Source organism: Cydia strobilella, chromosome 6, assembly GCF_947568885.1.
Source record: "Cydia strobilella chromosome 6, ilCydStro3.1, whole genome shotgun sequence".
Lineage (NCBI taxonomy): Eukaryota > Metazoa > Arthropoda > Insecta > Lepidoptera > Tortricidae > Cydia > Cydia strobilella.
This window is the reverse complement of record NC_086046.1, coordinates 10,375,023-10,486,228: the sequence shown is the minus strand read 5'-3', so window position 1 is coordinate 10,486,228 and position 111,206 is coordinate 10,375,023. Positions and strand designations below refer to the sequence as shown.

The 111,206-nt window shown below is 37.5% G+C and overlaps 4 protein-coding genes across 7 annotated transcripts; all 4 read right to left on the bottom strand.

The window, feature by feature from the left end:
* Positions 1-4,039: 4,039 nt before the first annotated feature.
* Positions 4,040-7,038, bottom strand: LOC134742080 (serine/threonine-protein phosphatase 2B catalytic subunit 3-like). Its single transcript, XM_063675013.1, has one exon. It carries the CDS (start codon positions 6,819-6,821, stop codon positions 5,334-5,336), a length of 1,488 nt encoding a protein of 495 aa, XP_063531083.1. The 5' UTR covers positions 6,822-7,038; the 3' UTR covers positions 4,040-5,333.
* Positions 7,039-16,073: 9,035 nt separating this feature from the next.
* LOC134742079 (uncharacterized) lies at positions 16,074-19,698 on the bottom strand. The gene is made up of 2 exons (XM_063675011.1): positions 19,057-19,698; positions 16,074-18,524 (listed from the first exon to the last, which is right to left on the bottom strand). The coding sequence occupies exon 2, from the start codon at positions 18,128-18,130 to the stop codon at positions 16,184-16,186; it is 1,947 nt and encodes a 648-aa protein (XP_063531081.1). The 5' UTR covers positions 18,131-18,524; positions 19,057-19,698; the 3' UTR covers positions 16,074-16,183.
* A 5,246-nt stretch (positions 19,699-24,944) lies between these two features.
* On the bottom strand, positions 24,945-55,360 carry LOC134742078 (protein RER1). Its single transcript, XM_063675010.1, has 5 exons — positions 55,087-55,360; positions 54,785-54,889; positions 31,751-31,847; positions 31,082-31,305; positions 24,945-25,145 (listed from the first exon to the last, which is right to left on the bottom strand). Exons 1-5 carry the CDS (start codon positions 55,162-55,164, stop codon positions 25,062-25,064), a joined length of 588 nt encoding a protein of 195 aa, XP_063531080.1. The 5' UTR covers positions 55,165-55,360; the 3' UTR covers positions 24,945-25,061.
* Positions 55,361-57,798: 2,438 nt separating this feature from the next.
* Positions 57,799-98,766, bottom strand: LOC134742372 (TOX high mobility group box family member 3-like). Of its 4 annotated transcripts, none has more exons than XM_063675475.1 (14): positions 98,593-98,766; positions 74,280-74,354; positions 70,498-70,620; positions 68,899-69,008; positions 68,476-68,695; positions 67,738-67,815; positions 67,465-67,598; positions 67,232-67,367; positions 64,849-64,929; positions 63,792-64,076; positions 63,029-63,259; positions 62,409-62,687; positions 62,070-62,188; positions 57,799-59,935 (listed from the first exon to the last, which is right to left on the bottom strand). In XM_063675475.1, exons 1-14 carry the CDS (start codon positions 98,653-98,655, stop codon positions 59,866-59,868), a joined length of 2,004 nt encoding a protein of 667 aa, XP_063531545.1. In that variant the 5' UTR covers positions 98,656-98,766; the 3' UTR covers positions 57,799-59,865. The 4 variants fall into 4 exon arrangements, with proteins under 4 accessions (XP_063531545.1, XP_063531547.1, XP_063531548.1 ...); XM_063675477.1 differs by lacking the exon at positions 98,593-98,766 and adding an exon at positions 87,660-87,840; XM_063675478.1 differs by lacking the exon at positions 98,593-98,766 and adding an exon at positions 87,527-87,838.
* Between the last annotated feature and the right edge of the window lie 12,440 nt (positions 98,767-111,206).

Here is a 111,206-nt window from a genome sequence, read left to right as displayed (position 1 = left end):
GTTTTGCGTGTAGAATTTTTTTAAATATATTTTGAAGAAATTTACACTCACATTCAAACTTTCATATTTCGTGAAGTATGAGAGGTATCGGTGTCGGGTTTTTTTTATAATACTTGTTATTTGTCCAGTAATATATACGTGCATTAAACTATTCATGTTCCATACATTTTTTTAGAGAAATCAAGTAAAAACTAAGAATTGAGTAAAAAAAAACTTAAGATGCCGTTTTTTGTCGAAAGTATTCAGTATATATTTTTTGTGTATTTTTTTTAAAGTTACGTATATAATGAGCTTTCATTTGAGATATTAAATATTTAAATAGGTTCATTGGTTTAGCTTATAGAATTTTTTGAAATATTTTTTAAAGAAGTGGCGCCATCTCTGTTCCTAAGGGGTGAAACTTGCGCTGCTGCGGGTCAAATCGCTAAGTTTGGTCCCTACTATTACTGTGCAAAGCGGCTTGCTTTTATCATGAAGTGCAGCATCCGGGCAAAAAATGCCCATAACAAGTATGACTAACAGTCGCCATCAGATATATCGGAGCGGCCAAGGCGCTCACAAATATCTGAACACGCCTCTATTGTCAGGGCGTTAGAGTGCGTGTTCAGATATTTTTGAGCACCTCGGCCGCTCCGATATATCTGATGGCGACTGTACCTAAGACGACTAACCCTGCACCTGCTGCATCCGAGTAACAATGCCGCTAACGTATTTAAAACGATATTATTCCGTATTTGTAAAGTAGGTACCCACTTCCTTAGACGTACCTGTCTACCTACATTGTTTTCAGTTTTATGTATGACATATTATATAACATAATTTCTCTTAATAGGTAGGTAAGTATTTCATACCCATACCTGGATTCACTTACACATTATTGAAGATTCAATTAGTTTTCCTTTATAATTTTTGGTGCCCAAGTGGCCATATTGCAGGCACGGAACGCTATGAGTTCCTCGTGTAAAACTTGATATCTAGATCCATCAGGAAAAAGGTATTAGTACCTATTGCTAGCCACCAACCAATTGAAACAACCACTAGAAGTGTGATCTCTGATTACAGAATAGTATTCATATGATTTCGAGATCTACCTAAGCTACCAGAGAAAAATAGGCTCACGTTCACGTGCTGATCGGGATCATTGACTTGTATAATTATTACTTCGTGAAGACGGGCCTTACGGGTAATATACGAAATGGGCCAGAAAATTCGTCCGCAAATGGCTTTTGTGCACATTTCGTTAGAGCGCATGTTCGCTCGGCGTATATATATAGCGATACTTTTGCCTAAGAAATTTTTAATTGAAAGTACCCTCAAGAAATACTATAAAAATGTACCTATACTTCATGTTTTTAAAAAACCAACCAAGTGCGAGTCGGATTCGCGTTCCAAGGGTTCCGTACATTACACAATTTAAACAATATATTTTTTATGTGAAACGTGAGTGAAATGTCTTTAAAAAACCCGTAGGGGTCGGATCAAAAACTAAGTAATTAAGTCCGTCTCACGCTTGACTGCAATTTCTAATAGGTTTTCCTGTAATCTATAGGTAAAGATCAATTTTGTGTATTTTTTTAAAATTTTTAGACCCAGTAGTTTCGGAGATAAAGGGGGGAATGGTAATTTTTTGCCTATTTTCTTTTATAACTTCTAAATTGTTTATCCTAAAATTATAAAAAAATATATATTTGAGATTGTCACAATGAGCTCTTTCATTTGATATATAACTCGATATAGTTTGAAAAACTTTATTTTTAATTTTCTCATTTACCCCCCAAAAGTGGCCCCCATGTTTAAAATTCACTTGTTTACGTTACATGTCTGTCTTTGGGTCACAAACTTACATATGTGTACCAAATTTCAACTTAATTGGTCCAGTAGTTTCGGAGAAAATAGGCTGTGACAGACGGACAGACAGACGCACGAGTGATCCTATAAGGGTTCCGTTTTTTCCTTTTGAGGTACGGAACCCTAAAAACATGCATTTTACTTTCCTCGTATTCGAAATGAAAAATCCTTTCGTATGGTTAGGAGCAGGTAGCAGATCTATGAAGTTGTCACGATTGCTATTTATATGGCAATTTTTTGACATGCGCATACGAAAGGTTAACTCGGGTCTGTATACATTTTCCCTAATGCAACTTTAATATAGGAAAAATATTCAACTTTATTATAGTAAGGTCTAGCGGCTATTAAAAGCTTTTGTTTTACACGCTTTGGTTTTCTGACATGCAAACTTTGTAGGTCGCTTGATAATAGCAGCATGGTAGGTACCAAGCAAACTCTTAAATCTATTCAAAGATAATGCAGGTAGGTATTAGTTAATTGGTAAGTTGTAACAATGCATAGCAATACGAATATACCTAGTACCTGTACCTGCTGGCGATATAATACAAGACAGTAACGCTACGACGGGCGCTTGGTTACTAATGTGCTATATATACATCATATTACCTACCTACCTTCCTCACGAATAAATTAATTACCTGCAAGTCTGCCAACACTATTACGACATGGTGCCTGCCGTTCGATGAGTCATTGACAAAATAGAGACTTACACATTGGTTTTACCTATTACACGGACTGCAAGATTCCCAGCGACAAAAAAAAGGAAACTTCTAGGGTTGATAGGCCTTTCATTCCTTTCGCGACCCACCATAAGCAAACCAATGTAATCGTGAACTCCCACTTCGAATACTGGTTACGGGTCCCGAGGTCACAAAATACTGGTTTTGACTGAAGCGAAAGCAGGGCAGGTGTGTCAGTCAGTAAAGGGGCCCACTGACTATCAGTCCGCCGGACGATATCGGCCTGTCAGTTAGAACGAAAATTTGACAGTTCCGAACAACTGACAGGCCGACATCGTCCGGCGGACTGATAGTCAGTGGGCCCCTTTAGTCAGAATGACTGGTGCGGTGGACCAGGGACCGGACAACCCTTTCCGCGATAAAACCCTTTCAATGGGCGACACTTAAACACGGCTAACACATTGAAAGACTTTCCCTTTTGAACTGCAAGCCCATTCATACCCCTATCTTTGACTAACCCTTACCGAAAAGCTAACCAAAAATAAGGCTAGCCCTTAATAAGGGTTACCCTTATCTTTAAGCGCTTTTTATAAAGGTTTCCCTTTGCGTGAAAGAGACAGGATTAGTATATATCTACGGTAGTGTATGAAAAGGAAAGAAAATACGTGCCTAGTCAAAGAACGCCGCCGTCGCCGCCGACGACCGCTCGGATTCGAAGTAATGTGTGCTTTTTGAACAAGGTAGACGACTTAAATTAGCACGCTTATATGCTAAAAGTGAAGCCCTTTATAAGGCTAACCCTTATAAGCAATATGCAAGGTGTTGGTGAGCGGATGATAAGGGTTTTGTAAGGGTATTTGGGCTACCGATTACTCAAATGTGGTAGCTTTATATAAGGGTTTTTAAAAGCAAAACAAAGGGTTTCGTCTGGCAAAGGGTATGGTGAGTTAAGCCTTATGCAATACCCTTATAAAACCCCGATAAGGGATAGCGGGCCGGTCCCTGCGGTGGACCTCTTGAGGCCCTACCGCCAAAAATTAAATTCCTCTTTTTGCCTCTATCGGTCAAATATGCATTGCTCAAATTTAGATTTTCGCAGTATTTAGAAGAATTGTTTATATTTATAATATACATGTTGTAGGAAGGATACGTTCCGCGTTTTTGTTTTTTTTTGTTTTCCGCACCCGCGGCATTTTACACACACCTGGATAAGAAAATGTTGGTTTTATTTTTTATCTAGAAATTCTGTGTAGGTATATTGAACAAGTCAAAGATTACCGCCCCAAGGAAAAATGTATTGGGTTTCATGACTTTTTCTATTTAGTTATTATAATTACTGTTTTTGCTAGAGTATTTTACTCAAAGTTAGGAACATAGGATCAGTATAGTTAGTACCCAGGTAGGTAGGTAGATTGCTAACGATCAATCACTATTCGTAACTTCCTTTTTAGGGCATACCTATCCCAACAATATCTACTTCATACTGAAGTTAATTTATTAAAACCATAATATATGGAGCTCAATGTTAATATATTTTATAAGGATAAAACAACACTTCCCATGATTAGTACAAAATAAAATTAAATATATGGTTAGTTTTTTACATAGGTAAAATTTATTTAAAAGTACAGAACATATGAAGGACTACACACTGAATTGAGATAAAATACTTAGTACTGACTTTGAAAATGATGTAAGCCACTTTTAGTATTCACATATGAACTTATTGCATCGATTAATAATTATTTGGCAGACCAAAAGAGATTTTCCAACAGTGCATAGGTCATTTAACCATATATTATCATATAAGTGAAATTTGGAATAGAAGCTGTAAGAAAATCTGCAATTAGACTAGCCACTACACCTTATATACGGAAACATTATGGCTAAGAAACTTTAATATGTGATGTTCCAGCATACAAGTTCAGCTGCATGCAGGCAACGAGGGGCCAGCATACACCCAAATATAAATTAAATTTAAGTAATAGTTCATAGATAGTAATTTTAGTATATTTTGTACAATAAAATACAATTAAGTACAACTTGTAGCAAAGATATTAAAGAGAGTAATATTTATCTCAAGTGTTAAAGCTGCAATAACGTGTGTGTACGCACGAGGCATATTTACACAGCACACACGCACGGCAACGACACCCCATGTGCTGCACACTATAGTACATAATTATTTTTATTACTTAAATAGAATATAAAGACACGCCCAAAGCTGAGAACTTCTCTGCTTACTTTACATATTTCAATGCATGATTAGCCAATGAACATGCCTGTACTCCACTAGCGGATCGCTATTAAATAATACACTGATCATCGCTTAATATCACAGCTAATTATGCTTTGAAAATTATAGACATGTCTAATTTTCACTAATGTAGATAACAATGTAGAGTATAAGTAGATAATCTGAATAAATTTACATTACAATATCATGTCTTTTTCATATGAAAAATTTAAAATTACATTACCAAAAATTAAACAGTGCAGCGCATTATAAATAAATGTGCATTCCTTAATATTTAATTGACTAAATAAATTTGTTGCCTGCAGATCTGACATACTTTAAATATCGAGAGGTAATATCTTAAGAGAAATTTTAATTTCAACTATTGAAAAAAAGTTAAATCCAAATTTAAAAATATTTTGTATCTATTACAATTCCCTTCAAATCCACCTAGTATTATGAATGTGAAATATGATCATTCCAAAAGCTGAGTCTCCTTCACACATATTTCACTACCACTGTAATGTGGATCAAAACGTAAGGATCGAAGAGAAGATGGAGCTAACACTTCACGAGTGAGCATTGCTGTTTACATGAGGTTTCTTGTCCTGAGGATCAGGTGTGCGCTGCCCGTCACGCCTTGGGGGCATGCGCTCATTGATGGCATCCAAGCCCTTAGCTTCAGCAAATGAAGTGATTTTGTGGTTGGGAGAGAAGCCTTGCAGGGCATTCTTGAGAGATGTCTTGCCACCTGAGAGAGCACCCAGAGGCAGAGCTCCAGTGGGGGTGAGTCCCTTGAGCTGCAAAACAGATTCACTCTCCTCACGAAGCACAGAGAACACATGTGCCATTTTTCCAATGGCACGGATTTTATTGCGGATGACTTCTTTTCTGAGATTAGCTTCCTCCAGTGCATCCTCACCCTCGGTCATAAGCTCATCATCTGAACAAATGTTAAGGACATTGACCAGCATCTCTGTGACTTTCTCGCCCACAAATGGAAGAGACCAGGTGAAAACATCCATGAAGTTAGGCAGCCAGTACGGGTGGGGAGAGCAGTTGAATTGTCTGATGTTCATCACATTGTTCTCATACTTGAGGACAGCCGCCTTGTTGTTGTAGACATCCAGGTAGTTTGGAGCGGAGAAAATAGTTATAAGACTTGGGAAACCAGTGGTTTGGCTTTTACGATACATTCGGTACCCAGCATCTTGAGCTTCATGGGCACGAATGATAGACAACAAGTTGTTCCTTTGCAGGAAATCACAGCATGCTGCATAGCTATAGAAATATGAACAACCTCTGACAGAGTTGTGCGAGAAATGTTCTGCATTTTTTTCATTGCCAAAGTCCTCAAGGGGATCAGACCACAGTAGATCACACATAGCTCCAAATGCAGGCGGTTCTTTGAATCTATCTAGTTTACGGATATCATCTAAGTTGTTAATTTCCGGGGAGAGCCCTCCATGCACACATAGGAACTGCTGGTTCATAAGAGCAGCTAGTGGTAAGCAATCAAATGCGTCCATGCAAGCATCATACACTTTCTCAGAATACTTGATTTTACATTCCTGTTTGAAGGTAAAATATTCTGTCAAATGTCGGCATTCATGGTTGCCGCGTAATAAGAATAACGTCTTCGGATAACACAACTTCAAAGCCCAGAGGTAAAGAACACATTCTATACTGAAATAACCTCGGTCGACATAATCGCCTAAGAATAAATACTTGGTGCAAGAGGGAGAGCCTCCCACCTCGAACAATTTCATCAAATCATAAAACTGGCCATGGACGTCTCCGCACACAGTCACCGGTGAATCAATCTCGATCATCGTTTTCTCAGATCGTAATAGGGTGGCACCATCTTGAATGATTCGTAAAGCTGCATTTTCCTCGATTCGACCTTCTAAGATAAAATGTTGCTTCAGTACATCTGGCAGAGGCTGTCCAGTTTTCTCATCGAATACTTCCGATACAGTGAGCTTGTGGCTTGGAGGGAAAGCAACACTTTGGATCATACGCTGCGTAGTCGACACTTTATCATTGCTCCCGGACATATTTGTCACATAAAAAACACTAGGTCTAATCCATACACGCCACTATTTTCAAAATGGCAGAGTAGATATAATACTAAAACAGAATCCCGATTTCACGACAGAGAAACTACTGCGCACTGGAAAACAATGCGCAAACATCTGGCGAGTGGTCAATAAAATAAACGGATATCGAGCGCGTTTTATTACTTTTGAAAATATCATTAAATAGTAACACTGAGTTTTTAAGAAACAGTTGCCAGTACGACTACTCCGTAATCTAATTTAGGACATTTTATCATAAAAATAAAACTATTATCTAAAATCCAGACATCACTGAAATCATTTTATTTCTGGCCGCTTCTTTTATATGGCAAGAAAAATGAGATTTACGATTACGAGATCCTAAAATAACTTGCAAAATCATAGTCGTTTAATAAGATCTATGATAATTAATCACCGTCAAGGTAGGTTAAGTAGGAGTTAGCTAAAATTTTACTCTGATTTGTTATCTATACATTTTATTTTCCCCGAGCTGCTCGCAATTAAACTAGCTAGCTGTTGTCTAATATTAGATTAGATTTCCTCGAGGTATCTCCCAGCCACACTGGTACGGCAGCGGCGGCAAGTTAAAAACATGATTAGGTAACTTTTTACTTTATGCAATTTTTGGTGATACTGAAAAATAGTAATACTGAATACGAAATGACTAAATTTTAATTAACAAACATAACAAAATTATGTAAAATAAATTACGGTCTTAAAAATCTTTTTCCAATTTTATTATTCGCGAAATAAAGATGAGGCATGCAGCTACATTTATGTTGCTAGTGTTTGTAAAATGACTAGACGGAGCCGAAACGATATTTTTACATACTTTCGATTCGATTACACAAAATTAGATCGATACTTTCACAGCCAACGAGTATTATTTGAGATTATTGTATTTCATTTTAAAGGACCCTCCACATTCGTGCGCGAATCGCGGCGCGAAGCCGCGAACGCGAGTGTGGAGTTTAGTTCGCTAATCAGCGAAATCGACTCCACACTCGCGTTCGCAGTTGCGCGCCGCGTAGTCTGGAGCGAGCTTATGGCGTAACGCGTAACACATCATCGCACCGCACCAAGGTCATTGTAACACTTAAGTCACCCTTAAGTAAGAGCAAGAAAGCGATATTTCTTCTTTACTTATGGGTGCGTCGCACAATGACCTTGGTGCGGTGCGATGGTGTGTTACGTCTTTAGATTCGAATTTTTAATTTGAACCATAGAGACTATATAAAGGAGCCCAATCTCTATGTATGAAAAGTGTCCATCAAAAAACAGTAATTAGGCGGCGCCACCATACACCGAAATACTACCAAAAACAACCAACGTAATTTGGTCGGGTTATTTGTTGCCTTATATCAACTTATATGGTTCATGTTATACTCATGTCCCAGAGCCTAACTAGCGCCACCGGAGAGATTATGAACTATTATTTAAAGCTTAAAGCGGTCACTTTTGCTACAATTTTGCCATAAGAGATTGGCATCCTTCCTATACCATCCATAATTTGAACCTTGGACCCCGTACAACTTTGTTAATTTTTTTGTTTATATAGTTGGTCAAGCAAATCTTGTCACTAGAAAAAGGCGGCAAATTAAAAAAAGTAGGCGCGAAGCGTTATCGACCCATAGAAAATTAGAATTTCGCGCCTTTTGCTACTGACAAGATTTAATTGACCAACTATAAATCACATTTACAATCGGGTCTAATCTATCGGGCGAATTTATTTTGTTACCTTTATTTACCGACGTTTCGGCACAGGGGGCCTACCGCGAAAACAGAAATTCGCAAATTGCGGGGATCTATCTCTTTTACTCTCATTAAGATGTAATTAGAGTGACAGAGAAAAATGCCCGCAATTGACGAACTTCGCGCATGAGTGTGGAGGCCCTAAGGGGCTTACTGACTATCAGTCCGCCGGACGATATCGGCCTGTCAGTTAGAACAAAAATTTGACAGTTCCGAACAACTGACAGGCCGATATCGTCCGGCGGACTGATAGTCAGTGGGCCCCTTTATGAACTAACGTTTATCTATAGTTTATCTGATATGGCTATTTTTAAATTACGTATAAATGAGGACTATCGTTTTTTTGCTCACCAGTTGGCGCCTCTGTTGATGGTGGTCCAAAAGACTAAAGAACAGCTGTCAGTCATTGAAGTGACAAGTGACATTTGACATTTCGAACTATGGAAAAGACCACCATCTACACTAGCGCCCCTAGCGGCGAATTCATACGCGTTAGCCCTCATTTGACGGTCCCCTCCCGCGCCAAAATCGGTAGACTGTTTTGTACAGAAAATTATAGACATGGCGTCTCCGTTTCGTTATATCCTCTAAGGCAATATCAGTCAATTTCTCAGAATAATGACTAAAGCATAGAAGTAGGGCAAAAATGCTTCGAAAATATGTATATCCGTACTTTACTTCCTTACGAATTAGATAATGTGCCGAAAAGAGATGCATATATGCTTGTTATTTCTCATTTACGTACGGTGTCATAAGTTTGATAATTTGCTAGGGATGTAACTGTGTCGACTTTTTATATCGATAAATTATGCATAAGTTTCTGTGCCGTGTAAAAGAATAATCACGAAATTGGCAAATTGATAATAGTCTGGCTAATGAAAGTTGAACCTGAAAAAACGCGTCAATTTCAAGAAATCTGTAGCAGGCGGCTCGTTGAAATGAAATGAAATGAAATGCGTGGAATACAAGGATTGCATAACTTTTATACTTTTTATAATTTTCATATTCTAAAAATCATTAAAAAGTATAAAAATTATGCAATCCTTGGAATCAAAGAGCCGCCTGATATGAGGATTAATGCATGTACCTAATATAGCTTTTATCTCAATTGCAGTCTACCACTCAGAACCGTCTAACTATACCTCTCGTTTTTTTATCATTGGAAAGAAGGCGAGCGATCTTAACGTGTCGTTTTATCGAAAAACACTTTGAAATAAGTCACAACAAATATAATATACGATCATTTACATACTTTTGCTTTCATAAGTAAAATATTGCTATATTTATAAAAAAACTTGTCAATAAAAAGACACGTGGAAATGGTTTACCGTTTTTTCTAATGCTAAAAGACTAAGTATAGTTTCTAGTCATGTACAGTCAGCTGCACAGAAAAGACACCCCCCTGCATACAAAGTTCTGTAAATTAGTATGGACGTGGGGTACCTTTTCTCTGCAGCTGACTGTACCAAATAGGAAATGAAAAAAAAAAAAAACGTTTGTGTAATATTTTTTTTTATTTAATAATAGGGAATATTACACGAAACTCGGCGTAGGTGGCGCCACTATCACAATCTGAGGGTCTATCGCGAAACAAGAAAATCGAACTTTCGTTATCTAACATCTCTGTCACTCTTGCGTATTCGAGCGATAAAGAGGCAGCTAGATAACGAAATTTCGGATTCGAGTTTTCCGGTAGGTCCCCTGAAAACTTGTCAAAAACCTGTTAAAGGTACAGTATGAATAAGTTACTCTACGGTGCACTAAAAAAGCTAGTGCTGCACTCTGGTGGCAGAACATTGCAGTAATATCCCCTATTCCTCGTCCTTTGGAAATCTGAAATAAAAAGTTGAGTTTTGTGAGATAGGTAAACCAACAATATTAATAAAAGGAACATTCATCAATGATCATTAATGTCTTTTTTATTAGGGTTCCGTACCCAAAGGGTAAAAACGGGACCCTATTACTAATACTTCGCTGTCCGTCTGTCTGTCACCAGGCTGTATCTCGTGAACCGTGATAGCTAGACAGTTGAAATTTTCACAGATGATGTATTTCTGTTGCCGCTATAACAACAAATACTAAAAAGTACGGAACCCTTGGTGCGCGCGTCCGACCCGCAGTTGACCGGTTTTTAGTATTATACTATATTCTGGCAAACACAATCTGTCAGTAAGTAAGAACAAAGAAAACTATAGGTACAGTCGAAGGCAAAAATATCGATCCAGACAAATGGCTTAAAAATATGTGAACACGATTTTATTGTCTGAGCGTACACATATTTTTGAGTCTTTGGGAATGTATATATATTTATGCCCTTGACTGTACTCATCAATTAAAATAAGACAGTCCTGGGCCAAACTATAAGAAAGCTGTAAATGTCGATAGGTTATTGATCTGAGGTCGATACATCACTATGCCAAAAATATAACCTTTCATACTTAGCAGAAAAGTTCGAAAATATATGCAAAAATCTATATAGACTTGAATGCAAGTAATAATTACATAAACAACATATCGATTTCTATGTTTAGGGTCAGGTCCTATAAATTAATTTCTCCAAAATTGAACAAAACTCACCGATTAAAGGTTATCGGTTCGTGCGTATTTTCTTTTCTTCCTGTATGCGATTTACAGCCCTCGATCACACAAGACATTATCACAAAGGGAACTTCAAACCAATATAAATAAAAACTCAGCACGTTTTCCAACAATCTTTCAGGAATAGCAACAAAATAATTAAAATAAACCAAGATGACCGCTGAAACATCCCGAAATATTTCAACTAAAATAATACGACTATGTCAAGTTGTTACAGTTGACACCTACCTGTGAAATAACGAACATATATTTTATTTGGCTGGATTATATTATAGAACCACATAGGACCATTTGACATTTCCCTCAGTTCATCTTATGACAATACTGAAAAAAACGAAAGAACTTGCGGATTGTTGTCTCACTCACTCATAGACAAAAAGTAATAACGTGTTGTGAATACGATATCTTTTACCAAGCTTTTATTTTTGCCCGGCTTCTTTGCTTTAGTCATTATTCTGAGGTCAATTTAGGGCCCATAAGCACGAGAGCTTAAAAAGCGTCGTGCTAAAATAAGTAAGAGCGAGAAAGCGATATCTCTTTCGTGTTCTTAGGATCCTAATAGCCGTATGGCCGTACCACTACCGCACCGCACCGCGACCTTCTCTTTCTCGCTCTCATTTATAGATGCGGTGCACCGTGATCTTGGTGCGGTGCGGTAGTGTGTTACGCTATATCAGCAGTGTTCTTTAAGCTCCCATCAACATTCACAATTTCACACTCCTAGTAGTCCGCCTCATTATGTAGAGCTCGCTCCAGACTAAGCGGCGCGAAGCCGCGAACGTGAGTGTGGAGTCGATTTCGCTGATTACGAACTAGACTCCAGACTCGCGTTCGCGGCTTCGCGCCGTGAATCGCGCACGAGTGTTGAGGGCCCATAGGATTGTGAATGTGATTTGACTGATTTGATCATAAATTAAATTGGCGTTAATCTCCAATTTTAGATATATGGTGATATTTGAGCCCTCGAAGTAAAAAATCTTTCGTTTTCTCAGACTAGAAAACAACATTCGCAACAAAAATAACTGCTCTTTTCTAACAATAACTATTTGAATAGGGTACTCTCCTGGAAAGAGCATTTATTTGTGTGGGGTGCACGGATATTTGTTGCAACACAAACCTTATTGAGCTTATTGTGGGGCTTAGTCAATTTGTGTAATACTTAATGTCCTGCCATAGTCACCACGACCCAGGGTGTCATAGTCGGGGATAGTTCTTACCTGTTAAAGTGACATTCATAGAAAAACTTTCAGGTTAAGTATACTAAGACGTAGGTCTGGCCGTCACGGACTCTCGATCTACAAGTGTGTACCTATCAAGTTGGCACCGAATTACCGATGCAGCCGCAATTTTGAAGTAGGTACCTGCCAAGTTTTGAAGTAGGTACATACCTATTATAAGTTGGGGCGGGTTGTACCTACATTTTCTATTAATGTTATGTTATGTTATTTGATTCAAACCAAATACTTAATTTTATAATTAGTACTTGTGTACTAAGTGGGCTACCGAGACCTACCCGGCTGCGACCAATGTTGTGACAGTCAGTAGATATTGACAGGGGCGTAGCTAGAGGATATGGCGCCCGGGGCAGTCACCAAATTTGCGCCCCCTGACGACTGACAAAAGTTTCCCTGCTGCTGCTGCCTTTTGCCCATTTTGGCGCCCCCCCTTGGATGGTGCCCCGGGCACTTGCCCCCTCTGCCCCCCCTCTAGTTATGCCACTGGATATTGACAAAACGACCCTCAGCTACTATTTATTGAGCTATTAATATATCGGGGTGATTGTACCTGATAGTTAATTCTTAAAAAGTGAAAACTACCAACATTGTGTCATGCAAAATTTAGTAGGTAATATTTCCAATCGCATGATACAATTTGTGTAATAGTAGCTTGGCGGAACGGGCTTTAGGTTACTTTTCGCTCATGTCGTGGCAGACATGGATATATTTGGTATCAGTACATTAAGTATGATGTCCTGAACACAAATACATATATGAGATGACAAGCGCGAAAGTGGTGGGGGTAGTTGCTGTAACGTCATAAAGTCGGCAGTACAGTTTTTTACTTTTTTTTATCATCCCATGTGGGGTACCAAATGAAAGGGCTTTGTGAGTAGATCACAAATATATAACACTAGAGACCTGTTGCGGCGTCAAAACGCCGCTAGAGTATGGTTCTAAAAGTTAGGTTGCCTGTCCACTGAAGCGGAGCGGTAAGCGGGGAAAAAATCCAGCAATAGAATTTCATTAAAATTTCAGAGCGGAGATTTTATGCCATTCAGTCGGTGGATTTTTTCCTCGCTCATCGCTCCGCTCCTGTGGACAGGCAGCCTAAGACTGAACGCTTGATGAAATCAGGAAATGTGACGTCTTCAGATGAATTACTGGCTGTCACTATCTATTTTATGCTGACTATACCCACAGAATATGAAATCTTACACATAATTATTTCTTATAAAATGGCGACACGTTTGTATAATTTTAGCGTATTATATTTCGGTCGCGTAGCACCTACCAGCATGTTTTGTGATCGTTAGTTTTGATGCAAAAAAGACATAATTATTGTCTATCTTTTCGCATCTTTCTAAACTAAAAATCACGAAACGCGACCGCGATATGATACGGTAAATCAAGATTTCGTGGATAGGATGCCTTCTTGTCATTTGGCTCTCATGCCTAAAATTTCATAGGGCTAGAGTATAATTTATATTTAATTCTCTTTTTCCTATTATTCATGAGACTGAAGTTTACAAACATTTTACAAACATTCCGTGACATTCCGTGTCTGGGCTATACCGCGAAAATCGAAGTTCAAATTGCGGGCATCTTTCTCTGTCACTCTAATTACGCCTTCATTGGAATAAAAGAGAAAGATCCCCGCAATTTGCGAATTTCGGTTTTCGCGGTAGACCCTCTGACCTAATAATAGACATAGTATATACACGTAGTTATAGACATGAAACCGAGCGACCAGGGTATGGATGGTATAGAAAGGAGAAGCAGAATTGTTGCAAAAGTGACCGCTTTCAGCTTTAAATAATAGTTCCTAATCTCTCCGGTGGCGCTAGTTAGGCTCTGGGACATGTGTATAACATGAACCATATAAGGCAACAAATAACCCGACCAAATTACGTAGGTTGTTTTTAGTAGTATTTCGGTGTATGGTGGCGCCGCCTAATTACTGTTTTTTGATGAACACTTTTCGTACATAGAGATTTGGCTCCTTTATATAGTCTCCATGGACCAGGGGCACAGACCACCCCCTTTTTCTGTGACCAGGAGTAAGAGAAAGACATATTCATGTATTGACAGTTTCATGTATGGCAGCATAATCCTTTTTAGGGTTCCGTACCCAAAGGGTAAAAACGGGACCCTATTACTAAGACTCCGCTGTCCGTCTGTCTGTCACCAGGCTGTATCTCACGAACCGTGATAGCTAGACAGTTGAAATTTTCACAGATGATGTATTTATGTTGCCGCTACAACAACAAATACTAAAAAGTACGGAACCCTCGGTGGGCGAGTCCGACTCGGCTCTTTCACTCTTATAAATTTCGGTATTTCGCCATCGCCTCCATTTCATTCGGCATTTTTTCATGGTCGGGTTATGCTATCATAGCAAACCCGACCATGAAAAAATGCACGGTCGGTGATAAAAATAAAGCATGGCACTATTTTCTCTTTCCTCTTATAGGAATCACAATAAGACTATCTTTCTCTATCAAAGAGTGTCAGGCCCTTGAACCTAATTTAGTTTTTTTAAATTTACTTTTTTGAGAGTCTGTACAACGACTGGACCGCGACCTTGGTACCGTCAAAATATCTCTTTCTCGCTCTCGGCGTACGGACCCCACCTTAAGCGCCTAACACATTACCGCACCGCACCGGTCATTGTGCGATGCACCTATAAGTAAGAGCGAGAAAGAGATATTGCTTTCTCGCTCTTACTTACCCATAAGTAAGTCACACAATGACCTTGGTGCGGTGCGGTAATGTGTTAGCCGCTTTATAGCCGTATTTAATAGACTATCGTAAAAGCCGTTAGAGACTACCACACCTCACCGCGACCTTGGTGCGATGCGGCGCACGTATCGATAGTGCGCAAGGTGGTCACCGTACGTACGTTAAGGACGTAGCTTTAAGTTAGAGCGAGAAAGGAATATTATAGCCGTATTTAACAGACTATCGTAAAATCCGTTAGAGACTACCACACCTCACCGCGGCCTTGGTGCGGTGCGGCGCACGTATCGATTAGTGTGCAAGGTTGTCACTGTACATACGTTAAGGACGCAGCTATAAGTTAGAGCGAGTAAGAGATTTTGACCGCACCAATACGGCTTTTCGAGATATTCTCTTTCTCGCTCTCACTTATGGGTGTGGCGCACCAAGATCGCGGTGCGGTGCGGTAGTCTGTTACGGTTTTTACATACGATCGCACATACGCCGCACCGCACCAAGGGCGCGGACCGATGCGGAAAATGGGGTTAGCCATAATTAGCAGAGGGCGCCAGCATAGTTTGCCCTGTCAATCCCTACAATGAGGGCTAACGCGTATGAATTCGCCGCTAGAGGCGCTAGTGTAGATGGTGGTCTTTTCCATAGTTCGAAATGTCAAATGTCACTTGTCACTTCAATAACTGACAGCTGTTCTTTAGTCTTTTGGACCACCATCAACAGAGGCGCCAACTGGTGAGCAAAAAAACGATAGCCCTCATTGAGACAATTTTTTGTTTTTTTAGTTCCCTGGATGCCAGCCCTTTAAGCCAAATCTCATAGAAAAAGGGGCAAGCTATAATGGCGCCATCTCTGCAAACCTTTGACAGTTGCCAACCCCATTGGCTGACCGTTTACCTTTTTTTTTTTTTATTATTATTAATGGCATCGCGCTCCTGGCGCATTCAGCCAAACGAGTAAAACGGGGAAACGGAATTAAAGGATTACATTATAACGGATGAGACGGAATTTTGGATGGATCAGGGAAAGGTAAAGTATAAATTAAAGTTTTATATTATGACGTGATAGGAATGAATATAATACTTTAAATATATCTGGAGAGGAATCATTAATATGCAGGAGTGATGTAATGGATGTGGGAAACGGAACTTTTAGATCTGACAGCTGTCTTAATAATAAAGAACAATCATTTAGGCTACATGCAAAAAATATATGGTTAAGATCAGCGGGATCAGCTCCACAAATACATGCGGAGCTGGCCACACGATTTTGCAGTTTCAGGTGTTGTGGAGTACATACGTGACCCAACCTCATTCGGATTAACATACTGGTAGCCGGTTTTGACAAAGAGATTTTAGCAAACCATGGTTTGATAGGAATTGATGATTGAATGCTCCGATAGTGTAACGCAGAAGCAGTACCTGTACCAGATGTCCACTGTTTCGTCCACTCCTTTCGTAGGAATAATTTGGGTAGAGCTAATAGGTCTTCAGCAACATTTTTAAATGGAAACATGTCTCCACAGATAATGGCATCTCGAGCTAATTCATCAACTCTTTCATTGCCTTTAATCCCTCTATGACCAGGAATCCAAGCAATGGAGACGGAATACCCTTTAAGATGACATTTTAACAATAGGCTACGAATTTGATATATAATTGGGTTGTTGGATTTAGATTTAAAAGGAATTTTAGATATTGCTTGAAGAGAACTTAAAGAATCCGAAAATATAATTGTTTTTTTAAGATGCATAATGATGATAAACTCTAATGCTTTCAGGATTCCAAAGCACTCACCACTGTACACAGAGGATTCGGGAGGCAACTTTATCTTTTGGTAAATATTGGATTGAATATGAAGTACTCCAATACCAACACAACCACTGACGGACATCTTAGAAGCATCGGTATACATATGGTTAGCATCCTGACAATCAGTGCCAATAAAACCCAGAAATTGTTGGTTTTGTTCTATATCATTCTTTGAAATACCTATATTCAGGAGAACTGGAGGAACTAGTGTAAGAGACTCATATTCATGCTGAAAAATGGGAAGTGTAGAAGAGCTAACAGTGGGAGCTGAAATAGATTTAAATTTTTGAAAACTTTTGATTAAACAAGGAGGACTCTTGTGTGTCCAATAGTTGGAAGTAGTTATTTGAAGAAGGAGGTTAGACAAGATTCTCCAGAGTTGATGATTAGAGAATTGGGAGCAACGGAAAAGAAATCTATCACAAAGATATTGGCGTCGTAAATGTAACGGAGGCTCTGCACACTCAACTTGCATAGCATTGATAGGACTAGAATTCATGGCACCACAAATGATTCTAAGGGCTTTAGACTGAATACGATCTAGTTTTTGGAAGCCAGCGACATAACCTGGCTCTAGCAAAAATGTCCCATAATCTAAAATACTTCTTATTAAAGCATTGTACATTAGTTTCATGCAAAAGGGATGTGAACCCCACCAAACACCAGAAACACACCTAAGAATATTAATATTTTTTTCACATTTAGAAACTATGTACTCACAATGTGGGAGACCTGTTAATTTACTGTCTAAAATGACACCAAGGAATTTAGTTTTAACTTTTACTGAAATGGAGTAGTTATCAAATTGCACTTTGATTGGAGGAGGAAACAGTTTTCTAGTAAATAAAACCACAACACTTTTAGGAACAGAAAGTTCTAAACCATTAGAATCTAACCATGACTTCAGGAAACCTAAGGAACTAGTGACTGATCTACTGGCCTGTTCAGGAGAAAGATTTGATGAATAAAGTAATAAATCATCAGCATACTGTAAGACACTAACTGTACCATTTAGCGATGCCTCTAAATCAGATGTATAGATATTGTATAACAATGGACTTAATACAGATCCTTGTGGTAATCCTCTCCACACTAAACGAGAAATTTTATTGTTGTCATCGATAAGAAGACTAATGGACCGTTCAGATAAAAGGTTTATTACAAAGTTACTCAACATTTCTGGAATGCCTAACTTGAGAAGCTTATCTTGTAACACTGAAACCAAAACATTATCATAAGCAGCACTTATATCAAGAAAAGCAGCTACTATTGACTCATTTTTAGAAAATGCCAATTGTATGTCTGCAATTAATATTGACAAACTATCATAGGTAGATCTACCTTTTCGGAACCCAAACTGACTATGAGATAGTAATTGATTCTTTTCAACAAAAAATTCTAACCTGTTTTTAATTAAGTGTTCGGCTACTTTTGCAAATACTGAGGAGAGGGCAATAGGGCGATAGGAAGAAACATCTGATGCTGGTTTATTGGGTTTTAAAATAGGAATAACTACTTGGGATCTCCATGAATCTGGTACTATACCGGACTGAATAACCAAATTTACTATGCTTAAATAATAAGAAAGTATGCCATCGCTGGCATTTACTAAAAATGAGTAAGGCACTCCATCTTCACCAGGAGCACTATCTTTTAAATTGCTTAATACACCCTTTAATTCTTCCATTTTAAAAGGGCCATTAAAGGTGGAATCTAAGCAAGGATCATATAAAAAGGTTGCAGGTTGGAACACATACTCTTCAGGAACAGATGAAGGAGCTAGTCTGTCTATAAATTGTTGTGCAAGATTAGGGGGCAATGTGCGGCTTGAGGGTTCGTTGAATGCATGTCTGAACCTTTTGATGTTGTTCCATACTATGGAAGGTTTTACATTAGGATTGAGAGACGCACAAAATCGTCTCCAACCTTCATATTTCTTCCTACGCAACAATTTCTTAGTATCACGCGCAACCTGCATGTACGATTCAAAGTTTTCAGTTGTCATAGAATGACGGTAAAGTCTTTCAGCCTCTTTTCGTTTTTTAATGGCTTGGGAACAATCCTGATCCCACCAAGGAGGAGATGGAATTTTATTAATAACACTATTTTTTACAGGAAAAACATCATCAGCTGTTTCTGTGATCACCCGGGCCAAAGCAACCGAGCAGCCAACTACGTCAGTATCATCTAAACTTGGCAAAAACAACAATTTCTTCTCTACACAGCTTTTGAAATTTTTCCAGTCAGCATTACATAAATTGTACTTAAGCCTAGGGCTAGGTTTCGAAGGTGGTCGTTTTGTTGAAGGAAATGAGACTATAATTGGAAAATGATCACTACCAAATGTAGAATCTAGAGTTTGCCAGATGAAAGAGGAAGCCAGTTCAGCGGAGCAAATGGATAGATCAACAGCACTGGGAGATTCTGTAGGCGCTGTACGGCGAGTCGGAGAGCCAGTATTTAGGACACATAGATTGTAATCATCTAGAATTTTTAAAACACGATGTCCATTATAGTTGGATGCTGAACTGCCCCAAAACTGATGGTGTGAATTGAAATCTCCTAGAATCAACAAGGGCCTAGGTAAAGAAGTGATGATTTGTTCTAATTCGTTAAAAATAGAAGATGATTGATGAGGAATATATACAGAGAGAATGCAGATGTTATTTACAATGGCAGCAACAATTGAAAAATCATCACTATGAGATGGGAGATGAAGAGATGAGAATGATTCAGAATTCCTGATGAGTAAAGCTACTCCACCCCACCCATCAGGACGGTCCTCTCTGAGGCATGAATAGCCAGTAGCTCTTAGAAGAGCTCCAGGCTTGAGCCATGTCTCAGACAGGGCAAAAACACATGGATTAAATTTATTTAATAAATGAATGAAATCATGTTTTTTATTGATTATGCTTCTGCAATTCCATTGGATTATATTGTCCATTATTTTTAATTGCAAATGTAAGAGAGTCAATCATAGGGGCAACGTGGGACGGTAAAGTAAGGTTTGGTGTGGACAAAAGAGTTCTTAGGGCCTCGATAGACTCGGCGATTACTAGTCGATCTTCCTTTTCTGTTTCCTGGCGTAAAGCACAACCGTTTGGAGAAGAAGGGATAGAGTATTCATTTATAATGGCCCGATGTGCAGCCACATCATAGCCATGGGTAGTCTTTTTAACAGTAGGACGAGGTTTCAAAAAAACAGTTTTTCTGCTGCCATGGCTAAGAGGGCGCACATTCGAACTAGTACCTGGAACTGAACTTTGCACACTGATACGAGGTAAATCTGATTGAGTATGTGGTTGTGACACTTGTGACTTAACCATGTCTGCAAACGATTTTGATATGGCTGGGTGCAGTTTAACGGCTTCTCCATAAGAGATGCAGTTATTTGCCATACTAACTTTGATTTCTTTTTGCCTTACATGTTCTGGGCATGACCTGTTTGTGGCGAAGTGAAAGCCATTGCATAAACAGCAAATGGCATCCTCCTCCTCCACTACACAGGTATTTCCAGGATGCATTTCCCCGCACTTAAAACATTTGGGCTTCGAACGACAGTTATTTTTAGTATGTCCAAATTTACAGCATAAAAAACATTGAATGGTCGGAAAAATGTACAATTCGACGGCAAGAGAGTTGTAGCATGAAAAGACTCGTTTGGGTAATACTTGACCGTCAAATGTCAAAACGACTGTCTCTGAAGGTTGCCAGGTAACAGAACCATTAACCACAACTCTGTGGTTCAAACGTCGTACTTTTAAAACTTTTCCACACCCCATAGGTACGGAAATATTGGAAACAATTTCCTCCTCCGACCACTGTGCAGGAATACCGCGAACCAAGCCCATACGGGTCACGGAAAACGACGGAATGTATGCAGTAAAATTTTCTAAATCAAGACACGTATCAGTAACAAATAAGTTCGCATCGACGTAATTTGAAAACGACATTGCTATACGTGTCCTACCAATGCGCTTAACACTTCCATTAATAATGTTTTTGAAGCCTTTTTTGACTAAAAATTTCCCAAAGGACACCGGGTGCAGAGATGATTTTGCATCAGTTTGTTTAAGTTGAACGTGTACCGTAAAGGGAGCAACATCTAAAGATGAAAATAAATTCCTGCCAACCTTGGTGCTAGTAGTGTCCTTATTTGTATTTACTTTATCCGAAGAGTTTATGGTAGACTGAATGTTAGACTTTGAAGGAGCTTGGGTGTCTTGTATGTTCTCCTGACAATCGCACGAATAATCCCCGCCATCATTTTTCCTTCTTTTTTTATTACATGTTTTGCATCGTTTGTGACTCTGACTCTTATTTCTTTTACGTTCACTCCTGCTACCTACAGAAGTGTCCGTGTCCATGGCCGAATCTATTGTGACATTACTTCCGACCTGGAGGTTTTCACCTCCAGGGTCGGGGGGGTCGTCGTCCCCCATTACATATATACAAGAAAACTTACCAACTACGACGAAATCACACTAATTATATATACAAATACAATAATATATACAAACTATGAGAAAAATTATATACAAATTACCGATTCCCTGATCTACACTATTAAAATTGAAATTAAATTTACAAGAAACCTAAAACTTGACCGCCACGTTTCACGTTTCCCGCGCTTTTTTTTTCGACCGTTTACCTTAAAGATCCGACATCATTTAACATCCTCATAAGAACAAACCTCGCCGTACGTGCTTTTTGAAGTAAATATAGATGCTTTTCCCCACCGTTTTGTATGGTTTATGGTGGGCTGGTGGGCTACAAATTCTGTCCCTCACGGGCACACGCGGTAAGCCACTTCTATAGGATCCTACCTTCTATGTGCCAAAGCAACAATAAAATAAACATGTGTCATCTTGATGAGTACGATGTGGATGACACATGTCTGACATGTTGTCAAACACAATAATAAAATTTTATGGTGTTTTAATATAATTTTTAGTGTGGTGTATGCATGTTACAGTCTCAAAACAAATATTTGAATGGATTGGATACCTTACATACATTGGATATAGGTTTGTTCAATTCAATCTCAAGTCAGAACAAAGGTCACGTGGTACATTTTTTCAAATTAACTTTTTAGTACTTTTTCGGGAAAAAATAAAAAAACTAAGAGCTTATTGCAAATCTGTAGCATGAGACGAATCAAATGACATATAATTTATTAAAATCGGACTATAACTGTAGATCTGATGGGATGAACAAAAATCGGCCTCGCGTAATATATATATAGATAGATACTGTAACATTTTCACTACTTGGTCTAACAAATTATTAGAAAACGTTCGAAAATTTCACAATCCACAGTTGACTTTGAACTGCTCTAAATTGAGAATGACTGAATGGATCATTCAAAAAATGTTTCGTGTAACAATCTGTTAATTAAGGAAGAGCGGTGTTGCCCAACACAGGCAAATTTTGCTTACCGGGCAGCACTATCCCCTACTTATAAACACCTGTATATTTTACGAAAATAAATAATTTTAATTTAATTTCAATTCCAAAATACATACCAAGTAACTGTGAATATCCTCTATATAATGTTAAAAAATAATTAACCAGATATATCCAAAAATTAAAAAAAGTACATCAAGTTGAATAACAGTATAATTTTCTGTTACATTAAACTGCAACTATTATTCAAACAAACAAAAAACCTGACTATTTACATATATATTGTTGAAATGGTCTTTTCACTAGCTTTCATTGTTACTGAAGTAATTAATAAGTATTAAATAGTTAAAAATGTAATTATTGTAACCATCATGCTAGTACTACTTTTTAGTATAAAATAAGTATTTAGTTTTAGATTTAAGTGTTAAATACTAGATGTAAAGACACAAACATAATGGTTTATGTTTATACCCTAGCGATTTCGGAAGAGCGGGGTTTTCTGTCACAAGCATATCTAATGCTTAAAAGAAGATCCCATCCCATGCTGTAAACTACTTGTAAGAAACCAATAAACATTTTTTCATTTCATTCGGTACCCATATTGCTATAATAAAGCGAGGTTTAGACTAGCAAGAACTTGCATGCAATTTACGTTACATTGCCGACTACTAAGGTAAACTGCATTCAAAAGTTTGATCAGATACCGCAATGTAACGTAAATTGCATGCAAGTTCTTGCTAGTCTAAACTTCGCTTAAGAGTAGTCGTGGCTCGTCTCCCTCCCTCCCTCTAGCCCTCGAGCCCACTGTTTACACTCGCGTCTAGTGGCTCGCACGCGAATGTAAGCCGGACTAGATTCTAGCAAGACATGTCTTGCTCGATGACAAATTGACAAAGATTGACACTCGCGGCTCGGCTTGCGGCTCGTCTCGTGTCTCGAGTCTCGACCACAGCTCGTAAAAGCTGATTTACATTCGCGTGCGAGCCACGAGACGCGAGTGTAATCAGTGGGCTCGTCTCGCGGCTCGGCTTTTGGGAGGAGCGGTTTTTTGGGCACGAGTCAAAGGGGCTCGCGGTGGCTCGCGCGTTTGCTGTTTACATTCGCGTTCGGTTACAAACCTTATACCGTGCCGTTTGTGTTTAAAATCGATTAGCTCGACGAGCTTACTACGAGAAACGGGATGAGCCACGAGGCGAGAGTGTAATCATTAGCTCGACGAGCTCGGGGCGAGACACGAGACAAGGCGCAAACCAAGCCACGAGCCGCGAATGTAAATCGGCTATAAGCTCCCGGCGAGCGCGAGCCGAGCCACGAGCCCACCTATCGCGCTAGTCGCGTCTCGTGGCTAGTCTAGCGGCTCGGCTCGCGTGGAGGAGCGGTTTTTTGGGCACGAGTCAAAGGGGCTCGCGGGGGACGTGCGCTTGCTGTTTACATTCGCCTTCGGCTTTCATACGATTACAAACCTTATACCGCCGGTTGTGTTTAAAATCGGATTAGCTCGACGAGCTGTGGCCGAGACACGAGACGAGCCGCGAGCCTAGCCACGAGGCGAGTGTATCCATTAGCTCGACGAGTGTAAATCGGCTATGTGGAGTCGCCTAATGCCTGGTTTACATGTGTGGAAAGCCTCAGGGACGCAGTTATGCGTTAGAGGGAGCAAGCGATATTGCTATCTCATTCCACCGCATAGCTGCGTCCTGAGGCTTGTCGAGGCTTCCCACGCATGTAAACCAGGCATAATGGCTTAAATACTGTCTGTTGCTGCGATTGTTTTAATCAAAGGGCTGGAAACAAAGTAGATATACCTACCCTATATACTCGTAAAGAGGATAATAATTATAGGTAGGTAGATAATATTAATTACCAAACATCCTGACTGTAAAGATCTTACTTAAAATAGTATCTTCTTATAAATATCAAGTAATGAAATGGCTTTTGTTCACATCACTGTGATTTATTATCCACTAGAACTAGAAACATAGCCAGTAACTATGTATCTTTATTTCAATCTGAAAAGGATGAAAACGAAATAAATGATCTATAGTGTAAAAAATGGCGTCAGGAAAAAAATGACTTCAGGATGTTTTTCTGTTATATGTCGTCGTCATATAAAGAACGTAGGCTACCTTGCGACCGGTACATTATTTTGTGGAAAATAATAAGACATTTGTGTTTTGTAATTATTCTCAATAATAGAAGTTTATTAGACGCTTTTTAGGGTTCCGTACCCAAAGGGTGTAAAAACGGGACCCTATTACTAGACTTGCCTGTCCGTCCGGCCGTCTGTCACCAGGCTGTATTTCATGAACCGTGATAGCTAGAGAGTTGAAATTTTCACACATGCGCGGTGCGCACAGTGTGCGGTAGGTACATAGGATGTTAAATATTTTCAGTTATGTTATGAAGCATTACTATCTAAGGAGCTTCTATTTCATTTCATAATAAATGTAAATTTATTAAAAATAATTGAAAAAAAAAAAAAAAAAACTTATTTGTTTCACTACCTCACAATAGGACATATTGGTATGACCTCACAGTTTGAAGGCCTCCGAGATTCAATATAAACTATGAATTAAAAATGTGTAAACATTATAATAAAAACTGTATTTTTTGAAATAATTGAATACAATGGTTTTTAATTAAATTTGTCTATCTTCCCAGTTATTATCCATATAGATATTTGCTTACATGAAATATTGTCGTCAGTTTACAGAAACTGTTGGGTCAATAGTTTTGTACTTTGGCTTGCTGTGGGTAAAAGGTAAATACCGGTACTTGATCATATGCTGTAACAAGAAAAAAAATTGTATTAAACAGCTAATAAATGTGTCATTCCATGAGAGAAGGGTCCTTATGGTTATTTCTAGTTACGGAGATACGTTTTTGTAATATACTTCAAAATTATATTCTTTTTCTTTTCTATGTAATAATAAAATGTAGGAATAGACGTGTCTTTCTAGCTTGGTTTTACTAGTATACGTTAAGTATTTATATGTTAAAATTGGTTTCAAAGATTTTTGTTTTGACAAGTTGGTGAGCTCTCACGGTTTATTTTATTTATCAATGATACATAACTTTTTGATAGCGTCCCTTTTACGTATAAACACAAATTTTGCCATTCCATGCCTAAGGGTTCCTTATACTCGTTATGGAGTTAAGCATATATCATAAATCTACGTTATACAAGCTACATAATACAAAAAAAGTACTATACCTTTTTTTGAAAAATCATCAAACCTGCACATGTTAAAACCGCGTTTTTGAGAAAAAGTTAAAAGAAGTTTGAAACGCATTCAACTGTGTTTCCGTTGGAAGTTACATAGATGATGATTGATTGGTGTTATTCTTTAAAATACACTAATGTTTGTTTCAATGTCACTTACAGATTGTGAAAGATTAGGCTTTGATTACAGCAAGTGGCCAAGAATATGAAATTAGAAAAAAAAACTGTGGATTATTCTTCAATATTTCTACTTTAAATTAACAAGTTACGATAGTAATACATATGAACCAAGAAGTTAAGAAATCAAAACAACTAATTTTATTCTTACAAACCTACTTATTTTTTCATTTATTTGGAGCAAAGATTTTACAAACCTACTAAACGTCAAATGGCGGTAAATGAAAACTTTTGCACGCATGACACCCATGACACGCATCCGAAGTTTTTTTTAATTCAGAGACAAACTAGAGTTGGGGCCGCCTGCCTAATCGTTCGATATCAAGAAACATGCGAGATTTGTCAAAATTGTTTGCAACTGACACTTCATTTCGAAAAAAACGTCATCTCGACTGATATTCGAATAAAGGCCAAATCAAATTTATTTGTTTCTCAGAGATGTTCTAAATTTGAATGTAATTAAAATATCGGTTATCGATAACGTAAAGTAAAAATTACGATTCAATCACAGATGATGGTTTGTTAATATAGTCCATTAGCTTATCGCTTCTGAACATATTACAAGGAAGTTATAATATGGAAGTAGATAAATTACGATAAATTACGTTTAATCAGGCTAAGCATCTATCACAAAGGTGTCATTATTATTCTACGATACGATACGGTTATTAATATACGATATACGATACGATTATTTATTGTTATTGCAAAAAGTGGAAATCCGAACATTCAATGATTAATTAATGGGGGCAATTATAGACATTTTTAAGGCGGGCTAAAATTGCTTAAATTTGAAAAATATAGTGGCTCCCGTACTACAATGTATAATGTTTTATATGTAAAAGTAATTTTATGTTTTAATGATGTTAACTAGTTATCGAATTTTATTATAATGGATAAAAATTCGCGTTATAATATGGTCTTCGGTTACTGCGATAGTTACTCATGAAATAAAACTAACGGATTATATCGCGTATATTGAATTTATAATATATCCCGACGTTCGAACCCTATACAGCGTTCGTGGTCAACGGGTGACTGAAGAAAAGCTACAATGTGCAAAAATACCCACATACAAAATAATGAATCATAATAAACTATAAACTTTAAGGCTGGTTAAACATGCAAAAACGGTTCATAAGGCTAGTTATACAATATAACAAGTAAAGATATACGTAAAGCCTTCAAAATCGCCTTATAAATTACACTGCAGCATGTTTAAACGGGTTAATCCTTGTTATTTTGAAAATCACACTATTTCAGAAAACTTATACTGTCATTTTTTGTTATGTATTCAGTTTTAATATAAGATCAATAAATAGATAGTGAGAATTTCATGACTTACTATAATGATCTTTCTTTTTTGTCTGTGTTCACGCACAAGGACCCTTTTCCCAAATGTATGGGAGTACTCATGTGATTTTCATGTAACTTTAATCGTCTATAAATCGAGAGAAAATAATCGTAGAATAATAATCACACCTTTGTGATAGATGCTTAGACTGATTAAACGTGATTTATAGCACACTTTACTAAATTGTTAAAATACTGCGTAACCTTATAAGAGAAAATGTAAATTTTGTTGTATGAAATAAAAATAAGAGTTGAATGATTCACGGTTAGTTTCACTAGACTTATATTGACCGGGATATAGACAGACCGTTGCGTCGGTGCGTTGAAAGCGAACGCAGCCGACGCGCAAGAATGAGAGAGTAGACCGAGCGCGGTGTACACAACTTTGACACCCACCCGCTATCTTCAGTCACCCGTGAACAAGATGCATGTAACTGCGTCGAAATATCGGGAGCTCATAAACAATACAAACGGTAATCACGGTATATATCCCGGTCAATATAAGTCTAGTAAAATAAAAATGTTGACTTCTTTTATTCTTGGTTTTTAGGGTTCCGTACCCAAAGGGTAAAAACGAGACCCTATTACTAAGACTACGCTGTCCGTCTGTCCGTTTGTCCGTCTGTCTGTCACCAGGTTGTATCTCATGAACCGTGATAGCTAGACAGTTGAAATTTTCACAGATGATGTATTTCTGTTGCCGCTACAACAACAAATACTAAAAAGTACGGAACCCTCGGTGGGCGAGTCCGACTCGTACTTGTCCGGTTTTTATTTCTAACTTGTTAATTAAAATATATTCAACCACATAATATGTTAAAGATAGCAAAATATTGAAAAATAATCCACACAAAGATTTTTTTCATAATTTCATAGTCTCGGCGACTTGCTTGCAATCAGCCTAATTTTTCATACTCTGTAAGTGACACACTGATTTAAACTTCCAAGATTTTTACTAATTTTTAACCGACTGCAATTTCATAGAAGGAGGAGGTTCTGTATTCGGTTGTGGCTATTTTTTTTTATATATACCTATATGTATGTTCACCGATTATTCCGAGACCCGTGGTCCGATTTGAGTAATTCTTTTTTTGTTCGAAAGGAGCTACTTCCAAGTTGGTCCCATATTAATCTGGTTCTGATCTGATGATGGGATCCCTGAGGAATTGAGGGAACTCCTCAATTTTTAAAGGCACATGTATGGTGATTTGGGTGTTTTCATAAGCAACTTGAGCATTTTCTCTTGAAAACGACCAATTTGATAAAGTGGACCTGATGATGATGATTGTCTTGAAGATAGTGATAATGATTTTTTTAATGTAGGATGTTCAGCGATTACTCCGAGACCCGTGGTCCGACTTGAACAATTCTTTTTTTGTTTGAAAGGAACTACCTCCAAGGTGGTCCCACATTAATCTGGTGCTGTTCTGATGATGGAATCCATGAGGAATTGAGGGAACTCCTCAATTTTTAAAGGCACATGTATGGTGATTTGGTCGTTTTCTTAAGCAACTTGAGCATTTTTTCTCGAAAACCACCAATTAGATAGTGGAGCTGATGATGATGATTGTTGTGATGATAATGATTTCAGCGATTACTCCCAACCCATGATCCGATTTGAGTTATTCTTTTTCTGTTGGAAAGAAGTTACCTCTCCAAGGTGTTTTCGTAATATTTTTGGTTTTGATCTGATGATGGAATCCGTGAGGAATTGAGGGAACTCCTCAATTTTCAAAGGCACGTGTATGGTAATTTCGGTGTTTTCTAAAGTAACTCAAGCATTTCCTCCCCAAAACCACCAATTTGATGTAGTGCAACTGTAGCCTAACCACGAGTTTGACACTAAATATTCTTCGTAACTTACTTTGTACACTAATATGCCAGTACGAGCGAGATGCATAAACAATAAGTTACGCACACGATAGCGAATATATCAATGTCAAACTCGTGGTAAGGCTACTGATAACTTCCCTCGTATGTGTATTATGATTTTTGATGTAGGTAGTGTTGGAAACAACCAAAGAGACTGAGAGGTGAAGGTAGAGGGTATTAGTGTTTGGGAGTTAAGGGATTGGGGGTTAGGAGTTAAGGGGCCTGGGGTTAGGGGTCGGGGAATGGCGGTTGAAGGGTTGGTGGATTAGGGTCGAGGGGTTCAGTGATCAGGGGTGGAGGTTGAGTGATCGGGGGGTTTGAGGGATTGGGTCAGTGGCGGGGCGGAGAATGGATTTAGTGACAGGAATGATTTCCCAGACGGACTCAAGGAAAATTCTGATTATTTAATAAAGTATACGATTTACAGTTAAACATGATTATGTTTTTCATTCATGCGTCACGCTCTTAACACATATCAGTTTGTAACGCATATACTTAAACACGGAACCCTAAAAAGGATATATTTTATTTCATCCTTTTTGAAGTCGGTTTATCTTTTTTTTATAAAAGTTTTTATTTATTGTCTTCTCCGAGACCACGGGGAACAACGCGGTCCTCAAAACGTCGGAGGTAAATTTAGAACTTATTTTACGCGATTAAGTCCCGTCGTTGTGAATATTCTGTAAGTGACATTGAAATAAATATTAGTGTATTTCAAAGAAAAACACCTTAAGATACACATAATCAATCATTATCTATGTAACTTGCAAAGGGAACATAGCTAAAATGTGTTTCAAACTTTTAACTTTTTCTCAAAAACGCGGTTTTAGCAATTGTGTACGTTTGATGATTAACGAAAAATATGGTACTTAAGGTCATGATTTTTAGGGTTCCGTACCCAAAGGGTAAAAACGGGACCCTATTACTAAGACTCCGCTGTCTGTCTGTCTGTCCGTCTGTCACCAGGCTGTATCTCATCCATCAACCATGATAGCTAGACAGTTGAAATTTTCACAGATGATGTATTTCTGTTGCCGCTATAACAACAAATACTAAAAACAGAATAAAATAAATATTTAAGTGGAGCTCCCATACAACGTGATTTTTTTGCCGTTTTTTGCGTAATAGTACGAAACCCTTCGTGCGCGAGTCCGACTAGCATTTGGCCGGTTTTTTGTATAACGTAGATTTAGGATCCATGCTTCACTCCATATCGAGCATAAGGACCCTTTAGCTATGTAACGTTACAAATGTATAGCTAAATAGGTATGGGGTGGTCCAATTTTGCATAGGATAAGTTCAAACTCTGGTTGGAGGTCACCCCACCCCCCAAGTTTATAATTTTCTACGAATAAAATAATCTAGTTCAGCGGTTCTCAAACTTTTTTGGTGACGGAACCCTTTTGGGAAGCGAAATATTTGACCGTGCCCCAAATTAAAAAAATCGTTCATCAGTTCATCACTGTGGTAAAGATATACCTATAGAAGAGCTGGTTTTTTTCTTATTATTACAAGTATTGTCTCGGAGCCTTAACAGAGGCTTTGCGATTTAGTTAAATTTATATCTGTTTGAACGAATCTCACGACCAAATTTGACTAAGTATGTGGAATTTAAAAAATATGATATTTACAATGTTTCTACTGCAATACCAGTCTAGTTTAATGGTGATGTAAATTAAACACAAGTGAAATATAGAAATTAAGAGCCCGTCAACGTGCTCACTAGCGCTACTGCTAAATAATTATGATTATTTAAATTTAACGATAGATATTTAAAAAAAGGGGGGCCGCTATTTTGTATTTAAGCACCTTTTAAATACATCAAACTAGTTTTTATGTTGCTGGATTCGTCTATGAACTCAAAACAAAAACGGCAGTTTTAACTTTGGACGCATAGATTGACGAATCCAGCAACATAAAAACTATTCCAATGTATTCAAAAGGTACTTCAATACAAAATACAGTTCATAGCGGCCCCCTTTTTTAAATATCTATCGTTAAATTTAAATAATCACAATTATTTACCAGTGGCGCTAGTGAGCACGTTGATGAGCTCTTAAAATATAGTTTAAAAGTGTAAAAATAAAAATAGCTTACCTTAATTTGCCTCTTCATAGTAATACAAAATAGGGTAATAAAATACATAACTAAAATAGGCCAGAATACTGGAACATTGAAAGCATCAATGAAAGTGCAACAGAAGCCAATTATTGTACTCTTTGTGACCGACAGCCAGAATTTGAATTCAGGCAATCTCCTGATGAATGGTCTGAACTCCTCGCTAGATCGCGTTGGAAGTGCTGGCCCATTATCATAATCACCTGAAAATCATTTATTAGTTTTTTTATGGGTTTGAATTAGTTTTAATATACTTGTATCTATTTTTTTCATTCTTTCAATCAAAATGAAGATATTGATTGGCAAATTTAGTTCAAGAAACATTTAATTTTATTATCTGTGTATGCATTTATTAATGAAATAAATATGATGGGGTTTATTGCTACTTATGGATAGCTCTATCAGTTAGTCTTTATTAACCTCCATAGGAACATACATAACATAAAACACATATTGGTCAATACACCAGTCACAGGCAGGAAATAATACCATATACGACTGATAAGCCTTGTAAAGATAATTATATGACAAAGAATATTTTTATTTATATCCAAATTACTAATAATACTTAGACACAACTCTACAAGTCTACATGGGAATGTATATCTATAGTTCCTTTATTTATATGTATTATATTTATTTACTTACTATCAAAATCCATAGCTGGATCAATCTTCGGTGTAAGGAATGCAATGAATAAATTTAAATGGTAGATACCAAGTGCATAAGTTACTATGTACCAACCCTGTGAACAAAATATATTAGTAAGTACTTGCTTAGCTCTAAGTGTTCAATATAGTACTGTAACTATTCCATAAACAATTTTGCATGCATAGTAGGGAACCCTAACAACCATTTTCGGTCGCCGTTACGACACGGTGTAGACACATCTTGCGTCGACACCGTCTTTTCCGGTCACAAAACGGTCGCAGTGTGGTCGCCGTTACGTCGCCGTTACCGAAATGGGGAAGGCTCGACACAGACACATTTCAGTCACAAAGTGTCGTCGCCGTGTGCACACATTGTTACCAGTTTGCGACTAGTTATCCCAAAATCATTCGTTCATTTTGTTCGTTTCAAATGGGAACTGTCAGATGGAAATATACTTAAATAAAAATAAACAAGTGACAAACGCCATCGCTAAGAAGGATTTACAAGACGTAAGTATTTATTGTTTGCATTTATATTACATTATGGCTTTAAATACTATGGGAAATTAAACTGCTCGAGTGATTTGATTAACTAGGTGTAATTTTATCAACGCGCCACCTCATTATTTTAGTTTAGCCAGAAATGAAATTATTTACTTCTCAGTGCATGTGTTCATAACTACATTATTTGATGCAATTTTAGTGCTCCGATGCATATACTATACCTAAATAATAAAAATAACGCTTTACATATTACTAAACTTGGTACTTATGATGTAAAAATATGGTTTAAGGCTGAGAAAAATTCCAGTCACAAAGTAGTCGCAATGTTACGACTCTGTGTAGACTCTGTGTAGACACTGTGTAGACATATGTCAAAAGTAGTAACAAAGTTACTGGATTTGCAAAATGGCTCCTTGTACTCATTTGTTTTCAGATCAGTGTTGCCAGATCGTACCTCTTATTTACGTACTTTTTGAATAGCATATGTACTTAAAACGTACCCCGCCCAAAACCGTACTAAAATCGTACTTTTTGGCTAAACCGCACATTTTAGTACGATTTTACGTACTTTTCGTATGAGCGGTTCAAAAATATGCTATAATGGCGTAGAAATAATAGTGACAGACCAAAAAAGTACGATTTATTTGCGTAAAAATTTGTGACTTTGTTTTGGTATTTCTGTGCCTTACTATTTTGCATACTGTTCCTTTTGCCCTGAGAAAAACAAACTAAACATAGTTTTTTGCCCAACGTGACCGCAAGTTATCTTTATTTTCAGATCTAACCAATTGCTACAGAATACAAATGACAAAGAAAAGAAGCAAGAAGGAAATAAAACAAACAAAAATACAAATGATTCCTCGACGCAATCGGGTTATTCTTAAATTGTGTCCATTTTTTGTTTTTGTCATAAAAGTTTTTATAAGAGTTTTGAATGATTCACGGCTAGTTTCACTACCTATATAGACCGTGATTACCTTTTGTATTGTTTTTGAGCTCCCGATATTTCGACGCAGTTACATGCATCTTATTCACGGGTGACTGAAGATAGCGGGTGGGTGCAAAGTTGTGTAGACTGCGCTCTGTCTACCCTCATTATATCATATCGGGGATATTGGGAGCTCAAAAACAATACAAAAGGTAATTACGCTCTTCTTTTTTTCATACAAAACATGGTACTATATTGGTGATTCTTGAATTGTGTCCAGAAGTTTTTTTGGCATAAAAGTTTATTTTTCACATATTGTTACATATAAAGTACATACAAAAAGTGAGCGTTCCGTGACATTTCTTGCATTTTCTAAATATGTATTCTTTATCTATGAGGATCTCACTAGAATACCTAATATAATTAAGTCGTTAATTTTTAATTATCCTGTATAATGATCTCAGTAATTCGTTTTAGTAGTTTAAGTTTTAAATAAGTATTAAATAAGTACAAACGTATGGTTGTGATATAATATATAGACTGCGAGCCACGAACCGATTTTAATGACCAATAGCCTCCCGGGCGAAAACCCGTAAAGTGGAATACCTAATATAATTAAGTCGTCAATTTTTAATTATTATTTATAATGATCTCAGCAAGTCGTTTTAGTTTAGTAAGAGCCTGTTATCGATTTTAGTCGCAAAAATGTAAAATTGTTAGAATAAGTCGCAGAAATTGTACACCTTTTGATACGTACTTAATAGAAATAACAAGTACTGGTTTCTATTAGCACGTCTTCTCATCTTGCAGTTTTACAGATCAATTTTTTGAAAACAGACTCTAAATTAGTAATGTTTTTTTTTTCAGATGGACGTTTAGCGCGCGTAATGCACTGATTTTGTCGCTCATATTTATTTGTAAACTTCGTAAAGTTTGGACTGCTAAAAATAGTAATTTTGTATTACACATATCCTGTACTCTACCTTTTACAGACAATTTTTTTATTATTATGACTGAAGTAGTGTAAGTTAGACGAAATCAATTTCTAGTATATTGTTCTTGAAATCATTCTAGATCATTTAAAGCTTTTTTTTTTCATACAAAACATGGTACTATATTGGTGATTCTTAAATTGTGTCCGGAAGTTATTTTTTATAAAAGTTTTTATTTTTCACACATTGTTACATATAAAGTACATACAAAAAGTGAGCGTTCCGTGACATTTCTTGCATTTTTTTAAATATGTTTTCTTTATCTATGAGGATCTCACTAGAATACCTAATATAATTAAGTCGTTAATTTTTAATTATCCTGTATAATGATCTCAGCAATTCGTTTTAGTAGTTTAAGTTTTAAATAAGTATTAAATAAGTACAAACGTATGGTTGTGATATAATATATAGGTATAGACTGCGAGCCACGAACCGATTTTAATGACCAATAGCCTCCCGGGCGAAAACTCGTAAAGTGGAAAACCCTGGTTTTTTTCTTGTTATTTTATAATAGTTTAGTATGGTCAACCACTGAACAAATATTAAACTTTAAAATATTTTGAGCCTTGCCAAGATAAGGGTTAAAAAAAGTATGCTTAGAGAATGTTAATAATTAATGTTTATTTATCGAAGCGTTGATAATATTGGAAAGAATACCATTTCGGTATTGCAATCCATAGCAAAAACTTTGCATTTAATGTCGTCTAAATTATATTCTCTCAATTCTTCATTTTCATAAATGAGCGCTGTGGCATATATGTTTATGTTTGATGATTTAAATGGCAACTCAAAAAAAATATATTTGTTTTTTATATTCCCGCCGAAGACTTTTATTTTTCCTTCTACACAAGTAGCGTATTGCATTTCTATTAAATTTTTGTCAGTAGTTAGAAACCACTTGTCCTTATTGTTTTTAAGCTTAGAATAAATTTAAAAGTGGAAAAATTACTGCCTTGGGTGAGACTTGAACTCACGGCCTCTGGATGCCTCGGCAGAGCGCTGGAGTATCTATTGTAGCAATTTTGGGAATAAAGAAAAAATATAAATGCCACAAGATATATATATTGATATTTACAAGCCACGGAAATCAACCTTATTAAATAAAATGCCACGGAAATCAATTTTATAAAAATGCCACGGAAATCAATCTTATTAAATAAAAAATGGCTAAAGCCTACTGGTACCAGTGGGGATCAGCCAGGAGTGAAGGCTGCGAGTAATAAATATTTAACAGTGGTTTAAATTATAAAAGATATAAAAAGGAAGACGTTGAGTAGATTGCCTAAAATTGGTAGGTAGGAAATAGGTACTTCCCTTGAGAGAGGAGAGTGAGCTGCTTGGAGAAACAGGCCCAGGCCTATACCGGTTCCGGTCAGGCGGATGTCGGAGCCGCAACCAGGGATCTATGCCGGACACTGTGGTATGGCGTGCGCCGTGATCCGTGTCCAGAAAAAGTAGGAGCAATATGTTCTCCAAATAAAATGAAAAACTGCGGACGAAGAGAAGGGCCACGCTATAATAAAGTGATGAAATGAAAACCAATAAAATAATTAAATAGAATATGGAACGGACTTACCCGCGACAAAAAGCGGTTCTCCTTATTTCTAAAGGGTCGGTTATTCACGTTAAAAAAACTTCCGTGATCCTGGATAAACCCGGTACTTGTTATAGATGGGCAGAAATGGCAGAATTACTTTTATTTTGTGAAAAGATCAATTACTTTTTCACCATCACATCCAATTCCTTCTCACATTGACAGTTTTCACACCTTCATCTTTTTTTCATTCTTTTGGCAGTTGTCAAAGCAAATGAAAGAACTCACTTGTAAAGAAAAAAAGGTTTCTCCTAAAGCGTTATGCTGCACTATCCAGAGGCCGTGAGTTCAAGTCTCACCCAAGGCAGTAATTTTTCCACTTTTAAATTTATTCTAAGCTTAATAGCATCGATCGTAGACGTTCCTGCTTGTTAAAAATTAACTTATTATTTTTAGATATCGAGTATTTTTTACTAATTCTGACTGTCTTAAAAACTTTTTCACCAGTTTCCAGTAAAATTTCGTTTTTGAGGGCGGGATCTGATTTGTTGCAAGTAGTCTCTATATTCAATTTCGACAGTTCTTGTATGCGATTCGCTACTTGCGCCAATGGTTGGTTCCCTTTTCGTAACAGGTTTTTAATACTGTAAAGCATGCCTTCAAAAGGATAGGCGCTAAGAGAAGGTAGAGACCCGAACTTCATAACGTCAATCATTGACAACATGGCATTAAATCTTTTATACTGGACGCTCGATGCCCAAAAGGGACGGTAGTTCGGAAGGGACGACAAAGGGACGGTGTGGCATTAAAAAGGACGGAAAATCGTCCTATTTGGGACGATCTGGCAACACTGCTATTAATGGACAGTTTGACAAACCTTCGTTTCCAATAGGTATTTTATATTGTCATTTGCGGTCACAATGTTTCGAAACATTTCAGTAACCGTTACGACACATTGTGTAGAGATTTGGTCACAAACTGAACGCAAAGTGTACACAATGTGTCGACACCTTGTTACCGAAAAGTGTACACACGGCGACGACACTTAGTTACTGAAACAATTCTGGCCACATTGTGTGCACACGGCGACCACACTAAGTTACCAAAACTGAACACAGTCGCAAAGTGTAGTAACGGTTACGACACCGTTTCGACACATCTGACATTTAGTTACTACTTTGATGATTCTGCGACCGGAATGGTTATATGGGAATGTAAACTGATTTTTGTTTGCTTGAAAGGCCATGCCAGGATAAGCTTAGGTGAGTCTGCCCCCAGCGAGTTTTGGCTTGTAATTTTTTTTATTGATTCGTCTTCCTATTAGTATCGAGTATGCCAAATTTCAGCTCCCCAAACTTTATAATTAAATAATAAATTAAAAAATAAGAAATATGATCTTTCTTCAATATTTTTTTTTCTAGCCAGCCGATTTTGACGTGCGTCACGTATATTGTGCATGTAGTAAGGAAAATGGGGAAGGCGGCTGCCAAACTTTGCTACTAGGTGGCGCCACTAGAGTTTGTGACATGACATTAGTTTGGCCCCACATTTTTTCTTTGAATAAAAAAAAAGATTAGTTTGGGCTGTGGCGTCGCTTGACAGAAAATAAACAAAACACTTTTTATTTGGATCGTAATATATTAACCTGAAATGAAATAAACAGTAAATTAATAATTTTAAATGTTGATATTGTACATTTTCCTTGATATTTTAAGCATAATATTTTCAGAGTGAAAACAGTACATAGCCAAATATTATACTTAACCTTTCTGTGAGGTCTTTTTAAGGGTTCTTTACTTTACCCAAAGGGTAAAAACGGGACTCTATTTCTAAGACTCCGCTGTCCGTCTGTCAGGCCGTATCTCATGAACCGTGATAGCTAGACAGTTGAAATTTTCACAGATGATGTATTTCTGTTGCCGCTATAACAACAAATACTAAAAAGTACGGAACCCTCGGTGCACGAGTCCGACTCACACTTGGCCGGTTTTTTCCCATTTACGGATGCCTCGCGTTCCCGTAAAAGTGCTTTTAACTGTGTTACAGTCAGACGTCCATATTTTTCATGAGGATCCATTTTATCGCGTTAAACGTTAAACAGACGATTATTACGTACATGAAAATAACCTACATGCTCTTTAGCACAATCGGATTAAGTCTCACCTCGAAATCCTTCCAAAGATATGAAATTTGGTATGTATGTTAATTAAAGGTCTCTTTTTCATGTCCACACAGTTTGACATTTGGGGACCTCGAGGAATCGCAGCCATCTTGGAAAATGTGTACCATCCTGGAGAAATTTGCGTTTTACTCTAAATATACGTTCTCTATGAAAATATGGTGTAAGGCAACATTAAAGCTTATTAAATTCTACACAAAAAAGTCCTAGATAACTTTACGGAAAAAATACATCTTGTTATAGAAAATAATAGCTGAATCCAGATTTAGAGCTTATACCCTTTCAGGGGATATTCTCTTAATATGAAACTTGGAGGAATATGAATTCCACTTTTGTCTATACATTTGTACACGTTCTACTCCAATATCAACATTTTACTCTACTGCGACTTAAACAGAAAGTAGGGTTATGGGTTTAAATACTGAAAATTAGTACACCCTGTAGCTCAGGATATTGGACGGATTTTTTAAAATGACATATCGGTAGATTCCTCTTGCCCTTCACAACCTGTTTACACCTGTTTTATTAAAGAAAAATTAATACAGCCGCCTTGAGAGGACGCCGAATAGTAAATCATATTTTTACTTCTAGCACCTAAACTATTGAGTGGATGTCAATAAAATAGACATCAGTAGATCCATAATTGGTACACGAGTGCTATGCAATACAAATTTTCTAAAATAAATGGAGGAAAAATGTTTAGGACTTAAAAATGTGACTGCAAAAACAGATTTTAGGTCTTAAATGGGGTTTAAACAATAGTGACAGTAATGAAATTGGACACCTACAATTTGAGGGATCCCTGTTTGCGTGTCATAAAATTGGAGCTTCGGGGACCACGCGGATCAAACGCCATCTTGAAAAGTATAAGTCTTTTTTGGTTTTTCTTTTTTTCTCGGAATATCTGGGTTTAATGTGAATACTGTGTATAGCGAAACAAAAGCTTATTAGGTTGTACACAAAAAAGGTATAAAGCACCATGTCCCTAAAACGGAGCTTTCTTCTAGAAATATAATATATATTATTTAAGACCTAAAATCTGTTTTTGTAGTCACATTTTTAAGTTTTACACATTTTTCTCCATTTATTTTAGTAAATTTGTATTGCATAGCACTCGTGTACTAATTATGGATCTACTGATGTCTATTTTATTGAAATCCACTCAATAGTTTAGGCGCTAGAAGTAAAAATATGATTTACTGTTCGGCGTCCTCTCAAGGCGGCTGTATTAATTTTTCTTTAATAAAACAGGTGAAAGCAGGTTGCGAAGGGCAAGAGGAATCTACCGATATGTCATTTTAAAAAATCCGTCCAGTATCCTGAGCTACAGGGTGTACTGATTTTCAGTATTTAAACCTATAACCCTACTTTCTGTTTAAGTCGCAGTCGAGTAAAATGTTGACATTGGAGTAGAACGTGTACAAATGTATAGACAAAGGTGGAATTCATATTTCTCCAAGTTTCATATTAAGAGTATATCCCCTGAAAGGGTATAAGAGCTAAATCTGGATTCAGCTATTATTTTCTATAACAAGATGTATTTTTTCCGCAAAGTTATCTAGGACTTTTTTGTGTAGAATTTAATAAGCTTTAATGTTGCCTTACACCATATTTTCATAGAGAACGTATATTTAGAGTAAAACGCAAATTTCTCCAGGATGGTACACATTTTCCAAGATGGCTGCGATTCCTCGAGGTCCCCAAATGTCAAATAGTGTGGACATAAAAAAGAGACCTTTAATTAACATACATACCAAATTTCATCTCTTTGGAAGGATTTCGAGGTGAAACTTAATCCGATTGTGCTACTTGTCAAAACAAAACTTCTTTATTTGAATGGCTTTGAAACTTTATCCGACAGTTTCTTGGCCTCAGATACAAAGTTTAATACTTATATAGAGAGTTTAATTATGAAGTTTTATTAAACATTGGTTTATTAAATACAAATATTTCTTTTCAGTTATAAATTTCATACAACGAGTTGGTTGAGTTGTCTCAAACTCTAGTGGCGCCATCTACAATTAGCTTTCAGCCGCCTTCCCCATTACATGATATTAATTTTGTGATATATTGCCATACAAAAACTTAAAAATAAATTATAAATATTTTTTAATATTTTTTAAGTATTATTACGCCAGCGACACCTCCAGATTTTTCAACAAAGTAGGCCTCTTTAATAATTATTACTTTATTTTATCTGTGGTATAACAAGGTGTTTTTTTTATTCAATACATCACTATACATTTACTCGCATACCCGCTCGTTAAAACTAATCGCTTACAAACTGTTTAGAGAATGTTGCACGTTCGTCATGAACATGAACGACTGGCCACTGATAAAAAAAAAGTGAATGTTTTTTCTGTGCCGGTTTTTCAAATAAAATTTCGATATCGCAAGTCTTAATTAATAACTAACAACAAAATCATTTTGAAAATCAATTTGTTGTTAGTTATTAATTCATATTCACATTTTTAATTGTTAATTTTATTTTTATCAGTGGCCAGTGTTCACGACGAACGTGCACGATTCTCTAAAGAGTTTCTAAGCGATTAGTTTTAACAAAGAGGATATAATAAGATAGAGCGGTACTGTTATAGTACATTTTGTAACCACTGTAAATTCACTGCCATCTATCGACATACTTTAAAACTGAAAATGAAGATGTATAAAAATACGTTAAAATGTATTTAAATATGGATAAATGATTTTTTTTATTTGCATTAATTATTTTTATATGATTTTGACCCATGTTCTTTAACGGATATGCGTTAAAATTATAAATAACAAACGAAACCGTCAACGCCCTCTATACGAGAGTAGGCCAAAACTAGTGGCGCCATCTGATCGAGATCAAATTTTTGTGATTTTCGAGGCGCGTTTTTTCCTAACACTGTATCCATCTATTACGGAGTTATATCTATCTTTGGTTTTAACGAGCGGGTATGCGAGTAAATGTATAGTGATGTATTCAATAAAAAAAACACCTTGTTATACCACAGATAAAATAAAGTAATTAGATTCATTTGATAGCTTATTAAAGAGGCCTACTTTGTTGAAAAATCTGGAGGTGTCGCTGGCGTAATAATACTTAAAAAAATATATTATACACGTGAAGCACGTCAAAATCGGCTGGCTAGAAAAAAAATTGAAGAAAGATCATATTTCTTTTTTTTAATTTTATTTAACTATAAAGTTTGGGGATCTGAAATTTGGCATACTCGATACTAATAGGAAGAAAAATCAATAAAAAAAATTACAAGCCAAAACTCGCTGGGGGCAGACTCACTTAGCTTATCCTGGCATGGCCTTTCGGTTAATAACAGGCTATTAACCGGTTTTTCCATACAATTAAAAACCGGTTGACATTCCCTAGTACAGTATGTTATTTATTGCAATAAACATACAATACATTATGAACTACAATATAATATGGTACATAAAAAAAAACTAAAAACTAATACTAAATCAAATTAAAATATGACTAAGAAATTTGGCCCCTTTGGCATGGTGCCGAGGATGCTGGCATCATTTCCCCGCCGTATTGCGATGCTAATACGTTGTGGGGGAAAAGCTGCCAGCGGTTCGGTCACCAGTGAAGTCGACCAGTCTTTTCGAAAGCTCTTTAAAAAGTTGTCAAGGGTTTCGACCCCAAATGGCATGAAAATGTACTCGGGGCCGAGACCGCTGTAATTTTGGACTTTAAGCTTTTTATAACAAAGTGCCCGCAGACATAAGGTGAGTTCGGCAAAGTTACGGACATCGGGTAAGATGGTATGATTAAAATTTCCGCCTATTGTGGGGTATTTTTTTAATGCTGGCAAGGTGATGCGATGCGCCATTTTGTTCCGCACCCCTCTTCAGTCCGCACTTGTTGCTCTGACAGACTAGACGCGTGTTTTGTGCCGTTAAGTAGAAAAGTTCAAAAAATGTGTTTTTATTTTGCATCCGGATATACCCTCCGCTAGTTTTTTTGGAATAACTGGTAAGTTTAAGCGTTATTTGTTTCTTTTACAGATTGCATGTTATTTTTATTACATTTGTGACAAATCTGTATATTTGGAATTCTGTTACGATGCCTGTAGGCCAAGATCCGGTCTTACCCGAAGTGGTAAAAGATCGGATGCAAATCATCCGATCTTAAATTCTCAGGAATGCTCAAACTTTATACGTGTCACCACAATGCTTGATTAAATTTCTCTAACAGACGTATATAGTGGTGTTTTTTTTTTTACATAACCGCAAATTACAATCTAAGCGTCTAATATTGCACACTTAAGTAGGTAACTGATCTCTTTATGAATAAATAATTATAAATATTTTTATTTACCTATCTGCTGTAATTATGAAGAGGTAGGTTTATTTGTTTGTTGATTATTATTATTATTTTAATAATGTTAAAGAAATATAATGGTTTCTTGAAATATTATTGTTGTGTTGATTAATCAATTCTTACTTGGTTTAAAATGTGTGCTTATCAAAGCGAATTGGCCTGTTTGTAAGATCGACAGATGTTTTCTCACACGAAATCATACTCGTAGTTATGTGAGATGGCGTTGGAAAGTTTATTAAGTACCTATAGACTGATATTACTGCTGTACACGACGCGCATAGTATTTTGTAACTTAAGAGTCATTTTAACATGTAATAATTTAAAGTCGCGCACCGTATAGAAATAAAATGTATTTAGTATGTTTTTATAACAGGACAAAGTATGAGTAGCATACTTTGTACCTCTTAAAGGAATCCAATAAGATAATTCCAATTAGGTAAAGTTAGGATTGCAATATAATTTAATTAAGATAGGCTTATAAAGAATAAAGAATTTTCCCCATTGTGTTTCATTACGTAGATCTGTATAAGAAAATAGGGCAAAAGTATACGCTACCTTGTTCTAATAAGAAATTGTGATAATAGACTAGAATCTAATAAGATAGGTAGGATAAATAAATAAAACATGTAATTTGTTAATATATAACATAACTTTAATAATAAATAAACAGAAACGTAGGAGAGTCGAGGAAAGAGAGGTCTGCGCATGCGCGAAGCGCAGACGCCCGCTCCGGTGCGGCGCGGGGGACGAGGTCTTTAAATATGGAGGGAATAAAAGGCGGTGCGCCGGCCATAGGAAGCCATTACGAATCGAGCAGCCAAGCAAGCAACACCTCTCCAAAAGAAGAAAAGAAGACCTCTCCGACCTCGACCCTCCAGCATCTGATTGAAGAAGAGTTCCAGTTGTTTTACTCCATCCTTGCCGCCTATGCCACACCCTATACAGTCCACCCCCCTACGATAGATCTCAAGATAACAAGCTAGCAAGATAGCACCGTCGCCACACTCGTCGGGCGTGATTCCGTCGAGTTAATGCCACCGCCGCCAGTTCCCGCTAAGCCCGCTCGGTCACACCGATCCAAGGCCTCCAGCAAGAGACTCCTCGCGGAGTTAGAGGCCAAGGAGAAGTTAGCCGAGTTGGAGCTGAAGCGCGTACAAGACGAAACAGAACTAGCAAGAATCAGACAACAAAGACTCGACCTCGTCTCGTCAAGAGAAGAGTCTGAAGAGGAAGAGGACCTTGCTCCACAACGCATTGCCGATTGGTTCAACCGCCGCCCAGAACAACCAACAGCGATAGAAGAAGAGCCCGTCCATGAAGAAGCACACGTGCCGGCCCCGCGCGCCACTAGAAAACACGCGCGGCCGGAGGCCCGTCGAGCCGCCCACGCCATGGACGTGTCATCGCTGACCGCCGCCCTAACAGAAGCCATCCAAGCCGGCAAGTCCTACAGAAAATACATACCAGACCTGCCGACATTCAGTGGCCTATGCAACGAGTGGCTACAATTTAAAGCCGCGTACAACGAGTCCGCCCCCAGTTTCGCCGCAAGTGAAAACGTCGCCCGTATAAGAAAAAGCCTCAAGGGAGTAGCCTTGGAAGCCGTTAGCGCCCTCCTCATCAGCCGGCCGCACCCCGAGGACATCATTAAAGCACTAGAAAGAAGATACGGAAGGCCAGACGCATTACTCGTCAACGAACTGGAGAAGATGAAGGGACTGCCGCGACTCACCGACAGCCCGCGCGACCTGTGCATATTCGCCAGCAAGATCGCCAACACTGTCACGACTATCGAGATATTGAAGAAGCCTCAGTACCTCTACAATCCAGAGCTACTGCGGTCGATGGTCGATAAACTCACGCCTATACTTCGAAGCAAGTGGTACGACTACGCGGCCACGAGAGAAGATACGCCCGAGCTTAAGCAGATTGCCGACTTTCTAAACAACGAAGCCGACAAGTGCACGCCTTACGCTCCGCCTGAAAATACGACGGAGAATAAAGAAGTGAGGACCGCAAGAAAGAAGCCCGAGCGAACGTACGCCGCTACCGCCGACACTAAGAAGCCAAGAAAAGAGAAGCAAGCGTGCCCACTATGCGAACACGCTACTCACCAACTGCCGTCGTGCCCACAATTCATCAAAATTGACACGAACGAGCGCTGGGAAGTAGCGAAGAAACACAACATTTGCTACCGATGCCTCGCTAGCAAGCATCGTCGCTTCGCGTGTCGTGCGAAGCCCTGCGGCCACCTGGGCTGCCCCATGAGACATCATCGCCTACTACATCACGAGAAGACGCCGCAATCAGTCGCCGCTGCGCAAGTCGAGCCACCACAACAACATAAACCGGAAGAAATAGTGGCCTCGGCAGTGAACACAGTCGCCTGCGCACAACCACGAACGAGCCGCGCCTACCTGAAGATAGTGCCAGTAACACTGCGCGGCCCGCGAGCGACACTAGACACGTTCGCCCTATTAGATGAAGGCAGCACGGTGACAATCATCGACTCAGCACTGGCGGACGCACTCGGGCTAGACGGTCCCACTGAACCAATGTGGGTGCAAGGCGTAGGCGGGAAAGAGATGGAGCACAATCAGAGCAGGAGGGTCGAGGTCTTCATCAAGAATAAGCACGACAGCCAAGAACAACGCATAACGAACGCGCACACCGTCGGCAGCCTCTGCTTCACCACACAGTCGATCGGCATGGAAGAAATAGACGGCTGCGCGCACCTCCGGGGTATCAAGCACAAGTTAACCTACCGCGGTGCAACCCCACAAATACTCATCGGCCAGGACAACTGGGACCTGATCGTGTCACGAGAAATAAGAAAAGGCCGGCGCGGACAACTCGTCGCGTCGAGAACCCTACTAGGATGGGTACTTCACGGCTGTCGCACCACAAAAGCGAAGCCGATCGCCTACTGCTGCGCACATCTCACTCGTGCCGGGCCGACCGAGAACATAGAAGAAACAATGAAGAATTATTTCGCCCTCGAGTCTCTATCAATCGAGCCGAGGCGACCCCGTAGTGATCCCGAACAACAAGCTCTACGCATACTAGAAGAAAAGAGCCGCCGCCTACCCAATGGCCGGTTCGAGACGGGGCTACTGTGGCGCGACGAAACAGAGAAAATACCTAACAATCGCACCGACGCACTCAAGCGGCTGCACACGCTCGAGAGGAAGCTGGATCGTGACGCAAACCTAAAGCAACAATATAACGAACGCGTCAACAACCTACTTACCTCAAACTACGCCGAGCGCGCGACAACGCCCCCGAGTGACAGAACGTGGTACTTACCTCACTTCGCAGTCTGCAATCCAGAGAAGCCGAAGATTAGACTGGTCCACGATGCTGCGGCCACCTCACACGGTCGCAGCCTCAACGACATGCTACATACGGGCCCAGATTTCCTACAATCGCTACCCGGCGTCATCATGAAGTTTCGACAACATAGCATCGCAGTCTCAGCCGACCTGAAAGAAATGTTCATGCAGATAAAAATAAGAGAAGAAGACCGGGACGCCCTCCGCTTCCTATAGAGGGGCGATCGCCGCGAGGGAGAGCCAGAAGAGTACCGCATGACTTCCGTCATATTCGGCGCGTCATCATCACCGTGCACCGCCCTATACATAAAAAATAGGAACGCACAAGAACACGCGACACAGTACCCGCAAGCCGCGCGAGCAATAGAGCGAAATCACTACATGGACGACTATCTACAAAGTTTCGACACAATAGAAGAGGCAAGACAAGTAACAAGAGACGTCGACTATGTGCACAAAAAAGCCGGGTTCCAGTTGCGAGGATGGGCCACGAACGAAAAAGAAGCAGTAAGTAACGTCGTCGGCAGCGAAGAGCGAGAGGGAAATACTGTCCCTATCGGCGGGAGCGAGATAGAAAAAACGCTCGGCCTGCTATGGAACACAAATGAGGACAGCATCCGCTTTCGCCTCAATACAAGAAGAGCGCAGCCCGAAGTAATCAACGACCTGCGGCCTCCGACGAAGAGAGAAGCACTCAGTGTCATCATGTCAATTTTCGACCCGCTCGGCCTCATATCACCAATCACTACGCCGGCCAAGCGAATCATGCAAGACACGTGGCAACATAGCACAGGCTGGGACGAGGCGATACCAGAGCAGCTACACGAACGCTGGAGCGAATGGCTACGACAACTTCGAGACCTAGGTACCCTAAAAATACCTAGGTGCTACGACACTACGCCCGCCGCCACACACGAGCTGCATATGGCCTCCGGAAGGCGCGCAGTACCACAGGTAACCTATTGCATCTCATGGTCAATATAGTGCCGGCAGTGGATGCAGGAGACCAGGTGGATGTGGCATACTTCGACTTCCGGAAGGCATTCGATACCGTCGACCATGATGTTTTACTCGTGAAATTGGCAAGCGCGGGTTTCACTCCACATACTCTTACTTTCCTTGCCAGCTATATAAGTAACAGGCGCCAGTATGTGGACTGTGCTGGTCACGTGTCAGAACCATATTTCACGAGGTCTGGCGTAAGTCAGGGGAGCAATTTGGGCCCCTTAGAGTTCATTTTAATGATAAATGACCTTCCTGACGTTGTTAAAGATTCCATTTGTCTACTCTTTGCTGATGACCTCAACCTTGTCCGCAGAGTTAATGACAGCTCTGATTGTATTAAATTACAAGAGGACATACACCGAGTGGTCAAATGGAGTCAAACATATAGGTTAAATTTCAACGTGTCAAAGTGCGCCATTGTCTCATTCACCAGATCCCGGAATCCACTTTGCTACCAATATGTGTTAGGAGAGTCACCGATGCAGCGCGTCGGCGAAGTGAAGGACTTAGGGGTGCTGCTGAAGTCCGACCTCACCTTTCGAGACCATATTGTTTCAGTATGTAAGAAGGCTTTCCGAAATCTGGGGTTTGTAATGAGGCAGGCTCATGGGTTTACTAATATTAACGCGATACGTGTCTTGTGAGGGTAATGCGGCAATCTGGAGTCCACACGAGTCAAAATATAGGTTAATGTTGGAACGCATCCAAAATAAATTTATTAGATTTATATATTTAAAATTATACGGAGTATACCCTTTTTATCCGTTAAAGTATCCTACGTTGTTCGTGTTAGGAATGGTAGGATACAATAAACTAGAAGTTAGAAGGGAGCTGGGGCTAGCTTCATATATATTTAAGTTGGTGCGGGGCAAGTTGTGCAACCCTGGAATCCTGGCATTGGTGCGTTTGAACGTACCAGATCAGTATGTGTGGCGGCGGCGGCGGCCGAGCCTGCTGGCCGAGCCTGCTGGCCGAGCCGCTCGCTCGAACGCAACTCCTTCGCCAGGCCCCCTTTACGCGCGCAATTCGGACCCTTAATAGAGTAGCGATCGAGTTAGATTTGTTCTCTTGTTCTCTGAACGAATTCACAAGGGCTACGCTTTACGTATTGTGCTACTGTAATCTGTAAGCTAATGTATTGTACCTATTTTTTGTGTCAATTTCCATTAGGATTTCCTGTAATTGATGGTTGTGTGTATGTAAATAAATAATAAATAATAATAATAATAATATGGGTAAAAATGACAGCCCCATGTGCAGAGCGTGCATGGCAGAAGAAGAAACAACAAAACATATTCTCCTAGACTGTAAACAGGTAGAAGTATTGTTAGCATTTCATAGTCACAATTAATTATTAAAATATCTATTTTAAATTTCTGTATATTTTGATAAACAGTGTTAAGACTGTTTATCAAAATATATTCATTTAATTAATAGCGGAAGTGAGTATTTGACATTTCGAGCTGGCTAACGATTGGTCGTACACATTTTAAATCGTATCGCTTCCGGTGAAGCAAGATGGCGTCAAATGGCACTACGATTGGGAGGCAGAACGAGGGAGACTACGAACGAGTGTAGATCGAGTTGTCATATTGTAATAGCCAAACGTTGTGATTAGAGGTTAAGTTACTTGATTATGTCGGAGTGTACGTGAATACAAAGCTTGCTGGATCATCGGATTGTTTTATTAAACTGACCTTAACATGTCAGAAGGCGGGATTAGTCAAGGTTCTCGAATAACCTTGGTGAAAAAAACTTGCGCCCTTGAAGTTAAGTAACCGCAAATTATTGGTCTTTCTAATTTGATATATATGCACATTTTTTTTTCTTTTTGCTTTTTTTTTCTCGTCTTTCTTGGTGATAATTTGAAGTTTGTAGTTATTTCACTATCATAAGTTTGATCTAAAACAAAAACGGTTTAAGCGCTTTGGTCGAAACAATTTTTATTTTTAGATAATAGACAATTACATCTCAAATTGCATTATATTATGCGGGTATGCCCAATATAGGTAGTGTTAACAGTAGTTTACAGTGAGTTTACAAATTTTACAATAGTTTTAAATTAAAAGAGGCTATAATATAAATAACGATTTCTGTTGTTTACATCAGTTGATATCATTTGTAAGAGTTTATACCTTTATAAATGACGAAGAAAGTTGAAAATTTCAGTAAGTAAGGTTGCGTGTAAGGAATTACGGTAATCCCAATCATGTTTATGCGTTTACAAAGACTACTATCATATTAGTAACAGTTTACAAAAGGTTTACAAGTTATTATGAGTAATTAGTATTCTCAATTAACTATTAACCATATATGTGCGACTCAGTATAATTTTAGACACATTCATTAACGAAAAAGAGACGAGTAGTATGAAGAGGATGACAGCTATACCCCTGAGCGCCAAAGAGCAGGAAGTTGTTGGAAAATGTGGCTGATGATGAGGCATGATGATCAATGGCCCATGCAGCAGAGTTGTGATAGTCAGGAGTAACCCCGCTTCCACGGCTTTAGCGAGGGGCTCGCTCCACTGGACATCAGGTCATGTAAACCCACTTTTTCTATCATAAAATGTGATATGAATGATTTGATATGGTAATATGAGATGGATGTCGTGATTTGCTCTAAAACTGAGACTTCATCTCAATCATCGACATCTAGCACATATACCATAAGTATAACTAGTGTAGTATTTTGCCAGAAGTAAAAGATAAGTTGAAGAGAAAAAGTAAATTTGATGAACCGATAGAAAAATATTAGCTATGTACCAATTATGAGAAAATTTGCATATATATTACGGAATAAGAAATAAGATGATGAAGTCAATTGCTTGGCGTTGTGCTGTTCTCAGCCTGGCCAACTTCTGTAATTTCTATTTGAGTTATAACTGTTATAAGGAAGCTCCATATTTAGAATGCCATCTAATTAAAATAAAATAAAATTGGACAATAGGTACTTAGCTCATTGACGATACATTTCCTATGTATATTTGGTCAAACCAAATTGTCACTAAATAAGAACAAAAAAAAAACTGCTCATCCTTTTCTTTTGGCTGCTAGTACTTATGTAAGACAGAGATAGTATGATTGTCTCTTATGTTTGAAATGAGACAGGCCTTTGACAACCAAAAAATTAAAAATGATTTGTTTTAAAAAAAAGTTTATTCACATGTGACGCAAAGTAATCAAATGCGAATTTTGAGTTGTTTTCCTGTTTGCTAGTAATGGAATTGACTTTTTAAATGATGATTTAATGATGATGTATTGATGATTTATTGATGATTTAATGATGGTTTAATGATGAATTAATGATGATTTAATGTTTATTGATTTATTAATCAAGTATCGAGTCTGGAGTATCGAGTCTGGGGTCTCGAGTATCTGTCTCGAGTCTGGAGTCTCGAGTATCGGGTCTCGAGTCTTGAGAATCTATCATCTAGCATCTAGCATCGATCATCTAGCGTCAAGCGACGGGCGTCGAGCATCCGGCATTGAGCATCCGGCATCGATCATCCGATAGCGCGCGCCTCCCCTCTTCTAAGAGCGTGCTATCGGCACGCCTCGCCTCTGCAGGCGCGTGCTATCAGCGCGCCTCGCCTCTTCTAAGAGCGTGCTATCGGCACGCCTCGCCTCTGCAGGCGCGTGTTATCAGCGCGCCTAGCCTCTTCTAAGAGCGTGCTGTCGGCGCGCCTCGCATCTGCAGGCGCGTGCTATCAGGGCGCCTCGCCTCTCCTAAGCGCGTGTTACCAGCGTGCCTTACCTTGCGCGTGCTACCAGCGCGCCTTACCATGCGCGTGCTACCAGCGCGCCTTACCGTGCGCGTGCTACCAGTGCGCCTTACCGTGCGCGTGCTATCTGCGCGCCTTACCTTGAGTGTGCTGCCAGCGCGCCCTGCCTTGCGCGTGCTACTAGCGCTACTCTACAATCGTATTTATTCTTTTTGTAACGGCATCTGGCATTGAACATCGAGTATCGAGAATTTAGTATCGAGTATTGAGCTATTGAATTATTTGTCATTAAGTTATTTGAGTCGTTGAATTATTTGAGTCATCGAATTACTTATCGAATTATTCAATAACTATTGAATCATTTGTTATTGAATCATTTGAGTTATTAAATTATTTGAGTTATTGAATTATTTGAGTTATTGAATTATTTGAGTTATTGATTTATTTGAGTTATTGAATTATTTATGCCATGGAATTATTTCTATTATTGAATTATTCGAGTTGTTGAATTGTTCGAGTTATTGAGTTATTCGAATTATAGAATTATTCTAGTTAATGAATTGTTCGAGTTGTTCAATTATTTGAGTTGTTGAATTATTTGAGGTATTGAATTAATTGAGTTATTTAATTATTTCTGTTTTTGAATTATTTCTGTTATTGAATTATTTGAGTTATTGAATTATTTGAGTAATGAAATATTTGAGTTATTGAATTATTCGAGTTATTGAAATATTGAGCCTGTGAGTTGTTGAATTATTTCTATTATTGAATTATTTGAGTCATTGAATTATTTGAGTCATTGAATTATTTGAGTTATTTAATTATTTGAGTTATGTATTATTTGAGTTATTTAATTATTCGAGTTATTGAATTATTCGAGTTATAGAATTATTCGAGTTATTGGATTATTCGAGTTAGTCAATTATTTTGAGTTGTTGAATTATTGAGGTATTGTATTATTTGAGTTATTGAATTATTTCTGTTTTTGAATTATTTCTGTTATTCAATTATTTGAGTTATTGAATTATTTGAGTATTGAATTATTTGAGAAATTGAATTATTTGAGCTATTGAATTGTTTGAGTTATTGAATTATTCGAGTTATCGAATTATTCGAGTTATTGAGCTTGTGAGTTATTGAATGATTGAATCTGAGTTATTGAATTAATGATTCTTTATGTTATTGAATTATTGATTCTTTGAGTTATTGATTCTTTGAGTTATTGGAATTATTGATTATTTGTTATTGAATGATGACTGAGTTATTGAATCTTTTGAGTTATTGAATTATTACATCTTCGAGTTATTGGATCTGAGTTACTGAATTATTGAATCTTGAGATATTTAATTATTGAAATATTGAGTAACTACATTATGTTATTAGAAACTTGTTGAGCCTCTTAACTTTAAATATGAGGTAATAGATAGTATTGGAGACATGAAGGGGCTCCAGTACTGTTATTAGATTATATGAGGCTACTGCCTACCGGTTGGAGACATGAAGGGGCTCCAGTATTGTGACTAGTTATATGAGACAGTATTGGAGACATGAAGGGGGCTCCAGTATTGTGATTAGTGATATGAGGTAGTATTGGAGATATGAAGGGGGCTCCAGTATTGTGATTAGTTATATGAGGCAGTATTAGAGACATGAAGGGGGCTCCAGTACTGTGATTTGTATGTAAGATGTGTTTTGGAAATGTCCAGTATTAATATTTAAAATAATCGCATTATCATTGTTAGATAAATATATTACAAATATAACATAGTACAAAAGGTACCTATGAAAAGCAATTCGATCGAAAACGTTAAAATTAGAAAAATAACGTTAATGTTTGTAAAGTTAAACCCTGTTTAGATTGAGTCACACATAATAGTTTATTTATTACTGGCATTTTATCGAGACGATAAAAAGGTCAGAAAAGGCCGAATGTTAGCATTTCATAGTCACAATTAATTATTAAAATATCTATTTTAAATTTCTGTATATTTTGATAAACAGTGTTAAGACTGTTTATCAAAATATATTCATTTAATTAATAGCGGAAGTGAGTATTTGACATTTCGAGCTGGCTAACGATTGGTCGTACACATTTTAAATCGTAACGCTTCCGGTGAAGCAAGATGGCGTCAAATGGCACTACGATTGGGAGGCAGAACGAGGGAGACTACGAACGAGTGTAGATCGAGTTGTCATATTGTAATAGCCAAACGTTGTGATTAGAGGTTAAGTTACTTGATTATGTCGGAGTGTACGTGAATACAAAGCTTGCTGGATCATCGGATTGTTTTATTAAACTGACCTTAACAGTATATAGGAGCAAATACATAGGGAATCCATGCACACTAAAGGAGGCAACTAGCAACCTGAAGACTTTGCTAGGCTTCGTGGAGGAGCTGGGGTGGTTAGAGTAGCGCTACCTCGTTTCATGCAAAATAGGCACATTGGATGTTGAGTTGCGGAAAATGCCCAGCAATACTAACTAACTAACTAAGGGAATGCAGATTTCAAAACTGATGACAATTTTGGATACCAAGATGGCAGCCATACTCTTTTTCATAAAAGTCATCATGCATAATATTATTTTAAAGTTATATTATTTTTCCTTTAATATAAAATTTGGATTATTTTATAGGTTTTAGAGAAAGCAGATTTCAAAAATGATGACTATTTTGGAATCCAAGATGGTTAAATGCCAAGGAGATTATTGCTGGCCCGAGCGGTTCACCCTGCTGACAGCCAACTTCTGAAGAAAGAATGTTTTTGCTATATAATAATTTTGTAGGGTCTGCGTAGGATAGAAGGAGATAGTTGTAAATTTCGGGTATGTTATGTTTAATTTTGTTTCTGTCAGCAGGGTGTCTCTATTTACCGATTCGAACGCATTTTTAACATCAATCTTGATCAACACCTCGGACGTCTTCTTAGAGAGGTACACCCCCTTTGGTGCCAAAGCCTAGTTGTAATGGTTCAATATGAGGTTTTTATTTAGATATTATGTGCCGAACTACTAATTAGAATGTGAGATGCCGAAGTTTTGTACCAACGGCTATTGGTCTTGCCCCTCCATCAGGGGACTTATTATTATTATTATTTAGCTTTGTCCCACATTAGTGGTCCCCAAGGGTATAAGCCTCCTCCATCTGTCTCCACCTCTCTTTGTCGGTGGCAACATCCATCCATTTTTTTCCCGCAGCCTGTACAATGTCATCTGCCCATCTTTTTCTTTGCCTTCCCGCTCTTCTCTTTCCAGCTGGGCCTGGCCATTTTGTTACAAGATTTGTCCACCTTTGATCCTGATATCTTGCTACATGACCTGCCCACCTCCACTTTTGTTTCAGACTAAACTGCAGGGCATCTGTTATCTTTGTTCTCTTGCGGATGTCTATATTTCTTGTTTTTTGTATTCTTCTTAAATTTAAAATACTTCTTTCCATTGCATGCTGGCAAGATAGAATTTTGTTCTTCGCTCTTTCCGTGTAAACCCATGTTTGGCATGCATATGTCAAGCTAGGAAGAATGCAGGAGTCCATTATGATCTTTTTCATGTTAAGATTGTAATTGCCTTTGAGAATTTCTTTTTGTGCCCAGTATTTCTTCCAGGTTGTGTTTATTCTTCTATCAATTTCATTTTCATTACTGGTTGTTGCGAAAGATACTAATTTTCCCAGATATACATAGTCTTCCACATAATCTATGGGTTTTTCCTCTATTTTGATAGTCTTCTTGTTGTAGTTTGACATGATTTTAGTTTTAGATGCATTCATGTGCAGGCCGATTTTTTTGCTTTCAAAGTCCAGTTCTTGTAGCATTTTTTCCATGTCTTTTGCTGATTCACTAAAGATGGCTTTGTCATCAGCAAATCTTAAATGCGTTAGTTTTTTGTTTGATATCCATATTCCTTTTCGATTCCAGTCCATTTTCTTGAAAATATCCTCCAGAACCGCTATAAATAGTTTTGGAGAGAGTGGGTCGCCTTGTCTCACTCCTCTCCCAATTGTGAATGGTTCGCCTTGCCTTTCTAGTTTAACTCTGCTTGTGCTTTTTGAATAAATATTCTTTATTATGTCTATATATGTGTTGTTGATATTATTGTTTTTTAGGGCAAGGGGACTATGTCAGGCTTAATGTTTCCTGTATACATTTTATTGATTAATTTTGTTATGGAATTTAGAAGCTGTTCGCCAGAATCGCCTAAAGAATGTGAAATGAGATCTTTCAGATGTTGAGGTGAGATTCTGTCTAGACCTGCTGTGTATCCAGTTTTGAAATAAGTACAAAGTTTATAGTATACAAAATACAAACCAAAACATAAGGTATTTGGAAAGAGCACCAGCCAGTTTTTCAACCTTTAATATAGGTACAGAGTCCATACATACTTATGTTAAATGTAGAAAAATAGGGGTAAGCTAAGCAGGATATTTGACATAATTATTGCAGTAGTTTAAATGGTTTCAAAAATATTTCATAAAACAGATACAAGTGCCACATTGTTATTACTCACTTGCTTAACAAATATTCGAAGCATAAATACTGCAAGTAGAAGGATAGTTCCAATCCATCTGCCTCTTGTGTATGGGGTCCATCTATCTAGTGTTCCCTGGTATATCTAAATAGACAAATGATGTTGTTAATTCTAACTAGAAAACGTATACTTAACATAATTGATATTGGTCGAATGTTATTTGATTTAATTACCGTTCCACAAGTAGGTTAGGTATAATGTCTACGAAATTATACTTGTAGTAACATATTATATATTGCTAGGAATAGGAGAATATAAACGTTTAATAACTATCTAATTACCTGGGATATACGCGTCCATCCTTGTGAAATTATGCCCTTCCGCGGTGCTTCAGACGTTAAATCATTTCCATCCATCATATCGACAAATTCACTTGGCAGAAGGATCTAAGATTCTTGTTAGACTAGTTTAAACACATTACAAAAAGGTTACAATTGTTGTACTAGAAATCTAATTAAAGAACATTTACACTGAACTAATTACTTTTATCAATACATATTAAAATGTATATCCTAGTCGAATAATTTCAATAATTATCGTAAGAACGAAATCCGACTTCAGCCCACAGATAAAACCATGATGATGATGACATGTATGATATGACATCACACAAGTGTGACAGATAAGAAAGATTCCAAATTTCTCTCCCTGATAGCGACTTATTGACCAATCAGAGGTCGTAAATTTATTTAATTTAAGAAAATAACCAATCAAAATCTTTTTTGAAAGAAGGTTACGTGGCGTAGCTAGTCTAAGGAACTATTATTTAAAGCTGAAAGCGGTCACTTTTGCAACAGTTCTGCCATAAGAGATTGGCATCCTTTCTATACCATCCATACTATAATCACTGCTACAGGGGATATACAGATTTAACAATGGGGTGGGTTGGCCGGTCGAAATAATTAGCAGATGGCGCCAGCATAGCTTGCCCTGTCAATCCCTAGAATGAGGGCTATCGTTTTTTTGCTCACCAGTTGGCGCCTCTGTTGATGGTGGTCCAAAAGCATGAATCTAGTATAACTGGATCGGTCATGAGGGGTGGGGGAAAATGACCGAACGGGATAGTCTTATGTATCTTTCAGTAGGAGTAGCAGAGAAAGCGCTGTTATTGTTTGTCCTTGTCATAGTTTCACTTTTCCACCGCTGCCACAACCGAGGTTGTGGCAAACAAATAAGTACGTGACATGTCATGTTTGTTCGTTGCTTGTTTAATTATCGTTGTTTTGTATGAAATTGTGCTTTCTCTTATGAAATATAGTGATGGTTAGCGTTTTGAATGCTTGAACTTTGATAAAATACTGGTGAATTGTTCTGTAATCGGCTGTAATAGCCGCTCTGAGCAAAAATATGAGATCATAACCTTTCACACGTAAGTACGGTATTTTACACCTTCCTCTTAACGCAATATGTGAGAATAACATCGTAAAATTACGTTACACTCAAAGCAATGTAGAATCAAACGATTTCAATAAAAATATCACAATTATTTACGCAAATTAACAAAACATTACTTGTAAAATTATCCGCCCAAATTACGTAGGTAGGTAGGAGTCTGAGGTCAGCCATTTTTAAACTTCTTCTTAATTTAGCTGCATAACAATCATGTTAGGGATACCAGATGAAAATATCATAATTTTATGGGTAATTTTGACCTCGAAGTTTTTTCGTACTTCTAATTCCAAAAAATAAATAAAAAAATGTTGTGAAGATTAAATGTGGTGTACATTAATTGGTGTGATTGCGATTTGTGATTTCTTTAAATTAAAACCCATAATACATTTTATTTTACGTTTTATTTACTAAACATATTTAGTTTTGTACCACCTGCGCGAATTATAGGAGGTATTTCATTGTTTATACGCCTAAAAAGAACGGCCCATTGACATTTTATTTAACAATTTTTTAATACCGTCAAACAAGCTAACTTTGCCTCCAGGGTAATCGCCCCAACGTGATATCAAATATTGGGGTAATTTTTACCAATATGGTATCCCCACGTTTATGACGTCATCTATGTCTATCCCTTACGGGCGCACGCGTATAGCTGGTCTATGTAATGCTAGGTCTATGTCCAAAAGACTAAATACCAGCTGTCAGTCATTGAAGTGACATTTCGAACTATGGAAAAGACCACCATCTACACTAGCGCGCCTAGCGGCGAATTCATACGCGTTAGCCCTGATTGTGTCTAATTTTTGATTATTTTAATGCCCCGGATGCCAGCCCTTTAAGCCAAATCTCATAGAAAAAGGGGCAAGCTATGATGGCGCCATTTCTGCAAACCTTTGACAGTTGCCAACCCCATTTGCCTTCAACTTTTCTTTGCAATTTGATAAATCGATTCTATTCGTGACTTATCGAAGTTGCACTGTTTGCATCTCTTTCCTCAACATGCCAAACGAAAAGGGCTACCGGCTAACTCCTCTTTCTACATAAATGGTAGGATCCTATGGATGTGCTATACGCGTGCGTCCGTGAGGGACAGAATGAATGATGAATGCGACAATATGATTGGTTGAGTTTATTTGTTGCCCACCATAAACCATACTAAATTTACGGTGGGGAACAAAAGAAATGTCAGACTGTGACAAGGACAAACAATAACAGCGCTTTCTCTGCTACTCCTACTGAAAGATACATAAGACTATCCCGTTCGGTCATTGTACACTAGCAGTAGCCGAGGCCGGATTCGAACCAGCGTCTCCAGCATAAAAGGCTGACGCCAAAACCTAGGTTTTTTTAGTTTCCTAATTCGGGAGATCAATATAGGAAAGTGGGTCAGACAAAAAAAAACGATGTGTGCGCTGAAAATCAAGCGTCGAGCGTACGAAGTATATTCTTTGGTACGAATTAACATCATGTCCTATGGGCCCCCGCACAGCGACGCTGACGTCCGCGGCAGATTTTCTTCCGACCGACGTCAGCGACCGAGTTCAGCGTAGGAGGAAATCAGGCCTAAAGTTACGTTTTATTTTGGAATGCAAAGACAAATGTAGCTTATTGTTTAAGAAATTTAATGAAATAATTGTTCTAATTACATTTTATACATTGTTATATGGTACATTTTATAAAGATAATTTGCTCCTAGTAATTAATTCTAACAATACTATATAATAAAAAACATAAAATTAGAATAATTATTATGCTTTATGTAATTTCTATTACTTCTATTATTGCAGGTTTTATTTACAAATTGTATCGAATATCATACAATAGACATTTGATTTGTAGTATCTTATAAATATCATCACCCTTCATATTCAAATAAAATTTTGGTCCAGCTAAATTCTATACAAAATCAAATTTCTAGTAAACAATTGTCGGATATTGCTATAATTTTATCATTATGTTATGAATATTTATGAAACATTTACAATGTATTAAATACATTATTACAATTGGTATAACAACATTTGCATGAATTAAATATTGATTAAACCAAATACGACAAAGACTTCCTTAGAAAGAATAAATGAAATTGAAAGTTAACATTTTTACTGTTATTTGAATTTGGCGGCGGAATACTAAGGGATTGATATCTAAGATAATTTAGTTGAACATTATGAAACCAAAATGAGAGTGTAAAGGGTTTGTAATGTAAGTAACATTAATTGAATTAACGCACTCTTGGTTTTATTGCCCCATTTTACCTAATAATTTACAACAAGGAAAAACATTTTTATCGTAGTACAAAGGCCTAATGTAAAATATTGCCAACATAGTTACTACGCCAAATTTTACTACTGTGTCTTGCAGACTACTAGTGAGTAATAGGTTCCATCTAGAAATATTACATTATGTGTAATATTTATAATAGGTAGTTATAAAAGTAGTATGAAATCAGAAAGCGTACAATCGTTTTATTGGCTCGTCGACATTGTATTTTATAATACATTCTTTCTTTATTCCTCTTCTGATTCAGTTTTCTGCACTTTTGATAGTATTTATAATTACTGTATAGGAACATAATTCGACTAAAAGATTGCTTGAATTTTGTACGATCTTAATTCATCAACCTACTCTAGATTCATTTAGACTTCGCTATTTATACACGACCAGAGGCTTTCCGCTTTCTTTATGACTACGAGTAAAATACGTGGATGTAATGAATAACAATGGTATTATGAAAAAAGTTTTTTGATGGAGTTATCTAGTTTTGGAAGTCAACAATACGGAACTTAAAAAAGATATTACGATAGAAATGTCCATGTATTGGAAACTATGGATAAGTAAGTGGCTTGCGGAATGTACCATAAACATAGCAAAATAAAAATAAAACATAAATGCAAATAGTTAACATTTGTACAGTATCCAAAATGCGATACCCTGATTATCAGTCCGCCGGACGATATCAGCCTGCCAGTTAGAACAAAAATTTGACAGTTCCGTACAACTGACAGGCCGATATCGTCCGGCGGACTGGTAATCAGTGGGCCTCTTAAGAGAAAACTGACGCATTGTGGGAGTACTATCATGAAATTACCGCAATGTGACACAAAATTTTAAACACATCCCCATTTTTATCCTTACTTTAAATCGCATTTTTTTTAAACTGCTGTCAGTTTACCCTCCGAGGAGTGTTATGACTTCTTACAATTTATTTCTTCCAATAATAGTTTATACATACATAAAATTCCATAAATTCTATGGCAGTTTATAATGTCTAGCTTGAGTAGGTATTATTCTTTATAAAGCAAATGAGGGTATAATATTGACGCTCGTACATTTCGCCGTTTTCCTTTATACCCGTTATATTTTTTTATTTAGGTGGCCACAAATGAATAGGTAGTTGAACCAAAATAAAGTATAAATTAAACCACAAATTTATGAGCATCACTTATTAGATTTATAAATGTACTCCTAACATGATGTATGTAACTCATGGAATGCTCTTATTTACCTTCCAGTTTAATATTAATAACGTATAAGATGACAATAAATAATCGTACCTTGATCAATTAACTAATATATAATATTTTTGTATTCCTAAAAGATTCACTGTGACCTCCTATAAGGGTGGACATAGTTTGCCTAACATTGATATGTACAAATTTCATACTTTATTTTACTGCTGAGAAATTTTGCATTTGGTTGTTGCTATTAGAGGCCACCCATGAACTGAAGACGTCCCTGAAAATAAGACAACTCTTTTATAATACCCAGCACAAAAAGCCTCTTGCATTGTTAAAAATATATGTTTGTCTGTGAGTGTGGAGGTGATGTGAAAGTGGGATACGCGTACCCCGGGATGCCCCTGAGGCTTTTCAAAGTGGTCTTTTGAACAATCAGCCTAACATACGGCAAGATCGCTAAGCCACGTTGGTATAAATAAGACAACAGATCCGCAAAGAAAATATGTTCATGAAGGGTTTGTCACTTTAAAAGTTTGAGAACCATGTATACACAGGGCTGGTCCGAAAGTTGTTAGCTGCTCCGGCTCTATTAATGCGATTTTAATATTATACCATTGTGAGGGATCATTCAGTACTTATTGAGCTGGTGTAAAATCATTTTAAGAAAACGCTTAGTCATGTGTGCTATCATTTTATAAACAGATTAACATATTTTATAAAAACATACATATTCGTAAAAAAAAAATTGTTTAGGTGCTGCCAATTCCAAGTCTGGACCGTTTCTATACATTTATCATTAGTACTATGCCTTATGGGAAACGGTCGAAGAGATAGTTCAGATCCGGAAACCGCCACCAACTTTTAGTATGTTGTTGGGCATGGTATTGGATCTCCAAAACTGCCGGAAGACAGCGGCGCCGGCCATCTACTTCAGCGGAATGACGTCATCAAAATGACTCCCGCCTCGTTGCGAATATTGCATTTTGCACCCAAACTATGCATTGCACTTACACGTGTAGGGTATTAAAAGAAAGCTAATAAAATATTATATATTTCACTAGTACACTATGTACCAAAATATACAACAGTTTAAAAGAAATTTAAAAATAAATCAAAATGAAAAAAAAAAAAAAACATTATTTGGGTTTTTCAACCAAACCAAAAGTCTGACGTTAAAGCAATGTAGTACAAAATTTAAGCTGATGTCTCAAGCCATACAATGATATCCAAATAATCAAAATCAGACCAAAAATGTCAAAATTATGCATCAAAATGCAGGTATTTGCTAGAGCTAATGCATTAAAGTAAAAAAAAAAACGAAATTGGTCATTTTCAGGATAATCTGCATAAGCTTCTAGTATGTTATTAGCAATATAAAAAGGATCATAAAACTGCTGGGAGACAATCTCTATAGTGCCTGAGTGACAAATAATGGCGTCATACATGTGACCGCTCCCGAAATTTGCAAAATCTAAATTATAACTATACCATGAGTCATATATACACGTGTGCTACATCAGACGCGTGGCCCACGACAGACCTCAATGGAAAGAGCTAGAGGAGGCCTTTGCCAAGCGGCACACTGAGCTACGGGACATACTCGCTCAGAATAAAAGGGCTAGATAGATAGATAGATAGAGGTTGCACACAACACTCACTGGCGCCACCGTCGCCCGCGCCGAGTCATCGGGCGCGGAGGGCTGCGGCCCGCAGTCTGCGCCGGTCCGTCACCGTCAACGCAAGCTCCTGATGACGCTGCTCGGTACGGAGTGAAACACACATGTCGAGCGTTTTCGACTTAAAATACGTGAGTGACCCGTTATTAATATATTTAATATGTCTGTGTCTGACTGAAGTTTTGTTATTACAATTAAATTAATATATATAATATAAATATTAAAATTGGTTTAGTTATGACATTGGTTTAGCTTTAATTCGTATAATAAAATAAAAAAAGATTCGCATCAGTTTAAATATTTTCATGGCCAGTATTAGCATTGAAATAACCCTTACAATAGGGTATTTGACAAATTTTTATTATTAATGTTATCAGTTGATCAGGTTTGTTTTGAGGATCAAATGTCTGTATGGCACCCATTGTCTTAGAAAATGCCCCAAAAGATTCCATTATTTAAAAAAAATCTTGTATTTTTTTATTATTCCCATATATTTTTTAAGTTTCCAATTGATTGTGATAAATTGCTCATTTTCTATCTATTTAACAAGATTTAGTTATAAAATTCAACATGTGTCAACAACCCTATAGTATAAATATTATTCAAATCGCATGACTAGAGCCGGACCAGCTAACAACCTTCAGATCAGCTATCATATTTAGATATTAAGTGCAATTGTATCCGATCCGGACAATATCGGTATAGAGTTTATAGGAATAGTCACTTGGTATTTACCTGCAATGGCTGACAACACATTCATTAGAGCAATATTCATCCTCCCATTCACTATTGGCTATGGCTGGGTTGGTACAACCTTGACGGATGCATGATGGCGTACTTCCGTTTTCATTTTGCTGCGGACAATTGATCTAATTTGTCAAATGTCTAAGACTAATCAAGGTCTATTATATAAAAATAAACTGTCCTCTTCTGTTTTGTACTCAATAACAACGGATCAATAATTTTTTTTGCAATAATGGTGGTTTTTAGGTAAAATAATGAAAAACCCTATTACATTTGTGAACATTGAAAATTCTACCCTTTGAGCGCAGTAAGATAAAATTGTCGAATTACCTCTGGAGAGTGCTGAGGCATGCCAGAACTGCCATTGCTATTAGGAGAATGTGGTTCAGGTTTAAGAGTTTGGTTCTGGGGCTGCTGCTGGGGTTGTGCTGATTGTTGTTGGTGTTGTTGTTGTTGAAGCTGCTGATGTTGGATTTGCTGCTGTTGCTGTTGAATTTGTTGCTGTTGAATTTGTTGCTGCTGCTGTTGTTGATGTTGCTGCTGCTGTTGTTGTTGATGCTGCTGTTGCTGTTGTTGATACTGCAGTTGTTGGTGAGATTGTTGCATTTGCTAAAAAAAAATCAGAATATTAAATTGTAATTACCATTTTCATAATAACCTGACCAAGTGACTTGCTTGGATTTAATTAATTTCATTTTCTTGGCATAACTGTTTTTTGGTTACAAACACTTTAAAGTACAATTTTATTAAGTTTTTAAGACAGTTTTTTTTCTGATTTTAAATTTTTTACATCTTGATTGTGTTTTTAGAGGATTTTATAAATTATTAGCATTATAATAGGATTGAGATCAAGTGTCTGGGGTTCACATATAATTAAATGCATTAGGAAAATGATGTATGTTTTTATATTTAAGACTAATCTGCAAAGCAACCAATCAGAAATTATTTACCTGCTGAGAATGATGGTATTGCATAGCACTGTGAACTTGTCCCATAGGCGGAGATTGGGAGGACACTTGTCTGTATCCCGGAGGTGAAGCCATGCCGGAGGTTGGGGCATAGTGGGAGGGAGACTGGGCTGGCGGGTAGTTCCTAGGTGATTGGGTAACGTTGGGTGGGCATGCTTGTGGTGGTGTTGTTGGATTGCCTTGGTAACCTTGGGGGTTTTGCCCTGGAACACCCTGCAATACAAAAAAATATATATATTTTAATAATTATTATAATAGTTGGCAAAAGTGTAGCACATGTTTTTAAAGGCAAAGATGAAAACTATGACAAGCCACTAAATAATAACTAAGATATAAAGAGATGATTATTTTGATCATTCATATTCTTTTACATTTCAATTAAACATGAGTATTATTATTGAATGCAGAGACCAGATTATGTTAAATGAGGAATAAAACAAAACTTAAATATCTCTATTATTGCTATTAGCTTGTTTACAATAAAACAAGTTTCTATTTTTTTATACACTTATTGCAGACTGTACTTTCTCTCCTTCGCATTGCATGTCTATCAAGTACTTCTCGAGATCTTTCTAATGAGTCTAAAGTCTAAACTTGCATTATCATCGGATATAAGAGAGTATGCCAAATTTCAGCTTAATCAGACACCAGGAAGTGGTTCAAATTTAAGTTACAAGTATTTAAGCACATAATTATACAAATATATGAGGTGAAGCTAAATACAAGTGTTGTAATAAAAACATACCTGGTATGTAGCAGGGTTATGTGCGATGTTGCCTTGGTAATTCTGTGGTGTCTGCTGTGGATTTTGTGGGTAACCCTGAGCAGGCTGACCAGTATAAGCAGCCTGAGGCTGTCCACCAGGGTAGTTCTGCGGAGTGTACCCCTGAGGTGCTGCATTTTGCACATATCCCTGAGGCGAATGTCCATTTCCATATGTCTGTCCTTGTACTCCTTGGTAGTAATTTCCATATGTCGAGTTGGTATTATTGCCGTGATTAAACATGGCTGGACTTTCCTGTTCACCTCCCTAAAATAGGTTAGGTTTTATAGCAAATAGGAGATTCGTTATGGAATAAATGAAAATTGTTTTAAAAGTTGCGGTAACGAGACGATAATTTGTTACGAATAAAATTGGTGTTGTCTTTTTTAATAAATGCAATGTTTTAATACTAAAGATCTACATTGAAAGCTAGCGGCCAAAATGTCTCGTTTTAATTAAGTTTTTAAATACCACTGAAAAATCACATAAAGTTCTATAATAAAACTGTAACCTTTCAAATTTATGTCGCTGCTTTGTTATACCCGCGTATTCGTATTATAACCTATTTAATCACAATAAAATTAAAGCACGACCCGATATGTAACAAAAATACACTTCTCACTGAAACAATAAATGTAATATCAGCAATATGTGTTTTAAAAACACTTAATTTACAATATTTAAAGAAACAAAAGCTCACTGAACACACTTCGCTTCAAAAGCTTCTACTTTTTAAATTACAAGGTAAGCGTCATATTCGGATTCTAGCTAAGTTGCCAAGCGAACATTGATCGGTTCAACGGCGGCGGCGCAACTGCGAGCGAGACAGCAATGGAGAGTTCGTCTGTCCCGTTCGACGCGCTTCGCGGATTGGCGGTTATTTTGTAATTTTCGAGAGAGACAAAGAGAGTGAGCAAAACTTGTTTCCGTCGTTCAGACATGTTTAGATTTATCTCACGAATAATAAGGAGTCTTCGGTCGGTATCCATTATTGTCTATAGGTACATACAGTGGATTAAATACAAATATTGAGTCTTACCTTTGATACTAAACTAGCTCTGTAGGCAGCAAGTGCTTTTAGGTATTCTTTCTTGGCTACTTCAGTTTTTTGTTTGTATACCTATAAAAATAAAATATAGCCATTACTCACGATTCGAAACATTTATTGCATACACATATTAGGCGGTCTTTACAGTGGATGCCGATCCGCTCCCGCTACGATGTACAAGCGGGAAATCACCTATATACGTGCATGGCGTGAAAACGCAACAAACAGAGCTTGTTACTTCTTATATATCTCCTATTTAGTCTCACGTATTGCGGTGTCCCTCTTGTCAGTTACTAAATTTAGGAAAGTGTAACAAGCTCTTTACTTATAATACAATATACGAATATGAAATGGGCTCTGCAAGGGCATCTAAGAGTCAGTCAGAAAACATTATAATTATAATACTTAACATATATATAATATGAGATCACAATAGATATGAGCAATAAGAGGTACATTAATAACTATGGTATCAAATACATTTTTATCTGTAAAGATAATATACCTAAATTAAGAGTAAAATGGATTTTATATATTTCTAGATAACACATGTTGAAAAACAAGTGTAGTGTTATTGTATTATTATAGCCAGTGATCGGGGTTTTGGATGCCACTCCGTGGTATATCAGAAAGTTGAAATAGTAACATGGATACACCTATTAACCCGCGATACCGTTGAAACTGCTAGAAAAGAATGCCATTTAAGAGTCCCTGACAAGCTCGGCCGAATTTCACCTTCCCATACAAACGGAGTTTCGTTCTCATTTTAAAACTACCTGTTGGATTGTAACGAAACTTTGCATATACAATGACATGAGGTATATCTAGGTCCGTAATTAGTTTACATAGCTCCAGTTTATAAAACAAATGAAATAGAGCAAAAACAGGTTTTGTATGAAAAACTTAAATTTGCTGTATTTTTTTAACTATGGTTGAAGCTACATAAACTAATTACAGACATAGATATTCCTTATCCTATAATGTAAGTACAAAGTTTCAGAGCAAACTAGCTACTCGTTTTAAAATAAGAGCGTAACTACGTTTGTTTGGAGAAACGAGCTTGCCGGGGACCCTTAAGCAGAGGCTAGCTCACGCCAGTTAGCCAATGGCGGCGCTCCGCACGGCGCGAAACTTTTAAAACATTGTATCGCCGCCTATTAAGGAAATTGACATAATGACAGTGCACTGTCAATATATGTATGAGAATATTCTGTATGTACATAAAAACATTGCCAGTTTTAAGAAAAACATACATAAGACATACATAAGATAAATACTAGAAATAAGCATAAGCTTGCAGTACCCTTCACTTGGCTCCATAAAATTAAAAAATCATTCATGGGTAACTGTGTAAGTCTGTAAGATTTTATAATAAACTTCCAAATATCATCATTGAATTATCTGTTAATAAATTAAAAAAATATGTAAAACGTAAACCTATCTCTAAAGCCATTTTTTTTTTTTTTTTTTTTTTTATTAGCCAATTTTGGTGTCCCACTGCTGGGCAAAGGCCTCCCCTCGTTTTCTCCACTCGACCCTGTCATCGCCATTTTCCCACCATTTGGGGTAGAATGCGTCCAAGTCCAAGTCTCTCTAAAGCCATACTATTAGTTATTCTGTGCTATTATAGCATACAAGACGACATGAATGATGAAACACCGTGGGATTGTGATTGAAAATAATGAATTATTTATTATTATGTTAATAATGATGAAATTGATAATTCAATGAATACCTATATTAGGTAATCCGTATTTTTTGACATTTAGATTTTTATTCTAGACAGTTTCTAGACTAGTATTTTTTATACAATTTTGGTGTTTGACGATCCTTTTGTGAATTCTTATTATTAAGTTTGACATATCTATAATAATTCAATGTTTTTAAGAATAATAATAACTGCATCAATAAATTGATCTGATATTTAGATTAAGGTAATATTTAAAACTTGACAATTTAAAAGTGCTTGTTGCTAGGCCTATTTGAATAAAGAATATTTTGACTAACTTTATTGTGTCCAGAGTTACGAAATATCTAAGGTATAAAATATTTCATATGTATGGTACGAAAAAATTACTTTAATATTTTATTATATTACATTACATTTACGTCATACATTCTATCTATGTTTTATATGATGGGGCTTATCAAAATGTGCGCGAGCGCACTATCGAATATTTAGGCACTTATTTCTTCAGCGGTTTTTTATGTTCAATTTGCCGCCCCTAATATTCGCGACACTAGGCCGGGGCCTATTGTGCCTTAGGGAAAACCCGCCACTGGTTGCTAACTTCCTGTAAGTTATAATATTAATCCTGTTGATTGTATACCACTATTACTAGCAATCTATAACATTATGTGAAAATACACTTACGCTTTTATGTTCAGAATCAAGACCATCCCACATGGAAGCCACAATTTTGGAGACCTCTCCAAAACTTGCGTTAGGGTTCTGGCTTTTTATTGCAGCCTGGGTATCTCGGAAAAACAATGCGTATGCTGATACTGGTCTGCAAGAAAATAACAATTATAATAGGTAAAGTTAAAATGATTAAACTAAGGTAGTGTAGTAATTTTATTCATCAGTAAGAGGGATGTGTAACTTACTTCTGTGGTTCATTAGGATCACGTTTTTTCTTTTTCTTTTGTACTTTTGGTTTTTTTTGCATCTGGCCACGATTCATCCCATTGTCCATCGGTTCAGGTGATGATCTTTTAACACCCATGTTGCCGGCACCCATCTGTAGAGGTAACTTGTTTAAGAATGTAACCACTAGCATAGTCTTTTAAATTTCAAATATAGTTCATTGGCAATGTATGTAATGTTAGGATAACATATTCCTAGAAATATGTATGTTAAGGGATAAAATCTGCCTATACCTGATGAAGCGTAGTTTGTTGCTGCCGGCTCGCTGAGCAATAATGGATAGGCAGAAGGCTTTCCGCATCACCAGGCAACTACCAACAAACAACCAATCCATTAGAATTTTCTATGTTCTACCATTTCTCTCTAAATTTTATTATTTCTATGAATGAAGGAGTTGATATGCCAATGAACTATATTAAAATATAATATGAAAGATAGTTTCGTTTAGTATATTATTTATACAAAAAAAAAAAAAAACTATTGATATGAAATTGATTCAAGAAAAAAAAAACTAAGAATAAACCATGCATACATGCTTAGTGTACCTATTTTGTACATAGATCAAACACAGATCTTGACAAACATGTATGTAATGTGAGTTAGAAAATTACACTATACTATAGCTTAGAAAATGTGTTACAATCAAATATCTTAACCTATAAATTTATGTAGATTTCATTTCATTGCAATAAGGTTAAGTAAAACATTATTAATATGTGTGATCCTCCAGAGCACTGTTCAACATCAAAAGTAATCTTATAAATGTAACATACATAATCATATACACACAAACAAATGGTTATGCCGTGTTTGTATATGTTGCATTTATAGGATTACTTTAGATGTGGCTATATGAGCTGTGTGGCCTGGCCATTGTTAAAAATGGTTTACCTCCATTATATTTATTTGCTACTAAACATTTACTAATGTTATTTATTGGCAAGCTGTGAAATGACTGATGACTGATGTACCTGTGAATGCTGAGAAGGCACGCTGTCATCAGAGTCGTCACTAGTGGTTCCAGGCGGGGAGGCCCTCTGTGGCGAGCTGTAGACTGGGGCAGAGTTCTGGGTGCCTGCGTTAGGGGTTGGTGGGCCATTCATTACTTGTGATGGCTGCATCATCAGCAGCCTCTGTTGCCCACCTGGCTGCTGCTGAATTACATAGTTTCCTGCAGGGGCACCAGCACCACTAAAAAGAAAATAATGGTCAGTACATATTTGAGGTAGATTTATATTGTAATACATTTGGGTTTCCATATAATCAGATATTAACAAGATGAAATGGTATTTTTTTAATTAAAATAATAAAGACTTAACGAATAAAATATTATTAATAAAATGAATATTTTAGGTTCTTATGAGTACGTACTCGTATTAAAACGAAGTCCTTACCTGTGTGAAGTGACTGGTGTGTGTGGTTCCTGCAAGTACAGAGGTTGTTGGTACGATGGAGCACCACCCGGCGGCGCCAGCCCGTCTTGGGCGGGGTTCATCATCCCCACCTATAAATTATACTATCTTTATAGGTCTATCTAATCGTAATCAATCTGAGATAAAATGTAAAAAATAGTAAGTTACAACAAAGCGAACATTTGTTTACAACTTGTATATTTTAGGACTATACTATTGTTTAGCTATCGGTTCCTGGCTGGACATCTAAACTGAACATTATTAAAATTCAGGATAGGAATTACAAAATACAGAAGAGGTGGAAAATAATATTAATGTTTTTTCCTGCAACGAAAGCAAAGAAAGAAACGAGAACGAGATGTGGTCAAAATTAAGTCAAATGACGGAAACAAACGAAAAGGAGAGCAACACATAACCTGTCAACATGACAACGCTGTTCGAGGCAAATATTAGGTCTCCACACTCATGCGCGAATCACGGCGCGAAGCCGCGAACGTTGTGGCGTCGACAAAGGTGTCTCATTTCAAACATAGACAGAGAGAATCATACTATCTTTGTCTTACACTAGTACTAGCACCCAAAAGAAAAGGATGAGTATAGTTTTTTTTTTGTTCCTATTTACTGACAAGATTTGCTTGACCAACTATAAATCACGTATGATGCCATAGATAACTAGCAGTTAAACTCGATCAGCTGATACTTTTCCGCCATCTTGGCGCGAACCAAACTGCAAAATCGCGGTGAAGTTTGCGAGTGTGGAGTCATACGTCAACGTCGCGACATGTTCTCTCCGCGAACTCGCGCCGCGATTCACGCACATAGCCTGGAGAGACCTTTAAAGCGTAACACACCATCGCACCGCAACAAGGTCATTGTGCGACGCACCCATAAGTAAGAGCGAGAAAGAGATATTACTTTCTCGCTCCTATATATTATACTACTCTTTGGGGCTGATGCAAGACTAGGCCATTATTTAAAATTTAGTTTTTTTTCATGGTAGAAAAAAAAAACAATTACAACACTAATAAAAAATGAATAAACCACTTCTGTCAGTGTCAATGTCAAAGACATCATTAGTTGTTTCGGGACTTTCCGGTTGTTTTAAATTTAAGCTGTTACTGGGATATTGGGTAAGTTTTTAAATTTAAGCCTCTATCTATTGCTTTTTTCTAGCTGGTAGTAAACTAAAATTATTATTATCCAGCTCAGTTCGAATGAATAATTCGCTGGGTGGTGCGAAATTGACAACAATCGTTCATTTTAGAAGCTAGGCGTGTGGTTCAATTTTATTTATATACGTTAGTTACTTAGGTATAAATCATGTACGTAGATTTTTATATTGTCTTGGTATATGGATTCACTTGGATGGAGTTGCGTATGCCTATAGATTATACCTACCCCCAATTCACTTCGTTTCGTTTTTTACCGGATTGCGATTTGAATTTCTTTCCTCTATGTCAAATGAAAGAGCTTAGTACTTAACCCAACTTAAGTACTTACCTAAGGGATACCTGTGTCAGGGAACTGACCCATAAAGTGAGTTTTTGGGACTAGGTTCTTAATACATTTTTTTTTGTTCACCTGTGGCGCTGCATGATGCATTTGGCTGTATTGTATGTGAGGGGGTTGGCCTCCGTTCGCATGTTGCCCGTGAATGGAGGGGATATCGAATTCTTCGTCGCCGAAAGATGGTGTATGAAAAGTCTAAAACAAAAACAAAAAATTACAATTTTAATAAGATCTCACATCAGTGATGTGACATCAACATCACACGTAGGTACCTACATACATGTACATTGCGAGCATTTTGTTTTCGTGATGAAACCAGAACGCCAATTTTTGGGATTAGGTATTTAATATATCTATTCCAAAAAGCCGTGGGTAGGTATTTCACATAATCTGTTAATATAACTTTCACCACATCAGCTTGTAAAGGCTCTCTTTATTCTTTAAAACCGAATGAGAAACTTGCATTTTATCCACTAGAGTGGCATAGTAATTTGATGCAAATTTTAAGTTGCTTCCTCGTGTTGGCTGGTAGAATTGATTATTAAATGATTATTTTGAATGATAAATGTTTATAAGCGTTCATTTGGATTTGATTTGTAAACAGTAACCACCAAGTACCAACTGGAACCAAAAATCTGTAGTCTATGGTTTATAACTATTTCTGGCACATCATGTTTGTTTTATGGCTCTTCTACACCATCGGCGGTGATAGAATGGGGTTAGCAACTGTCAAAGGTTTGCAGAGATGGCGCCATCATAGCTTGCCCCTTTTTCTATGAGATTTGGCTTAAAGGGCTGGCATCCAGGGCATTAAAAAAACAAAAATTTGACACAATTCTAGGGATTGACAGGGCAAGCTATGCTGGCGCCCCCTGCTAATTATTTCGTCCGGCCAACCCCATTGATAGACGATGACTGGCGGGCTCGATCTCTCGGCGATACTCGGCAGTCCCCGCCAGTCATCGTCTATCATCGCCTGCGACTCGTGAGTTGTCGGTTTTATGGGCACGCATCATAGGGAATCAAGGGAATCGTCAGATGGTTGCGTTGTAAGCAATGATCGCCTGCGATCATGTGGATGCTTGCACGATGATCTTGCCGATGATACCGATGATAGCCTTTTCACCGGCTGCACAGTTCAAACAGTCATAGGTATTCGTTCTGGCTATCTCGCGGCTATCTACTTGTTTAGCCTTGAGCATCTCGCTAGTTAAGTCCCCGGCAAGCTCGCCCAAATTGCACCTTCCCATACAAACGTAGTTCCGCTCTCATTTTAAAACTACGTGTTGGATTGTAATGAAACTGCACATACAATGACATGAGGGATATCTAGGTCTGAAATTAGTTTATATAGCTCCAGTTTATAAAACAAACGAAAAAAACCGGCCAAGTGCAAGTCGGACTCACACACGGGTTCCGTACCATCAAAGATAGATCATTAATTATAAAAACGGTCACCCATCCAAGTACTGACCCCGCCCGACGTTGCTTAACTTCGGTCCAAAATCACGTTTGTTGTATGGGAGCCCCACTTAAATCTCTATTTTATTCTGTTTTTAGTATTTGTTGTTATAGCGGGAACCGAAATACATCATCTGTGAACATCTCAGTTGTCTAGCTATCACAGATCACGAGATACAGCCTGATTGCAGACGGACAGACAGACGGACAGCGGAGTCTTAGTAATAGGGTCCCGTTTTTACCCTTTGGGTACGGAACCCTAAAAAGCAAAAACAAGTTTTGTATGAAAAATTTCAATTCGCTGTATTTTTTAGGGTTCCGTAGTTAGGTACCCTTTGGTAAAAACGGGACCCTATTACTAAGACTCCGCTGTCCGTCTGTCTGTCTGTCACCAGGCTGTATCTCATGAACCGTGATAGCTAGACAGTTCAAATTTTCACAGATGATGTATTTCTGTTGCCGTTATAACAACAAATACTAAAAAGTATGGAACCCCTCGGTGGGCGAGTCCGACTCGCACTTGGCCGGTTTTTACACACTTTTATTTAGCTTCATTGCGTATATATAGTGCTTCAAATCTTATAACTAAAATTTGAACCACTTCCCGGTATCTGTTCAGTTGAAATTTGGAGTAGATACTGTCGTAATTCCGGTGACAATGCAATAATTTGCTAACATGGAGGTGTTCTGAATGTTCTTATGATGCAGCCGTTAGGTAACCAAAGGAACTCCTCGATGGAAAAACACAAACATATCAAGTTTAGGCTCATTAGAAAGGTCTCAAGAAGTACTCGATAGACATGCAAATGAGAAGAAGTACAGTCAGCAATAAAAGTGTGTCACAAAATTTTTTTTTTGACAGTTACTTGTTTACTATGGTATCTGAAGCTACATAAACTAATTACAGACATAGATATACCTTATCCTCTTGTAAGTAAATACAAAGTTTCACAGCAATCTAGTTAGTCGTTTTAAAATGAGAGCGGAACTACGTTTGTATGGAGAACCGAGCTTGCCGGGCGACTCTTAATCACTTGTCACATACTACCCTGTTTGTTCCTTCCTCAGACATGCTCAGACAGACAGGGATAACAATAATATTGATCGGTTGCTGCGAGTAGGATAACATATTTTTTTACTGCACTTTAAATGCAACGATATTAATTTATACGGGGCGCCATTATTTCCATATATTTTCATACATCGAATACTGTATTAAGTATTTTCTTTCGGCATTCTTACTTTTACTACTGTACTGTTGCAATGTTGTAAGTAGATACATTTACGTTAATAACTTAATATGCATGCGAGGTTGTTCTTTATGCAAAATGCCTATTAATATTCTGAGCCTTTTCATATTAACTTTTTACTGTATTAATTATCCATCCCGTGGACCAACTTGTACTAGTACCTACTGTGGCTATCTTTGTTTATTTTTGAAATTATAAACACAGGCAGTGTAAATGATATAATCGAAAATGCTCAAACAAGGAGCTAATGTAATGTATTATGTAAAACACTAATACTCTGAGATCACTGTACAGGGTTACACATTTCCTATTGGCCAGTACTAAGACTCTTCTCATTCAGGCACTTGTGTTTCCTGCACTCTTAGATTTCAGTAGATTATAATAGTGGTGTATGCCTTAGGATGGTATTCCATCTATCCAATTTCTTTGTCCAATATGTTAATTACGTCTCACATTTTGCTTAACTGAGTGAGACGCAGCGCAGTGACATTGGACAACCCTTCCAACATTTCACAAGGACTGTGGGACAGGCTGTTTAAATAGGCTCCTAAATAGCTGTATCTATATATTATTACTGTTTGATCTCCGTTTGGCTTGAATAATTATGTAGGCATGTTCAAAACTTATACTTCTCTAATTCTTTATTCTTAAAGTCTTAGTAAAACGTACCAAGAATACTTACTTTTCCAGTACGTTTTGACCCGTTCTAAATCAATACTGTCCATTATTACTCGCAATTATGACGAACATTATTCTCAATTAGCCTAAAAAGTCTTAAAACCTTACATAAGGTAATATACCTAAGTATACCTTTTATTTTATAAAATTATGGTAATTAAAAATTAATGTACCTAATGCTAAATATAGTAAATATATATAGAACCCTTTATAGGAACCACATAGGCCCTACGTAATAATACCTATATTACAACGTGTGGTCTACATTTCCAAAGTCATAAAAATAATCGTTATCCTTAAAATATAACGACGTAATAGCAGTGCTTAAAGCGGATTTTATCAAGGTGACCTCGTATAGCTTGGAGGCCGGGGCACGACGCTGAAGGGGTATGACTATTGTGATAAAAAGTTTGAATTAAAATAGAGGTACTAAATGCATTTTTCGTGTAAAATAAAATAACTCACTTGATCATTCATAGCGTAAACACTAGATTTAGTGTCACGAGGGGCTGACAGCGGCAACTCGAGATTGTCTGGTCTCTGCAACAAAAATAAACGCCGTCAATAATAATGATCAATAACAAACTGTCTATAATAATATTAATGATCCTGTTTTTTACTATAGTATACTTAAGTACTACACTAGGATAAATTCTGCGATGGCCAGTACTTACAGCGGTTATAATCACATAGGTACCATAGGCTCCTTAAGTTCCTAGGATGATAGTTACGATCAATTTTACGTTACTTTTTTCTTTTTATAATATCAAGAAACCAAGTTCTCTCAATCTTTGCTAGGAAAATTGCTGATTAGATCCAACTATCGGGTGGAGAATTGGAGAGCAAATTATTTGGTCCTGGTTATTTACTCTGCTTGATTGAGAATTGCGTGATTGATCCCTTCGATGCGGAAGTTTTAATTCGGGTTTGGTAACTTTGGATAAAATGCATTGCTAGTTAAATTGAATTAGCGCTATACAACCGCAATTGCATTTTAATTTATAAGTAAGCGAGTATTGGTTTATTTAATTTAATAAATAATATTGTCTTCGGTTACCGCGATAGTTACTCATGAAATAAAACTATGAAAACGGATTATATCGCGTATATTGAATTTATAATACATCCCGACGTTTCGAACCCTTTACAGCGTTCGTGGTCAACGGGTGACTGAGGAAAAATTACAAAGTGCAAAAATACCCACATACTAAAAATAATAATGTAATAAAAAATTAAGTTAAATTAAATTAAATTAACAACGGACTAATGTAAAAGCGGGCGGAGCGGCGGAAAGCGCCGAAATTTTAAAACGTAATAAATATAAGAGCCTCGGTAGAGAGTATCATTTCGTTCCATTTGGAGTTGAAACTCTAGGTCCATGGGGTCCCAGCGCACATAAGTTGTTTGCAGAAATCGCGAAGCGTCTGGTTGACGTAACTGGTGACCGAAGAGCTGGCGGCTTTCTCGCACAACGTATCAGCATTGCGATACAGCGGGGAAATGCCGCCAGCATCCTTGGTACAATGCCCCAAGGGCCTATTTTAGATTTAAGCTAGTTATTAATTTCGTTCACGTAGTAGCACTGTACTTTCGTATTAATTATATTTCAATAAAATAATTTGATTTGTTCCCAAAATAATAAACAATCATAGACTATAAACTTTAAGGCTGGTTGTTCATGCAAAATCGGTTCATAAGGCTAGTTATACACTACAATTATTTTCAAGTAACTAACTAAAGTCATGTTATAAAAATATTACTCTACATTTTCATTCCTTATATTATTACTTATTCGGTGCGGCAATTCTCGTTCCAGTTTCTATTTCTTAACATTGCGATATTGAATGGCGTAGAGAGCTGAGCTTAAATGGCATTCTCTGTATTACAGCATTTAGTTTGAGTTCGGTTTATGTATGTATTTACAGTCCGTGTTATATAAATAGTTTATAGTTATAGTATAGTTCCGACATCAAGTTTTACTGTCGATACTCAAAATTAAATTAGACCTGGTTCAAGATTTTCAGAAGATTTAAATAATATAACATTTCAATTTTATTTTTTCAAGCTATCTGAACAATCGTGGTTTCAAGCGTCTACTCGTTGGGTACGGCGGGCTTGGGTTTTTTTTTTAATACCACGACGGTGGCAAACAAGCATGCGGCCCGCCTGATGGTAAGCAGTCACCGTAGCCTATGGACGCCTGCAACACCAGAGATATTACATGCGCGTGGCCGACCCTTTAAAAACCTGTACACTCCTTTTTTGAAGAACCCCATACTGTAGCCCCTCGGGAAAACCTCGGCAGGGAGCTCATTCCACAGCCGAAGCGTACGCGGGAGGAAATTCCTCTTAAACTGCACAGTACGCGACCATTTAGGTGCTAGGATGTGAGGATGAACGAACTGCCGATGGCGAGCGGTGCGGTGATAGAAAGCGGCCGTTGGCATCATGTCAAACAATTCTTCAGAGCACAGCCCATTGTACAGGCGGTAGAACACACACAAGGAGGCAAAGTCTCTCCTTAGACTTAAAGGTTCAATACCGCTTGTGAGTTTGGGATCGTCGACAATTCGTACAGCGCGCCTTTGGACCGAGACGAAGGGTCCAAGCTGGCATCCAGGTGCGCATGGTGGGTTGAGCAGAATTTCTAGCGTATCACTGCCAGCATTTCTATTGTCTGTCCACAGCTCTGCTGATCTTGTAGGAAAAATCTTAAGCCCCACAAACTATGAGATCACAGGTTTGGGCGATGCTAGAAATGCCTCGCTGTCTGCCCGCCCGGGACATGACCCTCCATATAATCTAAAATCACAGAGTCACTCTCTCGACGCATATCCCTCGCCCAATACTGGCACTCATCCAGATGGAAACACTCTCCGTGTGGCAGTTGGGCTGCGCCTGGGGGTTTCAATCTGTGCACCGCATAAATGCCACTGTGGGAGTGATGTGGACCAGCTGGGGCGTCATGGTCTGTCTTGCCAGCGAAGCGCGGGGCGATTGTCACGTCACGCCGCGCTCAATGACATTATCCGCCGGTCTCTTGTCACCGTCAACGTGCCTGCGATACTCGAGCCAGTCGCCCGCAGCCAGTGAAAACACACTTGTACCGTCTCACCTTCACGGTACTACAAAGAAGCTGCCTAAGCTGCCAAGACCCTCAAAAGGCGGAAATACGGGATATCGACTATCGACCCCAATTACAACTTTGTTCCTTTCGGTGTCCAAACCCTAGGTCCGTGGGGCCCTGGAGCTCAGAGCTTGTTTGCGGTTTTGGCCAAATGGCTGTTTGATGTCACTGGGGAGGGGACAAAAGAGCTGGCAGCTTCCTCGTTCAACGAATAAGCGTTGCGATTCAGCGAGGAAATGCTACCAGTATCTTTGGCACTATGCTCCAGGCTCTTTAGATACAGATTTTTAGTTTTTAATTAGTTTAAGTTTGCACTGTACCTTTATTTACATTTTATTCTGTTAATAAATTATTGATAGTTATTCAATTAGACAATATAACATTTTTAACTTGAAGGCCGATTTGAACTCAGAGATTTATGTCTATGTTTGATCTCTTTATGAAACGGCTATCCATCGCGTTTATATTTATAGATTTATTGGTGCGAGTGAGATGCACAAAGAGCAATATATATCCACAATTAATAAATAACAGATTTTTCTCAAACATGCAATGAAATATTGATATTAGGTATATTCCTTAAAATAGGCTGCGAAGTGTCACGTTTCAGGCGCGGCTAGACTAGAGGTCTTTATAGAAATTTCATACAAAACTGCAGGCCTAGGCCGGCAAAGTGCTCTTTTTTCATTTCCATTTCACAGATATTTTGTGACTCAGCATCATGCCATTCAACTATTTAAAAAAACTATAGCGACTATAGGCAGTATTTGCTTTATGGTTCGTATTCGTAATGACATTCTGCCACTACGCCTATAAAAAAAAACAATAAAACGATGTTTGCTATATTTTGCAGTTTTATTTATATAAAATCGACATGAACATATTAACTAAGACATTGTTAACAAAATTCAATATTTTTAAATTACAAATTTAACTACACAAATAAACATTTAAAATATTTCATCTAAATGTTAGCGGTAAAAATGTCTACTCAAACTGACTTAGGTATTTTTTTAAATTGTTATGGAGGTGATAAAGTTGAAAATGTTTCATTCTGTAATTCTGTTTTATCGGATTTATTGTGCGTTGTTGATTTTTAATTATTTAATGTGAGTTCCGACGAAAAAAAAAAAATATTAATTGTCATCATAGGAGTTGGAATTGGCAACGTTAGCAGAATTGATAACTTGCTGCGGTCAAGTCAATGGCGAAGTACATAATATAATATATGCAATAGTATGGCTTATGGCAATTTTATTATTTGAAAAACTAAGAAAAATGCGTACAGTTTATCAGAAACAGTTTTTGTGGCATATTTTAAAGAACTGGAAGTAAATAGATAAATAAATATTAGGGGACATCTTACACAGATCAACCTAGTCCCAAATTAAGCAAAGCTTTGTACCATGGGTGCTAGGCGACGACGATATACATACTTATATAGATAAATAGAATGGAATAGAATAAAATGTTATTACTTAATATAAATATAAAACGTAGAATAAGATACATACATAGAAAACACCCATGACTCAGGAATAAATATGTGTTCATCACACAAATAAATGCCCTTACCGAGATTCGAAGTCGAACCCAGGACCATCGGCTTTACAGGCAGGCTTCACTACCCACTAGGCCAAACCGGTCGTCACTACTACTACTAGTTACTATAAAATCGTCAACACTGTGGGAATTATACTCCATGCTTAAGAGCCCGGTAACGATTTTGGAGCAAAAATGTAAAATTGATAAATTTAGTAGTTGAAATTATACACGTTTGGTTACGTAATATCTAAATAACAAATATTGGTTTCTATTAGTACGTCTTCTTATCTTGCCTTTTAATAATGAGGTCGCGAGCGTGTGACCGTGCGTTACTGGTAAATATATGAAGAGAAGGGGCAGTTTTTAAAAACTCATCAAAAAATATGGTAGTAAATTATACAAATTGATGTATAAGAACAGTTTCAGCAAATGTTGTAGATTGTTTAAGTATCAAAATTACGTTGAAATTAAGTCTATTTTCAGAGAAATTGTCACTTGTTTTGAAGTAATTTCTGGAGAAAATTGAATTCGTCTAACTTTCATTTACACTACTTCAAAAGTCAAAAGCATTTATTTGTTTAACATACGTAAGGTACATAAGTACAGGTCTCACATAATCATTGTATGACTATGTTCAAAGTAATAATAATAAAAATGCAGTCTGTAAAAGGTGGAGTACAGGATATGTGTAATACAAAATTACTAATTTTAGCCGTCCAATCTTTACGAAATTTACAAATAAGAGCGACAAAATCAGTGCTTTACGCGTGTTAACCTAAACGTCCATTAGAAAAAATATCATTACTAATTTAGTGAGTCTGTTGTCAAAAAACCGGCCAAGTGCGAGTCGGACTCGCGCTCCAAGGGTTCCGTACATTACACAATTTAAACAATGTATTTTTTATGTGAAATGTCTTTAAAAAACCCGTAGGGGTCGGATCGACTTAAGTCGGGTCGGACTAAGTAATTAAGTCCGACTCACACTTGACTGCACATTTCTCATAGGTTTTCCTGTGATCTATAGGTAAAGATCTATTTTGTATTTTTTTCAAAATTTTTGACCTAGTACTTTCGGAGATAAAGGGGGGGAATGGTCATTTTTTGCCTATTTTCTTGAATAACTTCTAAACTGTTTATCTTAAAATTATAAAAAATATATATTTAACATTCTCACAATGAGCTCTTTCATTTGATATGTAACACGATATAGTTTGAAAAACTTTGTTTTTTAATTTTCTCATTTTGTAAATGAGAAAATTAAAAAATAAAGTGGCCCCCGTGTTTAAAATTAATTTGTTTACGTTACATGTCCGTTTGGCCCATTACTTCCGGAGAAAATAGGCTGTGACAGACGGACAGACAGACAGACGCACGAGTGATCTTATAAGGGTTCCGTTTTTTCCTTTTGAGGTACGGAACCCTAAAAATTTATCTGTAAGACGGCAAGATGAGAAGACGTGCGTGAGAAGACGTAAAAGAAACCAGTACTTTTTATTTCTATTACGTATCAAAAGGTGTACAATTTCTGCGACTGAATCTATCAATTTTACATTTTTGCGACTAAAATCGATAACGGGTTCTGCAACGATGTACCTATGTTATGTTTCATCAACATGAAGGTGAAGGACTATGTAAACTTAGTTATGTGGCGAAAACGACAGTCAGACGGATATAAGGCGAAAAAATCAAAGATACATAAAAATATACAGGTAATAAAAATACACGTCACGTGTAAAATATACGTGTGATAAAGATATACCAAAGATAGATATAACTCCGTAATAGATAGATACAGTCTAAGGAAAAAACGTGCCTCGAAAATCAAGAAAATTTGATTCTCATTCAGAGGGCGCTACTAGTTTTGGCCTACAGTGGTATAGATGGCGTTGACGGTTTCCTTTGTTATTTAACAATTTTAACGCATATCAGTGAAAGAACATGGGTCAAAATCATAAAAATAATTAATGCAAATAAAAAAAATCATTTATCTATATTTAAATACATTCTGTCGTATTTTTATAAATCTTCATTTTTAGTTTTAAAGTTTGTCGACAGATGGCAGTGAATTTACTGGGGTTACAAAATTTACTATGACAGTACCGCTCTAGTATGATATACCTAACACGTATATCTGTATGTGATAAATATTGTAACAGTTATAAAATTATTCTAATTAGACTGCTTATTCAAAAACAAATAAAAGAAATACATAAATATCAGTATATCTCTAAAGTAAAACTTATTTAAAGCTACATTTTATATAAACATCAGTATTTTTAATATTTTTAAGCTTCATGTTAAATAAACATTTGACCTATAAACTTATTGGTTTTGACTTTTGTTAATTCGGCATTTAATTTATTATACATAATATATATCGTATCGTAAAACCTACAATTTTGTACACTTTGGTTTAATTTAAACTATATAAAAATGCGCATAAATGTGATGTAAAACGAACCCTGACTACAAAAGTTCTACGTTACAGAAGATAGTTTTATTCTACAGTAGAAAAAGTACGTGTTCCGAAATGTTCCAAATTTTATTAAATAAGGCTAATAGTTTTCGAGTACAATGGCTGTGACATACGGAGAGACAGACGAACATGATTAAATAAAACGCTACATTTCAGTACATGTCGTGTAAAAAGAGATGAACTAAATAGTTAAGTACCTAAATGTTTCAGTCGATTCAAAATCCGATTGATCAACATTGTAATAGTGGTACCTTGAGCCACAAGTCGGTCTCATTCCTTTCGGACCGGTTTTGTGGCACACCGGCTGCGCTCCCAGCGGGCAACCAGCACAAAATACAATATTATCAATAACTAAGTGAAAGGGACATGCCTGATAATTGTTTCTGTGTTATTTATATCATTAAGTAAAATAATAGTTTGCATCTGACACTCAGGGAGCGAGTTTATATATTGTACAGTGTATAATTATATCCTTTATACAAACGTTTATGCCACGAGGTATGTAATTGCCACAATTACTCAACATCATACATTATAATAAACGTTAACTTGAAAGGAGATATATTATGATAACAAGCGGAGCTATTTTTCTAACCGATATATCTCAATAATTGTCAATTAAATCTGGCATCCGTAATGATACGATGTATCTATTATGTTTTTAGAGCGTGGAAAGTAGAAAGTTTTGTAATAAGTAGGTAGGTTAGATTAAACAGTTCGAAAAGTAGGCTCGTATAAAGTTAAGGGACTATAAGTAATAATTTATAATTAATATTATTTATAAAAGTTTTTAAAAAGGGAGCTGCTAAATCGTTTTTGAAAATAAAGTAATTTTTGTAAAACATATAAATTTCATGTTCAACACAAAAAAACCGGCCAAGTGCGAGTCGGACTCGCGCACCGAGGGTTCCGTACATTACATAATTTTAGCAATGTATTTTTTGTGCGAAACGTGAGTGAAAGGTAAATTGCGGTTTACGATTTTTGACGTATTAAAAAAAAAACTACTTACTAGATCACGTTCAAACCAATTTTCGGTGGAAGTTTGCATGGTAATGTACATCATATATTTTTTTCAGTTTTATCATTCTCTTATTTTAGAAGTTACAGGGGGGAGGGGACACACATTTTACCACTTTGGAAGTGTCTCCCGCGCAAACTATTCAGTTTTAAAAAAAATGATATTAGAAACCTCAATATCATTTTTGAAGACCTATCCATAGATTAGCACAATCGGATTAAGTATAACCTCGAAATCCTTCCAAAGTTATGAAATTTGGTATGTATGTTAATTAAAGGTCTGTTTTTCATGTCCACACTATTTGACATTTGGGGACCTCGAGGAATCGCAGCCATCTTGGAAAATGTGTACCATCCTGGAGAAATTTGCGTTTTACTCTAAATATACGTTCTCTATGAAAATATGGTGTAAGGCAACATTAAAGCTTATTAAATTCTACACAAAAAAGTCCTAGATATCTTTGCGGAAAAAATACACCTTGTTATAGAAAATAATAGCTGAATCCAGATTTAGCGCTTATACCCTTTCAGGGGATATTCTCTTAATATGAAACTTGGAGGAATATGAATTCCACTTTTGTCTATACATTTGTACACGTTCTACCCCAATATCAACATTTTACTCGATTGCGACTTAAACAGAAAGTAGGGTTATGGGTTTATACTGAAAGGGTATAAGCGCTAAATCTGGATTCAGCTATTATTTTCTAACAAGATGTATTTTTTCCGCAAAGATATCTAGGACTTTTTTGTGTAGAATTTAATATGCTTTAATGTTACCTTACACCATATTTTCATAGAGAACGTATATTTAGAGTAAAACGCAAATTTCTCCAGGATGGTACACATTTTGCAAGATGGCTGCGATTCCTCGAGGTCCCCAAATGTCAAATAGTGTGGACATGAAAAAGAGACCTTTAATTAACATACATACCAAATTTCATAACTTTGGAAGGATTTCGAGGTTATACTTAACCCGATTGTGCTATACCCCACGTATGGGTTTGATGAAAAAAATTTTTTTGAGTTTCAGTTCCAAGTATAGGGAACCCCCAAAATTTATTGTTTCTTTTTCTATTTTTGTGTGAAAATCTTAAAGCGGTTCACAGAATACATCTACTTGCCAAGTTTCAACAGTATAGTTCTTATAGTTTCAGAGGAAAGTTGCTGTGACATACGGACGGACAGACAGACAGACATGACGAATCTATAAGGGTTCCGTTTCTTGCCATTTGGCTACGGAACCCTAAAAATGTTTGATTGTTTTCAAAATTCCCCTGTTTTTACGTGAAGCCGAAGGTCCGGGGTTGGAATCCCGGTAAGGGCATTTATTTGTGTGATGAGCACATATTTGGTCTTGAGTCATGGGTGTTTTCTATGTATTTAAGTAGTTATATATTATGTATATATCGTTGTCTGAGTACCCACAACACAAGCCTTCTTGAGCTTACTGTGGGACTTATTCAATCTGTGTAAGAATGTCCTATAATATAATATTTATTAATATTTTTATTTATAATCAATCGAATATTAGAGGAGAGGAATATTAGGGGGAGGTATATATCAGTAGCGTTATAATTAAACTAGAACAATATTTAATATTCAATGACTAAACTAGAACAACTAATTATTTTTAATCAATGAAAATGTAGAATAGGTATTTTGTGTAAGTGGTTCGTCAATGATAAGGTTTGTGTAAATGGTACCGGTAACCGGCCAGAATAGATGGTAGTATTATATTCTCTAGGAGGACATTATAATTGCCGGTCGGTGACCTCGTTCTGCTCCTCCCACTGTAGGAGCGTTAAATCAATTGATGTTATTATTACCAACGGAATGTGTCTTTCATCAGAAACTTAATGTGTTCCTATTTACGAAGTTAATAACTCGTAGGAGATAAGGGATAACTATATGAAGATAAAAAAACATATTCGAATTGTATCCTCTTAGCAATCGTTTATTCGGGATCGGTACAGACTTCACACAAAGTTGCTGGCAAAGGCTAGTTATAATATTATACAAACAATACAGACACATGGCACATGGAATTTGTATACAGTACCAGTACAATATATGACATGTATGGGTAGGTATTCCGAAAGATGCTTAATCTGTTTCCTAACCTAATTTAACACATACCCAAAATATAAATTTACATGTTAAATTTCACGCAGCTATAAAAAACAGTACACTCGTAAAACATCCATTATCAGCGTCAATAAAGTTGATGTAAGAGGTTTTTATATGGGAAACGTTCTTCGGAGCTGCCATCTATCGTAACAATTAAGTAGCGACTCATTTCTTTGCCAGCAAACATGGACCTGCTCTACCAGTTTTTAGGGGTCCGAGGGATCGGAGGGATTGTGTAGAGGGCGGTTAAGGTTGTTTTTAATTTTTTATTTGAATGTTTTAAACGCGTTACTTTTATTTTACTTTGTAGGTACCTATGTTTAAAGAGGTAGAACGGCTAAACAAAGGGAGTAAATGTCTGGGGGTTTCGGAGTATTGAGAGCGTCTAGCTCAGTTTAAACTTAGACAAAAAATATTTTGATATTTATTTTTTAAACAGTGATAGTTTGTTATATATATTCAACGCCGAGGATGATGTTTTGGTTTGCCTGTTCCTGTTATACGATGACTTACGAAAAATAAAATACATACCAATGTTGAAAACTTTCCTACGCTACGTCAAGTTAACACTAATGCCTTTGCCTACTGCCTATATAGGCATAAATTGAACGTGCCATAGGTGGTAGCATTTTTTATTTTGTTGAACTAAACTTCACCACTACGGGTGTGTATTAATGTACATAAGTAAATCTATGTTTATTGTGTACTCTAATGTTCCTGATTTGAAATAAGTACGTTATCATTATTTACTATTTTTACATATAAAGAGCAGGTCCATTTTATCAAATCAGTTTTTACAACCCACATACATTCACAGTCACGTCACATATATTAGATATTGGAAAGTCTACGGAACCCACAGAATATTACAAGACAAAGGAATTTAAATTCCACAATCTTAAAAAGGCCTAACAAAACAAAGAAAGTGATGGAAGCGAACAGTAAATAGTAGCTAGATACCACGACGTGCAAGTTGCAGTCCAGTGCAGTGGGACGATTAACTTAGGTACTCGATTCTTATTAGAATATAAATGCGTAGAGCCACATAACAAAACAAAGAAAGTGATGGAAGCGAACAGTAAATAGTAGCTAGATACCACGACGTGCAAGTTGCAGTCCAGTGCAGTGGGACGATTAACTTAGGTACTCGATTCTTATTAGAATATAAATGCGTAGAGCCACATAACAAAACAAAGAAAGTGATGGAAGCGAACAGTAAATAGTAGCTAGATACCACGACGTGCAAGTTGCAGTCCAGTGCAGTGGGACGATTAACTTAGGTACTCGATTCTTATTAGAATATAAATGCGTAGAGCCACATAACAAAACAAAGAAAGTGATGGAAGCGAACAGTAAATAGTAGCTAGATACCACGACGTGCAAGTTGCAGTCCAGTGCAGTGGGACGATTAACTTAGGTACTCGATTCTTATTAGAATATAAATGCGTAGAGCCACATAACAAAACAAAGAAAGTGATGGAAGCGAACAGTAAATAGTAGCTAGATACCACGACGTGCAAGTTGCAGTCCAGTGCAGTGGGACGATTAACTTAGGTACTCGATTCTTATTAGAATATAAATGCGTAGAGCCACATAACAAAACAAAGAAAGTGATGGAAGCGAACAGTAAATAGTAGCTAGATACCACGACGTGCAAGTTGCAGTCCAGTGCAGTGGGACGATTAACTTAGGTACTCGATCCTTATTAGAATATAAATGCGTAGAGCCACATAACAAAACAAAGAAAGTGATGGAAGCGAACAGTAAATAGTAGCTAGATACCACGACGTGCAAGTTGCAGTCCAGTGCAGTGGGACGATTAACTTAGGTACTCGATCCTTATTAGAATATAAATGCGTAGAGCCACATAACAAAACAAAGAAAGTGATGGAAGCGAACAGTAAATAGTAGCTAGATACCACGACGTGCAAGTTGCAGTCCAGTGCAGTGGGACGATTAACTTAGGTACTCGATCCTTATTAGAATATAAATGCGTAGAGCCACATAACAAAACAAAGAAAGTGATGGAAGCGAACAGTAAATAGTAGCTAGATACCACGACGTGCAAGTTGCAGTCCAGTGCAGTGGGACGATTAACTTAGGTACTCGATTCTTATTAGAATATAAATGCGTAGAGCCACATAACAAAACAAAGAAAGTGATGGAAGCGAACAGTAAATAGTAGCTAGATACCACGACGTGCAAGTTGCAGTCCAGTGCAGTGGGACGATTAACTTAGGTACTCGATCCTTATTAGAATATAAATGCGTAGAGCCACATAAGTATGTATACTAACATTTTGTGTACCTATAGTTTCTAGATAGCTAAGTAATACTAATTAAAATAAATATAGTTAAATTATTTTGTATTATACACCGTGTTTTTTTTATTTCCGTTAAATTCAACACGTTGCTTGGTACATTAATAGAAGCTACCTGTATCTGGTATATCGCTTTTTGTAAAATTCGAAAGAAAATATTTTTTTCCTTTTTCATACAAAATAAATGAATATTGCATTGTAAAAGGTCCTTTAGAGTTACGTAAAAGTTAGTGTGACACATAATGAAAGAAAAGTAGGTAATGTCGGAATTGTCAAACTAACTCACCTCAGTAACCTTCTTGTAGTGAATAGCTATCAATGGAAAACTCTTTACTGACGAAACTTAAAAAATAAATAAAATTTGAAGGCAATGAAGAATCTTTTACACAGGCTCAGCAATTAAATTTATTTATTGAATATCTCAAAAACTGTAAGCGTTAAAATACTAGTTTCTTAGAGAAATTAACTTTATTTAACCTGAAGAATCTCCCCTTAAAATTAACGGAAATAAAAAATAACACGGTGTATATTTAGTTTATATGTATGTTATTTTATAAGGTATATGTAATATGGGCCTTGTTGCATGAATAGAATTTTAAAATAAAATAAATGAATAACCAATAATAAATATCTAAATTAGGTTACAACTGTAGATAACATAATTGTAGATAATATGTCGAACTACTACAGAAATTATTTCATTAAGAAACGACATCTTATCTATGCGAACTAGATAAGTGTGTAGCGTGAGTAGTTTACGAAAACTACAGATAATTTTGTAATTGTATTTTAATTGTGGCTTTATATATATTCTTTTTACATAATCATGACGCTAAAATATTCTGACGGTGTCATTAGGTCCGTACAATAACATTCACTAAAATAACGCGGGCAGTAGAGCCGTAACGAACTTATACGTTAAATTTTCTTAATGGTGATTAAATTGAACAGCACTTTAAATTGCTCTGACATCACGTGCATAATCACATATAAGTACCTATCTTTTAAAATACGATACTACGACATACAGATTTAAACTTATTTTAATAATACTTTATAAACTACGTATACATTAGTAATTAAAGTTTACCTACCATTTAAAATTCAATAACGGCTACTAAGTCCATCCAGCGGAGGGTTTCATAAACTCCATACATTAATAATGCGTTCCGGTCCCATGTAAGATCTTAATTAATGTATTGGAAGTAAAAAGAGCAATGCAATTACCAGCAACTTTAATTGATAGAGCACTGAAGTCATTACACAGTACCCTATTAAATGATGTAATTGATCACATTAAAAGCACAAGTTGCACTAATTAAGTCCGGTTATTTAGCACTTGATTGTGGTCGTTTCTCGATAAAGTTAGTAATACGAGTATATAGTATTACGTGGAATGCGGGCTACAGCACGTGCGATGCGAGTAGCGCGGGAAGACTGCGTGGCGTTCGCGCTGCGGGCCGGGGGGCCGCTAGTACCGCCGCCGGCCGCCGCCGCCGGGGGCGCCAGCCCTGCCCGATGCCCGACCAACAAACATACCATCTCAACATCTACCAATACCACATAAGTACTCAGATTGCTTTCAGCCAGACAGACCAGCAATATGAAATTCGAAGCGAATTTTTCACAATTTTCCGCTTCATACTTATCAATCAATTAGGACGACTACGATACATTCATTCTTCAATGTGATGTCAGAATAGCATATTCGATTTAATTAACGTTTCCAAACAATTTAATGAAGCTTACAATAGCTGTTAAAACCTGTTTTTTTTTTCAATACGCATTAAGCGACACAAGTAGAATAAATATGGAAAAATATGAAACAACAATAGAAGTAATTTTGTCGTAAGGAACTACAAACTCAAGTTTGGAAATATATAATAATTTTAGAATCGTCAGTCCGTACCCAAAGGGTAAAAACGGGATCCTATTACTAAGACTCCGCTGTCCGTCTGTCCGTCTGTCTGTCTGTCACCAGGCTGTATCTCGTGAACCGTGATAGCTAGACAGTTGAAATTTTCACAGATGTATTTCTGTTGCCGCTATAACAACAAATACTAAAAACATAATAATATAAATATTTAAATGGGGCTCCCATACAACAAACGTGATTTTTTTGCTGGTTTTTTCCGTAATGGTACGGAACCCTTCGTGCGCGAGTCCGACTCGCACTTGGCCGGTTTTAAGTTACTGATTTACTATGAAAATTTTAATTGTCTACCTGTAGGCATAGGTAGATTCGAGATTTCAGTAAATATAATTCTAAGGTAAAATCAAAGCTTCTACATATACCTAATTTCTTAGCGGAAGAAAAGCCTACTGAGGGGGCTGCAAAGCTATCGGTGAATTTAGTAACTACCCAGTACAAGAAAACTGTTATTTACGTCTCATGCTTATTTATAATAAGACGGAGCAAGCAAAAGGTCGGTTCGCTATGCTCGTGGTTCAAAAAATAGAATCTAGAGCGTTGCGAGAGTTTCAAGGTGCGAGAGGCAAACTTTGCTGCTGAGTATAATATAGTTTAAAATACTAGGTGTAAAACATTCTTAAACGAAAACAAATAAAAAATATATTAATATTAAATATTTGTCATTCCAAATCGTCGCTTAAAAGCCCAGCCTAACTGACCACTCAATGTGACGAAACAAGTCAAATTTTTCATCAAATTACTTTGCTATCGTGTGGATTTATTGCAGCCGCAGCTGCAGCAGCAGAGCAATTGTGCCCCCTCCTTTGCTATCGAGTGGATTTATTGCAGCCGCAGCTGCAGCAGCAGAGCAATTGTGCCCCCTCCTTTGCTATCGAGTGGATTTATTGCAGCCGCAGCTGCAGCAGCAGAGCAATTGTGCCCCCTCCTTTGCTATCGTGTGGATTTATTGCAGCCGCAGCTGCAGCAGCAGAGCAATTGTGCCCCCTCCTTTGCTATCGTGTGGATTTATTGCAGCCGCAGCTGCAGCAGCAGAGCAATTGTGCCCCCTCCTTTGCTATCGTGTGGATTTATTGCAGCCGCAGCTGCAGCAGCAGAGCAATTGTGCCCCCTCCTTTGCTATCGTGTGGATTTATTGCAGCCGCAGCTGCAGCAGCAGAGCAATTGTGCCCCCTCCTTTGCTATCGTGTGGATTTATTGCAGCCGCAGCTGCAGCAGCAGAGCAATTGTGCCCCCTCCTTTTTAAAATAAAGAGAGCCTTTCCAAGCGTATGTGGTGAAAATTATATATTTTATTAATCTTTTTTCCTCTTTTGAAGTAAAGAATATGGCCTGACTCATTTTTATATTTTTTATTTCTGAAATCAAATGCTTTATATACGTACAAGAGAAGGTAAGTACATACTATGCGGAAATAGTTATTAGTTTAACAAGGCTTAATGTTCTTGTTAATACATATAGAGACACCCTTGCTAATATGTATATATTATGTAGAGACCCGAGCAAGTGAAACACTCCAAAATTTAACCACAAGCGTAGAAAGTGGTTTTTACAGTGGAATCTTGAGCGATGCGAGGATTTCAAGTTCAAGGCACGAGAGGTAAACAAACTTTATTGCTGCCGAGTGAACCACATTTTTGACCACGCCAACGAGAATAAAATACCGGCTGTAAAATACTACAAATCTATTCCAAATTAATACATCAAATTACTTTTTCATCACACATGCTCGAAAAAGATCTTATTTCATGCAGGTGTACCTACTAAAGGACAAAGGCGTATATTGTTTCCGCGGGAATTATAGATTGTGAAAAAAGCTATAACTCACTAGGGAGTTATAGTTTTTTTTATTATGTTACTAATTCATACGAATTAACTAGGTATAAATAAGTTTTACTTTTAAAATACTATCGTTTATAATTTAGTATATTTGTTTATGTTTAAAAATATTTAATTTGATAAATGTAATAAGGTCAGTACGGGTAAGTGTAGCGACGAGGCAAGTGTAACTGACCATCACATTACGTAAAATAATTGAGATTTTGATACTGCTATAATCTGTTGTCATGAGTACATAAAGTATCAATTGTGTCGAATTTATTACTAAAGGTGACGTTGTCAAGAAATTTAAGATTATCGTCATTTTGTAATCTCACAATTTTTTAAATACGAGTTGGAACCTACACGTGGCATTTATACAATGAGTGACTGGGAAAGTGTGTCTATCTCACTTGAGGCAAGTGTGACTGTATGTTACACTTGCCCCGTATCAGAGATCGTAAACAATCATTTTTTGTATCATCAATGACTAATAGCTTTTGCCCACAACTTCGTCTGCGTGGAATTATTAATTAAGGTACCAACCTTATTTTTTTATCTCACCGGTGTATGTATTATGTTTCATCTTCATCTAATAAGTCTAATTACCGTAATTTCCCTAATTTTTTTCGTAACCGTAACCGACAACAAGCGCCACAGCGTTATGAAGTGTGTTTATTCCTATAAATAGAAGGTCATTTTTGTTTTGTTTACATATTTTTTTCGTAATTTTTTTTTTCTTAAAAGTGCATTTTTCATTAAAAAATGTTTTCCACCCCAGGTTGGAACATATATGTCACAGTTACCCCGGGATTATATTTTATCATAAATGATGATAACTAACCAAGTATATAGTATAGGTCAAAATTTATAAATTATCATCGTTTAGTATCATGGTTATTGCGTTTTAATATTAAAAATTGTTGTCTAGCGTGCACTAACAAAGATATTTGCACTAAAAAATAAAACACATTGATTTCAGCTAAAGTTGAACCATACCATATTGTACCTTAGGGCACAGTTCGAAATCCAACTTTATGATATTGATTTATGTGTTCAAATTAAACTTTTACAAAAGTATGTCACACTTACCCATATTGACCTTAGCCGTTTTAAATATTTTTACACAATTTCTAATTATGGCTGAATGCCGGATAGGTCTGTGCGATCGATGCCTATCAACCTGTCAAAACAAGACAATATGGCGGATGAATATTTGAAATGTCACCGTAATTAAGAATTATTCCGCTTAAAATTTAGTTTTTTCTTCACAAGTGTGATGAAAAACATTGTGTGTAAATCCGGGTGGCGTAAGAACATTGCAAACTCGAGTCTTTAATTCACTCCAGCCTGCGGCTGTCGTGAATCTAAAGACCTCGTTTCCGATATTTCACTTACCCCCCTCGTTGCACAATTACTGGCTCACAGAAATTCCTATAAAAATGTAGAACGCACTATTAAATAAATACAATTGTGTATTATAATTGTGATTTAGTAACTTGACTATTATTTCCAATCAAAGCTTTACATCTAAACTACAATTTTACCAAATACAAAACCAAGTATTTGGTAAAAAATCAACAACAAAGTCGGAATGATGGACTACTAGTACACTCTGCTACGCAGATCGTCTTATAGAAAAGTTAATTTTTTTCTCGATGACATGGGTTTCGAATGTTTCGATGTAAAGCTTTGATTAGAAATAATAGGCAAGATACTAAATCACAGTTGTATTTCTTTCATAGGGTTCTACATTTTTATAAGAATTTCCGCGAGTCAGTAAAAAAGCCGGTATTCATGTTTTTTTTTTTACTTTCAATATTATTTAAGTAAAGGTTACAGTTAATTTTGAAACAATGTCAAGTAATGTGAAATAATTATAAAAAAAACCGGCCAAGTGCGAGTCGGACTTGCGCACCGAGGGTTCCGTACTTTTTAGTATTTGTTGTTATAGCGGCAATAGAAATACATCATCTGTGAAAATTTCAACTGTCTAGCTATCACGGTTCCTGAGATACAGCCTGGTGACAGACAGACGGACAGACGGACAGCCGAGTCTTACTAATAGGGTCCCGTTTTTACCCTTTGGGTACGGAACCCTAAAAAGATCCAATATAATTGATCTAAAGTTATAGTTTACCCCTAATTTTCATTATCTTATTGACTGCTATTATATTGCACACAACTGTACCTACCAATATATGTATAGGTATTGCCTATATACATATAACCTATGTCCAAAACTGATATCATGGTTTTACGAAGAATAAATTAACATTTACGTAATTTCCACAACATAATGTATGTGGATTATTAACTCTTGTGTATTTACGTTACCAGTAGTCCTAGCACATTATTGGCGCGACAGTATCTCGCGGCGAAATAGCCTACCCGTCTTTTTCTAACTATGTGAATAAAAGAGGGACGGGTAGTCTATCTCGCCGCGAGATACTGTCGCGCCAATCATGTGCTACTTTGCTAGCTCGGCCGCGGTATAGATAACGGTACAATTTAAATTGCTTGTCTACCCCAGTTTTTAATATAGTCGCTACGTATATTATGAGTATTATGACGTACATATAAACTTGACTATACAGTTAGAAGAAGTGTACGTATTCTATTTAATATTATTATTACTAGCCTTGTGTCGGTATTTCGTCTAAAAACAAATCTTTTTAATATCGGCACATGTTGTAATGTAAACGCTTTTCACTTTGCAGTCGCTTCACGCTCTTCTCCTAGCCTTTGATCCCTAGGATCCTAACAACTATGCGGAAAAAGAGGCCAGATAACAGATGGATTCGTACCCAAAGATTTCAAATGTAAGGATAGGCCCTTTCATATAATGCTGAGCGAACCTGCACACTAACGAAATCGTGAACAAACGCCATATTTGAGCACCAAAGAACTGGCCCACTTCGTAGTTTTCGTAAGGCCTGTCTTTACGAAGATGTATAAGTCAAAGTTCGTACTAGACAACACCATTACACCACCGTGACGGCTAGCTTGAAGTCTAATTTCTATTAACGTGTGACAATGGTGTAATACCGCGATTAACTTGTATTTTTTGATTTAACTTATTGAACAATGAGTGAGCAGTTTCAAGAGTCCTTAAATAATACAAATTAAAATACAAGATAGGTACGTACTGCTTTCTTAAGGGGCCCACTGACTATCAGTTCGCCGGACGATATCGGCCTGTCAGTTAGAACAAAAATTTGACAGTTCCGAACAACTGACAGGGAGATATCGTCCGGCGGACTGATAGTCAGTGGGCCCCTTAACGATTGTAATTGTAATATAACCTCCTACAAAATGTTATACGGATATACATATATACAATATACATATGAATTTCTGGGGTTAAATTCTGGCTCGTACAAATGAGTTTTTCGGAACTTATCTACGATTTTATTTGTTTTGAAACCTTAATTTGAAGGAAAATATTTTTTTCTACTCGTCGAGTATAATCTGTGTATTACAACTTCTCACGCAACACTACAACCTTACTCTTTTCAACGTTGTATAGTCTATGGCACTTCCGACTCAAGCATAAGAATTTTATCGATACGGTTTAGTCAATTATAAAAATTTTGAAAATGGAACTTCATACATTTTGATAAAATATTTCTTGTTTAAGGAGACTCGAATCAAAGCAAATTAGCCTACTTAAACACGCTGCTGCGTCGCCCTGCTTTGTGATTGGTTGGCCAACAAAAACATTTTATTTTATGTTGTAGTAGAAACAATTGCTTTATAAGTCAGAAACGTGCATGTGACACCCTTTACATAGCAACATTCATACCCTACGAAAACCGCTTAGCGTTGCTTGTTAGTCTCCATAGGCTACGGTGGCCAAAATCGAGAAAAAACTGTCTTAAAATTGAATTTAGCGCGGAGCAGGTACCAGGGCCTCATGAGTTATGAGGAGGTGTCGTTGACCAACCCGCGCCGGGCCCGCGGCGGCCGCGGCCGGGGCGCGCACGAGTATGAAGGTATCGCGGGCTGCGGCAGCTCGCGTATCTTAGCTGTATAGGTACTTTTGGTTTTGGTTTGGTTTGGTGGTATGATTCTACTAGTTGAAAGTATAATTTTTTTGTCTCGTAGAAAAAGTATTGTATACAATAGTGATATAATCAAGCTTTTCAATCTCGTACCTTAGTTAAGCAACTCAGCAAGCTTCGTTGCTTAAACACGGTACTCGACTGAAAAGCTCTCTATTATATCACGATTGTATAAAATACTATTTAAGAAAAAAAACGACTTCAATGGGGGATGCCGTTGACAGATTACTTATTGTTGATGGTGCACTCTTAGTCTTAGATTCCAGACAATGAAATGAAAAAGACAGCATCTTTTGCCTAATTATGTAGAAAAAGAGGTAAAACCACCCACTTTTCTAGTAGCATTTCTTTTCTGTAAGGGTCGCAGTACTAACCTTTTTTTTTTGTTAGGAGGGAAAAATGCATTACGCATACCACCCGGGTGCGGGGGGTGACTCGAGTGGTTATGTGGGACTCCCGTCTAGGCTAATGAGGCCCACGGTGTATTTACCCACTATAAACCCCCCATATGCTGCCTCGCCGCCCTATTGGAGGGGTTACAGGAACGCTTGCGCTTGTCATCCGCGACCCCACCGGCGGCAGCCGCCCACGAGCGCGGCTCCTTCGCGAATGCCCGAAGGCCCTTCACGCTCGGCGCGCCAGATGGTAAGACGCGCCTTCCTCCTCGGCTTCCATTCTGTATTGTAGCTTGTAGCGGACCCCCCCGAGCCCGCCACAAGGAAGCCACGGGCGCCAGGAATTTCCCCGGCACCCGGCGACAGATCAGGTCTATGGTTCTGCCGCAAAACCACAACTCGGCTGCAGAGGACAGGGAGAACGGCACATCGTAACACCGACACTCCTCTTCCTCTGCAGCCCCACCAACGCCGCTACAGCGGAACGGCCCCGCCAAGTTCGCAGGGGATAGGGAGAGTGGCGCATCGAAATACCATCACTCCTCTTCCCCTGCGATCCCACCTCGGCCGCCTAGGATAGGGAAAACGGCTTACCGCAATACCGACACTCCTCTTCCTCGACGGTCCACCTTCGGCGCATCACAAGCGGGCTTAACCAGCCCACTTGGAGCGTCCTCCTCGGGCCAGCCCGCGCCTCAAACAGGCCGGCCCTGGTTGCCTCTTCGCTTCACCGTGGGTGACCAAGCCACGGTTACTAAGCCCCTCCACCACGACAAGGTGAGCAACCCGCGGGGGGTCGCAGTACTAACCTAACCCAACCCACTTTTCTGATAGCATTTCGTTTCTGTAAGGGTCACAGTTCTAACCGAACCTACTTTTCTGATAGCAGTTCTGTTCTGTGAGAATCGCAGTTCAAACCCACCCACCCACCTAACCAACTTTTCTAGTAGCATTTCCGGTTCCGGGTCTGGGTTCGGATCCGACTCCGGGTCCGTGTCCGGCTGTCCGGGCCAAGTTTGGGCCCGAGTTCGGTCTGGGTCCGGGTCCGAGTCGGGGTCCAAGTTTGGGTGTAGGTCCATTACGAAGAGAACAAATCGCCAAACGTGAACTATGTGTCATTGAAGAGTTCCATTCTGATCATCATCAGCAGTTCCACTTCATCATTTGTCAATTTTTTAAATGTAAATGCTGGATTCGTTGATGAAAATACAAAAATCACTATATGTATGCCTTTCACATTTGAGAAGTTCTTTCAGTTCCTCATGGATCCCATAATCAGAACTCGAGCTTGACAGAAATGTGTCTTGAAAACTTAGGTTGCTTAACAAACATAAAGAAAAGGACAAATCGCCAAACGTAAACTATGCGTCATTAAAGAGAGAAATGCTGGATTTGTTGATGAAAATACAAAAATCACTCTATGTATGCATTTCACATTTGAGGAGATCCCTCGATTCCTCATGGATCCCATCATCAGAACTGCGTTTTGACAAAAACGGGACCAATCTGCATGTATACACTTACAATCAAAAAAATAATAATTCAAAATCGGTCCAGAAATGAAGTAACAAACATTAACTTAGTATAGAACACCTTAAATACGCGGACAGCCATTTGCCAAGAGCGTTGGCTATGTTGTACAGCCTCTGTATTAGCCATAGTTTCCTACCGGATGAGCTGATGTCTACTGTTGTGGTCCCAATAATAAAGAATAAGACGGGAGATGCATCAGATATTGCCAACTATAGACCCATCTCATTGGCAACCATCATAGCCAAGGTGCTGGACGCTTTGCTTGACCGACAGTTGGATAAGCGCGTTCACCAACACGATGCGCAATTTGGCTTTAGGCCGGGCCTCTCAACTGAAAGCACTGTCCTCTGTCTCAAGCAAACCGTTCAGTATTATACCTCTAGGAAAACGCCGGTATTCGCCTGTTTTCTAGATTTATCCAAGGCTTTCGATTTAGTGTCATATAAAGTTCTTTGGCGTAAGATGCAGAGCGTTGCTGGTCTTCCCTGTGAGGTTACCTCTCTTTTCAAGCACTGGTACCTTAATCAGAAGAACTGTGTGAGATGGGCCGGCGTGTGCTCCGATGAGTATGGTTTGGAATGCGGGGTGAGACAAGGGGGACTTACGTCTCCCCGGCTTTTCAACTTATACGTAAACGGGCTGATCCAGGAGCTGAGCAGCGCCAACGTCGGTTGCTCGGTTGATGGAGTTTGTATGAACAATATCAGCTATGCGGACGACATGGTGCTGTTAGCTCCGTCTCTTGGTGCCTTACAAAAGCATCTCGGTATCTGTGAGGGATATGCGGGGGCCCACGGACTCAGATATAATGCCACAAAGAGCGAACTCCTACTCTTCAAGGCTGGTGCTAAAACCTATGAGACTCTGCCACCAATTACTTTGTGTGGCACCGAACTGAAGAGAGTCAATCATTTTAAATATCTGGGTCACTGGGTCACCGAAGATCTTTGTGATAACATGGATATCGAGAGGGAGCGCAGGGCGCTGTCCGTTCGTTGTAACATGTTGGCACGTAGATTTGCAGGGTGTACAAAGGAGGCTAAAATAACTTTATTTAAGGCGTACTGCCAGTGCTTCTATACCTGCAATCTATGGGTCAAATATACGCAGCGAACGTACAGCGCTCTGCGTGTGCAGTACAATAACGCTTTTAGGGTGTTAATTGGACTTGGACGGAGGTGCAGTGCGTCGGGCATGTTTGCGGAGGCAGGCGTGGATGGCTTCCATGCGATCATGAGGAAGCGCTGTGCCTCCTTGCTCGGTAGGCTGAAGGAGAGTCCAAATAGCATCCTAAGAGTGTTTGCTGAGAGATGGGATTCACCGATGCTCCAAAGCTGGATTAATATGCACTCCAGCTTTGTAAATTATAACTGGTAACACACTCCAGATTGCGTTGTCTTAATTAGCATTTATTATCTATTGAATATTTTTTGTGTTTTTAATTTATAAAATTTGACAAATGTGAATACTTGTAATTTTAATTGTAATAATTGTAATTTTAATTATTATTGAATTTTATTTATTGAATTTTTAATCTAATTATTTAATTAGAATAGTATTGTGTTGAGTTTTAATTATTTGTTGCATTTTCTAGTCAAAAATTATGATAATTTGTGGTGATATGTTAGATTTATAAGGCTCATCCGGTGTGTCCTAGCCCTAAGTTAGCTCCTAGTCATTAGTTAATTTGCATGTTAATTTGTTTTGTAACAGCACTAACATTATTTTTATTAGCTATGTAAGTTACTAACACATATGGGTGTATTAGGCCTGAAATAAATGACAATTTAATTTTATTTTATTTAAAAAAAAACAACCGAATTGAGAACCTCCTCCTTTGGAATCTTGAAGCCGGTTAAAAATGTAAGGAAACCGGACAAATCCCAGTAAGGCCTAGTTTCCGCTGTAGGTTGGCGACTGACCTCACCGGTCAGATGGCAGTCGGTATCTCAGGTCAGATGTCGGTATTCTTGGGATTAGTTGACAAGCGGACCACAGGCTTCTATGAGCAGTGGCAAAAAGCCGGGACAGCGCCAAGAAGATGATGATGATGATGACACATGAATTTGGGGGCGTCCATTAATTACGTGAGGGGTTTTTGACTTTTCGAACAAAAATGTTCGACCAAAACATTTTCTCTTGCGACATAAATAGGTTTTTGAGGAGAATAGTTATTAAAACATAGTAAATATAACTGTCTAATTCTTTTATGTCTTATTTTTCTGTAACTTCCAAGTGCCAACTAATCGGCCTGTTTTGCCGACTAGTCGGTTCGGTACTAGTCGGTATTTCATTTACCGACGGAGGTACTAGTCGGTATTTTCTTGTAATATCAATTTGAGAAAAGGATTGTACGGCCGTGCCTCTTTGTTTTGCTCGACTTGGCGGGGGCACTCCCGTGTACCCAGATTTATAACTCACCGTGTACATATACATTTTATACGCTCTCTCCTGATCGCGGAGTGTCGTTTGTATTGGCTCCATCTTGAAACATTCACTTTTCTGATATTATAATCTGCTTTTAAAATATTACGGTCCATTTGACAGATTCATTCAATTTGACCCGTGAAAAGTAACAATAAATTAACGTAGACTCTGGATAGATTAGAAAAATCACTGTTATTGCCTGCCTTATGCTTGAGTTCAAAGCCCGATTAGAGGTTTATACTATTTGCCTTAATTTTAACGGAATGACTACAAACTTTGGACAGCCGTCGGCAATCTTATTCATATTGTATAGGCATGATTTAAAGATCGACCGTTTAGTTTGAATGATGTCCTGTATGTTCATATTATTTAATATTGGAATCCGTGACGAGTGGTAATAATAGGGGTGGTAAACTTTATGCTAAATTGTAGGTATATTTAAATATCCTTAACTTTTAGTACCTAATAAACTTACAAATCAAAACAAATTATACGAATTCCTAACGTAACTGTCCAAAGAATTTCGTTGACTTTGCATGGCAAGCTACATCGAAGATGAACGGAAGCTCTGCACGCAAGCAAAAGGCATTATTGAACTTAATCGCCTGGTCATAATTACGTCGGATTTTATCAATGGGAGCGCGTAAAAAAACTGGAGTTTCGTCTTTTAAGTGAGAGGCCACGTGGGCGGCACGCGGGTCCGCGGCGGGATACTTGCGAATCCGCGAGGGAGCGCCCGCCGGAAACCGAGGTGTACCGGGGCTCCTCGAGCACAGAGAAGTGGCGGCCCGCGGCGCGCCGCCCCGCGCCCCGGGCCGCCCCGCGCCGCGCACCCCCTCACACGCCCGTATATGCACTGACTCCGCGGCCTTCGTCTCCACACCACCCCACTACTATGTTTGCCTTAATCGCGAATTAAGGGTTCCACCAATGTTTTCTATTAAACTCCAGGACTTACATCGGAGGTCTTCCCTTCAAGCATGAATTTCATTACAAGCTTCTTAAATAGAAATTGTCATTCTTGAAGAAACAATGCTAAATCCCTTGCCTTGCCTTGCGGTTAACGTACAGCTTTTTTAACAGCAAACTACATATCCTACGTATAATTATCAAAGAATAAGTACAAAAGTTAAATTTAAGAAACACATAATACCTAGGTAACTCGTAATCCCCATCTAGACATATTTTGTTACCTACATAACGTCTCTATGGATGTTAATTTTCAGAACGGTCGATATCTGAGGAAACATCATTCAGTGCTTGTTTTATTAGCCGCTTTAGAACAATTTAAGAGAGAAAGCTTTAATTTTTTTATAACGACTGTAATGGTGTAGAATGAGAAAATGGTAGCAACAGTAATTAATTGAGCGTAAAACAGCGCTGTAATGTTAAGAGGTGTTTAGTGGCCGGACAGTGCCTTTACAAAACATTCACTAATTAGGGTGGCGCCGGGCCTCCCCTGCTTGTAGAGCGTATTCAATTTGTCCCCTTCTGTTTAAATGTATCCATGTCAATCTCTTTTAAATTACTTCAATTGTTTTAAAGGGTGATTCGGTAGTAACTTATTTGAAACCAGGTTTCAGCATTCTCTGTCAAGCAAGCATAAGGATCGAATACTTATCGTTAGTCTTAACAAGATAACTCGTGAGCAAAAAGGTTCGTTAGTAAGGACGTGTCACTGTGTCAATGCACCGAGAAGGATGGTAGTACGAGTATCTGACGCAAAAAGGTGGTCAAGTGCGCTAGTTACCGGCGGCGCCTGGTGTGTCGTCGCGGTGCGGATGGAGTCAAGTGGGTCGGTCTATTTGTGGTGACAGGAGAAGCGTGGGCGCCGCGTGTACTGAACTGGAGTGGCAATGACCTTGACACTAAGCGAGTGGCCTTGGGTAGCACGTGGCGGCTGACACCCGCTGTCTGTTGTCGGAACGCCGCCGCCTTTCCCAGGGGAGCTATTGTGGATACGCCGCCAGATTAACCGACATTGATATTGCGGACACGTAAATATTCGCACGCATTCGTTCTATCACTGTTTTGTACAAAGAACCTAAATGAACACAAAGAATTTGTTTTGATATTTGTGACGTGGAATAAAGTAGTAACAAACGACTTTCTAATCCAAGCAAGGTTGAAGGCATTAGCAATGCACCTACTGACAGAAATAGAGAGAGGCATTTAAAGAACCTTGCTATCTGATCAGGAAAATACTTACTTCACAATAGGTCATTCTGACAGATAAAGTTAACAAACGGCTTTACAATTAAAATGCCAACTTGTTATCTATAGCTACTTAAGTACCTATAAGAAAATCTCCATGGTTAACTGATTTTTCAAATGGTTATAATACGTTTGAATGGCAATCAAACAACGATTGCAAATCAGAACTGATGTTAAGCATATAAGCGTGTGAAGCTGCAATCAGATTTTTAATTTTGTCCCCTTATTTTGCCCCGGCTTTTTTGCGTGTCAGCGTTTTTTTCCAATAACATATCACGAATATATAATATTGATTGAGTTGTCGAAAGGATTAAAATGAACTATTTAGAAAAGCAAATAAAAAGTAAAGAAACAGTGGGCATATCCATTCTAGTGTTATTGTGTGAATGGGTGCGATTCAGCGCGTCGGCGACGTGCGGCAACCGGCAGCCGGCGGCGTGTCGAGTGCGGTCGCCGCGGGGGCGGCCAGCGCGCCCCCGCCCGGCTGATACGTTTATGAGCCGACCGACAGTAACTTTAACGGTGACCCCGCCCTCTGCTTTACATCCCGGCTCAATGAAATACGTCACGTTACACCTAACCTCAAGATTGCGCGAACGAGCGTGTCCTAACAACTCACTACTAACTAGCGCTCGAACTACACGCCTGTGACGAACAGCTGATCGAAACATGTTGTACTAGTACGAGTACGCTACAGCGGCTACACCCGTTCTTCATATATATATACGTTTTTGCTATTCATTATTGTACAAAACTTAAGGATTTGGGATATGGGACCAATAAATACCGAGTTAACTCATGTAATTACATACATCAACATGACGTGAGCGTTGCGTATAATTTCTAAGGAGAAAATTTATGGTCCAGAAATGTCACTGTTGACAGCTTACAGTTCATATCCATAACAGTGTCAGAACAAGAAACTAAAATCAGGACCGGACTACGGGCTCAAAGTTAGCCGTCCCGGTGTGAGCCTTCGAAAAAAAAAAACACCGGAAGTCCGCACGTAATACGATTCATGTGAGATGTCATTGTAGTGAATCGAGTATAGGCATATAACAAAGGTAAACAAAGTATCAGCTGTCAGCGTGCGGCGGTCCGCGGCCGGCGCGCGGCGAGCGCCCGGCCCGGCGGCATGAATGGACTCGCGTTTTATCATTATCACCACTTTGTTGGAAGTGACGCGACGATTCCGACTGTAATTTGCCGCCTTGAGACACCGAGACGCGTGCCGATAATATTTATCTCAACTTACGGGGCGACGACGAGCGGCCTGACCTAGTGTGGGATTTATTATCCGTTTTGTTATAAAGCAACGGCATTGTTTGAGCTTTTATGTAGCAAAGGAAAAGTGAAATTGATATAATTAGCAACGCTATTATGTTAACGCAGGTAATTTTATTAATAGTCCGGTGGCCGGCTGCATGAAACCCTACCTGATAAAAAATAGTATTATATAGTAAAATAGTCTGAAAACGTCACATATAATGACATCAAAGGGAAGTGACAAAAACGTCATACTAAGCGGATGTCATATAAAGCATAGCTAGTTGATTAACTTCTTAAGCCGGGTTCACATTTGTCTGTCGTGTTGTGTTGTGATGCTCTCTGTCGTGATGGCATACTGTTCACATCTATCTGACGTGTTCTGACGCATTTTTTTATCAGTTCCGTCTTGGCTCTCGGAGAGTTAACACATTCGCAATGTTTTTTCAAGAATCATCCGATTCAGATTCAGATTTTGAAGAAGATATGTAATTATTGGCGCTAGCAACGCTTCTAAATTGTCGTACGTATTCAATAAGCAGCTCCTCGTCCATACTTGATGCGGCTCTGACGCGTCACAACACAACACTGGCGACTGGCGCGTGCACAGTAGTCCGATGCGCTGTGTCGTGTCGTGTCGCTGCACCGCTCCCCGCACCTCACCCGTTCTGACGCGGACCGGGATCGCTTGTGATGCGACACAACACAAGCCGTCACAACACAAAGCATCAGAGAAATGTGAACGCAACCATATTAAATGTATGAAACCGATACCGTTCTGATGCATCACAACACGACAGACAAATGTGAATGCGCTTTACTTTTGATAACTTTTCCAAATTAATCTTAAAATCCATTGTGAGAGATGAGTTTTATTAACCTTGTACCAATTATCAACTTGTCACTGAGAATCAAAACTAAAACAACATGTACACCACGCACGCACCAAACGTCCTCGCAGGGAGAGACATGGAGACGGCCACGACAACCAGCGAATGTGTCCCCGAATGTGTGTGTGGGTGTGTTAACCGGACATAATTTCATGAAAATAGGATTTATAGGTCATAGTAAGCGATTTGTCACTATAAGCGAAGTCCTCTTAATCCGAATTTTTCACAGAGAATTTTATATGAAAACCACGCTTCATACAGTAATTACGTCAAAATAAGCGGCTGGTCAGTATAAGCGTAGTAATATTAAACGGATTCCACTGTATATATATAAACTTTTCCGGAATTCGCCAAGTTTCAGAGTAAATACCAATTAAAAAAATACATCTTCCTATTGTTACTTAGCGCAAAACGCCTTTTTCATGGCGATAATTCAATTATGGGGCATAGTATAATAAATATCCTTATTGATAGATGTCAAAAAGTGACAAGTAACACTTTGCAAAACCTACTTAAATGAATACTGAATACTTATACGAAAAATTAAGTAAAAAATTATTTTAATTGTCAGTTTTACCAAAGATATATATAACTCCGTAATAGATGGATACAGTCTCAGGGAAAAAAGGTGCCTCGAAAATCACCAAAATTTGATTCTCGATCAGATGGCGCTACTACCTTTTGGCCTACTCTCGTATAGAGGGCGTTGACGGTTTTGTTTGTTATTTAACAATTTTAACGCATATCAGCGAAAGAACATGGGTCAAAATCATAAAAATAATTAATGCAAATAAAAAAAATCATTTATCCATATTTAAATACATTTTATCGTATTTTTATAAATGTTAATTTTTAGTTTTAAAGTGTGTCGATAGATGGTAGTAAATTTACTGTGGTGACAAAATTTACTATGACAGTACCGCTCTATCTTATTATATCCTCTTTGGTTTTACCAATAACATAACTTTTTTCGGAAATCATAAATCAGAAATTTTATTTGCTTAAAAACATGGTCATTACAGGGTAGTATAACATAGGTATTAAAAAGTTTCACATGATTTGTCAACACTTTGTCAACAAAGACATGCAAATATTTACACTTATTCTAGTATGAATTATATTAACTAAACTATTATTTGCTACCAAACCATAATCAATTTATTTATTTACATATTGGCATTAAGTCCGCCTTTTGTACGACAAGTTTTTCGTTTGTGCAATAAAGTTTAAATAAATAAATAAATATGTATATAAATATATGTTCCTACTTTATAAAAATAAAATCAAACCGCTGCTAGGTTATCTCATTATAGATCTTCAATCACATTTATTTAAAATAGTGCTTTAATCATATAGAATTCATTAACTGGCTGCGCGCACATGGAAAAGCTTTTGAGTGAAAATTAAAATTTTAATTGAGATTTATCATATTTTATACACAAGCCCGAGATTACCAGCTTTACTGGAATACCTATATAAAAAAGTTAACAGGATTAAATGGAGAATACTTTTGAAGCAATAAACCTATTTTACATATTTCAGTTTAATTTCAGAGTTCTGCAAAACTTTTCGTTTGGTCGCGCGAAGTACGATACTCGCATAGCGGAAAATTATTTTATGGCTTTTGTTAGACTCATTACGAAACTTATTTTGAAAATGTTAGGATATTATGTTTCATAATCGGGCAAATGATGAAAATTGGTACGCAGACCTAAATACGGGGTCATTTTTATCCCGGAAATTTCGGAAGGATGGAAGTTGTGTGAATGCGATTAGACTATAATTTATAATTATAATCGGTTTTATTATTTAAGTATGAGGAATATTTTCCCTATTTTAGAATACCTATCTAATATTTACCCAGGAATTATTCTCTACGAGAATGAAATAAAATATGATTAATTTGTTTTTATCCTTAAATTTTCCCACTAAGCGCCACTTGCAACATCCCACGAACCCCGGGGTTAACCCGTTAAACCGTTAACCCAGTGGTAAATTGTACTGGTAACCATGGTAATCCCAGGTTTAACTGGTTAACCCCGGGTTAGTGGGATGGTGCAAGTGGCGCTAATTGATTTAATTCCAGAGCGTATTTTTGTACGGCCATAATAAGCGTAGCGGTTCCAGCAATTAGTTCGCGATAACTCGATTCCGATCTAAATATTGTAATGCCGATCTAAATGTTGATCTAACCATTATTCTTACTTCCAGTAGTGTTATTTTATTCTGTAACAGCGTTCAATAACATGAATTATTGCGTAAATATTACAAGAAGTACATCGAACAAAACGATCCATAACGCAATACGTACGCGTGCATTTAAATTTAAACCCAATATCAAAGGACGTTCGTTCTAAAGCCGCATGCTTAGGGATTTTCTCCAGGCTGATGTCAGGAAATTGTGATCTTTGCAATGCAATTGAGTTTTATTATTCAATTTAATATTATGCCCTACTACGTCGTCGAGCGCTTTAAATTTAATTATTTGGGGACATAATAGCGAAGGCGTAGAGTAGATAGAAACGGGATTTCACGCATACCTATTAGGATTTTCGTTACTATGTTACACGGTCCGTTCCTGAAGTAGAAAGAAACACAGGCAAAGTGAAGGTTAAAACCCATTATGTTAGTAGTAATAAAATGTTGATAATATACAGACGTTATTAAGTGCCTAAAAGTAAATTTGTTCGAAGTGCTGATACGAAAGACATCTACTTACATGGCATTCTAAATGCGATACGGATAATATAATAAAAATAAAATTGCGATGCGAATTCGTGAGAAAATTTAAATAAATAACTTTTCTGTTTGCACATAAAAAGAAATATATTGCGGCACAATGAATGTTGGGGGGTAGAGTGGGGTAGTGGGGACAGACGGGCGAACGAGAGACGCTGTCGGAGGAGGGGGAGGGTGAGGACGCGGCGAGCGGGGGGCGCAGGGGGTGACCCACTTTAACGGGACAAGTAATATTACTTTTTACTTTTAGGTAACTATTCCATATTTTACCGCGATTATTATTACTACAAACGATTACATAACTTCTCCTATTTGGCTTAAATGCTATGGCTCCAGATATCTTATACCCTACGAGCAATTCTTGTATATATATATTATATCTATCTATATATTAAGTCTGGCGGTGCAAAGGGGCAACGCCGCCAGCATTCTAGGTTCCATTCCAGAGGCGGGTAGTTTGGGAGAGGTATTTTATATTTAGTAGGTATTTAGATTTAGTTTTAATTTTTGTGTAATTAATTTATTATTACTTTTTCTTTGTAAAGTTGTAGTTGGGTGGTTTCACGGTACCGCTTATTTTTGGTATTACCGTTAGTTCACTCTATCTATCTATATATATTTATATATTTCGGGGATCTCGGAAACGGCTCGAACGATTTCGATGAAATTTGCTATATGGGGATTTTCGGGGGCGAAAAATCGATCTAGCTAGGTCTTATCTCTAGAAAAACGCGCATTTTTGAGTTTTATAAGTTTTCCGAGCAAAGCTCGGTCTCCCAGATATTAAGTCTAATATGGCAAGTAATGGGTTTACTATGTTAGGTTAGTGTCTAACCAGGAGACGCAAACAGCGTTCAATTTTAACGAATCTATACAGACATGAACATCAAGCAGAACCTTACATGTTTATTATACAAGTAGGTATCTATCACTACATTATGTATTTCATGTACATTTACATTCTTATGTACATTTAATACTTAATTTGACACAATTTATTTATTTGCGTATGTATTGTAAATATGTCAGGTATGTTACACATTACATATATGTATGTACAAAACAAAACCAATTCATAATTGGACCGTTTGGGTAGCTAACTCTGCATTGACTTCGTGAGAAAATGTGGAAGTGCCACAACAAACTCCATATTTTTTATGGTTACACTTCCTTACGTAATTATTGCAAAATCTGTGCAGAGTTATCTTGGTCCGATCGTCGACACAACTATGAAAAAATTGATCACTATCAAGTCGAGCAAAATAAAATCATCGCCTTTATCGCCTTTTCATACATAGTACAATCGGATTAAGTCTAACCTCGAAATCCTTCCAAAGATATGAAATTTGGTATGTATGTTAATTAAAGGTCTGTTTTTCATGTCCACACTATTTCGCATTTGGGGACCTCGAGGAATCGCAGCCATCTTGGAAGTGTGTACCATCCTGGAGAAATTTGCGTTTTACTCTAAATCTACGTTCTCTGTGTAAATATGGTGTAAGGCAACATTAAAGCTTATTAAATTCTTCACAAAAAAGTCCTAGATATCTTTGCGGAAAAAATACATCTTGTTATAGAAAATAATAGCTGAATCCAGATTTAGCGCTTATACCCTTTCAGGGGATATTCTCTTAATAGGAAACTTGTAGGAACATGGATTCCACTTTTGTCTATACATTTGTACACGTTATACCCCAATATCAACATTTTACTCGACTGCGACTTAAACAGAAAGTAGGGTTATGGGGTTAAATACTGATAATCAGTACACCCTTTAGGGGTTGAATTTTTAAGAACGTTGAAATAACTTTTTTGGAATCTTATACAATGCCTTTCTAAGAAGTTTCGAAGCATTTGTAATAGATTCACTTTGAACCCCTTTTTAACCCTTTTAGGGGATGAATATTTAAAAACACTTAAATTTACTTTTCTTGTATTTATACAAAAATTCAATTCCCGCACTCAAAAAAATATTTGATCTCCATATAAACTTTCAACCCCATTTTACCACCTTGGGGGATGAATTTTCAATAATGCTGAAATAAGTTTTTTTTCTCTTTTAATTATATATATTTCTATAAAGTTTCAAGTACCTAGCTTAAAATTAAATTAGGACCACGACAAAATTTCAACCCCTTTTTAACCACTTTAGGGGATGAATTTTTAAACACGCTGAAATTACTTTTCTTGTATTCTAATAACATGCCTTTATGCAAAGATTCAAGTCGCGCACTTAAAAAAAATGTTTGACCTCCATACAAACTTTCTACCCCTTTTTCTCCACCTTAAGGGATGAATTTTCAAAAACGCTGAAATTAGTTTTCTAGTATTTTAATAATATGCCTTAATACAAAGTTTCAAGTCCCGCACTCAAAAAAAATTATGATCTCCATACAAACTTTCAACCCCATTTTCACCACCTTAGGGGATGAATTTTGAAAAACCCCTTCTTAGTGAATACTAACGTCATAAAAGCTATCTATTGTGAACATTTCAGCTCTCTAGGTCCAACGGTTTAGGCTGGGCGTTGATTTAAGTGAGTCAGTCAGTCAGTTAGTCAGGACTTTTACGTTTATATATATAGACTAGCTTCTGTCCGCAACTTCGTCTGCGTGGAATGATGATGATGATAATTGATAAAAATATCTTATGTCATTCTCCGAGCCTCAAACCAAATTTCATCTAAATCGGTTTAAGCGTGAAGAGGTAACAGGCAGACAGACAGACAGAAGACAGAGTTACTTTCGCATTTAAAATATTAGTAGGGATGATTAAGGAATTATAACTTATTTTATAAATACTTAATTCTTGTACACATTAGCAGCCCGCCTGCGGTTCCTGGCCCGCTTGCGGTTCCGGGCCGCGTAGCCAACATGCCAATCGCTTACGCTCCGTAGCGAACGAAATGCAGCTGTCACTGTTGCACTAATATGGAAGAAAATAGAGAGACACAAAGCGTTTCGTTGTCGTAGCGCAAGCGATTGGCACCTCGGGCTGGCAAGGGACTTGACAAAATCCAAAGGCTACGCGCGTTCTGCTGAACGAACATTGGTAGAGTTTTCGTTAGAAAAAGTGAGAATTCGCCTGTAATCCTTATAAACAACGAGGCTTCAAGTAAATAGGCATAACTATTTTTGTCCATAGAAATTATATTCAGTCAGATAATTATATCAGTATTATAATTAATTATTAGGTCAAGTTTTATTATCATTCACTAGTGAATAGCATCTCAGTTGAACATTATATGCCAATTTAAGTTTATCTTCCGAGCTACTAACTTAAAATTAAATAATCTACTATAGACTTATATTGACCGGGATATAGACCGTGATTACCTTTTGTATTATTTACGAGTTCCCGATATTTCGACGCAGTTACATTACATGCATCATGTTCACGGGTGACCCCGGCGACGACGGCGGTGACGGGCGGGGGTCCCGGTCAATATAAGTCTAGTGAAACTAACCGTGAATCATTCAAAACTCTAATCTACTATAGGTACTCGTAAAATATCGGGTGGCCTCGTTGCAAATTCAAAATGGGTGTTCCTATCTTAGCTTCTTTCTGATGCAGATATCATTCATCGTAAATAAACATAATGGTTATGGATGGTTATTTAAGTGGCCATCATATGTGTTTGATGTATTTTTTATTGCGAGAGGTGGGAAACCCTTGGGCAGTTAAAGGGTCGGGTCTTAGCTAAGCTAAATATATGAAATAGAAATGCTAATAAAACATTGTTTCACTGCGTGAATAATGTTAATGTTTATAAAAAAGTCTGTATCTTTAGGGTATTTAAAAGAATGTAAACAAAACCACAATTAGGTATTTTATTAGGCAAGAAGATTCTTCAAGTCAGTTAACTCGATGTGCCAAAACTTACAGAAGTTTCAATACGACTCAACGTAACAACGGAGCTGCTATAATCGTGCTATTTTAGGAATATATCGGGATGATTTGATTAATGAATAGTAATTTACTTTTGTAAATATGCTATTAATTCGCCCTAGTAAAGAACCTAAATCAAAATCGAGTATTTAGCTATTTCAGGGTAGATGAAAACATTACACGATTAAATGAAATATGAGGAACGGATCCAGGCAGTTTTCTATTTGGTTGATGGTTAACTGATAAATGTTTCAAGTACCCGAAAATGTAAAAACACATTGTTTACATTTGTTTTCCTACCTAAAGATACAAACTATAAATTAGATGAATAATACAATAATTTTCTTGGTCAAATTTCAACATTAAGTTTATAGGTAAAAAGGTATTTAGTCCACATTTTAGCTGTTTGCAGCACCACAAATACCGTACGTGTAAACCTAAGACTTGTTAAAAAACCTCTTTGTTAACGTTATCCTTAGAATTGTTCACTCCAAACCTGATTTTCCTTAATAACACCGGGTACGTCCGGATGTGACTTCCGGACATCATGATGTTTCGATTTTTTGGTGGAATTAAATTTTATTCAAGCCACTGGGGTAGGAAACTGGGGCGAAATGGGGATATCTATGACTGAAATCGAATGCTTATATATAGGCTACATATCATATAGTTTTTACAAGCTTTTATTTAAATTGCAATGTTTGTATGTATGTTCGGGTTAAATCTTGCAAACAAAATTAGACCCACTTTCTATTAGTCGATTAAGCTGATACTTCACCACATGTGTAAATTGGGTGACAAAGTGACAATGCAATAAATAAATATTATAGGACATTCTGGCTAAGGCTTGTGTTGTAGGTGCTTAGACAACGATATATATACACGGTGGCTAAAAAATAAGTGCATTAAAAAATATTTTACTATGGGACCAACCACGAAATCGCAAAAAAAAGTTGTTTACATATTTCATACATTTTGGCTGGTCCATGTTCTGAGGGAAATTTTTTTCCCCTCACTAGCTCGGAAAGCCGTCTTTTATCCTTTAAAACAAGCGGGGAAAAACGCATTTTATCCACTAGTGGGAAAAGTAATTTGACCTTGGATGGAGCGTGTTTAAGTAGCTTTTGACAGATAACAAAACGTAAAACGCTCATAATAATGGTTCGTTCGATATTAATTATCATTAAATAAATGGTTTCAGAATTTAATAAAAATACCAAATTTGGCTTTATTTAATGATTTTAAGTCATAAACCTGAAATTCCATAAGAAACTTTTGTTTTTTTAAATGATATTGAATGTAATTCTGAACGCACAAGTTGAGTCGATACAATTTCAAAACGCATCGTCAGAAATGTCAACATTGTCAACAAAATTTTTCTTACCGGCTCCGACACGTAAAAATGCACAACTTCCAGTTTTCTGTTATAATATCGTATTATCGTAAAAAAATTAGTGATGCCAGTGATGAAGATGATCTAACGCCTGTGGATATTGCACTTTCCTCGCTATAGTGAGGGGGAAAAGTTTTGTGTTACACACGGGTGCAAATGTATTTTACTTCTCGTGTGTTGAAACACTCGCTAAGCTCAGGATTCTATTTTAGAACCAC

Coding starts and splice junctions, on each gene's coding strand:
- LOC134742080 (XM_063675013.1), bottom strand. CDS start 6,821: ATGTCCGGGAGCAATGATAAAGTGTCGACTACGCAGCGTATGATCCAA.
- LOC134742079 (XM_063675011.1), bottom strand. CDS start 18,130: ATGTTGAGTAACTTTGTAATAAACCTTTTATCTGAACGGTCCATTAGT.
- LOC134742078 (XM_063675010.1), bottom strand. CDS start 55,164: ATGATGGATGGAAATGATTTAACGTCTGAAGCACCGCGGAAGGGCATA. Junction 54,890..55,086: donor GATGGACGCGTATATCCCAG/GTAATTAGATAG, acceptor TTGTCTATTTAG/ATATACCAGGGAACACTAGA. Junction 31,848..54,784: donor TTCGAATATTTGTTAAGCAA/GTGAGTAATAAC, acceptor TTTTGTTCACAG/GGTTGGTACATAGTAACTTA.
- LOC134742372 (XM_063675475.1), bottom strand. CDS start 98,655: ATGGAGCCAATACAAACGACACTCCGCGATCAGGAGAGAGCGTATAAA. Junction 63,260..63,791: donor ATAACCCTGCTACATACCAG/GTATGTTTTTAT, acceptor TTTGTATTGCAG/GGTGTTCCAGGGCAAAACCC. Junction 62,189..62,408: donor TGCCTCAGCACTCTCCAGAG/GTAATTCGACAA, acceptor AATTGTCCGCAG/CAAAATGAAAACGGAAGTAC.